We start from the raw sequence: 134,672 nt of genomic DNA on the forward strand, positions 1-134,672 counted from the left end.
CTACCGGACTACCCCTTCTCATTGGGGGAAGGTGATGGTGCTTCCTTCCCCCCACCATTTGCATAACAATTGCCCCATGCCAATGCCTAACCGCCACACGAGCAAAGCTCGCCGCCAATACCTTCAAGCCCGTAACCAACCCCTAATCCCTGCTATGATGTCCCCCAACCAAATGTCATTTCCTGCATCTGACAGATGCACGCCATCCCATCTGTAGAGGGCCTCATTGCTGTACTGGATGCCTGGGTGACCTATGACGCACCCGCCCAGATCCGCCACTCTACGCTCCACAGCCCGCTCCAAGACTTTTCTTGCTTTATTGATTCCCACCGGGCTCACACAATCCCTCCATGTCCTCCTCTCAAGCAGCGAGGACCACAAAATGGTAATGCTTGGATAAACCGCCATCAAATCCGTCAAATCGTCAAAAATGCTCCATCTCAAATCAATAGCTTTGCAGTACGCCAAATCATTTCCCCCTAACTGAATTATTAATGCGTCGGGCGGCCCCTCGGCGGCCGCTCTCGCCATCACGACTGGTTTGAATTTGCTCCAGCGCATCCCTCTACGCGCAATCCAAGCCAGCTCAACGTTCGAAGGCAGGTTCAAATTATGCCCCATTTCGGAACTCATAGCACGGTTCTTGGCCCAATACACTATACTGTGGCCCACCAACCAGATGCACACCTTCTTGGATTCTGAAAGGAAAATAGACGGAAACAAAGGTCAGGATTACCGCTGCGAGTCATAGGTTCTTTCTGACGTAAGCTCTGTACGCATTAGATTTCCACCTCCCAAGATCCTTTATCCTCTCAGTGGAGAGCCCTAAGTGCACTGCGGTAGTAGCGGCCCCGATCCGAAAGGAGTGGGCAGCACATTCCACCATGGGAAATCCGCAAGCTGCTAGTCCAGTGCGCAGCACGCGCGTGAACTGATGTCTGGCCAAGAGTGACCCGTCCGCATGTATGAGAAATGGGCCAGGGCCATTGGGTCTCAAATAGAGGAAACGCCTCGTATCTCTTACGGGACAGGGTCCACTACCCTGTACAGCCGATAACCGTAGGAGAGCCCCCTTACCAAGCTGGTCTGTCTTAGAGCTCCGCACCTGGACAATTAGCTCGGACTCGGACAGGGACAGATCACTTAATAGTATGCCTCTCTGAGAGAGGCGTTCCTACGAAAATTCTCATCATACGTTAAGGCAGCGGTTTTTCCTGCGAGCAAGTACGCCCTTCTCACGTGAGCCAGATAGGCCACTAGATCCATGGATCTCCGGGGATAAGCGGCGCAAACGACTCCCATGAAAACCTGGTACCCGTCTAACCAATTTTCGAAGGTGCGCTCGGCCCTAGGCGTTCTATACCTCCGTTTTCCATAGGAGCGCCTCTTTTCGCCCTTTCCCATAAGTTTGGCTGGGGGGAGAAGGGAAAAGATATCGACATAGTCCCCGTTGAGGATCTTATTCCTCTTCTTTTGGGACAAATGGTTCCCCAATATGAAATCAGTTGCCTGGTTGGTGGATACTTTAACATCCTCGACCAACGCCCCATCCCTCCGTTCCAGCACTCCGTCAAAAGTTTTGCGGTGGGAGTTGGCCCTCCTTTCATGTGCCCAGAGCGGGATCCCATGATTGCTCTCACCTAAACCCCAGTACCCATCCATCAGATCCTCAGAATCTGACTCTAAAGAAGACGTACCTGAGTCATCCTCTGTTTCTGACTGCTTGTTCTGTTTCCTCTTGGCCGACATATGTTTCTTCTTAGCTTTCCTCTTACCCCCTTGTGCCTCACTGATTGGCGTGCTCCCGCTGGCCACCGGCTGAGCACTTGGAGGATTCGGCTGCTCCCCCTCCGAGCCGGAACACGCACTGTCCTCTGTTGAGCTGTGCTGTGGCTGCTGTTCCTGAAAGACACTAGGGATGTCTACAGCCTGTGAGAGGGTGTTGCAGCTGGTTCCTTTGGTAGGTGCCTTCCCCCTACTAGGACCCTTCGCTGGCGCCTTCCCTTTTCCTGCGCTATGGCTTGCCTTCCTAGCAATGGCTGTCTGGGCCCGAGTATTAGGGCGGCTTGCTGCTGAGGGCCCGGGATGTGCGCTGCCCCCAAATTTGCCTCAGCACCCTGCTGCCCCTGGTTATTCGGGGGAGTATCGGGTATCATGTCTTGCGATGGCTCGGGTTCTGGGAGCGCCAGTGCTCCTCTAGGCCTGCATTGTCTGTAAAAGGTTTCGAACGCCATAAAAAATTGGGCAAAAGCCTGAGGGTATACAAATACAAATATCTACAAATATCTACAGAAGCAGTTCATATAATCAGACAGAGTACCTGCAGCTTGAGGCAAAAGAAGACTCCACACTCATATACACCACTCCACCACCACTAATATTGAACAGGCTTTACTTTTAAACCGGTGACAGCCAATCACATTACTGCTGAATCATTCTGACCCAGCACTTCCACAGAGAGTATTGCATCAGCCTGTTGCAAACTGAAGCCTGCAGACTTACTTACACAGCATCCTGTGAATCCCAACAGTTTCTTCCTTGGAAGGGCTGTGTGAGGACATCTGAAGCTACCCCTTTATTTTCATGTTCAAACAGGGAGAAGGGCAGCTGGTAGTCAGGGAGTCCAAGGGCAGGTGAGGATCTTAATTCTCGCTTGATGGATTCAAAAGCTTCAAGTGCCTCTGCAGACCATTCGAGTTGTTCTGGGGCGTTGTCATGGGTCATGGCAGTGAGGGGACGGGTGAATTCTCCATACTGGGGAATCCATGTGCGACAGAACCTGCTCATCCCGATGAAGCCTCTAAGTTGTCTTTTTGTCTTTGGAAGGGGTAGTTTTGTTATAGCTTCTATCCTGTCAGTGGAGAGGGCATGGGTCCCTTCCTCTAAGATATGACCGAGGTATTTTACTTCTTTCTGGCAATATTGTATTTTCTTTGGGGACACCTTATGTCCTTATGTCCTTTGTACGCCAATATTGTGAGGAGAGCTATGGTGTCCGATTTACAAGAGTAAGATATCATCAACGTATAAAAGGAGGGTGGAGCCTCCTGGAAGAGTGACTGTGCTAGTCCCGGGGGGAAGGTTACCGTTGTCGTAGTCAAAGTCCAGTCCTGAGTCACTAGCCTGGAAACAGTTCACAAGGAGCAAGGCGAGGTCCGAAGCAGGAAGCCGGGTGGGGACAGGAACACTGGAAGGTCAGAAGCAGGAAGCTGGGCGGGGACAGGAACACTGGAAGGTCAGGTCTGGGTCCGGGTAGGAGCAGGTACTCAACGACGACGTTGCTTCCACAACCTGGGACCGGGCTGACTGGCCTTTATCTTCTCTGAGGCCAGGGGCGGTCCCGGCCCCCAGGAGACCCGCCTCTCCTGGCCTTAAGGCGAGCACTCCTCCTGGGAGAAACCAGTTCCCTTCGCCTCTCTGCCCTGAGCCTCTGCAGTTCAGGAGAGGCTGAAGGGTTACTGGGCCCAGGGGGAGACTCACCTGTAGGCACTGAGTCCTCAACCACCTCTGGAGCCAGAATGGATTCACCTGGTGCCTGCTCCTGAGGATCCGGCACAGGTGTAGGCGCCTCAGAATCAAGGCCCTGCCCCAGTTCAGCTGGCGCTGGAGGCGGGGACTCCTGTGCAGGCTGGGATTCCTCCGGTTCATCCTCTGAATCGGATTCCCAGGCCATCACAGTGACATCCAATAGGTCCTGGTGCAGTATGGCGGAAAAAATCGCTGGGGATTCTACGTATCCCTGAGGTAGTCGTGTCCATGTTAACTGGCCGGTTTGCCAAGCAAAGGCAAAAAGGAATTGACTTTCTGCATCCACAGGGATACTGAAGAAGACAGAGCACAAGTCAATGACTGAATAAACTACAGTTCCCTCTGGAATTGTGCTCAGGAGGTGGTGAGGGTTAGTCACTATGGCGTGTCGGGGAATAACAAAGGAGTTTACAATCCTTAGGTCCTGAACTAAGCACCATTTTACGGGATTTGTGTGGGTCTTGCGGGCAGGGAGTAGGGGGGTGTTGCACGGAGAGGTGCAAGGAACTAGAAATCCCATTTTTAAGAACTCCTCAATCATTGGGGTGAGTCCCTCTATTGCTTCTTTTGGTAGCGGATACTGTCTGGTGCAGGGAAAAGGCAAATCCTTCCTGTAATTTACATTTACTGGAGTTGCAGACTTCAAAAGTCCAACTGATGTGGATTTGGTTCCCCATAGCCAAGGGAGGACCCCATTCAGGAGTTCAAGGGGGAGGTCGAGGTTCTTGTTATCTTTTTTAAAAAAATCATTTTTATTGTATGATTTTATGTTACAAAAAACAATACAGCCATACTACCACTAAATATAATTAAGAAATAAAAATTACATATATCAATATTTAGTTTATTTGTTATTTACAGTCTTATTTCCTCCCAAACATTGCACACAACACACATATGTGCAGACACCCACACACTCACACCCGCACACAAAGTAAATATTCCCCCCTTTTATCTTCCAAAATCTTTTCTTCAACTTCGACTTCCTGTCAAGTCCCTTTCCATATATTTTATCTTACATTTGAATGTACACAAAATAAACCTTTCTATATAATTTTTCTAATACATTCTGAAAACATAATAAATCCTTAATTGTTGTCCACCTCCTTTTAGTTCCTTTATCACTCAAATGCTAGCACGGACTCAAAACTATTACTGTATTTTTGAATATATCTTCTATAACCATCCCATTTTTCCCGCAAATTTTTGCTGTGAGTTTCCTCTGAGTTTACTAGTCAGTTGAGCCGTCTCCACCAATTCCTGTAATTTGATTTGCCAATCTGTTATTTTTGGAGCCTCGTGATCTTTCCATCCCTTGGCCACAAGTATACGAGCTGCTGCGGTTGCATACAAGAATACCTCTCTTAGATTTTTTGGGATCTCTTTATCTAAAATAATTAATAGAAATGCCTCCGGGTTTTTTTAGTAAAAGTTATCCCCATCATCTTTTTTAATTCTTGTTATCAGCCTCTTGTAAGACCCCTTGAAAGTTGAAAATTGACTCATTGGGCATATGTAGGTAAATTCCCTCCTGGCCACATTGGATGGTGGCATTTAACTTGCAAAGCAGATCCCTTCCTAAGAGATTGACAGGGCTAGACGTCAGCAAGAAAGTGTGTTTAACTGACAAAGGTCCGACTGACACTTTGGCGGGCTTGGAGGGGGGCAAATTCGGGGGATTCCATCTAGTCCCATTACGGTCCTAGTTCCTTCTCCTGGGGCCAAGTGACTATTGGTAAGGGTAGAATATATGGCTCCTGTATTGAGCAGGCAGTCATAGGATTGTCCATCTATCTGCATGGTGCAGATAGGATCAGAGGAAGATAGCTGTAAGATTGGACAGAGAAAAGGAAAAGAGGCGGGATCTGCTTCTGATTGTCAGTAATCACTGTATTCTTCCATCACCATCTCATGGGAAGAGTTTGCAGAGCGATTTGGGTGGTTGAAAGGATCATTACTATTAGGTGGATTCCTGGGTCGCGGTATGGGAGGAGGAGGAGCCATCTGGGTTTGCACTTGAGAGGGTCCATACAGAGGACCCTGAACTTGGGGTTGGTTGACTCTCTGTATTCCGGTCTCAAGGTCTTTGGGTCTCTATAGTCTGCTCTCCTGGTTCCGGACTCCTGGAGGCCGGTCAATAGGGGGCAATATCTTTTTATATGTCCCATCTCATCGCAATGGAAACAGGTGCGCCTATCTGGCTGTTCATACCCCCTTCCTTTTTGCTTTTCCCTGCAAGGGGGAACCCCCGGTGGCCTAGGCTAGCACTCGTGGGAGCTCTGGTTTTCGGTCCTTCATTTTCTGTTCATCCCTTGAATTAAAGACGAATTTCGCAATGGAGAGGATCTCGTTTATTGTTTTTCCATCATAGCCGAGGTGTGCGTTTAATGCCTTTCGTATATCGGCCGTGGCTTGATCCTTAAAAAACCCTTTAACAATAACTTCGTGTTGGGGGCTCTCTGGGTCTATTCCACCCCACGTTTTGATTGCAGAACTATTGCGTGTAATAATCAGAGGGGTGTTCATCGGTTCCTTGTAGGACGGCTTGGACTTTAGTCCAATTTACAGTCTGCTGTCCTGCAGCTTGTAAGCCGTCTAGGATAGCCTTCTTGAATATCTTTAAGCCCCACATGCCATCGGTGGTATTATAGTCCCAGGCAGGGTCGTTGACAAGGGTTTGGGTTGTCAGTGGGGCCATGGAAGCGGGTTGGTCTGCTTGGTAGTCGGGTCTACCCAAAGCCTCCCCCATTTTTACTAATATCTCCCTCTTTTCAGCTTCGTTGAAAAGGGCCCCCAGTAATATGTGTACATCTGCCCATGTCGGGTTGTGGGTGGAGAAAATAGTAGCTACCTGTCGGTGGCATTTATCAGGGTCATCTCGGAGGGAAGGCATTTTATCTGACCAATTCATTAGGTCCGAGGTGATGAAAGGCTGATGGGTGAAAACCATACGCGGTGGGTCTCCTGCTCTGGCTGGGGGTATGGGCAATGCTCTGAGGGGAAACACGTTCTCTACGTCTCCATTAACTAGGTTGTCTCTATTTCGGGTCCGACTAGATACTGGCCCATCCCGTTCCTCATCCAGTGGTCCCTCTTTAGGTAGGCCTTTTGAGTTCGGGTCAGCAATTTGTATTTTATGTGCGGTTTCCTAACTTGCCAGATATACCTTATCAAGTCTTTACTCCATTCCTCAAAGCATTTAACTTTATGATCAGGATCATTTGGAAGAGAAAAAGCATTTTGGGGAGTACACTCATTTTAATTACTGAGATTCTTCCCCAAAATGACAACTTTAACCTGGTCCAAATCTCTAAATGTTTTTAAATTTCTTTCAAAGTTTTTTTAAAAATAATTATCACTAAAAAGATTAATGTTCTTTGTTATTTCAGTTCGCAGATATTTCGCATTTTTCACTATCTGTAAACCCATTTTTTCCTACAATATCTTTTTCTCCTGATCCCGAATATTTTTAACCATGAATTTGGTCTTTGTTCTGTTTAGCTTAAAACCTTGCCAGATTCTGTTACCTTTTCCAATGCTTTAGGGATACTCAACTCCGGATCTTCCACTGTTAAAATTATGTCGCCTGCAAAGGCTTTCAGCTTGAAAACCTCTTTTCCTGTTGTAATCCCTTTAATTTCTTCTTCCTTTCTCAGTTCCGAGTTGAGTATTTCCAAAGTTAATCTGAATATTAGGGTAGAGAGTGGGCATCCTTGTCTTGTGCCTTTTTCTGTGGGAATATATTCTGTTTTCCTGCTATTAATTATCAGACTGGCTTGTTGTTTCTCATAAATAGCCTTTATGCCCTTGGAGAATCGCTCTCCCATTGTTGATAGATCTATTACTTTTCTTAGAAATCCCCAAACTTAGAAAATTCTCGATTATAAATCAAGAAGTAGAATGGAAAATAAAAACTTAAGGCAAAAGAATTTGCTAATAAATCTGGGGAATGATTGGCTAGGCAATTAAGAATGGAACAGAGGCTTCCCTAGCCTCACACTCAGCCATTTCTATCTCCAAGATTGTCTGGTTCTAGCTCCGGACAGTCTCCTGCAGGCACTGCTCCCGCTCCAGGTTCTCCTCCCTCTGGAGGCTCTCTCTGACCTGTGCTTGGCTGTCCTTCAGCTCCGAGTCCAAGGCACTGCAAAGCGAGGACAGATCCTGCAGTAGGAGCAGCAAAATGAGCCCGCCATGCCCTTCTCAGGCTGCTGCTCACTCACCTGGCCTGCCCCTCCAGCTGCTGGTTGAGGGTCTTCAACTGATGAAGCTACCTCTCCAGCTTCTCCTCCCTCTGGACCTACTGGGAAGAGTTGCTGCGATCACTAGGCCTGTGCTGTTTTGGTTTCTTGAATAGAGAGTTAACTTCACTTAGTTTTTCTTTTATTGCTGTCCTATGTTTGACTCCAGCTCCTGACACAAGTTCATGGCCTGGTGTGAGAAGAAGGACATTCTCATGCCTGTCCTGAATTAACCTGCCTGCCCAGGTCTCCCTGGACTTTCCCTGAGTTCTAATATTGTGCGGCAGAGGCAGAGAAACAGCAATCTAGGTCTCATTTCTTCCTCTCCACAACAGCCAGCGGTGACTACATTTTATCCTTTATTAGGCATAGCAAACAACACATTATCAAACAGACACCGTGTACAAATTGTGCAAAATACGAGCTCAACATAACAAGGTTTGTCCCAGTCAGATCTTTAACTCCAGAGAAAATCAATTTACATATATAACACAATACAACACTACCACATCACCGATCAATTAAGAACCACTAAATCTCTTTATAATGGCCAAGTCTTTCTACATGGACAGCACTCAAAAATTCAGCCACTGTTAAAGTAATTTGATCATTCCTGTCCGAGAGCAGGTCCTGAACCGTTGGTAGCATAGAATTGAGCCTGTTGAGTTGTAAGGCCTCTAATAATTATCTTCTGGCATAAATGCCAAAATCACAAGAAAAGAAAATAGTGCTCCAAAGTATCAGGTTCCTGTTTACTACATTTGCAGAGACACTCTGGTTTTGGGAGAGCTACCCTAACCATTCAGGGAGAAGATGGTCTCATGTGGTCTGAAATATAGTCAGCAAAGCAGGCATCATCAGAAAGACCTGAGCCACAGGGTACCGACCACCTCTGGGATGTCCTGTAATTTTGGTTTTGTCATCTCTCCCCCCGCACAGGGTCCCTTCCAGGTGTTCTGGACAGCCACACCTCCTCCTCAGCCCCAGCACCACATGGTCTTGCTTGCTGAGGGGTGCCAGGGGGCTTGACGTAGACCTTGAAACTTCCCTTTCAAAAGTCCAGAAGTCTCATTTGTGTGGCTTCATTCCATGGATTATAGCACACTGGCCACTACCTCCCAGGTATCACCAGCAATGTTTAGTGTGTTGAGTTACTTCACTAACACAGAGTGTGCGCAGTGAATGGGGCGTAGAAATAAGAACGTTGCTCAAGCCTTTGCAGATGACTTGGTACTAACAATAGATGAACCATTATCCAATGCTGAAGTATTAGAAGAAATAGAACAATTCAGACAAGTAGCAGGTTTTAAATTAAATAGAAAGAAAACTAAAATGTTAGTTTAAAATATGAAACAAAATTTGGTGGATACAGCAGATTGGTATAAAGCAGTTAAAAAAGTTAAATATTTAGGAATTTGGTTAACATCAAAGACTATAGATTGATTTCAAAATAATTATACAGTGATGTGGAACGGAACTGAGAGATCTGGAAGTATGGAGAAGTATGAAACTATCTCTGTGGGGAAGGATTTCTGTTATCAAAATGAACGTGCTACCAAAAATGTTATTTTTGTTTCAATCAATTCCAATAATCAAGGGGGCAGTGATATTTAAGGAATGGCAAAAAATAATTTCAAGATATATCTGGCAGGGGAAGAAACCAAGAATCCAATTCAAATTGTTAACAGATGTTAAAGAGGGGGCTTTGCCTTGCCAGACTTGAAATTATATTATGAAGCGTCTTGCCTCTGTTGGTTGAAGGAATGGATGTTGTTAGAAAACAGATTTGTTGGATTTAGAAGGTTGTGATAATAGGTTTGGTTGGCAGGCATATTTATGGTATAATAAATAAATACAGTTTCAATTAACCAATTATTCTATCACATTCCTTCCTGCACCCGGTGCAGAAACTAGCTCCCCTTTTAATTAGGCAAAAAATCAAGAGACCACAGGTGAAACCAACGTGGTTTCTGAGTAGCATTATTGACCACTTTCAGATAAAGAAAAACCAAGCCAGGTTGCTTGACTTAGACCTTGAAACTTCCATTCCAAAAGTCCAGAAGCCTCATTTGTATGGCTTCATTCCATGGATTATAGCACATTGGCCACTACCTCCCAGGCACCACCCGTAATGTTTAGTGTCCCCTTCCCAAAAAACCCCCCACCCAATTAAATTTGTTGCCCCTTTCCCTGCCCCGCTTCTCAACCAATCGTTCCTCAGCGCGGAACAGTGCAGAGCTGGTAGGCGGGTGGGATGTTTGCAAAACCATTTGCTGTGGCTGTGAGGTCGATGTCCTCGGGGTTGCCGGGGGACTTGAGCGTGAAATGTTGCAGGATGGAAGTCAGGAAGACAAAGAGCTCCATGCGCGCTAGGCTTTCCCCGGCACAGATCCGTTTCCCTGTGGAGAGAATCAAGCAGCACTTTATGGCTCTAGTCTGGTGTTTGATGGTACAAATTTATTTATTTATTTATTTTACAAATTGTTATTTGGTTTTGTGGCGATCACACAGGGCCCCCGGACGTTTGACGGTCTGTTGACCCTGTGCCACCACTGTGATTGCTTTCTTCGCTGCCACCAACCCGTTTCCCTTGGGTACTCACAGAGTCCAGACAGTTGTTAACATTAACAAATAATCAAGTTTATTTATAGGCATGGGCAAGCTTATGGTTTCAGTTAATTTTACTTGGCAGTTTCTTAATCTTAGTTCCTTAACTGTCTGTGGTCTGTGTGTGTGGTTTGGGAGCTGCACGGCCAGGGAAAAAACAGTGCTATCCAGGGTTGTAAAGACTGCAGAGAGAATAATTGGGTGCACTCTTCCCACCTTGGATCAAATCTACGCTCCCAGGGGCCATAAGAAAGCTGCAGAGATAGCGCAGGATAGTGCGCACCCCGGAAATGATCTCTTTCAGCGTCTGCCTTCTGGAAGAAGGTATAGGGTTATAACGACCAGGACTAGCCGCCTGAGAAACAGTTTCTACCCAAATGCAATTCTGGTTCTGAACGCAGTAGGAAGGGTCTCTATAGTATAGTGTATTTTAAAATGGGGTTTCAGAGTTTTTAGGGGTTTTTGAATGTTTTATGTAGTTTTTATGTAGTTTTTCAATTTCATTGTTCTGCATGGGACAATGACAATAAAGATATCATATATCGTATATGCGTTCCTAACAACTTCAAACTGCTTATTCCAACTATCTATCTGACTCCACCTAACAACCTCTCACTCACTCACAACACAACTCCACCAACCCACAGACTTAACCTCCCTCTTCCTTCTTCAACTCCCAACCCTCAACTGACTTCCGCACAGCTTCACTCTCACTCTAACTCCTCCTATCAGTTTCTCTCTGGCCAGTCACATCACACTCATTTAACCCTTTCCTTATGACCCACCTAGGAGGCAAACGCCACAGATTTTTCAAATTAAAAATTCACAGAGATGATGATGTTGTGGTGGTTTAGTCAATTCAATTCAATTCAATTCAAAATCCTTTATTAGGCATAACACACCACACATTAACAAACAAACATCATATACAGACTGTATAGAATACGGGCTCAACGAACATAATTTATCCTAGTCCTATTCTTAACTCCAAGAGATGAATTGATGTACAAAGATAATATAATATAATACAACACAGCAACATCACCTACCATTAAAAACCACTAAGTCTCTTTATCATAGCCCATTCTTTCTTCATGGACAGCACTTAAAAATTCAGCCGCTATTAATGTAATTTGATCATCGCTGTCCGCCAGCAGGTCCTGAACAGTTGGTTGTGTAAAAATCTGTCTATTAAATTTTAGGGCCTCAAATAATTGTTTTCTGGCATAACTGCCAAAATCATAGGAAAAGAATATCTCTAGAGTATCGGGTTCCTGTTTTCTGCATTTGCAGAGACGCTGTAACTCTGGGATAGCTAAGTATCTTCCTCTCACTACCATCGAGGGAAACATGTTGAATCTGGCCAACATAAACAGCCTGCACGATTCATGTTTCTTCAGATTTGTCATGTATCCCTTTTGGAAATCTCTACACAAAGGGAGATTTAAGTGGATAGGAGAGCAAGTGCTGTGCTTTGCAACCTCAAGCATGGCGAGAACACTTTTTTCTGTGAGAGTCTTTCTGATAATTTCCCATGTATCTTTGGGATCAGAGATTTCAAAGTCAGTTAGAGTGAGCCCTATCGAATCCAGTTTTTTCTTACAAATCAGTGATAGATTGTAGATTGCACTATCACTCAAAAGATCGTAAAGTAGAGAATTAGGGGATAGGGCTCTATAATGGAGGAAAATCCAATATTTCAAGGTCCTCAACCATGCTCTTGCTGATAAAGGCAATATTCCCAGCTCACAACATATTGTTTCATATTTTACAGAGTTTGCAAGTCCTAGTAATGACCTCAGAAGGGATGCGTGAAATTTATCCAACCGCTTGAGGTCCCCTGAAATCCACACTGGTATGCCGTATAGAAGTTGGGCACAAAGTTTCATGTCAATCACTTGCAATACAGCTGGAATAAATCTGTTTCCCACTGGAGAAAAAAAGTAGGATTTAATATGGTGGGCTGTCACTTTGGCCTTAACTATTGCAGCACATATATGTGTATTCCAATTCATATTGTCTTTAAATGTGATTCCCAGATAATTGAAGTGCTTAACTTCCTGTATTAAATGTCCATTAATTATACAGCCTTTTGGGTTCCCTCTCTTTCTAAATTGCATAATCTTTGTTTTATCATAATTAATTTTGAGATTATTGAGAGAGCAGTAGTTTGAGAAACTCTTAAATAATTTTTTTAAACCCAAAACAGAGAGTGAGATAATTACAGCATCATCTGCGTAAAGTAATAAAAAAAGTGGGCTATTGTTTAAATAAGGAGTATGAGTGGTTGCATTTTGAAGAAATAATGGTAGGTCCGATAAAAATAGATTAAATAGGGTAGGGGCCAGGATACAGCCTTGCCTAACTCCTCGATTATTCAGAATAGGTCCTGCAAGTCTACCATCTTTTGATACTTTAACATATATTTGGTTATTAGAATGTAAACTTTGTATCAGTGTAAGTAGATATGGGTCGATACCAAGGTGTTCTAGTTTAGTCCATAATTTGTTACGGTCGACCGAATCAAAGGCACTTTTTAAATCCACAAATGCCACAAAGAGTTTTCGTTTATTTCTCATGACATATTTATCCACAAGATGACTTAACACTAGACACTGGTCAAGAGTTGACGAGCCTGCCTTAAAACCAGCCTGCTCTTACCAGGTAGACCTTTTGTCAGCACCCATTCTTCCAATTTAATAAGCAGAGATTTGGCGTAGATTTTACTTATGCACGGTAACAAACTTATAGGCCTGTAATTCTCTTGACAATTCCTATCACCTTTTTTAAAGATCGGTACCACTATTGAGTTGTTCCACGATTTAGGTACAAGGACTGAGTGATAGATAGAATTAAAAAGCGGCACAAGTTTAATGGCCCACCATTCTACATCTAATCTCAGCAGGTCTATTGGGATGCCATCCATACCAGGTGATTTCCCTTGCTTAAACGAAAAAATTATCCTTTTCATCTCCTCAACAGTAATTTGAAATTGTGTGGTTTTTACCAGAGGAACATTAAGATTTTCTTTTTTTTTTTAATTTTTTTTATTATGAAAAAATACACAGTTTACATTATGTTACAAATACATACATACAAAAAAAAAGAATTCCATCAAAAAAAAGTGTTCCATCAAAAAGACAAAGAATAAAGAAAGAAAGAGAGAAATAAAAGAAAAAAGAGTGAAAGGGGAAAAAAAGAAAGGAAAAGACAGAAGACGCAAATACAATTAACAGAACTTCCGTCCAACTCGGTCTTGGAGTTACCAATTCTTATATTACTTCTGCAGTTTTAATAAGGCAAATATACATCGATGATTTTAACTATCGTCTACTGATAAATTATTTATTCCCTGGGTATTTTCAAAATAAATTAAAAATTTATTCCATTCGTCTTTAAATTTACTTGTGTTGTTTTGTCTTATTTTTTGTGTTAATCTCGCTAGTTCAATATATTGATATAGCCTCAATTGCCACTCTACCACCGTAGGTAAATCAGAGGTTTTCCATTTTTGTGCTATTTGGATCCTCACCGCAGCCATGGCATATTGGAAAAAAGTTTGGTCTATTTTCTTTATTTCTTTACCAGTCAACCCTAAGAGAAACAGCTCAGGGGTTTTATGGATGTTATACTTCAAAATTTTTTCATTTCGTCATGAATCTGCTTCCAGAATTCTTTTATTACAGCACAGGTCCACCAAATGTGGAAGAAGGTCCCAACCTTGTCTCTACATCTCCAGCAGGTATTGTCAACAGTTTTATACATTTTTCCTAGCTTTGCTGGGGTCAGGTACCAACGGTATACCATTTTCTCTAAATTTTCCCGCAAGGCTACGCAAGCTGTAAATTTTACACCTTTCGTCCAGAGTGTTTGCCATTTGTTATAATCTATATTATGACCAAGGTCTTTCTCCCATTTTACCATAACCCCCTTCACCCGATCTTCCTTGGTGTCCCATTCCAATAATTGTTTATACATTTTTGAAAGGAGTTTATCATTACTTTCCAGAATTTCGACCTGAAACCTCGATTTTTTTTCATTCATGCCCAATCTCTTATGCTCACCCCATAAAGCGTAAATCTGGTGAAAATGGAGCCATTCTTTTATTTTGTCTTTCAGTTCCTCATAAGGCTTCACCCTCCATCCTGTTTCTGTCTTTTCCAAAATATCCTCATACGTACATTTTTCTTCCGCCATATTTATTTTTTTTATTTTAATGATGTTGGTTGGGGAGAGCCACCAGGGGATACCTTTCTCAATCAGTTTTTTATACCTCTTCCACACTTCCAATAATGGGCCTCTAATTATATGATTAGAAAATCCTCTGTGGACCTCCCCTTTCTCTTGCCATAGGTAGGCATGCCACCCGAATCTTATATTGAAACCCTCCAAGTCTAAGAGGTCTGAATTTCTGAGGGTGGCCCACTCCTTTATCCAACAAATACAGGCTGCTTCATAGTATAACCTAATATTTGGGACTGCAAATCCGCACCTTTCTCTCGAGTCTGTTAGATATTTCAGCTTTACTCTGGCCCTCTTCCCCTGCCAAATAAACTTGGTCAGGGTTTTTTGCCAGTTCTTAAGGAGGGAGGTGCCTTTAATTATCGGGATATTTTGAAAGAGGAATAATAATTTCGGGAGGATGCACATCTTGATAGCTGACATCCTCCCTGTCCATGAGAGTTTTAATCTGTGCCAGGTATCTAAGTCCTTTTTAATGTCCTGCCACACCTTACTATAATTGTCCTCGACCAGGTTTATATTTTTGGGTGATAGCCAGATTCCCAGATATTTTACTTTATTCACAGCTTTAATGCCAATCTTTTCTTCCAGTTGAATTTTCTCCTGTTCAGTCATGTTCTTTGTTAGGATTTTTGTTTTCTTCCTGTTTAGTCTGAAACCGGACAGCCTACCAAAATCCTCCAAGAGTTCAACCACTCTGCTTGCACTATCCACTGGGTTCTCCACAGACAGAACCAGATCATCAGCATAGGCTTTAAGCTTAAATTCTTTCTTCCCGATTTTTATCCCCCTCACATTCACTGCCTCCCTTATTCTGTTTGCAATTACTTCTAAAACCATTATAAATAACAGGGGGGGGCAGTGGGCAGCCCTGCCTTGTACCCTTCTTGATCTTGAATGGTTTCGTCAGATTGTCATTTATAATCAGCCTGGCCTGTTGTTCTGAGTATATTGCCCTGATACCTTTCAAGTAAGGACCTTCAATGCCTGCCTTTCCCAAGCATTGTAATAAGAATTCCCATGAGACATTATCGAAGGCCTTTTCGGCATCTATAAAGATTAGTGCTGCAGGGACATCTATTCTCATATCTAGGTATTCGATGATGTTTAATATGTGGCGGACATTTTCTTTCTGGTGTCTGTTTGGGAGAAAGCCCACTTGATCTTTGTGTATATACTTCATTAAGAGCTTCTTAAGTCTGCTAGCCATAATGTCCGCAAAGATCTTATAATCGTTGTTAAGCAAAGAGATTGGCCTGTAGTTTTTTATATCTGTTTTTTCTTTCTCTGTTTTTGGGATCAAAGTTATATAAGCCTCCTTCCACGAGGCCGGGATCTTCCCCCCCTGAAAGATGTTATTAATCACGTCTTTTAAGACCGGGGCTAGATGTTCTTCTAATATTTTATAGTATTTTGCGGACAGACCGTCCGGCCCGGGGGCTTTCCCGGTCTTCATTCTGCTAATGGCCTCCTTGATCTCATTTACTGTGATCTCCTTATTCAGTTGTATTCTATCCTCTTCTAGTATGTATTTCTTTTCATTTTGTTCCAAATAATTCTTAATCTCTGCACTGCTTTCCCCTCCTTTTTCGTATAGCTTTCCAAAAAATTGAGTAAACCTATTTTCTATTTCCTCTGGGTCTTCTATGATATTATCCTCCAGTATTATTTTATTTATCATATTTTGTTTCTTTCTTTTTCTTAACTGCCAGGCAAGTAACTTCCCCATTTTATTTGCCGACTCAAAATACCTTTGCTTTGTAAATTTAATTTTCCACTCTATCTCCTGATTTAATATTGCTGAGTATTGAGATTGTAGCACCTTGGAGGCTCGGTTAGCAGCTTCGTCTGTTGGGTTTTTAGTTAATTTTTTCTCATAATTCCTCAATTGAGAGAGGATCTCCTCTTTCTTACGCTCCCTTACCTTTCTCCTGTAATTATTTTGTTGTATTAAGAGACCCCTCAGAACCGCCTTACTGGCGTCCCAGACTACATCTATAGGGGTTTCTTTGTTCAGGTTTAAGTTTAAATATTCTTTTAGGGTGTCTTTAATTCTTTCCCTCACCTCTTCACTATCAAATAGATTCTCGCACATCCTCCATCTATATTGTCCCTTCACTTCATTTTTTATTTCCATATCTAGAGCGCAATGATCTGATAATGTCCTAGGATGAATCTCACATTTCTTAACTCTGATAGAGAGTGTTCTTGTCATCCAGATCTGATCTATTCTACCCCAGCTCTGATGGGGTTCGGAATAATGAGTAAACTGTTTAGAGGTAGGGTTTTGGTGTCTCCAAATGTCAATTAGGTCTAAATTTTCTTCCATATCACTAAATGATTTCGGCAATTTTCCCCTGTTCCGTTTTCCCTTCTCTGTACTCCTATCCAGGTCCGGCGCTGGGACGCCGTTCATATCCCCAAGCAAAATTAATTTGTGGGTATCCAATTCTAATAACATACTTTCAAGTTTCTCAAAGAACTCCGCTCTGTTTGTATTCGGAGCGTCACAACATTGATTTCCCCCCAAAAAAAATTTAATTGGATCCCTAAAATTCTTCCTTCCTCGTCCTTACAGATCAGAGTCGGTTCCCATTTATCTTTAACATATATTACTACTCCTCTTTTTTTTCTGACGTCAGAATTAATAAAATCTACCCCTAGTTTTTTATTCACCAGGATATGTTTGTGTTTTTTAGCAATATGAGTTTCCTGAAAGCAGATTACGTCATACTTCTTATTTTTCAAAACTTTCTCAATTTTATTCCTTTTCACTTTCTCGTTCAGCCCGTTTACATTCCAGGATAAAAATTTCAGTGAGTGTGTTATGATTTACCTTTTGTCTGCTTCTAAACCTTTAACCGTATTCAGCAACTATAATCTCTCTCCCCTGTTTCCCGAGAGCTCCCCCTCTTCTACCGTCTCCGTTCCCACTGCGGCTTCCTCATCATCTTCATCTGATTCCACCACCTCCCCCTCTGCACCCCTCTCCTCCTCGTATTTATTTCTTATCTCTCCGTCCTCTTTTTCCAACCTGTTCCTTAGTCTATTCTCTATCTTTCCCAAATCTTTTTCATATCTTCTCAGAAACTTATCCGCCTCCTGTGTGTCCAGCAATCTAAATTTTTTCTCTTTATAGAAGAAGCTAATCCCCTCCGGAAATTCCCAGCGAAATGGGATCTCATTTCTCTTCAAAGCTGCTACCACTTGTTTATATCCTTCTCTTTTACGAAGTAACCTGACCGGTATTTCTTTATAAATAATGATAGGCCTTCCATCAATTCTTAGTCTATTATTATAGCTCTTTCTCAAAATTAAATTTTTCATTTCCAAAGAGTTAAAGATCACCAGGCAATCCCCCAAGAATTTACTCGCTTTCAAATGATTAGGCCTAGTCATTCTATATACATTATCTACAGTAGCTGCCACCTCTTCTTCCTTTAAATTTAACCAGTTAGAGAGTTCTTTTATCATTTTCCCTCTAATATCTTCATTTCTTCCCTCTGCTACTCCCCTAAATTTAAGATGGAGCTGTTTTGACCGCATATCAGCCATGGCTAGGTTATCCCAAATCCTCTCTTGAGAGATGCTTAGCTCTCCCAGTTCTTCCTTTACCTTCAATGTCTCCTTTTTTTGTTCCCTCATCTCTTTCTGCAGCTTTTTGTTAGATTCCTCAATCATTTTGGACTTTACTGAGAGATCTTGAATTTTGGCTGAGAGTTCACCCACTGCTCCCTCTATCTTTTTGTCGATCATCTCCTGGACCTCTCCTAACTTGTTTTCCATATATAGTACATTTTGCTTAAACTCCTCCTTTATTTTGGCCCACAGATTATCTAAATCTTTAATTTCCTCCTGCCGCGACATCTTTCTTTCTCCTGGGGTCCCTCCCCCTTTCTTCCACTCTTTTCCATCCCTTCCCGTCATCTCCAAATCTCACGCCCCCTTCACTTCCCCCCTACCCTTACTTCCTTCCCTTTTCAACCCCCCCCCCCCGTTAACCACAGTCGTCAGCAGGAAATGTCAACAGTGACCCCACAAAGTGAACTCAAAAAGTAAAAGTAAATCCAAGTAAAGGTAAACCCGGAAAGAGCCCCGTATCCAGGCAGAGTTGGACACTCCCTGTCCAAGCAGATTTTCCGACGACCTGGGGCAGAAATCCTGTGGTCAATCCAATAAAAGAGGTTGGGAAGGAAACACCCCACACCTCCTAGCGTTCTCGTTCTTCACCCCTGGCCGATCCACCTGGCCCATCCGTGAGCGGGGGGTAAGAGGTCCACAATCCACAGTCCAGTCTTAAAGGTATCTAGTCCGGGTTAGTCCACTCTTGTCTCTTGTAGCCAAATTCCAAATTATAGTCAAAAACCCCCAGTAGAAATCCGGGTCCAATAAAATACACCAACCTCTTTAAGCCGCGAGGAGTTGATTAAATCTTAAAAGTATCTAGTCCAGATTAGTCCACTTTTGTCCCTTGTAGCCAAATTCCGAGTTATAATCGAATTCCAGGTTATAATCGCGGTTCAGATTTCAAAAATCCCCAATAGAAATCCGGGTCAAATAAAATACACCAACCTCTTTAAGCCGCGAGGAGTTGATTAAGTCAACGCACCACCTCTTCTGTATTAAATCTTCCTATTCAGCTCCAACCATCAAAGCATATCCTCCCATCGCGGGGGAGGGGAGGCAAACACAGTGGGGGGAAAGAGGAAACAGAGAAGACAGAGTGTAACCGCTGACACGGAGACTTTAAAGTCCTCTCGTCTTATGCCTTGTGCCTGCTATCTCTCTCAGTATTGCCTTTGACTCCCTTCCAAAGATAACGTATGCACTCCGGGTCCTGATTGTAAAATTGTAGTCTGCAGACGCCAGAGACCATTCGCCCCTGCGCAACAACGTGAGGAAAAAAAAAGAAAACAAGAGAAAACAACCCCACAAAACAAACTGTGACACTCACCAGGGACCAATTAGTCCTAAGTATCCGATTCTAACAGTTCTTAAGTCCTCATAACATATTATTCTCACTCAGACAGACTCTCCAAAACTTCTTCAAATCATCGACTTTCCGTCTGCGCCATCTTATTTCCTCCACCGAGCGAACTCCCAAACACAGTCCAAAGCTCTCCAGGGGCCGCCCAGCTCCATAACTGGCTTTACGCCTTGCTCATTAAAGGGAAAAAGCACGCAAAAAAAAACGTTGGGGGCTCCATTCCTTTCTTGAGGAAGCCCGTCGCCTAAACTCAGCTGAAGCTCGAGGCGTTGCCCTACAGAGTCGTTGCCTCCCCAATTCGCGCTCGCGGTCCTTCGTTTCTCCTCGTACAAACTCAGGAGAACGGTGCGACCGCTACCACGCTGCTGGGTGCCTGTCCCCCAAGGGTGCCCCCCTTGGAGTTTTTGGGGTGCGCTGCGCCCTAGCGTCTCCCCCAAGCCTCTGCAGAGCCCGAAAAACCGAGAGCAGGTTTTCCGCGCTTCCTCGCTGGTTGCGACCGGAACCGGAAGGAACATTAAGATTTTCCTTTTTACAAACTTGGTGATCATAAAAAAACAACAGTAAAATGTGAAATCCAAGCCTCATCACTTATATTAGGGAAATCAGTGATATCTTTTATTGAGAGAAGTGACCAAAAAGTTTTAACTTCTAATGCAGTGACAATATTAGACCATTTGGCTAGTGCAAACTCCGATTTTTTTCCCAGGAGCATGCTCTTAAAAGCATTTTTCATTTCAAAATAAGTCATCCAGAGACCTTGAGAGTTGGTACTGTAGGCTTCTCTTAGACAAGTTCTCAGTTTTTTCTTATAGGTAATACAATCTTTATCAAACCAGTTATACTTATTTGAAGGTTTGTTGCTGAGCTGAGGGTCTAAAAAAGAAGAGGATAATTCCTGGATAGTCTTATAATAACAATCATTGTCCTCCAAGGGTGTCAAATTTTGGTTAGCCACCGGTTCGAGAATAACTGGGTTATTTTCAAATACTGCTAATAGATCCTCCCTATTTCTATCACTTATATAAATTCTTTTGGCATAAATAGTCTTATCAATACTGATAAGAGGACTAATATCATTATTTCTAGGATTCCTGTGCATCTCTAAAACTATTGGGAAATGGTCACTCTGTACAACTTTAAAAGAGGCAACTTCATTTAACATTTCAACGGAAACTAGAGAATAATCGATTACGCTCCTACCCCTTTTGGAGCTGAAGGTAAAATTTCCTGGAATATCCGGCCACATTGAGCCATTCATAAATGAAAGGTTAAATTCTAAAACCAATTGTAAAAGTTTTCCTCCCGCTTTATTAATAATCATGTCCTTTGAATTCCTCCCTATTCTCAATGGAAGTGGGGCATCTTCAGCTAGATTTGAGACAAAGCGTTTGTAGAGAGCTGTATTATCTGATCCAATTCGAGCATTGGTGTCTCCCATTACAATCAGGGGGATATTTGGAGATATACTACGTATTAAATACAGCTCTTCAGAGACTATATTCCAAGTTGTGGTTTAGTCGTTTAGTTGTGTCCGACTCTTATATAATAATTAAAACAAGATTCCAAGGACTCTCCTGGTCTTCCATCCTCCCCTTTGTGGGTCCCATTATTAATCATTTCCCCCCGCATCTTTTATGATACTCCAAATCATTTGCCTGTTCCATTATGCCCAGAATTCAACCTTAAACTACAAGTGATATTCTAATCCTACTAACAATTTTAACTGTTTACAATGGTCTTTTAAGATAAGTTGTAAATTTTCCCCATTCCTTTTTTTAAAAAAATATGATATTTATTGAAGTTTTTGAGATTACAAAGAAAAAAACAAAACAGAAAAAGAAAATAGAAGAAAACAAAGAAAAAAACAAACCACATTCAAAAAAACAAAAATACACCGCAGACAAACAAAAATAAGTCCATCATTCTCAAATCCCCAAGTCTCATCACCTTCTTTCTTAGACCTCCTCCTCCTCCCTTTTTTTGTATCCTGGTTATTAATTATGCAGCAAATCCTTTCCATATTTCATAATATTCTGTCATTACTTTACCTTAATCTATTTTCATCTTATCTTATAAAAAGCCTTAAAAACTTAAAACTTAAATCTTATTTTTACCGACTTCTCACAACCATAATATTCTTGCCTAATTCTTTAAACATTTTTGCTAGAGCCAAGTAATTTCGCTCCAACATTTTTCTAACATTCATCAATTTTATAAAACCATCCTGTTAATAAAAAGAGAAATAAAAACAATCCAATCTTCATCCAGCGTCCCTTCCTCCTGGTCCCGGGTTTTGTCAGTCCTTTTTATCCCATCGATCTAGCGCATTAACCTGGCAACCTTATATCCGAGGCCCTTAAATCTCTTCCAAGTCCCTTCCGCAGCTCCTCTTCATATTCTCCTTTCACTCGTGGAAACTCCAACTTGATGATATTTTTGACCCTTTTCAACAAATCAGCCCCTTTTCCATGGTCCAGACTCAACTCCATGTGGTATTTAGGAAGATGTTTCAGAATCCCTCCAAAATTGAGAGCCCCCACAGCTCCAAACATCTCATGGCCCATTGCCAGACTCGGAAAGTCCAAACATCCCTGCATAGGGAGGGGGGTCTATCCAACCCCCCATTTCCAAACCAATCCAAACTTTATCTTTCCAAATCTGGCTATTTCCAAGTTCATTTGTCAAGTCCAAAAACTCTTGTTCCTGCAAGGCCGCAGCTCCCTCCATCTCTGGCGCCCAAGATTCAGCAGCATCCTCTTCTCTCATCTGCTCTGTCAGGACACACTCCTGATCTAATTTTTGGGTGGGCTCCACATAGTTTCCCACTGTCTGTTCAAAAATTCTGGCCGCATTAGTCATCAAATCCATCTTCTCACTTAACTGTTCCAGTAGGGCACTTGTTTTACAGAGAGCACACAACAGAGCCTCTGGATACATTGTCCCACAAGGTCACAATTCCTTTCCCACGATTGTAATCTGAGACAGCTGCAAGCTCCCTGGAATTAGTTACAGTTTCACAGTCTCCCTCAAGGGGGAGAACTTCTATTTGTTCTTGCAACAAAATATCTTTTTTAAATTTCCCCCATTCCTTATTAAAAATTTGGTCTTCCGATGGTGCAGAAGTTATCCCTCTACAGTGGTACCTCGGGTTAAGTACTTAATTCGTTCCGGAGGTCCGTACTTAACCTGAAACTGTTCTTAACCTGAAGCACCACTTTAGCTAATGGAGCCTCCCGCTGCCGCCGCGCCACCAGAGCACGATTTCTGTTCTCATCCTGAAGCAAAGTTCTTAACCTGAAGCACTATTTCTAGGTTAGCGGAGTCTGTAACCTGAAGCGTATGTAACCTGAAGCGTATGTAACCCGAGTTACCACTGTAGATTATGAGAGGGAGATTTGATTTCAGTCAGGCCAAGTACCCCCACCAATTAACCTATGAATGCCTCCCTCCTGCCACCCTCAACCCAGTACCTGTGGAGAAGGGCATGAAGGCATCATTCTTCTTAAAGCGACCCTCTTCGTCCAAGAAGTGGGCTGGGTTGAAGTTCTCGGGGTCACTGAAGCATTCGGGGTCTTTCAGCACAGAGGTCAGCAAGGGAATGACATCCGTGCCCTAGGGGCAGGTGAGAGAAGGAAGGACAGAGGTGGGTTGGGATCTGCCACAGCCTTAACTCAGAAGGCATCTGGAAGCCTCTTAAAGGTAAAGGTAAAGGGACCCCTGACCATTAGGTCCAGTCGTGTCCGACTCTGGGGTTGCGGCGCTCATCTCACTTTATTGGCCGAGGGAGTCGGCGTACAGCTTCCGGGTCATGTGGCCAGCAGGACTAAGCCACTTCTGGCAAACCAGAGCAGCACACGGAAACGCTGTTTACCTTCCTGCCGGAGCGGTAGCTATTTATCTACTTGCACTTTGATGTGCTTTCGAACTGCTAGGTTGGCAGGAGCTGGGAATGAGCAACAGGAGCTCACCCCGTCACAGGGATTCAAACCGCCGACCTTCTGATTGGCAAGTCCTAGGCTCTCTGGTTTCACCCACAGCGCCACCCATGTCCCATCACTCTTTATACAAAAGCATACAAAAACAGAAAAGAAAAACCTACAGAATCTAGCTGCATGCTTGCAGCTTTCTGTCTCTAACAAAAATGAAACTACCTTGCTCAGACAGACTGCTCTCTGCAGCCCCCAGAGAGCATAGATCAAAGGAAAATGCCTGTGTCATGTGGGCAGTGCACCCAGTTAATAAGAACGCTCCTGGAGTGTTAACTCTTAGAATCATAGAATCATAGAGTTGGAAGAGACCACAAGGGCCATCGAGTCCAACCCCCTGCCAAGCAGGAAACACCATCAGAGCACTCCTGACATATGGTTGTCAAGCCTCTGCTTAAAGACCTCCAAAGTAGGAGACTCCACCACACTCCTTGGCAGCAAATTCCACTGTCAAACAGCTCTTACTGTCAGGAAGTTCTTCCTAATGTTTAGGTGGAATCTTCTTTCTTGTAGTTTGAACTCTTAACAGTCTTAACTGTCCAGAACCATAACAGTCATGAAGAAGAAGAAGAAGAGTTTGGATTTGATATCCCGCTTTATCACTACCCTAAGGAGTCTCAAAGCGGCTAACATTCTCCTTTCCCTTCCTCCCCCACAACAAACACTCTGTGAGGTGAGTGGGGATGAGAGACTTCAGAGAAGTGTGACTGGCCCAAGGTCACCCAGCAGCTGCATGTGGAAGAGCGGGGAATCGAACCCAGTTCACCAGATTACGAGTCCACCGCTCTTAACCACTACACCACACTGGCTCTCTTATGAGTCATCATGCCTATGTGGAGACCTCGACCAATAGCAGAGTTGTATCCAAGGTCCCATATCTCTAGGCAGAATACCTGCCTCTGCTCAGTCTTCTTGGCCTTTGGCCAACTCCTTAATTGCTTCTGTGGGAAGCTATATCAAATAGCACGTAGTCAAAAATCCCAACATGGCTCACCTTAGGCAGCGTGTAGCCCCTAAGCTGCACCGTCCGGGTCAGGGCGTGGGGCAGGTTGGTGGGAATGACGTCACTAAACCTCTGGATCTCGTGGATCACCGCATCCGTGTATGGCATTTGGGCCCGCTTCTCCACCGCCGGCACACGGTCCCTCCCAATCACATCGTCGATCTCTCGGATCACTTTTTCTGCAGCAGAGACAGGCAGAGGGTAGCGTTGGGCTCCCATTTATGCTACACGTGGAAATGCAGTTTGAAACTGGTTTTAACCCCCAGCCCGCCCGCCCCCCGCACTCTGGAATTTTGGGAGGCTGCTCAGAATTAGCCCTATCCACATAGGGAGGGGCGAATCTTTTCAATTTCAGTTTTCCAAATTTCAGTTTTCCACATCAGTTTGCAATAATAAAAAATAAAGTGTCACCAACATTTCCTTGTGAATTTCTCCTAATACCGTATACACATTTGCATGCAGACCTTTTAAAAAAATGCATAAACTGTCCCTAATATAATGCATCTTTTGTTTATTTTCGCTATTTTTTAATTAATATTTCTGCAAAATTACATTGTTGCACATTCTATCGTTCTGTATAGTACATTCCAAATTATATGCCATATATATGTGTCTACCTGTGAACTTATATTTCCCTTGTTTCTACCATTGTGACCTCCCTCCAGCCCAACACGGCTTCTTTTGTTTTTCATTAAGAGAGTTTGGATTTGATATCCCGCTTTATCACTACCCGAAGGAGTCTCAAAGTGGCTAATACTCTCCTTTCCCTTCCCTTTTAAATTGTGTTATACATAGTATTTACTTATTCCCCATAAGTCATCTTTTCTTATTTTTTACTTGACTTTACAAACTTCAGTCAATACATATCAATAGTTGTGTTTTGGAACCACGTTTTGTCATATATTCTTCTACGCATTCTCAGTCTTTTCTCAATTTCTGATTTGATTGGAATCTAATAGCTGCTGTCATTTTAGCCAGTTCCATAAATTCACAGCTTGTTTTGCCAGTCTGCTGTTGGAACAATTTGCCCTTTCCAGCTTCTAGCTATTAGTATTCTGGCAATAGCTGTAGCATATAAAAGCACTTTTTTTCTTATCAGAGAGGATGTCTGGTGTAACTATACCTAATAGAAATGATTCTGTTTTTTTCTCAAAAGATGTTTTAAACATCTTTTAATTCCTCATTTATGCTACTCCAGAATTTTTTTATTTTCCCACATCCCCACCATACATGGTACATCGTTCCTTCTTTTTGCATCTCCAGCACATATTTTAATTTGTATATCTTGGGAGTCATGTACCACCTGTAATAATAATAATAATAATAATAATAATAATAATAATAATAATAATAATTTATTTATTTATACTCCGCCCATCTGGCTGAGTTTCCCCAGCCACTCTGGGCGGCTCCCAATCAAGTGTTAAAAACAGTACAGTGTTACATATTAAAAACTTCCCAGAACAGGTGGGATGTCTTCTGAATGTCAGGTAATTGTTTATCTCTTTGACATCTGATGGGAGGGCGTTCCACAGGGCGGGCGCCACTACCAAGAAGGCCCTCTGTCTGGTTCCCTGTAGCCTCACTTCTCGTAATGAGGGAACTGCCAGAAGGCCCTCGGCTCTGGACCTCAGTGTCCAGGCTGAACAATGGGGGTGGAGAGATCCAAACGCCGCTGAGAGATCCAGCAGAACTAGGAAACAGCTCTCACCTTTGTCCCTAGCCCGCCGGAGATCATCAACCAGTGCGACCAAGGCAGTTTCAGTCCCATGATGAGGCCTGAATCCCGACTGGAAGGGATCCAAATGGTCCGCTTCTTCCAGGCGTGCCTGGAGTTGTTCAGCAACCACTCGCTCAATCACCTTGCCCAAGAATGGAAGATTTGAGACTGGGTGATAGTTGGCCATCGTGGCCGCATCTAAAGATGTTTTTTTAAGAAGCGGTTTAATAACCGCCTCTTTCAGCGGGTCTGGGAAGGCTCCCTCATGGAGGGAAGCATTCACCACCCCACGAAGCCCATCGCCCAGCCCTTCCCGGATAGCTTTTATAAGCCAGGATGGGCAAGGATCAAGGAGACAAGTGGTTGGTTTCACTCGTCCAAGCAGCCTGTCCACATCCTCGGGGGTAACAGATTGGAATTGACCCCACACAACTTGACTAGACAGGACTCTAGCACTCTCCCACCCCGGCCCTGCTCCCACGGTGGAGTCTACCTCTTCTCGAATCTGAGTGACTTTATCTGCAAAAAACTTTGCAAAGTCATTGCAGGAGAACATGTGGCCCCTACTGGGCCCTGATGGAGCAGGTGGTTCCGCTAAACTGCGAACCACCTGAAAGAGTCTCCTGCTGCTGTTTTCCGCAGATGCAATAGAGGCGGTGAAGAAAGTCTTCTTCGCCGTCGCTATCGCCACTTGGTAGGCTCGACATTGAACTCTAACCCGTGTCCGGTCAGATTCAGAATGGGTTATCCGCCACCGGCGCTCTAGCCGTCTCAACGATTGTTTCATTGCCCTCAGATCCGTGGAAAACCACGGGGCTCTCCGGGCTCCATGCAGTCGGAGAGGGCGCTTCAGAGCCAAACAGTCAATAGCCCTGGTTAACTCCACATTCCAGCGGGCCACCAGGGAATCAGCTGAAAGGCCATCAACATGGGATAAAACATCCCCTACCACTCTCTGGAAACCATTTGGATCCATTAAGTGGCGGGGGCGGACCATCTGAATTGGTCCCACCTCCCTGCAGAGGGGATGGGTCGCAGAGAAGTTCAGTTGCACCAGGAAGTGATCTGACCATGTATTTCTTTGGTTTCGCTTTTACTTAGTGTCAGATCACCAACATCCATAGAGGTGAACACCAGGTCTAAGGCATGCCCATGGCTATGAGTTGGGCCAGACTTATTCAGGGACAGCCCCATGGAGGCCATGCTTTCCACGAAGTCCCGAGCGGCCCCTTGTAAGGTCGTGTCGGCATGGATGTTAAAATCCCCTAGGACAACCAAACTAGGTGTCTCCAGGAGGACATCCGCCACGACCTGAAGCAGCTCAGGCAGGGAATCCTTGGTGCAGCGGGGAGGTCGGTACACCAAAAGGAATCCTGTACTGCCCCTATTGCCCAACTTCCATACATGCACTCAGAGAACTGGGTCTTTCCAATAGGACGCCTGGTGCAAACTAATGACTTCCTAAAAATCACTGCAACCCCCCCTCCCCACCCACAAGGCCTGGGTTGCTGTGCGTAAGAGAAACCTGGTGGACAAGCAGTGGCAAGGACAGGCCCATCTGCTTCATCCAACCAAGTCTCTGTCACACATGCCAGGTCAAATCCTCCATCCACAATCAAATCATGGATCACAATGGTTTTATGGATCATTGACCTGGCATTGCACAGTAGCACCTTCAGGTCATGTGGGTATTCCTTGCTGATTCCAGTATCCGTCCGGTCAGGACCAGACCTGGAGGCAGGGATAGTCCTCAGACAACGACTAAGCCTGCTTCCTCGGTAATCACATGGTCTGGTCTTAGCGTAACTCCTCCTCCTGCCCATGATCACTGAGATCGGTTGTCCCAGTGCACCCCCCCCCTGTGGAACCTGCCCCAGCCATTTTGTTTGCTGGGACCCACTCCCAGGCAGCCCTGACCCCTCCCCTTAAAATCAAATTAAAAACCTATACAAAGAACAAACTAACAGAACAATAAAACTATAAAAACAAAGTTACAAACACAACATAATTAAATTAAACAAATTCCCACACGCAACTAAACACCCACCCCACCCCACACACCTGAGGCCTCCCTGGAGCCCCATAGGCTGCGGAGGTGAGTATGGGGCCCGCCCCCAGGCCCAAGGTGGAAAATGGGCTTCAAGGGGGAGTGGTCCTCCCCAAGACTCATGGGCAGAGCGGCAGCAGCAATGTCCCGGGCTTCCTTGGAGCCTTATATGCTGTGGTGGAGTATGGGGCCCGCCCCCAGGCCCAAGGTGGAAAAAGGGCTTCCAGGGGGAGCAGTCCTCCCCACAAACTCACGGCAGAGCGGCAGCAGCTTCCTCTGCGTCGATAATCATTAGTGCCGCTGGTTTGTCATTTCTAACCTCTAAGTATTCTATTACATTTACAATGTGTCTTACATTATCTTTTAGCTGACGTTCGGGTAAGAACCCTGCTTGATCTTTGTGAATTACCTCCTTTAGAATTCGCTTTAATCTATTTGCTAGTATGTCTGAAAATAACTTATAATCATTATTCAGCAGAGATATTGGTCTGTAGTTCTTAACATTTGAAGGGTCAGCCTCCTGTTTTGGGATTAGTGTTATGTACACCTCTTTCCAAGTATTCGGGATATTTCCTCCTTGTAAGATATTGTTCATTACCTCACAGAGAACTGGAGTCAGCTGTCCACACAGGGTTTTATAATATTTAGTAAATGGGGCATTACCTAATTTCATTCTTTTAATTGTGTTTTGAATTTCTTGTATTGTTATTGGGTTATTTAGTTGTTCTCTGTTTTCAGCCGATATTTGCTTTCCTTTATGCTCTTCCAAATATTTTCCCACTTTTCTTATATCATCTTTCTCTTTCCTGTACAATTCTCTGTAAAACCCCTAAAATGCTTTCCTTATCTCTTTGGGGTCTTCCGTTTGATCTTCTCCTATCCTTATTTTATTTATTATATTCTGGTTTTGTCTTTTCCTTAGTTGCCACGCGAATAATTTCCCTGTTTTGTTGGCTGACTCAAAGTAGTTTTGTCTCATAAATTTTATCTCCCATTCAACTTCTTCGTTACCAGTATGGAGAAATGAGTTTGTAACATTTTAATTGTTTTATTTGTTTGTCTTTTGGTTTTAATGTTAATTTTCTCTCGTTTTCTGCAAGATGGGTTAGAATTTCTTCTTTCTTCTTCTCTCTCATCTTTTTCTTATAACTATTTTGCTGTATCAGGAAGCCTCGCATAACTGCTTTACTCGCATCCCATACTATATGTACTGGTCCCGGGGTGTGTGTGTTACCATGCAGGGTGGTCCGTGTCCAGTCCGAGGCTGTAGCTGGGTCCAAGGCAGGGAGTCAGGCATGGTCAGGAACTCTGGCAGAAAGCAGGACAGGGTGCCGGCAGGAACAGGTAACCAGCGATGTTGCTCCCGCAACCTGGGACTGGGTGGGCTGGCCTTTATCTCCTCTGAGGCATAGGGCAGTCCCGATCCACAGGTGACTTGCCTCTCCTGGCCTGGAGGTGAGCACTCCTCCTGAGAGAACTTAGTTCCCTCCGCCTCTCTGCCCTGAGCCTCTGCAGCTCAGAGAGGCTGGAGGGTTACTGGACCCAGAGGCAACCTCACCTTCCCCTGACAGGGCTGGGAGAGGAGCACCTGCAGGCAATGGGTCCTCCATCACCTCTGGAGCCAGAGCAGACTCAGTTGGTGTCTGCACCTGAGGATCCGGCACAGGTGCGGGCCCTTCAGGTTCAAGCCCCTGCCCCGGCTCAGCCGGCCCTGGAGGCGGGGACTCCTGTGCAGGCTGGGATTCCTCCAGTTCAGCCTCTGAATCAGATTCCCAGGCCATCACACTATATCTAATCTTATTTCCTTATGTAGATTCCATTTAAAGTGTTCTTTTAAGACCTCATTTGCTTTTTCCACTACTTCTTGGTTCTCGAACAGATTTTTGTTCATCCTCCACCTAAAAGAGTTTTGTTCTTTACTCCTTAATTCCACCAAGGTACCTTTTCAAAGAACTGGCATGATATTCTCTAGATGCTTCATGCAGCTCCTGGCATTCCACCAGATAGTGCACAGAGCTCAACTTGGCCTTCACTATGCCAGGCCCATGCCATTTGACTGCCAGTTTGTGGGGTCGGGTGGGTTTCAACACTAAAACCCAATCTCTCACTTCAAAACTTTTTGTCACCCCCTTCAAATCATAAAAACATTTCTGTTCCAACTAAGCACCCTCCAAATTCTCATTGGCAAGTTGCCAGATGTCAGACAATGTCTGCCTCAAGTTAGCAAAATACTTAGACACCGAAGGCAACTTAATCTCCTCCTCTGACCCTCCCACTCCCTCTGGAGCATGGACAGAGGGCTATTCAAGAGTCAATCAAAAATCAGCTGGTTGGGCGCAATACTTTGGGCAGAAGTATTGGGCAAGCTGGTAGCCCAAACATATCTAGAAATTGCACAAAACAAATGAAATACCTTGAAAATCCCTGAAACGAGAAGTAATCAACTAGAAATATTATATTGTGGAAATAAACTATGCTTTTTGATTTTTACTATTTAGTTTACTTCCACAAAAAAATCTAGAGGGAAAAGGTGTTATGTGGTCTCAGCAGCTGCTCTCAGTCACCAGTCACCAGCAGCACCTTCAGGTCGTGTGGGTATTCCTTGCTGATTTTAGTATCCGTCTGGTCAGGACCAGACCCGGAGGCAGGGATAGTCCTCAGACAACGACTAAACCTGCCTCCTCTGTAATGACATGGTCTGGTCTTAGCGTAACTCCTCCTCCTACCCGTGATCACTGAGATCGGTTGTCCCAGTGCATCCCCTTCTGTGGAACATGCTCCAGCCATTTTGTTGACTGGGACCCACTCCCCGGCAGCCCTGACCCCTCCCCTTAAGAACAAAATAAAACCTTAAAAAAAACAAAAAAAGAATACAAACAAAAAACTGTAAAAATTACAAATACATTAAAATCAAACAAATTCCCAAGCCCAACCAAACATCCATCCACCCCCACCCCCCCACATACAAAAAATTCAAAAGGAAAAAAGAAAATTTTAAAACATTTTAAAAAGAACTCTGCGCCCCTCCGAGTCCTCCTGGACAACAGCAGCAGCAACCGTCCTTATGAGGCCTGTCAGGCCCCGCCCTGGGTCAGGTGGTGAGTGGCAGGAGCGGGGCCCTCAGTGTGGGCAAGGATCAAGGAGACAGGTGGTGGTTTCACTCGTCCAAGCAGCCTGTCCATATCCTCAGAGGTAACAGATTGGAATTGATCCCACACAACTTGACTAGACAGGACTCTAGCACTTCTCAACTCTAACACGATTGGGTTGTGATCTGATACTGATTTAGGTTGTATTTCTACCTTTCTAATTTTCAAGGTTAAATTGTTTGTAACCCAGATCCCATCAATTCTTCCTGCCGATTGTTGTGCCTCTGAGTGATGCATGAATTGTTTTTCATTTGGGTATTTATGTCTCCATGCGCCTTTTAAATTTAAATCTTCTGCCATTTGGAAGAAGGATTGTGGAAGTCTCCCTTCTTTTGATTTCCCCCCTCTTTCTGTTCTATCTAATTCCAGTGAGATGACCCCATTAAGATAACCCATTAGAATAATCTCTTCATTGATATGTTCTAACAATTTTTCCTCAACTGATTTAAAATACCGTGTTTTATTTCCATTTGGTGCACAAATTCCTACAGCTATTATATTTTCTTTTTTTAAAAAAAATAATATCTTTTTATTGCTTTTTTCCAGATATAAATATAAAGTCAAATAGCAAAAGAAAAAAAGAAGAAAAGAAAAACAAAAGAAATCCAACTTTCCATTACATCTTTCCATAACCGACTGGACTTCCCCACGTCTCCCTCACCCTGCTTTCTTTACAATAAAAATATCAGCAAATTAATAGCTTGTTTCATGTTTTATTAATACTTTCAAATAATTCTCTTTTGGGTTCAAAATACTTATTATCAATTTACTTTTGCCCTAAAATAAACACAATATCATTTTAAACTTTAGTCCTTTCATAGTCATATCTTAATTTCCAATATACAAAATCTTATTGCTGGAGCTTAATTTTTCAATTCATGCAAATTATTGGCATTCATATAACTTATAATATTTTTGTAAATAGTCCTTAAATTTTTTCCAGTCCTCCTCCATTGTCTCTTCTCCCAAATCACGGATTCTGCCAGTCATTTCGGCCAGTTCCATATAGTCCATCAATTGCATATGCCACTCTTCCAGTGTGGGCAAATCTTGTGTCTTCCAATGTTTTGCGATGAGGATTCTTGCTGCTGTTGTTGCATACATAAAAAATGTTCTATCCTTCTTTAACACATTCTGGCCGACAATGCCCAAAAGGAAGGCCTCTGGTTTCTTGGGAAAGGTATACTTAAATACCTTTTTTAACTCATTGTAGATCATTTCCCAGAAGGCCTTCACCCCTGGACATGTCCACCAGAGGTGAAAGAATGTCCCTTCAGCCTCCTTACATTTCCAACATTTATTATCAGACAAATGGTATATTTTAGCAAGCTTGACTGGGGTCATGTACCACCTATATATCATTTTCATAATATTTTCTTTCAAGGCACTACATGCCGTGAATTTCATACCGGTGGTCCATAACCTTTCCCAGTCTTCAAACATGATGTTGTACCCAATGTCTTGAGCCCATTTTATCATGGCTGATTTAACAGTCTCATCCTGAGTGTTCCATTTAAGCAGCAAGTTGTACATTCTCGAAAGTACCTTAGTCTTTGGTTCTAACAGTTCTGTCTCTAATTTCGATTTTTCCACCTGGAATCCTGTTTTTTTGTCCAACTTAAAAACCTCTTGAATTTGAGCATAATGAAACCAGTCTTGCACCTTATGCTTTAATTTTTCATAGCTCTGTAACCTCCAATTGTCGCCTATTTTTTCTATTATTTCCCCATATTTCAGCCAACCGGCCTCCATATTGGGGTTTTTTCGGGCCTTGGCCTCCACTGGTGATAGCCACCTTGGGGTCTTACTTTCTAGTAAGTCTTTGTATTTTATCCAGACCATAAATATTGCTTTTCTGACAATATGGTTTTTGAACATTTTGTGAGTCTTTACCTTGTTGTACCACAGATATGCATGCCATCCTAGAGAGTTATTGAACCCTTCCAGATCTAGGACATCAGTGTTCTCTAAGAGTAAGCAATCTTTCATCCAGCAGAAGGCTGCAGCTTCATAATATAACCTTAAGTCTGGCAGGGCAAACCCCCCCTCTTTCTTTTGCATCAGTTAGTATTTTAAATTTTATTCGGGGCTTTTTGCCCTGCCAAACAAACTTCGAAATATCCTTCTGCCATTTACCAAAACATTCCACTCTGTCCACAATCTGAAGGGTTTGAAACAAGAACAACATTTTTGGCAATACATTCATTTTTACTGCTGCAGTTCTACCCAACAAGGAAAGTTTCAATCTTGACCAAATTTCTAAATCCTTTTTAACTTCTAACCAACATTTTTCATAATTGTCCTTAAATAAATTCAAATTTTTAGAAGACAAATTGACCCCCAGGTATTTCACTTTTTTAACCACAGTTAATTCTGTTTCCTTCTGGAACTCATCTGTTTCTAAAGGTGTCAAGTTTTTACCCAGAACCTTGGTTTTTTGCTTATTCAACTTGAATCCCGCCACCCGACCAAACTCATTAATCAGTTCTAAAACTCTTCTTGTGCTAGATTCTGGCTCCTGTAATGTTAAAACCAAATTATCTGCAAAAGCTTTCAGTTTATATTGTTTCGCTCCGACCTGTATTCCTTGTATCAACCGGTCCTCCCTTATCATGCTCAAAAGCACCTCCAGGACTGAAATAAATAAAAGAGGGGATAAGGGACACCCCTGTTGTGTTCCTTTTTCAATTTTAAACTCATCTGTCACCACATTGTTCACTATCAGTTTAGCTTTTTGTTCTGAATAGATTGCTTCTATACCATTTTCGAACCCCTGTCCCACTCCCATCCCTTCCAAATTTTTCTTCATAAACTTCCAAGAAATGTTGTCAAAGGCCTTCTCTGCGTCAATAAAAATTAAAACTGCTTTTGTATTGATATTTGTTTGCAGAAGTTCCAAAATATCAATAATGTTCCTAGTGTTATCAAACAAATGTCTGCCTGGGAGAAAGCCTGCCTGGTCCTTGTGAATTACTTCATTTAACACTCTTTTAAGCCTGCTTGCCAAAATGTCTGCAAAGATTTTGTAATCCACATTTAGGAGTGAGATGGGACGGTAGTTCTTTAGTTGAGTCTTTTCAGTTTCCAATTTAGGAATCAATGTGATGAAAGCTTCTTGCCACGTTTCCGGTGCCTTCTTCCCCTCCATAATCTGGTTACAAACCTCCATTAGTGGTTGTATCAAGTAATCTTTTAGTACTTGGAGGTAAGTCCATCTGGGCCTGGAGATTTGCCAAGTTGCATATTCTGGATGGCACTCTCGATTTCCTGTTGTGTTATTCGATGATTTAAGATTGTTCTCTTTTCTTGAGATAGTTTTGGTAATCCATTAGCTTTTAAAAATTGGTCTATCTCAGTCACTTCCTGAGGCCCTTGCGTATAAAGTTTTTTGAAATATTTCTGGAAACACTTTCTTATTTCTTCCGGTTTCTGTATATTTCTCCCTTCAACCTCCAGATTGGTAACAAAGTTCAATTTTTGTCTCCTTTTCAACTGCCATGCTAGCAGTTTTCCACATTTATTCGCCGATTCAAAAGATCTTTGTTTCATTTGTTTAATTTTCCATTCCACTTCCTGATTTATTAATTTCGCATATTGTGCTTGATAAAACTTGATTTCTCTCAGAATCTCTTTAGATTTTGGTTTTAGTCTCAATTTTTTCTCTCCATCTCTTATCTTCTCTAGTATCTTATCCTTTTTTCCATTCCAGAGTTTTTTCTTGATCGTGTTCTGTTGTATCAGAAACCCTCTCATTACTGCTTTACTTGCGTCCCAGATTATTCTCTTTTCCACCGAAGTGTTCAAATTTATTTCAAAATAGTCTTTTAAAGTTTTTTGGGCCTTTTTCACAATCTCTTGATCTCTTAGCAGAGTGTCATTCATTCTCCATCTGAAGGAACCAGCTGGAGTAAGTCTCAGTTCCACTTTCAAAGCGTTATGGTCGGAGCAGGTTTTTGGGCAGATTTCCACTTTTATAGTCTTAGGTGCCAGTCCTCTAGATCAGTGTTTCCCAACCGGTGTTCCGCGGCACACTAGTGTGCCGTGAGACATCGGCTGGTGTGCCGTGGGAGGGAGGCGGGCGAGTCGGGCGGTGAGAGGCGGCGGCGGCGAGGATCCGCGTCGAGCCGGGGGCGGCTCCGCGGTGGTGGTGCCGAGCGGCGGGGCAGCGCGTGCAAAAGGGAGGAGCGCGAGACAGCGGAGGAGGAGGAGGCCGGCATGTCCGGGCAGCAGCAGCAACAACAGCAGCAGCAACTCCCGCCGCCGCCCCCTCCTCCGCCCGCTATCGCCGCCACCACCACAACAGCCGCCGCCACCTCAGCTGCCGCCGTCCCTCAGTCCCTCGCTCTGCTGCCTCCTCCCCCCCACCCCCAAAACTTGGAGGTTCCCCGGCAAGGGGGAGGGGAAAAAATTAAAAACTTTCACTTTCGTGCGTCCCTCCCGGCGTGACGCTGCGCGCTGACGTCACGGGGCTGTAATGGTGGTGTGCCGCGAGATTTTTTTCATTAAACAGGTGTGCCGTTGCCCAAAAAAGGTTGGGAAACACTGCTCTAGATGTCCAAATTTGGTCTATTCTTGTCCATGACAAATGAGCCTCAGAAAAGAATGTTCCTTCTTTACCTAGGGGGTTCTTTGTCCTCCAAATGTCAATCAAATCCATACTGTCAGTCAATTCAAAGAAAGTTTTAGGTAGCCTGCCATCTTTGGTTAAATTTTGGTTTTGCGACTTATCCATATACGTAGAGACCACCCCATTCATATCTCCCATCAAAATGATGTTAGAATAGTCCAAATAATCCAGCAATATCTCATGCAGCTTCTTATAAAATTCTGACTTCCCTTCATTTGGTGCATAGATTCCTACTATCAAAAACTTTTCTCCTTGTCTTTGTATCTCAATTGCCAAAATTCTTCCATGCTCATCTTTAAATAGAAATTTCGGTGACAGGTTCTCCTTTGCGTAAATCACAACGCCTCTTTTCTTAACTTTGTCTGATGAAATAAATTCTTGGCCTAGTCTTTTGTTAATTAATACTTTCCTATGGAGCCTAGTCACATGGGTTTCCTGCAAACAAATAATGTCCAATTTTTCTTTTTTCAATATGTGGAAGATCCTCCTTCTTTTTTCCGGGGAGTTCCCGCCATTTATGTTCCAACTAATAAGCTGCAGAGACATCCTGGATCAATCTAAGAATCCTCTTGGGGTAGGTCTTCCTTTTCGTCCAGACCCGGAGGTAGAACAGGTGTTGGTTCAGGCAAAGATACTGGCCCGGCTCCTGCTACTACCTTCCGAAGGTCCTCTCCGTAGTCGTTCAAAAATTTTAGTTGGTCTTCTGCTGTTCTGATTTTAACTTTTTTCCCTTTGATAGTAAAAGATAGTCCTTGAGGGAATTCCCACCTATAAGGAATTGTGTTGTTTCTCAGTAACCCTGCTAGGTCCTTGTATGTAGTTCTTAAATCCAAAAGTTGTTTCGGTATATCTCTGTAGATTTCTGCTTTTTTACCTTGAATCACCAATGCTTTTTTAAAATGTAGGCCTAGTATTTTGTCACTTTCTTGCCTGGATCTCAAAATGATCAGGCAATCTCTAGCTCTGTCCTTCCTCACCACTCTTCCCAGTCTGAAAGCGGTGACAATTTTAAAGTCCTTATCTTCTTCTATGGCCCAGAACTTTGATAATTCTGATGTCAAAAAGCCAATCAAATTGTCTTGTTCAAGTTCTGGTATTGAGCGTAGTCTAAGATTATTTTCCCGATTTTTCAATTCCACCATAGACAGATAGGCCTGCTGTTCACTAATTTGCCTGCAGAGTGGCCTTACTTCCCTTCTTACTTCCTCAGCCTTCTTATTGGCTTCTTCCGCTTTTTGATTTGCTTGTTCAGCCAGTTTCCGATTTTCTAAAGTTGTTGTTTGGAGGTTCCCAATTACTTGTGTATTTTGGGAAACTTGGTCAGTCAGCTTGTTAATAGTAGTTGTAACTTGATCAAACTTTGTATTCAAAGCTGCCAGCTGATCCAAAATTTGTTTAGAAACTGGGTCAATCCCTCCTGAAGCCATATCTTTTAAAACTGGCTCTTGGGCTGGCTGAGCACCTTGTCCTTCTTTCAGTGTTGAAATAGCAGGAACAGATGATCTACGTGACTGTACAGGCTGTACAGGCAATGTTGTTTGTAACAGTAGCTGTTCTGCTTTTGTTTTAGCTGCCCTTTTCCTTGTGCCACTCATTCCACAGCTGTCTATGCGTCAAGGTCAAATTGTAAGTCCCATGGGAAAAATAACCCAGAAAATAAACAACCACCAAGGAGATAGTCCAAATAATAAGCAGTTCCCAGAGATTTGTTAGTCCTGAATCCACTAGAGGGAGCTTCCCTGTAATTCAGTGGAAAAATAAACTTTTTCCACCATTAAACAGCAGCCCAAAGCACAAAAAATTTAAAGAGGTACCTTCAATGTCCCTTTATACTTAAAGAGCTTTCCCAAAGTACAACAAAGTTTCAATAATGATGCAAGTAACAGTTTCTTTCTTATTTGTATCCAATCACGCCCAACAGTAGCACTTCCACTTTTAGTTACAGTTTCTGCAATTTGACAGTTCCTAATGTCCTGGCAGCCCCAGCATTTGGTTAATTTATAATCCACTTAATAAAGGAGAGGGAAGATTTCTGTTCAAATCAAATCACTCACCGACCTCTTGATCCTTTTCCCTTTCAAATAAACAAGTTCCAACTTGCACGATTCTGACAGCTTTCTTTTAAAACCCTTCTCACAGCGCTCACAGCTTGCGAAAGTTTTTTGCTTTGATCTTAGCAAAGTCGGAAGGCGGACTTCCTGTTTTCACCTCCCGTTTTCAGCCGAATTTTAGAAAATTTTGACTCAAATAGGCACTTGTAAATCCTTACTCACGAGTATAAAATTCTGTAGCCAAATGTTCCAGGAAGAAAGGACAGCGCTCATCAGCAGCAGCCGCGCGGCTTCGCTTCCGCAGAAAGAGCGATGAACTCACAGCACCGCTTCCCCTTCCACGTTCCGGAGCCCCTTACGAGGCTCCTTCCCCGCTTCTGGGGTCGCTCCTGGTGCCCGCTGAGTCCCACGGCCACGGGCTCACTCTGTCCATGGTTTTTCTTGATGGGTCGTCGCTGTGCCGCAGCGCACGACCCTTTTCTGCGGAGCCCCTCTTCAGCGATCGAAGAGGACCGCCATTGCTGTTTTGCGCCGCCTCCGGAAGTCCCTACAGCTATTATATTTTCTATCCCTTTTGTTAATTGCACACCCAGTAATCTGCCTTCTTCATCTTTAAAAATGAATTTTGACGCTATTTTTGGGTTTACATATATAACAATTACCCCCTTTTTTGGATACCAGAGGTGATAAATTCAGTTTCTAATTTCTTGTTATTCAATACTCTTCTGTGTCTTCTAGCCACATGTGTTTCCTGCAGGCAAATTATGTCCTATTTTTTCCTTTAAAATGTGTTCTATTTTATTTCTCTTTGTTTTATTTTTAAAGCCATTAACATTCAAAGAAACATGCATTCTTATGCATGTTACTTGACTGGGATGCAGCCTCGCAAAATTCAGATAAGTGTGAATTTTGAAGATTGGCTGTGTTTCAGTTTGCGTACGGTTTCAAAAAGTGTCTTTAAATGTGAACTGAATTGAATCCCCCCCTTCCCTACTGCCAATGGATTATAGCCCCCAAGGTGCTTCCCTTGGAAGTCTTGATTACTACACATATCTGGATCTTGCTTAAATACACAATGTTCAGAAAAAATAGCCAATTTTTCCTAAGGAGATCTTCTTGGTGTCTTGCTTATATGGTGTCTCTGGGAATGTGCCAGAAGGAGGATATTAAAACTGAGTCCCATGGGTAATATTAATTTACAAGACCCTTAAGAAATTTGGGCCCAGGATACCTTAAGGATTGTCTGATTCCCTGCCTGATCACTGAGGGCTTCAGTGGTCCCCTGTGGTTCAGCTGGACAGCATGTACTGAGTCCTGAATATTACACAGTTACGGCTGTGGGCCTGATTCCGTGGGAACTCCTTCCCGGCTGAGATCAAACAGGCAACTCTTGAGGGCTGGCAGACTCACCTCTGTCCAGGTTCTGTGCCCTCCGCCAACTCCCTATTTTCTCTCCCTCTGGATGGAGAAGCCTCAAATTAAGACTGCATCACCCATTGCTGGCCCACAAAAGATGGCCAACCCCACTCCCTAAGATAATGCATCCCTTTTTAAACTTAACCTGTAAATGCCCTCCCTTGGCTCGCATCCGTCCCCTGTTACCTTGCACCTCTGGATATTTCATCAGAATCAGGAATCCAAAACGGAGTGTGGAGCTCACGGTCTCAGTCCCAGCAACGAACAGGTTGAGAACGGTCATGATCATCGTTTTGAGATGAAACTCGCTCAGAGGGTTTTTGCTCTCCTTCAAAAACAAGAACAATAATTTTTATTTATTTGGATTGGATTTGATATCCCGCCTTTCACTCCCTTTAAGGAGTCTCAAAGCGGCTAACAATCTCCTTTCCCTTCCTCCCCCACAACAAACACTCTGTGAGGTGAGTGGGGCTGAGAGACTTCAGAGAAGTGTGACTGGCCCAAGGTCACCCAGCAGCTGCATGTGGAGGAGCGGGGAAGCGAACCCGGTTCCCCAGATTACGAGACTACGGCTCTTAACCACTACACCACACTGGCTCTCTCTGGCTGGGTTTCCCTAGCCACTCTGGGTGGCTCCCAACAGAATGTTGAAAACTTCCCTAAACTTCCCGGAGGCAGGGATAGTTTTCTCCTCCTGCCCGTGATCACTGAGATCGGGTGTCCCAGTGTATCCCCCCCTGTGGAACCTGCCCCAGCCATTCTGTTGCCTGGGGTCCACTCCTTGGCAACCCTGACCATCTCCCCTTAAGAACAGAACAATGTTCAAATATATAAAAGGATGTCACATAGAGGAGGGAGAAAGGTTGTTTTCTGCTGCTCCAGAGAAGCAGACACGGAGCAATGGATCCAAACTACAAGAAAGAAGATTCCACCTAAACATTAGGAAGAACTTCCTGACAGTAAGAGCTGTTCGACAGTGGAATTTGCTGCCAAGGAGTGTGGTGGAGTCTCCTCCTTTGGAGGTCTTTAAGCAGAGGCTTGACAACCATATGTCAGGAGTGCTCTGATGGTGTTTCCTGCTCGGCAGGGGGTTGGACTCGATGGCCCTTGTGGTCTCTTCCAACTCTGGGATTCTATGATTCTAAACTATACAATAAACCAATAAATCAACAAAACAGTAGAAACTAATAATAATTGTAATTATTATTCTTAAACTAATCCCCAGCCCCAACTAAAGGTTTATCCCACCACCAACAGAGCAAAAACAAAACAAAAACCCCCAAATTTAACACATTTAAAAGCATTTTTGACATTTGCCCCAACCCCAAAGTTTGTTCCAGTGAACCCGGGCTCATCAGTCCTCACAGCAGGGCAGTGTCCCTCTGGCCTCCCAGGAATCTGAAGCAGAGATGGGTCAGTCTGGTTCCCGCCTCATAGGTCAGGTGGAAAACTGCCTACCGTGCTCTTCAAATTGGTTATCTCCACAAAATGGCCGATCTCTTACTCCGTCTTTAAATCCTGTCTTAAAAAGGCAACGCCCTTAAGGTGTTCACACCCTTCTCTCAAACACAACAGGCCTTCAAGGTAGGCTGCCGTCATTATTCTATTTATTTAGGGAGCAATCCTATGCTCCCTGGGGATGGTGGCTGAGAGGCCACAGGAGCCTGTGAGATGGATCACCTGGCATCTCCCCCCCCCAACTCATAGAACTAGATCTACACCAGCCATGACTCTTAAGTGTACTAGAGTCTCTTCCACTGAAGCCAAACGGAGGGCAAAGTCAAAGGCGGGGGGGGGGGGGAGAGAAATTAGCTGCCCACATTTCACGCTGGCCACAACGAGCCAGCATGGCAGTTGCTTTGCCACAGATTCTCTTTGCCAGTCTCTCCCCATCCCTCCCCATGTAGGAGCACACTTTTATTTATAAGTTTATATTCCACTCTTCAGTCTATGTGCCCCTAGAGCAGATGACAAGATTTCCATTTAAAACACACACAAGCACAGTCAAAAGAATAACCAACCACTTAATATAATACTTCATAAGAAAGAGTGGAGCAGCCAGAAAGTGCCAGCTTTTAAAACAGAGCTGAAAAGATCTAATAAGGCTGGTCCAATATTTATTATTATTGTTATTATTGTTGTTGTTGTTGTTATTATTATTATTATTATTATTATTATTATTATTATTATTATTTATTAATTTATTGAATTCATATATTGACCTATACCCAGAGGTCTCAGGGCAGTTCACAGAAAAGATCAAAATACATAAAAGCAAAATAAAAGCAATAACCCCGCCCAAAAGAGCCACGTTTTAAAAGGGTATGGGATGCCCATCAGGTCAACCAAAGGTCTGGTTAAAAAGGAACGTTTTTGCCTGGTGCCTAACAGTGTACAGTGAAGGCACCAGGCAAACTTCCCTGGGGAGAGCATTCCACAGACTGGGAGCCACTGCAGAGAAGGTGCCATTCTCTTGCCACCCTCTGGACCTCTCGAGGAGGCGGCACACGAAGAAGGGCCTCAGAAGATGATCTCAGGGTCCGAGTAGACAATAAAGAAGTCTTGCCTGAAGGATATCAGTCCAGCTAACCTGCCTGTAGACCACCCTCCCTCCCCTCCCTCTGTGGTCTCCATTTGCCTCATTTCACCTCTGAAGACCCCCAAGGGAGTCATCTTCATTGGGCTGGTTGAGGATGGAGAAGGTCGTTACTATGGGCAACTAGCCTTTCATAACCCACGGTTATAAAAGGAGGATACCTTTTTCATTTGAATGAGGAAGCAGTCGATAAAATCCCGGGGGTTGTCGGGGTCCAGCGATGATTCGTTCACCTTGACCCTCTCAGCCACAAAGTCATAGATGTCATCCAAGTTCCGGAACATCTTCTTGTGGGGCCCTGGCAGGAACCTCATGATCCATGGAAACATCTCGTACAGCTGCACAAAGAGCAATGATCTGTCACATTTTGAGCATTCGTCCTTCAAGCACCTTGATGTTGCTTCTGACACCCACAGTCTTCCCTCAGTGATGGCTCATTATGAAATAGAGTTAGGGTTATGGCAGCCCTCCCTAACCTGGTGCCCTCCATGATGGTGGAGTCCAGGAGAGATGGCCAAGATGGTGGTGAGGCCTCCACCATTATGTATCTGTACAGCCCACACCTTGCTCCCACCTGGCCCCGACTTGTCCAGGTAAGCAGCAGTTGACTCCACCGTTTGAAGGCTATTGCTGCAGCTCTGCCCCACTGGAATTGGAATTTGAGAGAACCTGGACTCCAAAACATCTGGAAAACACCAGGTTGGGGAAGGCTGGGTGAGTCTCTTGTGTTCTACATCTTCTTGATGCCCCTTCTGATTTTCAAAAACTTCCCCACCAAAGAGATTTCCATCACCTTCGATCACTCACTACCATCTTTGGTGTCACCTAGCAGTTCGATCCTGCCAACCTAGCAGTTCGAAAGCACATCAAAGTGCAAGTAGATAAATAGGTACCGCTCCGGCGGGAAGGTAAACGGTGTTTTTGTGCGCTGCTCTGGTTCGCCAGAAGCGGCTTAGTCCTGCTGGCCACATGACCCGGAAGCTGTACGCCGGCTCCCTCAGCCAATAAAGCGAGATGAGCGCCGCAACCCCAGAGTCTGCCACTACTGGACCTAATGGTCAGGGGTCCCTTTACCTTTGCATTTACATTTTCCCTCCTCCTAAAAATCTTATACTCCCTCCCCCCTAAATAGTCTTATCTGTTTTAGCAAGTCTTCTTCAGTGGGTCTTAAATCTGGGGTCTCCCCTCTGGAAAAAGTGGGATGGTCTCAAGAAGAGCCATCCAGAACTCTCCCAAGGTGTTTCTGGGCTGATTACGAATGAATGAATGAAATCTTTATTGCGAAAAGCTATAAGCCGTCACAATGCGTAGGACACAGATAATTAATTTAAAACTTATCAGCAACAACAGCAAAGCAAACATACAAAAATGCAAAAATCACACCTGCATATGTTAAGTACTCCACTTTTTCCACACTTATGATACTTATATTGGTGCCTAGCTCTCAACTTACTTGCGGCCAGGGCAAATTTTGCAACCTGTGCAGTAATAAATACGCTATTGATAGCTAGCAAAATAGAGATTTGCTCAAGGGGAGTTCGGTTGGAGAGAGAGCAAAGGACATCGTAACAAATATTGTTGAATGTCCTTCACCTCCCCTGACTCGGAGTCTTTGGTACACGGGGGTGTTATTAAATCTTCCTGTTAGATATGCGGAAGGGACACAGGTGGCACTGTGGGTTAAACCACAGAGCCTAGGACTTGCCGATCAGAAGGTCGGCGGTTCAAATCCTTGCGACGGAGTGAGCTCCCGTTGCTCGGTCCCTGCCAACCTAGCAGTTCGAAAGCACGTCAAAGTGCAAGTAGATAAATAGGTACCACTCTGGTGGGAAGGTAAACGGCGTTTCTGTGCACTGCTCTGGTTCACCAGAAGCAGCTTAGTCATGCTGGCCACATGACCCAGAAGCTGTCTGCGGACAAACGCCGGATCCCTCGGCCTATAGAGCGCGCAACTCCAGAGTCGGTCACGACTGGACCTAATGGTCAGCGGTCCCTTTACCTTTACTAGATATGCGGGAGGCATACACTGAAGACACAAAGCTGTGAATGCTTTTCTAAGTGGTGACTGGTTATGGGGCAAGATTTTAGGTGCTCCCACATCATCAGCATCTAAATGCCAGCCTGTATTTCCTCCCATTTCACCTGGATTTGCCCTTTCCCGCAGAAAATATGCTAAATTAAAAGCAGAAATGGTTGTCTATGTCTGAATGACCTGTTTGCTAAGCTAGGCCTCCCACCTGGAAGCACCTTAGACAGGTGGAAACAGAACACTTGTCAAACTGGTGGCAATAACACTCCATGCATTAAAAAAAGCACGTCAGTGAACCTTGCTTTGGTTTGTCCTGCTGCCTCATTAAGGTTCCCGAAGTAGAAAAACAACAACGTCACCTGATCTTGCCTCTCCTCTCAGACCTGGAAGCCTACCAAAGAAAGTGACTCAACAAAATGTTGTGCGGAAGGGCCGAACTCGGTCGACCTGTGTGCTGTTCAAATCACAACTAAGTTAAAGATTCATCAGGCTGGATTTGCTGCCAGCCTCGGCCTTCAGTGACGAGAATGGGGGCGGTTCCTCTGGGATCTTCCTTGCAGGGCAACTTCTCAGCCCACCTTCCTCGCTCCTCAGCTAAAGTTCTCACCTGGCCCCAGGTGTTGCTCATCAGCACAAAATTCTCATTGATCTTGGCCAGCAACGAGAGGAAGTCTTTGTCTTCGTAGTCAAAGCGCCGGCCAAAAACGATGGAGCAGATGACATTGGAAACTGACCGGCTCAGGAAGAACGTGGGGTCAAAAGGGGAACCTGCAGGGAGAATGGGAGCCATGACATGAAAACCAGGATTCAACCAGGAGTCTTTTGCTAGTGATGAACTTTGCAAGTCTGGGCCTTAGTCAGCCTGCATAGTAGGCAAGCCAACAGCCCCTGACCTACCCCCCTTTCGGGAGCTGTTCACCTGTTCTGTGCACCTGGCACGAACCATGTTTGGGGTTGGGAGGTGAGGGAAGAGTGTAAATGAAATGGTAAGCAGTAGGAGGGAATTGAGCAGAGAACAGCAACTGGGAATAAGATGGTTGGAAGGCAGAGAGGTTGGAGGCTGGTTGGGATTCAGTGGGTGGGGTTTAGGGGATCGCTTGTTTTCATTGCATTCATTCCAGACTTCAGTTTGCTGTGAGTGTATTAGCAATGTTCGTCAACAAACCCTCTGGCCATTGAGAACCCTGGTTATTGCCCTTCAGTTCTGCAGATGGAAGTACATTAAATTTAATGCTTTCCTAAAATTTGGAATAGTCAGATTGATCAGATGATCAGCCTGCCTTCTGTTGGTAAAATAGAAGCTGCATTTATATAATTTTGCAACTCGATATCCCAGATGTGTTGGTGTATGTTTTCTTTGGCTTTTACATAACTCATGGCAAGAATGGCATTCGGTGAGAATCCTAGACTGAGTATTTTCTTATTTACTATCTTCTTCCACCTTGACTGAAATGTATCAGTCAGGGTCAAGGGAGCCAGTCCTTTAGGCATGGATAACAATTTTAACCAGATATTTAACTTATATAAGATCTGAGATGCAATAGAAATTTGTCCAGTCTCTAATTGTAAAACTACATTGGGCACACATATTAGAAGGCTGAGAACAGTTCACAGAAATTTTGTTCAGACAGGGTCTAGAGCCTCAAGCAGTTAAATGTACACACTTATGCTCCACATATCATTTGTGGCAATATATTAACATTAAACCTGGATTGCTGAGGGAACATGCTGCCTCCCTTGACTTAAAAAAGAGAAATGAATGAGTTATAACTCAGTTGTGCATTTGCAATCGCATTTGACACTTGAGTTTTCCAGGAACTGATAACTTGTAGAACTGCTCCCAAACACTTAGTATAAAATTTGACCTGTTCAAGTTTATGTCCGTCGATTTCCAAGCAATGTTTACACAGTTTTGGGTAAAGACTAAAACTTGATTTATCATAGCTATTTGCCAGTTGTTCTGTATTACCCTAGTAATCCAAAGCTCTTAACAGCTGTTTCAAACCTACACATGGCAATGGCTGAAGTACTACAGAAGATTAGGAGGGAAGTATCCCAGAAACACATCCAGCTGTTGTAGATCATTTTCCTAATCAAGCCAACACTTAAAAGTTTGTACCCCTCAGTTCAACCTGGGGTACTTTGTGGTCTTCTCCAGACTCCTTCACACTGCAGTTCCCAACCATGCTCTCCCAAAACTTTCCATTATTCTAGCTCTCTTAAAGTGTTTCAGTCACTTAGGTTTCAACTCCTGCTCTTCACATTTCCCACTTCAATTCTTTTCTACTACAGTGGTACCTCTGGTTACGTACTTAATTCGTTCCGGAGGTCCGTTCTTAACCTGAAACTGTTCTTAACCTGAAGCACCACTTCAGCTAATGGGGCCTCTCGCTGCTGCCGCACCGCTACTGCGCGATTTCTGTTGTCATCCTGAAGCAAAGTTCTTAACCTGAGGTACTATTTCTGGGTTAGCGGAGTGTGTAACCTGAAGCATATGTAACCTGAAGCGTATGTAACCTGAAGCATATGTAACCCGAGGTACCACTGTAATTACCTAGGCAACTTATATACAATTTTCATTCCTTCTTCCAACCTTGAAGCCAATCAGGAGCAGAATAATGTTGGCAGCTATGTTTCTATTTCCCCTTAACTGCAAGGTTTCTAAGACGAACTCTTCTGTGCAGTACCTCCTGAACAACTCCCTGCTTGTACTTTTAACTTCCCAGTGACCTTTTGACCCTCCTAGCTACAAGAACCTTTAAAATGAGAAAAAAAAAGCCAGCCATTTTACTGTAGGATGAAAGCAAATACATTTAATAATAAAAATAATAGTTTTGTTATTTATATCCCGATCTGGCTGGGTTTTCCCAGCTACTCTGGGTGGCTTACAACACATAAAAAATTGTAAAACATTAAACATTAAAAATTTCCCGATATAGGGTTGCTTTCAAATGCAACTCTCTCTTGAGTTTGTAGTTGATGCAAATGTTACTTTAAAGCACATGAGGGCACTGTTTGTCTAGTGACCTAGCCACCCTCTGCTTTTACTATATCCAAGCTAACTCCACCCCTAAAACATGAACCATTTTTGTTTGTTGTTCTCACCAGACAAGATGTCTGCTATTTCTCTCCTTCCATCTCCACTCATCCTATAAATAGTTCCTGCATGAATAAAGCCTCTGAACTCAATCCAATTCAAGCTGCTAGGTCTGCTAACATTTACTGGCCCAGTTTTCCAACCAAAAATTCAACACAAAATGGCTTTAAGTCCTATTTATTCTCAATCATGCTTTAAGCATGGACATGTACCTAGCCACTGCTACTTATGATATGCATAAATAATATAGCAGTTATACACTGTTTGATTGTAATAAAACCTCAAAGCAGTTTACTCACTCACACAGTGCTGTTGGCATGGTAAGACTATGATGCATCTCTATAGAACTGGTGGCATCCCAACATCCTACACAAAGTATCTCTCTGTGTAGACAACCCAGCCAGATGGGCAGGGTATAAATATTAAATTATTCTTATCATTACGATACGATAAGATATCTTTATTGTCATTGTCCCATACAGAACAATGAAATTGAAAATCTACATAAGACATTCAAAACCCCCTAAAAACCCTGATACCCCATTTTAAAATACAATATACCATAGAGACGCCTTATACTGTGTTTAGAACCAGAATTGCATTTGGGTAGAAACTGTTTCTCAGGCGGCTAGTCCTGGTCTTTATAACCCTGTACCTTCTTCCAGAAGGCAGAAGCTGAAAGAGATCCTTTCCGGGGTACGCACTATCCTGCGCTATCTCTGCAGCTTTCTTATGGCACCTGACAGCAAATTCAAATATCTTTAATACGGTCAATGACCAACAAGCAATTTATAAAATAAAATAAAATTGGCAATATAAGTACTATTATACTACAGTGGTGCCTCGCAAGATGAAATTAATTCATTCCGCAAGTTTTTTCTTCTTGCGAGTTTTTCGTCTTGCGAAGCACGGTTTCCCATAGGAATGCATTGAAAATCAATTAATGCGTTCCTAGGGAAACCACTTGCCAGGCTGGCGGTGCGGAGAAGGGCTTTTCTCCCCACCGCAAGCCTTCAGGACAGGTACGGGAACAGAGGGGAAGGGGGCGCAGCGCTTCTCCTCTGTTCCCGGGGCTTGCGGTGGGAGGAGGGTTTTTCCTCCCCACCGCCAACATTCAGAACAGCATTCTGAATGTTGGCGGTGGGAAGGAAAACCCTCCTCCCACCGCAAGTCTTCAGGACAGCCATCCGAAGGCTGGCGTGGGGAGAAGGGCTTTCCGCCCCACCGCCAGCCTTCGGAGCCTCCGTTGCTGTCATCATTGCTCGTCTTATTCTTGTTGCAATGTAACAGTACTTCGCCACAGGCCTGTTGATTTCGGGGTCTTTGTCAGCTAAGAGGTGTCTGATATAGGTGTCATCTGTACTACGAGGTATTTTCCTCAGAATCGGCTCGATCAGCTCTTTTCTTGAGTCTCGATATAATGGGAAATATAAGATGACATGCCCGATGGTTTCTATTTCGTTGCTGTTACAGGGACATAATCTTTGTTTGATCGGTATTTTGTTGTATCTTCCCTCTAGAAGAGCTGAAGGGAGAGCGTTAAAGCGGGCCCTGGTAAATGCCCATCGGTGTTTGGCATTATGTAGAACTTTAAGATAGTTTGCTAGATGGGGACTTTGGGAATCGAATAGGAGTTTATGAGTTATCGGAAGTTGACTAAAGTCATTTTGGGCTTCAATGTCCTTGAGTCTTTCTTTGATTATATTCTTGGCCCTTCCCCTTTCTATTTTTTTTTTTAAATGATATTTATTGAGACAAAAGAATTTTTTTAAAAAAAGAATACACAAAAAAGACAAAATTACAAAAATATATATGAAAAAAGCACAAAAATAAAACCATCCTTTTCAAATTCTCCAATTTCCATTACCTTCTTTCCATGACCTCCTCCTCCTCCCATCTCTTGTATCTTGATTAATAATTGTCACAGCAAATCCTTTTCAAAGTTCATAATATTCTGTCATTACTTTACCCTACTCTATTATCATCCTATCTTATAAAAATCCTTAATGCTTAAAACTTAAATCCATGATTCATAATATTTAATCATTACATTACCTTACTCTATTCTCGTTTTATCTTACGAAAATAATCTTAGAGTTTAAAACTTAAATCTTTTTTACCAACTTCTCATAACCATTACCTTTTTACCATATTCTTTAAACATTTTAACAAGAGCCAAGTACTTTCTTTTCAGCATTTTCACAACATTCATCAGACATTTCTAGTAATAGTAATACAAAAAAGGAAATACAATAGAATAAAAGCAATCCAATCTTCTTCCAGCATCCCCTCCCCCGGCCCTTCCCCTTTCTAAACTTAATAAATACTCTGGGGAGAGACCATATGTGGCCAATTTTCTGAGAGTGCCCTTCAACCAACTAGATTGGAATTTGTCAAGAAGCATCAGGGAAAGTAGTCCAACCGGCGAGTTGTTAAGTCTTAGCCAAGTGGATAAGGTTCTTATCCATACTTTGGTTTTAATGCTGTATAAGCCCGCTTCCAGTCGTAGGGCGGCGTTTGGGACGCATTTAGGTATTTGTAGGAGTGATCTAAGGAAACTTGATTGTATCTTTTCGTATGGGTCTAGATTGGAGAGGGAGACGAGTGGTGCGCCGTATAGTATTTGTGCTGTTGGTTTTGTAGCGAATAGTTTAATTGTGGCAGGAATAAAACTTCCTCCCATTGTACGATGGTATCTTAGAATTGCTGTTGTACTTTTTTGTGCTGTAGAGGAACTGTAATTTATGTGGGCAGCCTTCTTCCTTGATGCTTGGAATATAACTCCTAGGTATTTAAAGCATGTCACTTGTTCAATCTCCTGATTGTCTAATTTCCATCTATATATTTTTCTTTTGTTAGAGAAAACCATGATTTTTGTTTTTTGGTAGTTCACTACTAGTTTCTCTTCTCTACAATATTGTGATAAGCTGTTAAGAGCTCTTTTAAGGCCCTTCTGAGTCTGGGACAGTATAACCGCATCGTCTGCATAGAGTAGGATAGGCAGTTTTTTATCTGCTAATTTTGGGGCGTGTGTATCCGCTCCTTGTAGGTGGTCTGTTAGGGAGTTTATATAGATGTTGAACAAAAAGGGGGCCAAGATGCATCCTTGTTTAACTCCCTTTGTTGTTCTAATGGAATAAGAGAGTTGACCTTCTTGGCTACATCTTACACGAAGTCGTGTGTTGTTGTACAGTTTGGATATTAATAGCAGAAGACGTCGGTCTATGGATGATTTGTTGAGTTTGTCCCAAAGTCAGGGTCTTGAGATGGAGTCAAAGGCTGCTTTAAAATCTACAAATGCTGCAAATAGGTGGTGATTATGATGCAGCGTGTATTTCTCAGCTAGGTGCTGTAAGGTCAAGCAGTGATCCATTGTGGATCTCCCCTTTCTAAATCCCGCCTGTGCATCATCAAGGATCTTCGCTCTTTCTATCCATTCGCACAGTTTCTCGCTGAGGTGTTTAGCATATAATTTGCTTATTATATTCAGGAGGCTTATAGGTCTGTAGTTGGAGGGATCATCCCTCAGGCCTTTTTTGTAAATGGGAATAATGATGGAAGTCCCCCAGTCGTATGGAATCTGTGCAGTTCTATCTATATATGTGAACAGGGAGGCTAACAGGGGGGCCCACCAGATCGCGTTGGTTTCAAAAAGTTCCGCTGGTATACAGTCAATTCCGGGGGCTTTCCCGTTCTTTAGTTGGTCAATCAGCAGATGGGTCTCTGTTATTGAAACTGCTGGCCATGGCTGTATCTGGTCTTCCGGTATGTCTAATGCATAGGGCTCATCGCTAGATTCCTCGTAAAGATTATAAAAGTGTGTTTCCCAGGCTTTCATTGATATGCAGCAGGATAGTTGTGATAGACCTCTATCCGGTTGTACAGCAACGATTCTCCAGAATAATGATGGGTTACTGGAATTGGAGGCCTCTATCAGTTGCTGCCATAATAGCTTCATTGCGTACCTTTTCTTTTGTGTCAGGAGTTTTTTGTAACTTCTTTTGACTTCAAGCATCTTTTGTCTGTTATCCTCTGTTGGGTTATCCTTATGACAGATAAAGGAGTGGATCAATGATTTCCTAGAGGCTATGCACTTCTGATCGAACCACTCCCTGGAAGTTTTCCTATGGTAGGGAGACTTGGAATTCGGTTTTACAACAAACTCTTGAATTTTTTGTATAAGCATTTCATATGTTGTCATCATGCTTGGGGCGCTCTCCTCTGTTTCTAAGCACCCTTCCATGATTGCTTTTGAGAGACGGTAGCTCTCCTCAGATTTGTACCAGTTAGATATCCGCTCGCTCACTTGTCCATTCCATCTGATTTTCTTGAGGCCTGTTCCGGGTGTTAACTCTGGTTGATATCTGTGCTGTGGTTTGGGCAGATCAAAGGGTAGATCACACACGAGGGATAAAGGTAGGTGGTCACTTTCAGCTCTTGCTGTGATGGTGAATTTTGATATCCTAGGGATCAAATCCTGGGAAACAATGCAATAGTCTATCACTGACAATTTGTGTCCTGACCAATATGTATATTGACCGGGATAATCTCCTTGTATAGCCCCATTCAATAGGTGTAGGTTCTGTCTGTAGGCCATCTGTGCTAGATGTAGTCCTCCCATGTTGCATGTCTTATCGTAGGATGATCTTGTCATTAGGGGAGGGATAATTTCCGTTTCTGGAGGCCAATGATGAAAATGTGTGTATAAGGCGTTGTCGTTGGGGCCCACTCTTGCGTTTAAGTCACCAGCTAGCAATATCATGGCTGACGGGTGTTGTCTCCTCCATTGCACCACGTAGGCTTCCACTTCTTTCCATAGTTGTTCTACTTGTGTCTGCCGTCGGCATGTGGGTAAGTATAAGTTTATGCATAACAGTTACAGATAGGTAGCCGTGTTGGTCTGCCATAGTCAAAATAAAAAAATTCCTTCCAGTAGCACCTTAAAGACCAACTAAGTTAGTTCTTGGTATGAGCTTTCGTGGTTCTTGGTATGAGCTTTCGTGTGCATGCACACGAAAGCTCATACCAAGAACTAACTTAGTTGGTCTTTAAGGTGCTACTGGAAGGAATTTTTTTATTTATGCATAACAGTTTGACTTGTCCAAAATCTAATACTGCTGCTACAGACCATTCATCATTGGAGGGTAGTTGGGTAATATTAGCTTGTATCTGCGTTGAAAACAGTAAGGCTAAGCCTCCTTTGGATCTGCCCCCTCTTTGGCTAGGTGTTGCTCTTTTTGTACACGAGTGGTAATTATCCAAGTAGAACTCGTCTGTCGATCAGGTTTCCTGGATGAACAGGATGTCAAATTTAGTGAGGAAGTCCATTAGATTGGGGTCTTTACTTTTAGCTCCCCACCCTGCAGTGTTCCACGTACAGATGGCCAACTTATGTTTTTTGATTGGCAGACATCTCAAGGGACAATCTAACCTAGGTTTATGGCCAGTTTGAGATTTATCGTTCATTATGTCCCTTTTGGGGTGTATAATAGGACATTTTGGCACGGTGTGTACTTGGACATATTTTAATGTCCCGGAGGAGCGTCCTTCCCCCGTGTCCTTATTTCAGTCCTCCGTGTGAATGGTATCTAGGGTTCCTAGGTTGTCCACAAAGATTGAACCGTTCTTGCCTAGTGGAACCGCTATTTCTGCTTGATGTGTTATTGTTTTCTTTGTTATGGGTGGTTCCGTAGGTCCCAATTCCTCTGGTGATAGGAATAGCCGTAGTGCCCACTCACTGTTGGATAAAGGTTTTGTGGTATAAGTTGCATAGTTAAATTCCCTGGTGACAGGTGCGGCTAGGAGGGTAATAGATTTCCTTATAGATGCTAATCTTTCAATTAGTGCGTCCTGAGCTTTATGTATTTGTTCAATAGTTGCTATGAAGCGGTTTCCCTTCTCTATACTGGAGTTTTCGTAATTTCCTGATACGTGATTTGGGGATGGTGGTTTTGATCTTTTAGCCAGCTGGTTTGGGGCTTTATCTGCCTCTAGTTGAAGCATCTTACAGTTCTCGTCCATCGTAGACTTTGCCTGCCTTGTTTTTAGCTTATCAGTCTTGATTGTTTCGATGAGAGGAGTGGGAGTTCCGGACTCTTCGAATAGGCGAGTCACCTGCAATCCAACCCTTTGCAGCTTGTCCTTATTGTCTGAAACTAGTTTGGTTGTGTGCCAGTCTCTGAATGTTACCACAACTCTGTTTAGGTCCTTGTCTGATGGCAGAAATTTAACATTGATGATGTTTTCTGCTGGGACTAACCCTCTAACGGCTAATTCAGTTTTCTTGAGAATATAGATTCTCTGTTGTGCTGGGGAAAGGAGATCTTTGTGCATGTATACGGGTAAGATGATAAGTTTTTGTTTGTTTAGAATTAGGTTTCTGCGAGAGTATATTTTTTAGAAGGAGTTTCTTGCTTAGGGATCGAGTTTTCCCTTGGATTTCTCGCGGATCCATTCGGGAGCGCTACTTGTTCTGTTGTATTGTGAAGCCCAGGCTTATGGAGTTCCTCTGTTGAATTGGAGAGTCCAGCCTTATGGGGGTTATTATTTGAGCTTGGGCTTCGGCTTTTATCAAAGGGAGGCAGAACTGGGTTAGCTGGGCTCGTTGAATTTGAGTTCTCTAATAGCTTAAATAGTCTTGTGAGGTTCGTTTCCTTTGTTCGGGATGGGAGCTTTTTCTTCCTTCCCATTTTTACATTCTTGGGCTTCTTCTCTTTATTCCTGGGACACTTCCCCTTTAAGAGGGGTTTCTTAGGGTCGACTGAGTTTCCCTTTTGGTTTAGTTTGACCCTAGATGTTTTCCTTTTTTCCGCATCATGTTGGATTTTATTTTCCTTAATGCTGTTATCGTTTGGTGTACTAGAGAGAACTTTGGGTGTATGCAAGTTGTCTATTCTTCTAGTTATTTCAGTTAGGGCAGTTAGTAGGCCCAAGCATTCTGGGAGGAAGTCTTTGATGTGTCCCAGTTCTCTGCCTGTCTGCAACTTCTGTTCCTTTAACAGATCCTTATATAGCCCTGTTAGTATGTAAGGGAGGCATTCCAAGTCCAGATATTGGGCTCTTGTGTCCTCCAAGTCTTCATTCGTCACAGTGTGTAACCCCATCTTCTCCCCGGGTCTGGAACTTTGGGAGGGCTCGTTTGTCTTAATTACTGAGTTTTCCTCTTGTGGCCCTTGTTCTTGCTCCTGCTCCAGCCCCGACTGATTCACTAAAGTTTCATTTTCTATAGTGACTTGTTTTATTTCCGTTGCCAGATTGACTCCCACCCCTTCCTCATCTGTTTCCATGAGCTCCCCATACCTAGTGCGGTCTATGGACCATTCGTGGGGGTGACGTTTCTCAGCATTGCTTATTTTATCTGTTTTTGGTTTAAAGTAGTGTGAGATTTTCACCTGTCTTCCTCTTGCAGGGGGTTCAGCCGCTTTGGTGAGGGGGATTCCCAGCTCTTTATAGCTCTGTCTGGTGAACACCATTCCCTAAGTTGAAAGCTTCCTTTATTGGGAAGTTTATTGTAGAAATAAGGGTAGAGGTAAGATTGAACCCGCATCCAGGCTGTTGGATCAGGGAGCCTCCCTACCCTTTCCTCCTTAAGCCTTAGCTTGGGGCGGGAGGGTATTCGTGAGGAAATTCATGGAGGAATTCTTGGACTTATCTTATTGAAGTTAGGTTCAAAGGAGTTCAGCGGTTTCCTCAGCTTCTTTGGCTGTATTTCAAGCCGATCTGTCGTCCGGGAGCTCCAAGGTTATGAGTCAGTGTAGCCGTATCAATAAACAGTGCGGCGGTAGAACAATAAAGGTGGAACAATAAAGCAATAAAAGGATAAGCTAGTTAAAACAAGGTGACAAGACAGACCGCCGATAGTCCTTAAGGTCCTTGAGGTGTAGTTTTGAGGTCTTGAAGAGGCTAAAACTGATAAAACTAATAAAAACGCTTAATTGAAGCCGGAGGCTCTAATTAGGCTGCTACCTCCGTCGCCATCTTGACCTGACAGCATAGACTTGATCCAAGGTGGGAAGAGTGCGCCCAGTTATTCTCTCCACAGTCTTTACAACCCTGGGCAGCGTTGTTTTTCCCCTGAACGTGCAGCTCCCAAACCACACACAGAGACCATAAGTTAATACACTCTCCACAGTGCAATGGTAAAATGCCATCAACAGGTCCTTTGAGAGATTGTTTTTCTGGAGGATTCTCAGAAAATATAACCTCTGCTGTGCTCTCTTCATCAGGTCTTTGCTGTTTTCTCCCTAGTTAGGTCATCTCTCAACTCCATTCCCAGAAATCGAAACACCGAGACCTGTTCCACGTACTTCCCCTCAATAATGAGTGGCTGAATATTCAATTTACATTTCCTAAAGTCCACAATAATCTTTTTTGTTTTCTTTAAGTTAAGGAGTAAGTTGCTTTTCCTGCACCACTCCCCCAACTGATCAACTTCCTTCCTATACGCCGTCTCCCCCTCTCCGGCCGTGATTAAACCAACCACTGTTGTATCATCTGCATTATTACCTTGAGATGCCATTGGGAATTGAACCTGCGACCTACATGCCAAGCAGTTGCTCCAGCATGGAGCTGCGGCCTTCCCCCTATTTCACAGTACAAGAAAGGAGGAAAATATCCTGACCGTCAGTTTTTCTGAATTCCTCCAACAGGAACTGGGACTCTTCCTGGATCCGCTCTTCGATGGACCTTTTCCCCATTCCAAAATTCCTCAAGGTGCTGAGGGTGAACCGTCGAAGTTGCTTCCAGCGTTCCCCGTTGGCAAAAGCAATCCCTGAAAATGCAGAAAACAAACAAAGCCCAACCCCTTCAGCAGCCAATGGCAGCTAATGGGGGACTCTGCAGATTCCCATCCTTCCAGATGGGTTTCCCCTGCTGTCATTCTTCTGAATGACCCTGTTTGCACATTAATCCGCTCTCATGTTGGGTGGTTCATAGAGCCCCAGCAGAGATTTAAAATCATAAAACATGCAGCAAAGTAAAGCATGGAAATAAATAATAAATACATTTTTATTTATACCCCGCTGGTTCAAAAACCGGGCTCAGGGCGGCTAACAACAAATTTAAAACAATTGTAAAAGCAGCGTAAAATACAGTATAAAAACATGAATAACAATAAAATTCAAAGTTCAGAGATCAATTTAGGGGAAATCCATCTAATAAGCATTAGATAATCCCCAGGGCTAGCTGGCTGAATTAGTCCTACTTGGGCTAGCGAGGAGGCCAGGGGAGAATTAGCTGTGGGGTCTCAGAGCGGGTGAACTTCATAAAAAGGGGAGGGAAGAGAAGGGAAATAAAAGATCAGGCTGAATTCAAATTAAAGGCCAGGTGGAGTAGCTCTGTCTTACAGGCCTGATGGACGGAGGTTAAATCCTGAAATAAAGGCTGTTAGACCTTTAAAATATCCCCTTCTTCCAAAGCTCCCTGCTTCCTTTAGCTGAGAAGGAGACAACCTGGTTGATAAACTAAAAATGGTTTACTTACAGACTCTTCAAAAGTTGCCTCCAGAAAAGACAGAGGTAGTATCTTGGGTTTGGAAAAGTGGTAAATGTTTCTTAGTTATTTGTGTAGAAATGCAAAGGTGGCTTGTTAAAGCCATGCAGTCTAAGCATCCAGGTTAGACCTCCTTAGTGACAGGGTTCACATGGTGGAACAATAGAGAACAAAGGGTTTGGTAAACCTTCTCCCAAGGGGAGGGTGTGTGGCCTAGCTAAGCCAGGCATGGTAGCTTACTCTGTCGACTTAACCCCTCCATCCATTAATTAGAGTTAAACATGTTGGTTATATGAGGCTGGATATATCCTACAGCTGGGACTGGTGCTCCCAACATCCCCAGCCAGTTCAGCAAGGATGATGGGAATTGTAGTCCACCAATATCAGGGTGCCAAGGTTGAAGAAGACTGCTCTAGGCAACCAGGGTTGTTTGCAAGCGCTGAGATGTTGTCCAACACCAAGAGTTGTTGTGGTCAGAGCTCCATAGAGAGCTACATAAATAAGAAGGACTGCAAAAGCGGGTGAAGACGAAGACACCAGGCCGTTGAGATTCTAGAATAGCAAAACATGCTTCAGATGGGTTGCTTACTGGGAATGGCCCTGCAAATATACTAATATGGAAGACTAGTACAGACTTCTTGGGAGAAAAGCAATGACAAACCTAGACAGCATCTTAAAAAGCAGAGACATCACCTTGCCAACAAAGGTCCGTATAGTAAAAGCTATGGTTTTCCTAGTAGTGATGTATGGAAGTGAGAGCTGGACCATAAAGAAGGCTGATTGCCGAAGAATGGATGCTTTTGAATTCTGGTGCTGGAGGAGACTCTTGAGAGTCCTATGGACTGCAAGAAGATCGATCCATTCCTAAGGAAATCAGCCCTGAGTGCTCACTGGAAGGACAGATCCTGAAGCTGAGGCTCCAAGACTTTGGCCACCTCATGAGAAGAGAAGACTCCCTGGAAAAGACCCTGATGTTGGGAAAGATGGAGGGCACAAGGAGAAGGGGGTGACAGAGGTTGGACAGTGTTCTCGAAGCTACCAGCATGAGTTTGACCAAACTGCGGGAGGCTGTGGAAGACAGGAGTGCCTGGCGTGCTCTGGTCCAGGGGGTCACGAAGAGTCAAACATGACTAAACAACAACAACAAGTACAGACTTATTTCTGCTGTGGCTCCATGTAACTGACTGATCCCTTTGGAACTCACCGAAACCCTGAACGAAGTCGTCCACTGTGGCCAAGTACCCTCTACTACTGAACTCTTCGGCATGGTCAACCAGGGCTTCCTTGATGGCCTTGTATCCATACAAGACGACCACCCGTCTGGGTCCCAAGTGAACTGTGAACACTGGTCCATACTGGTCTCTTAGCTGAAATGGGAACCGGGCAGGGCCATTAGTGATCTTCCCTGAGACATATTGTATTGGCTTTAAGTTATTTTGCATTGTCTTGAGCCAAGATAAAAAGCCTAACAAATTCCATAAGAATATGCAGAAATGGCGAAACTTACCGGAAGAATAAGAAATGAAGATAACACACTGGAAATGGTTTGTTGAATATTTACAGATAAATTGCAAACAGATAAAGACATTGGCAGGATTATTGTAATAACCTGCAGTTTCATAAGAGAGCATATTTAAAGTAGATAATTAAATGAGTAAATTGAATGAATTTGGATACACAGAAGATATTAAAAAAATAATTTAAGAAACCGCAGAAGGGGGGGGGAAGTCAAACTTGGAAATGTTAAATTGATTATAAAATTAATGAAATGTATAAACTTGAAAAGTATAAATAAAAACTAACAAATTTAATAAGTAACAAGTAATATCCCTGCTACTTGTTACTTTAATAAGTAACAAGTAATATCCCTGCTACGGAACATGGGTGGCGCTGTGGGCTAAACCACAAAGTCTATGGCTTGCCGATCAGAAGGTCGGCGGTTCGAATCCCTGCGACGGGGTGAGCTCCTGTTGCTCGGTCCTTGCTCCTGCCAACCTAGCAGTTCGAAAGCATGTCAAAGTGCAAGTAGATAGATAGGTACTGCTCCGGCGGGAAGGTAAACAGCGTTTCCGTGCGCTGCTCTGGTTCGCCAGAAGCGGCTTAGTCATGCTGGTCACATGACCCGGAAGCTGTACACCAGCTCCCTCGGCCAATAAAGCGAGATGGCCTCCCCTTTGCCTCCTGCATGCCCTCCAGCTATGCCCCATCAACCATATGGCTGGCGGGCATGCAGCTTCCTTCCCAATCCTCTGCGGGTGGAGAACGATCCCTGCAGAGGCTTGGGAAAAGGTCAACAACTCTGGGGAACAGTGGGTGGAGGGCCGAAGGGATCTTTGCACCACAGCACCGTACATGCTTAAGACGGCCCTGACTACAACTCCCACCAGCCCCAACTGTCGTGGCTGCATAATGCTAGGGATGATGGGACAACTGCTGTGCTGGCTGAGCTGATGGGAAGTGCCCCACACTGCTACATCTCGGCGCCATCTAGGTTTCCTACTTGACTATCAGTTGCTGCTCTTCGAGGCCTTAAATGGAGGACGGTCCCACTGCTGCTCCCTGTTGGCATGCAAAGCACCCGATCTGCCATGGAGCAAGGCGCCAACCTGGTGCCCAACCCAGACTGGCTGCATTCACGGCGCTGGAACCTGAACCAACCAGGGCGCCTTGGTATCGGTTTTGGTGCTATTGCGTTACCTCCCCAAACGCCGCAGATCATGATGCAAGGGCCCCGGCGCAGCTCCAGCGTTGGAGTCACGGTGGTAAATCCCCCTTTGTGTTTGTTCTCGCCACAAGGCTCCTCTTCTGCCCCCAGAAAGAGCTCCACCCGCCCTGCCACCCTGACAAGCCTTGGCACATTTTCTCCGAGAGGGTAACCCGATACCCTTTCAAAGGGCTGCACCTCTTGGGAACAGGCGGTGGCTGGGAAATTTAATACCCACCACCTCTGCAAACTCCATGGGCACACAGGCTTATCTCGCTGTAGCCAGAGGTGGGTATTAATCCCAGTTTATTAATGCACATCTGTGGCCCACTTTCGGTTAATTAAAAGAGACTGGAATTTGCTGCTGGTTGCATCTGCTCGTTTGCTTTCCTCCTGCAAACGATAAGCCAGACTTGTGCCTGGAAATGGCCTTCAATCTAAAGCAGATACAGTGGTACCTCAGGTTAAGTACTTAATTTGTTCCGGAGGTCCGTTCTTAACCTGAAACTGTTCTTAACCTGAAGCACCACTTTAGCTAATGGGGCCTCCTGCTGCCGCCGCGCCGCTGAAGCACGATTTCTGTTCTCATCCTGAAGCAAAGTTCTTAACCTGAAGCACTATTTCTGGGTTAGCGGAGTCTGTGACCTGAAGCGTATGTAACCTGAAGCATATGTAACCCAAGGTACCACTGTAATTACCTAGGCAACTTATATACAATTTTCATTCCTTCTTCCAACCTTGAAGCCGATCAGGAGCAGAATAATGTTGGAGTCTGTAACCTGAAGCGTTTTTAACCTGAAGCGTATTTAACCTGAAGCGTATGTAACCCGAGGTACCACTGTAGAAAGATATGCAAGAAAGGAAATGAAGCCTGTGAGGGAGAGGTATAGAAATTTAGAGGTGAAAACAAAGCAAAGATGATAGATTGCAAAATATAAAAGTATAAAATGGGATAGGCCTATGAATTTGCTCAGGGTCAGAGATCCAGCAAAGTCAGCAAAAAAGGAGAGAGACCGACAATGGAAAGTGCAGTTTTATATGTTAGGCAGACAAGAACTCAGAGCAGAGCCTAACAAAAGCAGGAAATAAGAGAAGGAGAATTGAATGAGAGTAGGGTTGTTTTTTGGTCACCTTGTCCTCCCGCTTTAATTTTCTTTCTTTTTTAATTACAAGGTTCTAGCCCTCAAGGTTCTCATCTTGGCACTTGTCTTCAGGCAGGAGAGCCTCAACGGAAAGGGGCAATGGTAGATCGCTTGGTCCTCACGCATAGTAATAATTATAATTTTATAATTATAATTATAATTATAAAATTATAATTATAAAATTATAATTATAAAATTATAATTATAATTATAATTATATTTTACCCTCCCCAGCTGAAGCCATTCTCAGAGCGGCTAACAACAATAAAAGTAACAAAGCATTCTAAAATCAATTCAAAATCAAATTCATGGCAACCATTGGGCTAGACTTCTGTGAGGATTACCAAAGGAGGGGGTCAGACTGTGCCTTGGCCAAAGGCCTGGTGGCGCACCTCTGTCTTGCAGGCCCTGCGGAAAGATGTCAAGTCCCGCAGGGCCCTAGTCTCTTGTGACAGAGCGTTCCACCAGATCGGGGCCACGGCTGAAAAAGCCCTGGCTCTGGTCGAGGCCAGCCTAACCTCCCTGTGGCCCGGGACCTCCAAGATGTTTTTGTTTGAAGACCGTAAGGTCCTCCAGGAGAGGCCCTGGGTGCATGGCTACTCAAAGGCTGAAGTCATACAGGTGATGATGACAAAGATATCTCTTCCCCTGAGGCTCTGGAGAGCTGGGGCTGCTAGCCAGAGTGGACAAGACTGGACGAAAAGTCTGACCTCGGCAAAGACGGGTGCCGTCGCCACGGCTTACCTTCTTGAACGACGTGAGCATGTCATGTGTCTTCAGATCCAGCAAGTTGCCCAGGATTGGGAGGGGTGTAGGCCCCGGGGGCAGCTGCCTTCTCTGAGCCATTTGGCTCCATGCTGAGAGGAGGACCAAGACCGAAAGGCAAACTACCAGCAAGGCCAAGAGGCTTTCTGCCAGCTCCAACATGCCTGAAGCAAATGGAGAGGGAGGTTTATCTGGGGACTTAGGGAACTAACAGAGCCACACCTGCCCTCGCACGGTGGGGCTGATGAAAGCAAACAGAAATCGGTGTGACTGGTGCAAATCTTGGAAATCTTCACCTTTATAGCAGAACCTGTAACCTTGGTAAACATAATTTGTACCCAGCCCAGCCCTGAAAATGCTGTCTATGGCTGTATGCCCTTTGCTCCCAACCCCCAGAATGTAAATTGCTTTTGGTGCATGAGATGGCAGTTTCTTCATGGCGAGTTCCTGCACCTATTTTTTTTTTTGGTTCTTTTAAGTATTGCTTAAAAGCAACAGCTGCAAGAGGAGCAGCTGTTGCAGCAGAAACAACCATTTTGTGGAACCTCGGAGACCAAGGCCACCATAGACCGGTTCTGAGAGATCTGCATTGGCTCCCAGTACGTTTCCGAGCACAATTCAAAGCGTTGGTGCTGACCTTTAAAGCCGTAAACGGCCTCAGTCCTGTATACCTGAAGGAGTGTCTCCACCCCCATCGTTCAGCCCGGACACTGAGGTCCAGCGCCGAGGGCCTTCTGGCGGTTCCCTCATTGCGAGAAGTGAGGTTACAGGGAACCAGGCACAGGGTCTTCTCGGTGGTGGCACCTGCCCTGTGGAACACCCTACCTTCAGATGTGAAGGAAATAAGCAGCTATCCTATCTTTAAAAGACATCTGAAGGCAGCCCTGGTCAGGGAAGTTTTTAATATTTAACGCTGTACTGTTTTTAACACTTGATTGGGAGCCGCCCAGAGTGGCTGGGGAAACTCAGCCAGATGGGCGGGGTATAAATAAATTATTATTATTATTATTATTATTATTATTATTATTATTATTATTATTATTATTACATATGAAAGTTTTTAAGCTAAGCATCAAAGCAGCCTCCCCCAAGCTAGTGACCACTGGATGTTTGGGACTGCCACTCCCCTCAGAGTCAGCCAGCGCGGTCATATGCTGCTGGGGCTTATGGGAATTGTAATCCAGGAAGTCAGGGGGCGCTAGGTTGGCCGGGGGAGGGAGGTGCCTTAAAAGTTTAAGGTGCCAAAAGCACATCTCTTCTATCAGTCCTTAAAGTAGGACTTCAAAATGCAGCTTGTGGATGGGAAATGGAAGGAGGGGTTTAGAAGAACCAAAAGTTTCTTTTTCCATCCAGCAACTCTAAGAAGAAGAAGAAGAGTTTGGATTTGATATCCTGCCTTTCACTCCCTTTAAGGAGTCTCAAAGCGGCTAACATTCTCCTTTCCCTTCCTCCCCCACAACAAACACTCTGTGAGGTGAGTGAGGCTGAGAGACTTCAGAGAAGTGTGACTGGCCCAAGGTCACCCAGCAGCTGCAGGTGGAGGAGCGGAGACGCGAACCCGGTTCCCCAGATTACGAGACTACCGCTCTTAACCACTACACCACACTGGCTCTCTATCCAACTCTATTCAACTCTATTCAACTCTATCCAGTCAATTGCCTTTACTTTTTAAATCCAGGTTATGGCAGGTGGGGGGTGGGGGGTGGGGGGTGGGGAGAGCAGCTTGCCTCCTGCTCAGGGCTCTGATACCAGCCTCCAAGCAAATTTTTATGTCCCTCCTCCTAGACATCATTGAATTTGACAGTAGCAGCAGCAAAACAAAACGAACTGGAGGGACAAACCAATAGTTGAACGAGCAAAAGAAACGCTGGTAGAATTCTTTGAAATTAATAAAATACAAGGATATGATATAAATGTAATTTGGGACACAAGCAAGGCCTACATGAGCGGTTTTGGGATATAACAAATGGTTCGGATAAAGAAGAAAAAGGAAAATAACATACAAGAAATAATAAGACAGGTAAGAGTCAATGAAAAAGAACTGATTAAAAATCTGAAAAATGAAAGGATAAATCAAAATATAAAGACCCTACAATCACACATTTCCAATTTATTAAACAAAGAAGTAGAAAACAAAATTAAATGGATGAAACAAAGATATTTTGAATCAGCCAACAAGCCCAGCAGGATGTTAGCTTGGTTTATAAAGAAAAAACAAACAGAGAGAATTATAAATAAAATAATAGATCAAGGGGAAGAAATAGTTGACCCCAGAAAAATCAAAGAAATTTTTATAAATTATTACAAAAAGTTATATAAAAGGAACATAAAGATGAAAATAAAATAAGAGTATTTGCTACAAAATAAATTACTGGCAATTGTAGAAGAAGAATATAGACATCTAAATTCTAACATAGAAACAAGAAATTGTACAAGTTATTTTTGTATGGGTGATGATTTAAATTGTCTTAAGTGTTTCTTATAGTTATTTTTTATTATCTTTATGTTCTTAATTTTTGCTTTTGCTCTGTTTTTGCTTAGTTTTCATCTTTCTTTTTTTTCTTTCCCCCCTTTTCTTTAGTTGATATGTTTGTATGTTTTGCTTTGTTTGTATTTGCATATTAATTCAATTAAAAAATTCACTGAACAAAACAAAACAAAATGAACTTTCAAATCACCAGAGGGATCATTTAGTGAACATGAGGTGGCCACAGCCTCCCTCCTTAGCTGATCCACACATTCGTGTTGTGTGTGTGTTTGTGTGTGTGTGTTTGGTGATGCTGGAGGAGACTCTTGAGAGTCCCATGGACTGCAAGAAGATCAAACCTCTCCATTCTGAAGGAAATCAGCCCTGAGTGCTCACTGGAAGGACAGATCCTGAAGCTGAGGCTCCAAGACTTTGGCCACCTCATAAGAAGAGAAGACTCCCTGGAAAAGACCCTGATGTTGGGAAAGATGGAGGGCACAAGGAGAAGGGGACAACAGAGGACAAGATGGTGGGACAGTGTTCTCGAAGCTACCAGCATGAGTTTGACCGAAGTGCGGGAGGCAGGGGAAGACAGGAGTGCCTGGCGTGCTCTGGTCCAGGGGGTCATGAAGAGGCGGACACCACTAAACGACTAAACAACAACAACATGCTCACAGCTGATGTGCGGCCCCCAGAGGGTGTATGCGGCCCTCTCAGACAAAGAAAAGAGAAAAGAAAAAAGTTGGCTCTGTTCTACAGGCCTGTTGGCTCTTCCTGACCAGACTTGCTGATAAGAAGGATAATCTCAAAAGAGGGAAGTGGACCGGGGAGAGGATAAAAACAAGGCAGGTTTATCCAGCCTTGGGTGGAACTGGAGTAGAGAACTGTACAAACAAACCCTCCCTTTGTGGCATTTGACACGCTAAGGGCACTCCTGGGTTGCCAGGAGGTGTGAGAGACACTGAAACGAGAACTGTGAGAAAAGAGCTGGCAAAAGAGGCTAAAGGCTGCTGATTGACAGACCCAAAGCCCAGGTGGATTTCCCTACCTATTTTGCAAACATTTCCCATTTTACCACGCCAGACTTGGAGTGTGAAATTTCTGCAAGTGAAGCTTTGTGATTCAAAGACCCGCCACCCGCTTGGGGATAAGAAAACACGTGGACACAGTATGTTAGGTTAATGGGCTCAAAAAAGGCCATTGATTACAGCATGTGAGAGGTATTAGCTTAGGCATTGGATACAACAAGAGAGCGTGACTCCACCCCCTTAGGGAGGGGTGAGTCTAACAAGGGTTAACCACCAGTGGGAGGAGCCTGTTGGTGCAAATACAACTGGAAGCTCCCCCTGATGTCACCAGGGTCATGCCATGGCCCTAGCCACCAGCAAGGGCGTTGGACAGGATCCATGACCGCCAGATTCCTTTACCGGAATACCCATTAAGCAGAGGGGTAGGCGATGGCCACACCCTGCCCTCCAATGTTGTTGTTGTTTAGTCATTTAGTTGTGTCCGACTCTTCGTGACCCCATGGACCAGAGCATGCCAAGCACTCCTGTCTTCCACTGCCTCCCGCAGTTTGGTCAAACTCATGCTGGTAGCTTCGAGAACACTGTCCAGCCATCTCGTCCTCCGTCGTCCCCTTCTCCTTGTGCCCTCCATCTTTCCCAACATCAGGGTCTTTTCCAGGGAGTCTTCTCTTCTCATGAGGTGGCCAAAGTCTTGGAGCCTCAGCTTCAGGATCTGTCCTTCTAGTGAGCACTCAGGGCTGATTTCCTTCAGAATGGAGAGGTTTGATCTTCTTGTTGTCCATGGGACTCACAAGAGTCTCCTCCAGCACCACAATTCAAAAGCATCCATTTTTCAGCGATCAGCCTTCTTTATGGTCCAGCTCTCACTTCCATACATCACTACTGGGAAAACCAGAGCTTTAACTGTACGGACCTTTGTTGGCAAGGTGATGTCTCTGCTTTTTAAGATGCTGCCCTCCAATACACAAACATATTCCAATGCCTAACCGCCAATACCTAAAAGTTGAGACGATTTGCTACGAGATAGGCGAAAAACTAAGTGGCCGGTGCCAATTTGCCAGTTGGATAAAAATTCCTACCAGGCCCCTTGGACAACCAAGGCGACCAACACAGGTCCATAGCAATGTCAAGAACCAAGCAATGAACTAAAGGGAGGGTGGGTGATCCAACGAAAACCAGCAGCGGAATGAAAGGGAAGAGCTGCCGCGGCCACATGTGAGAGGCAAAACCCCGCCCCTAAGTCTCCACCTGATTGGTTGGCTACCTGGGGGCGTGGCACACAGCCAGGCCAGCTGGGCAGGGGCTGGAACACCCCCTGCCAATGAGGGAAATGGCTCCTGCTCACAACTCCTCCCAGGCTTTATCTCAAAATTCAAGACTTGGCTGCTCTTGATGTTTGGCGCTTATCGCGATTTTGGCACAAATCAAAGAAGCGTCTTTGGGGCATCACAGGATGTCATTTTTATTGCACACCCATCATGGTTTGTGCTCTTGGTGTTATTAGGGTGGCTAATGAACAGGGCCACTTTCAATCCTGTTTGTGCCTGCAATAATAATAATAATAATTTATTATTTATACCCCGCCCATCTGGCTGAGTTTCCCCAGCCACTCTGGGCGGCTCCCAATGAAGTATTAAAAACATTACAGCGTTAAATGTTAAAAACTTCCCTAAACAGGGCTGCCTTCAGGTGTCTTTTAAAGATAGGATAGCTACTTATTTCCTTCACATCTGATGGGAGGGCGTTCCACAGGGAGGGCGCCACTACTGAGAAGGCCCTCTGCCTGGTTCCCTGTAACCTCACTTCTCGCAATGAGGGAACCGCCAGAAGGCCCTCGGAGCTGGATCTCAGTGTCCGGGCTGAATGATGGGGGTGGAGACGCTCCTTCAGGTATACAGGACCGAGGTTGTATATATGCAAAGGGCTGGCCAGCTGGCAAAGCTCAGCCTTTAGAGCATGAGACTTTCAATGTTTGGGTCAGGGGTTCAAATCCCACGCTGGGCAAAAGATTCCTGCCTTGGAGGAGCTTGGACTTAGATGACCCTCGTGGTCCCTTCCACCTCTACGATTCTACATTTTTGCTTCATTTCCAATCAGTGCAGACCCCAGCTGGAATCCCCCTGCCCCTTTCTAGCCCCACTTTTCAAGTAGGAAATGGAGGCTAAGAGTGAGCTGCTTCAGGTCCCCTCCATTTTGTGCCGGCTGGCCAGATCAGCTCAAATCTGAACTTAATTCACTTATCACAACTGATTAACATTCAGAGGTTTTATGCAATCCATCTGCTTGCTAGAAAGGGCTAAAGGTAAACAGAGTGTGCCATGAAAGGTAAGCAGGGCAAAGGAGAAGAGACTCAGATCACGGCAGCTTGAGAGCAAATAACCAGCTGGAGAACAGCAAGACAAATGGGATCAATTTTACACAGAAAGTCCAGAACTTCTGGGGATTATCAGAAGAGTCTGCATTCCACCACCACCCCAGCCCATTTATATCCCACCCTACACTTGCAAATTTTGGGGTGGTTAACTGTAAAATCCCACAAAACCAAAAAATTGTTGTTGTTGTTTAGTCGTTTAGTCGTGTCCGCCTCTTCGTGATCCTCTGGACCAGAGCACGCCAGGCACTCCTGTCTTCCACTGCCTCCCGCAGTTGGGTCAAACTCATGCTGGTAGCTTTGAGAACACTGTCCCACCATCTCGTCCTCTGTCGCCCCCTTCTCCTTGTGCCCTCCATCTTTCCCAACATCAGGGTCTTTTCCAGGGAGTCTTCTCTTCTCAGGAGGTGGCCAAAGTATTGGAGCCTCAGCTTCAGGATCTGTCCTTCCAGGGAGCACTCAGGGCTGGTTTCCTTAAGAATGGACAGGTTTGATCTTCTTGCAGTCCATGGGACTCTTTAATAATGCATTAAATTTGCAACAGAAAGAACTCCTTGGATAGTATCCAATGACAGTGGCAGGAGCTGCCTAATGGTCAGAATCAACAGCCAGGTTTTAACGCGGCATCTGAAAGCCAGCAGTGTAAGTGCTAACTAGACTTCCAGCGGGAGAGAGACTCAATGTAGTGGGGAGCCATCATGGAAAAGGCCCATCCCAAAGTCCTGGCCAAATGCCCTGTTGCTGGTGGCAGGTGCAAAGGAGCAGGTATTTCCATCCCAAGTCATTCAGACCTTTGTACACCATCTGTGGAACCTTGAATTCACCTCAAAGATGTTAGGGCGGTCTAGAGCAGGCATGGCCAAACTTGGCCTTCCGGCTGTTTTGGGACTCCAGTGACCACTGGGGATGATGGAAGTTGTAGTCCCAAAACAGCTGGCAGGCCAAGTTTGGACATGCCTGGTCTAGAGGAACATACGAACACAGGAAGCAACCTTGCATTGAGTCATAAAATTGAAGAATTGGAAGGGGTCCCGGGGGTCATCTTGTCCAACCCCCAGCAATGTGAGAATCTCAACTAAAGCATCCTGGACAGGTGGACATCCAACCTCCGTTTAGAAGGGAAGCTCTCCAAGCTGTGCTCTCCAAGGAAGGAGAGTCCACAACCTCCCAAGGGAGTCCATTACGCTGTCAAATAGCTCTTACTGTCAGAAAGTTCTTCCTGATATTTAGTCACAATCTCCTTTCTTGTAACCTGAAGCCATTGTTTCGAGTCCTACGCTCCAGAACAGCAGAAACAAGCTTTCGTCACCTTCCATGTGACAGCCTTTGAGAGATTTGAAAGTTGCTATCATATAATAATAACAATAGTGATTTATTATTTGTACCCCACCCATCTTGCTGGGTCTCCCCAGCCACTCTGGGTGGCTTCCAACAAAGATTAAAAATACATTAAAATGTCACACATAAAAAACTTCCCTGAACAGGGCTGCCTTCAGATGTCTTCTGAATGTCAGGTAGTTGTTTATCTCTTTGACATCTGCTGGAAGGGCGTTCCACAGAGCGGGCACCACTACCGAGAAGGCCCTCTGCCTGGTTCCCTGTAGCTTTGCTTCTCGCAGTGAGGGAACCACCAGAAGGCCCTCGGCGCTGGACCTCAGTGTCTGGGCAGAACAATGGGGGTGGAGACGCTCCTTCAGGTATACTGGACTGAGGCCATTTAGGGCTTTAAAGTTCAACACCAACACTTTGAATTGTGCTCGGAAACATACTGGGAGCCAATGTAGGTCTTTCAAGACCGGTGTTATGTGGTCTCAGCTCTGCCTCTTTTCCAGGTGAAACACAGACAGCTTGCGCTGGTCTGAGTCCGGTCCTGGGTCGAGGGTCTGGAGGCTGTCCGTCAAGGGCGAAGTGGGGTCCAAGGCAAGGAGCCAGGCGTGGTCAGGAACTCCGGAAGAGCAGGTCAGGGTGCTGACAGGAACAGGTTACCAGCGATGTTGCTCCTGCAACCTGGGACTGGGCTGACTGGCCTTTATCTCCTCTAAGGCCTAGGGCGGTCCCGGCCCACAGGTGACTCGCCTCTCCTGGCCTTAAGGCAAGCACTCCTCCTGAGAGAACCCAGTTCCCTCCGCCTCTCTGCCCTGAGCCTCTGCAGCTCCGGAGAGGCTGGAGGGTTACTGGACCCAGAGGCAACCTCACCTTCCCCTGACACGGCTGGGAGAGGAGCACCTGCAGGCAATGGGTCCTCAATCACCTCCGAAGCCAGAGTGGATTCATCTGGTGTCTACTCCTGAGGCGCGGGCCCTTCAGAGTCAAGCCCCTGCCCCAGCTCAGCCGGCCCTGGAGGTGGGGACTCCTGTGCAGCCTGGGATTCCTCCAGTTCAGCCTCTGAATCAGATTCCCAGGCCATCCCACAGCTCCTTCAACCGTTCCTCATGAGGCTTGGTTTCTAGACCCTTGATCATCTTGGTTGCCCTCTTCTGCACACCTTCCAGCTTGTTAACATCCTTCCTAAATTGTGGTGCCCAGAATTGTACACAGGGGAAGTTCAGTGGAAAGGTCTTTTGTCCGACCAACCTGTCCTGGATGGAACTGTTCTTCTGTTCTTTCTCTCATCCTCTTCAATATCATTAATCACCTTCTGTCCAACTGTCTCAAGGTGATGGAGAATAAACACTGCATAAAGCGTTTAGAAAAACAAAACAGGAAGGTTTTAAAAACACAGAAAACTGCAGAGCAGTGCTATTTTTCTAGGTAAAGAGGTGCCAGAACTCACCCTGAACGCCTCCCTTGTTCTCTTATAATGGTGCCCACCTGAGGGTACTGGAACTGAATTCTGGCTGAAAAAAATCCCTGTGTTGAAATGAATACACAATAGACACCCTTGGCAAAGGCCCATTTATCCAGCTGGGAAAGTCTGCCAGAATAAAAACAACTTCAGTTTATGAAAGTGCGGATAGTGTACTCCTGTTGTATCCTGAGAGAGATGCTGTTCGACAGAACAGGAGCAGCCACACTAATAACCATGCACGTAAAAGGATCGAGTCCAGAACTGGGGGTACTGCTAGATACCTCCTAGCAGTAGGGTATCTTCTCCTAGGTGATGCTGCCTTCCTTGGACAGAGACAGCCAGGCCACAGCAATTCACACCTCGGTAGCCTTTGAGATGGACTACTGCAATCAGTTGCTGTACACGGGGCTGCCTTTGAAGACTTCTCAAGAATAGTACAGCATGCAGCTGGGACCATCTATAGGGAAATCTGTTCCTCAGAGAGCCACGTGGCCCTCATGCTGCCTTTCCAAAGCCAGTTAAGCAAGGTGCTGGGCTTTGGGAAGCAGGAGCAAGGCTCTGGCAGGGTCCTCCACCAAAGCTAGGCTTTGGGAAGGAGGCACAAAGACTCCAGGATCCTGCCAGTGTTAGAGGCCTTAACTGCTTCCCAAAATGTCTAGCAGAGCTTCCTGGCAGGAGACGACAAGAACTGTAGTCACACTCGTGCACTTTCAAGAACTACTTTATTTGGTTATCCAAGCATTTTGAGTTACTACTATCTACAAGCTATTTACAGTCCTCCTTCCTCTCTTCGGAATGGTATACTTTCAGTCTACTGCTCAGAACCCACTAATGAGATTACTGCTTGATTATCCTCCCATACTTGTACTGGATAATTGCATTTCACACCTAGGTCACGGAGGATCTGTACATAATATTCCATTTTGTTACATGGTTCTGATTGCGTGGTGAGTTCCCGCCTCCCCCCGGTAGAAATAAAGACATGAGACACCATTATTAAGGTTAATGGGCTAAAATTGGCCACAACTTTATTGGTTACATGTGATGAGCGGTATTGGCTTAGGCATTGGTCCTATCGACTAACCGGCTTCAGCCTGCTTGCTTGAAGACCGGAAAGGGTTAACACCAGCAGGGGGAGCCCTGCTGATGCACATCAACTAGGCACTCCCCCAGGGTCACCGCTCGGGGGCGTGCCTTGGGCCCTGGCCTCCATAGGCTTTGGACGGGGCCACACCCCCCGGAGTCCTTTACCGGACTACCCTTCAATAACCGGGGGAGGTGATGGCGCTCCCCCCCCATTCATCTACATAACAGTACACCTGACCAATGCCTAACCGCCACTCGAGCAAAGCTTGCCATCTGTACCCTCAGACCTGTAACCAATCCCTAATCCCTGCAGAAATGTCCACCAGCCAAACATCGTTCCCCTCATTGGAAAGTTGTACGCCATCCCCACGGCAGAGGGCCACCCTGCTGAATAGAATCTTGGGGTGGTCTATGACCCGGCCCCCCAGCGCTGCCACTCTACGAGCCACCGAGCATTCCAGGATCTTTCTGGACTTATTTATAGCAATAGGGCATCTGCAATCCCTGCATGTACGCCTTTCCAACAGTGACGACCAAATTAATACTAGCTTTGGGAAATAATTTGTCAATTTGTCAAAATCGCTGTAAATGTTCCACATTAAGTCCACACCCTTTCTGTAGGCCAAATCCTTTTCACCCAACTGGATGACAAGGGCATCCGGTAGGCCTTCTATGGCGGCTCTAGCTTTCACAGCGGGCAGGAATTCCTCCCAACGCATTCTGCGATGCGTAATCCAGGAAATCTCCACGCATTTTGGTAAATTTAGTACGCACCCCTGCCCACGGCTAACAGCATGATTTGTGGCCCAGTGCATGATACTATGGCCTTGAGAGCCATAGTATACTTGAGAGTCAGTGTGGTGTAGTGGTTAAGAGCGGTAGACTTGTAATCTGGTGAACCGGGTTCGCGTCTCCGCTCCTCCACATGCAGCTGCTGGGTGACCTTGGGCTAGTCACACTTCTCTGAAGTCTCTCAGCCCCACTCACCTCACAGAGTGTTTGTTGTGGGAGAGGAAGCGAAAGGAGAATTTTAGCTGCTTTGAAACTCCTTCGGGTAGTGATCAAGCAGGATATCAAATCCAAACTCTTCTATGATCCAGACGTGCACAGCCACGTCACCTAAAGGGAAAAGAACATAACGAGGAGGGGTCAGGGACAATGCATACTGTCACTGAGGCATCTGATCAAGGTCTGTATTTTAAAATGAGCTTAAAGATATATTTGCAAATGTTTGTATGTTTCATGCCAGGCATAAAGCAGCTGGCTGAGTACTCTGGCAGTTGTTTATCTTCCTGCTCTCCTGGACAAGGGGCCCCCTGATTTATAGCAGTACCAGGAGACAAATTTCTCAAAGTTGTAAAAGGGAATTACAGGCTGGGAGCAAAGGTTACATTGACCCTACAAATTACAGAATACAATCAAGCTGCAAAAACACTAATTAAGAGTTGGTAAATAGTAAGATTTATTGTTTATTAGAAAATAATATCATGTGCCTCCCATTAGACTCGAGTCATATTTTCCTAAGGTTAAAGGGCAAGAGCTAATGGGAACAGCAGCTGGCTGGGGAAAGGGGGGGGGTGTAAACTGAAGAGGTTTTTTTTTAAGCTGTTTTCTACTGAGTTCCTTTTTCTTCTAAAAAGCTATCTATGTTAATGTATGAAATTTATTGGCTAAATGGAATTATGCAAAGGATTTAGAAAGTAAGAAATGTTAGATTCTTATGTTAGATTCTTATTTCATTGATGGTGTGTGAGAAGGTGGACCCAAGATCTCTGTTTAAGATAGAATTTAATACCATGAGCCATCTGTTTTAGCTATTTGTTTTTGGAATGCCAGGGGCAAAAGGGCAAAAGGTGATCTGGTAATTAAGGTGCCTGGTCAAGGCAAATGTAAGATATATGGCTACTTGTCTGCCATTTATGGGTAGAAGGAAATATAGCTCTTTGTCTCCCATAAAAGGTAATAGGAAGTGGGTGTATCTTTTATGATTGGTTCTAGCAAACAGCCAATAGGAATTTCAACCAGGCTGATTGGACAGAGGCAGCCAAAGGAGGAGCAAGGGGGCTGGGCTGAGGGAATATAAGTGCTGGCCATCAGGGCTGGAGGGGGCAGAGCTTTGGTATCCATATACCACTGTGTCTCTCATTTATTTGTCTGACAAATAAATTATTATTTTAATTTCTCTATTGCTGCATTGAATATTTCATTCCAGCTAAGCGTTAACCACAAGCAGGGTGCTACATCACAAAGGGCTCCGAACGTACCCCTTAAAGGCGTCTGACTTCCACCACCCTAGATCCTTTATTCTTTCAGCTGGGAGGCCGAAGTGTACCGCTATAGTGGCTGCCCTGATCCGAAAATAATGAGCCGCAAATTCCGCAGGGGGAAGGCCGCATGCAGCAACTGCCTTACGCATGACTCGTGTAAACTGATGCCTCGTCAGGCGGGAGCCATCCGCATGTATGAAAAAAGGGCCAGGGGTATTTGGTCTCAAATATATGAATCGCCTTGTGTCCTTTACTGGGCATGGCCCCTTTTTTGAGTTGCTATAAGCCGAATCAAGGCCCCTTTTCTTAACTGATCAGTTTTAGAGCTCCGGATATGGAGAATCAGGTCTGAGCGAGATAATGTCAGGTCCTTTAAAAGAATCCCCCGTGCAATATAACCAGGCTGGTCATCACACACCACTTCGCCCATGCGTAAGGTGCCAAAAAAGGCGATGGGGTACGCTGATGAAAATAGGCGTGCTTCGTACTTAGACCAGCAAATGGTCTTTAGTTTTTTTGTGGATTTGACCCAGAATGTCAAATGTTATGGGTCTTCTGCCATCAGAGCTGGGAGGCTGGAGCCTGCGCCAGCCCTCCAGCGCTTTACGTACCAGGAAATCAGCGCAAGGATCTACTGAGTACAGGGCCTTACAAAAGAAGGAGATCGGTGCAGACTGTATGTTCAGGGTTTTAGGTGCGCGACCCAAGCCCCGTAAGTGGACCAAATATTTTAACACCTCGGCCTTTTTAGGGGGGCGTCCTGCATAACATTGGCTAGTTTATTGCGAAATGCCATAAAGTCTGACCAATACTTTTTATATGATCTAAGTGTCGACGGGGCGACCGATGCCAATACTCCCTTCAGTGAAAAGGATATATCAAGAACTCTGGCCAAAAGTTTCAATATAAGGAATAATTCCTACTCAAGAGTTGAAATGAAAAACGTGTATATTCTGCTAAAAATAACAGTTTGAAGCTAGTAGTAAATTTAAACACAACGTGTAAGTACGATAGTTTTAAAGTAATGGTAAGTTTGGATACAACGTTTAAGTACAGAAATAATGTAGTTTCAAATATACAGTGATATAGTACAAAGGTACATGAAATACCAGTGCACAACAATTGTTTTATACAAGTCTCAATAGCAGTCAAAAAGAGTCCACATTATATAAAATCAGAATAAAGAATAAAGGATCAGTTAGGGCCAAAAAGGAGTATCCGGAGTGTGAATCAGATGTACGACTCAGTAGTGGTGACCAGGACAGGGCCCTGTTTCGGAGTACACGCCTTCTTCAGCTGGTAATAGCAAAAAATATGTCAAGATGGATCAAGGTGCTTCAATCCATAGATCAGAAATATAATAAATTATATACATTCTAAAGTATGTTAACACATATCATGATATTTGGTTCCATACCTCGGTTTTTTGACGACTATAAATCTGTTGGAAGTCTGTATCATTTAATTCTTTTATGTTACTCTCTTCAGGACTTCTCGCTCCCAAGGCTCCCAAGGTGCTCCGGAAATGGTTGTGGCAATTGCTGTGCATCTGGCGCCAATGAGCCGAAGCGATCCATCTGGAAACGAGATAGAGCATCCACAATGTCGTTATTGATTCCTGGTACAAACTTAGCCGAGAAATAAATGTTTAATTTAAGGCACAAAAGGACCAAGGATCTCAGTAGGGCAGCCACCCTCAGGGAACGTGGGGATTGCCTCGAGAGAACGGAAACCACCGCCTGGTTGTCCGTCCAGAAGCAAACCCTGTGATCTTTGAACTCTTCTGCCCACAAATGCACTGCCACCACAATTGGAAAGAATCCCAGGAAGGTGAGGTCCCGCGTTATGGGGTTACCTTGCCAGGATAAAGGTCATGGTTGCGCACACCACTGTCCCTTGAAATAAACGCCAAACCCCTGGGAACCTGCTGGGTCGGATTGTACCTGAAAGTCAGCCTGAAGCGACAGGCTGTCCTGCCACAATGAAATGCCGCTGTACATGTCCAGAAACTCTAACCAAATCTCCAAATCCTCCTTAACCGCTTTAGACAGGCGAACCCTGTGATGACGAGCCCGCAGTCATGTTGGCAACCTTGCCAGGCGCCCGCAAAAAGGGCGGCCAGGAGACACTACCCGGCAAGTTAAGATGACCTAGGAGGGACTGAATTTGCCTGAGGGTGATCTTCTTAAAGGATAGCAGCTGCACAATAAATTCTTTAAGGGCAGTTAACTTTTCTTTGGGTAGGCGGGATGCTTGTGCGATTGTCTCAAGCTCTATGCCCAAATAGGTCCTGGTTGTGACTGGAGCCTCAGTTTTATCATTCGCCAAAGGGACACCAAGCTCCCCGGCCAAGGATGTAAATGCTTGTAGCAATGCTATGCAGTCGGGCGGGTTACTTGCCACGAGAATAAAGTCATCCAAATAATGCCCCTCCCCTTTGGCACCTGTTCTAAAGTGAAGGGCCCAATCCAGGAATGTGCTAAAGGTCTCAAAGTTAACTGCAACCCATGGGCATGGCTTTATCTATGAAATAGAATTTAAAACCCAGCCAATGGATGAACTGGGAGGAGATGAAAGGCTGACTCAATGTCACACTTCGCTAGTAGGGCTCCCCTCCCAAATCCCCGAATAAGCTTTACCGCTTGATCGAAGGAGGCACACTTCCCAGACACAGGGATTCTAAAACCGAGGGGAAACCTATCCCACAGATATCTGGTGGCTTTCCTGTTTGGATATAAATCAAGGAGGACTTTCAATGGCTGAAGTTTAATTGGTGAGAAGGCCAGACCGAGGTTAGTATTAATACCGGTTTCTGGCAGCACTCTGGGGGCTGGGGGCACTACGGTTACCCTGGTGGAAGTGCTCCCTGCCGCCCCAGAAGGGCTGCTTACCTTTGAAACAAGTTGTGGCCAGATGGTTGCCCAGGCATTTCCCCCACTCATGCAGGTACTACTTACAGCTCGGTCGCAAACACGTCCCTCTCTTATACTCTCAGCATTGCCGATGCCTTTTTGGCTTGACCTTCCCAGATTTATTGAATGCTTCAATGGTTGGTACGCAGGATTGTATTCCAGACCCTCCACCTAGCATTTTGGAGCAACCGGGTACATCTGAGTCTCCGGTCTGAGTAGTGCGCAGCTGGGCAGCAGTACTGGCAGTCACCCTAACACACGCTCCCAGTCATCATGTAACAAAAAGTCTGTGCCAAGTTCCACAGGTGGTGGGATCTCTTTCACTAGACCTAATCGCTCTGCTCCACAGCGGCAGGTTATAGATGTTCCTAGTATATTCCATGGAGTTTTCTTGGCAGGGATACTGGAGTGCCTTGCCGGTTCCTCCTCCAGGTGGATCACATTTGGTCAAAACTCTCCACTATGACCTGTTCATCTGGGGTGCTCTGCTCGGCATAGTCCATAGCTTCTCTGAATTATTCAAGCCCCTTCGCCACGGCAAGGCAGTGATCCATGAAGGGGTAAAGTAATGTAGAGACATAACCTTGCCAACAAAAGTCCGTATAGTAAAAGCTATGGATTTTCCAGGAGTGATGTATGGAAGTGAGAGCTGGACCATAAAGAAGGCTGATCGCCGAAGAATGAATGCTTTTGAATTCTGGTGCTGGAGGATACTCTTGAGAGTCCCATGGACTGCAAGAAGATCAAACGTCTCCATTCTGAAGGAAATCAGCCCCGAGTGCTCACTGGAAGGACAGATCCTGAAGCTGTGGCTCCAAGACTTTGGCCACCTCATGAGAAGAGAAGACTCCCTGGAAAAGACCCTGATGTTGGGAAAGATGGAGGGCACAAGAAGGGGATGACAGAGGACGAGATGGTTGGGCAGTGTTCTCGAAGCTACCAGCATGAGTTTGACCAAACTGCAGGAGGCAGTGGAAGACAGGAGGGCCTGGTGTGCTCTGGTCCACGGGGTCACGAAGAGTCGGACATGACTACACGACTAAACAACAACAACAAGTATATTTCAGCTGTTATATGCTCTGTTCTAGTTAGCTGGCCACATTTTTGATACCCCTGTGTTGTTCCTTCTATTAGTGAAGAAAGCTGGAAACTGCAAGCTGAAAACAATTTTTTATTTAGCTGTAACACAGAATACGTTAACCATGAGCAACCTTCCTCAGATTCTGGCTGCTTCCCTCTCTACTCCAGCCAGGTCTCTCTCCAATCCTTCTTCCTTCCAGCCCCTCCACTCAAAGGAGGCTTTTAGTCTTGCAATCATCCTCAAAAAATAAAATTTCATAACAACTTTGGAAGCAATAAGCAATTATCAGGAGAGTTCAAAGGCGGACAACATGACCTTTGACTAGAAACCACTAGATTAAAAAGTTTAAAGTCAATTGGCATGGAAATCGTTTACCCACATCACGAAGAATGTGCACACAAACTCTCGTGCTCCTGGAACAAATATTCACAATCCTGATAACCAGGAAATAGATGATTAACTTTTGGCACAGGTTTATTGGGATTAAAGCGCTCAACAGGTTGGCCTTGTGGCGTTACATAACGCAGAAGGTGGGGCCAAATCCAGCCTTGATTCAGTATCTAGAACCCTGTCAAAATGGGACAGTTGTCTGCACTGCGACAGACTGGTAGTGACCTCCATCATGGACCTGGCCAGCATTGTAACTCTCCTTCTTGTCATCTGCCTGACTTGGCTCCTCATTTCGGCAGCAGTGAGGAGCATATCGAGCCATGGGAAGCTGCCCCCCGGACCCATGCCGCTCCCTGTGATTGGAAATTTCCTGCAGATCAAGTCATCAGAAACTTTGAAATCCCTCCTCAGGGTGAGTTGACTGCCTCGGGGAACCAGGGGCAGAAGGTGCAGTCAGTTTTGGTTCTCTGCTTCTCAGTTTTCCAACCTTAAATTCAGTTCTCAATATTTCCAGAGAAATTTGCAAACTATTTTTTTTAAAAAAAGAAATCTTAAAGGAAATTTACCAGCGTTTTAGTGCAAATGTCTCCTTATAAACACATTCCCCCTTGCGTGCCCTTTTGACTAATGTGCACATTCCCCCCCCCCTGAATATTTTCATTTGCATGCACCCTTTCCTGTGGTGTCTTCATTTGACATTGTCTGGCTGGAGATCTGCGTTGCAGAACCTGGATCCATGTGCTTCAGTTTGTGCATGGTTTGGGAAAGTGAAAGGTTGGTAGATTAGCCTTCTAATGAAAGCGGAACCAGATTTCTCCCTTAGCCCTTCTAGGAACAGAGCAGCAAGAGGAGCACCCAGGAGTCAAAGGGAAATTCAAGTAATTGAGATGCACGGAGGCATCAGTTTGCCTCCATCTCTCTCCTCTTCCATCTCCACCCTTTCTCTTGCACAGGAATATGCTCAAAATACAGTGCTTCCCCAACTAAGCGTCTCTGTGTCTTCTTTGTGGCTTACTGGATATTCCTGTCTCTCTGCCTCTCACCAAAACACCTTCCTCCATCTCTCTCCTTGTATCCCTGCCTGCCTGCCTCTAGTTGGGTAGAGTAGATGACGGTTGCCCTGTCTGTTCAAAAGCTTTTATAAAGAGAGACACCTTTGATGAAACCTGCCTCCCCTTCTTTTCATACACAAGGGAGGTAGATAGCAAATTTCTCCCACCCGTCTCCAGACAGGTCTGTAGACAGCCTACAATGACCCATTAATGTTTTAAGATGATGTAAAATGACACTATAACATCAATGCTATGTTTGTTTGTTTTTTGCAGAGACTGCATTAAATTTTATTTTTTTAAAAAAGGAGAGTTGACACACTTGGTAATCTTTTGCTTCTGTTTTCTTTGGATCCATATGTTCACCCATTTGCCTGATGCCAGCTTGGTTAAATAACACAAAAAACTCTGTTAGGACTCACCCATCCTTACCTTTGCGCTGCCCTTTCTTGGCACAGGTCTGTGTTTGAAAGCTCCCTGTTTGAACACTCCCTATTTTGCCCTGGTCCTTTCCCCATGAAAGCCCGCTCTTTACTAAGGAATCGAGCAAACTGTAATCCTCAAAAAACCCAAATTGCTGTTTGTTCTGATTCAGGATTAAAGAGCAGGTTTTCCTGGGGAAAGTGGAGGTGCCAAAAGAGCGTTACTGCGAGTAGAAGTGACACTAGTAAATCCACTTGCCTACCTTTGCAAGGTTGTTGTGAGGACCAAATATTGAGGTGCACTTTCAGCACTCAGCAAGCTAAGCATGATTCTTGCTAACTTCCGAAAGCATTTTTCTTTTTCTTTTTAAACAACTCAACAGCAATCCTACATGTTATCTTTCACAACCCTCCCCTTCTTTTTAAACTTTCCAACCTGTTTTGCATCCTGGTAGGCAGCATTTAACTATACAGCATTTAACTATAAGGTCCGTATAGTTAAAGCTATGGTTTTCCCAGTAGTGATGTATGGAAGTGAGAGCTGGACCATAAAGAAGACTGATCGCCGAAGAATGGATGCTTTTGAATTCTGGTGCTGGAGGAGACTCTTGAGAGTCCCATGGACTGCAAGAAGATCAAGCCTCTCCATTCTGAAGGAAATCAGCCCTGAGTGCTCACTGGAAGGACAGATCCTGAAGCTGAGGCTTTTTGGCCACCTCCTGAGAAGAGAAGACTCCCTGGAAGAGACCCTGATGTTCAGAAAGATGGAGGGCACAAGGAGAAGGGGATGACAGAGGACGAGATGGTGGAACAGTGTTCTCAAAGCTACCAGCATGAGTTTGACCAAACTGCGGGAGGCAGTGGAAGACAGGAGTGCCTGGCGTGCTCTGGTCCAGGGGGTCACGAAGAGTCGGACACGACTAAACGGCTAAAAAACAACAGGCAGCTTTTTGGAGACTCTAATTTTGGATAGAATCCTAGAATTGTAAAGTTGGAAGGGGGACCACCCGGGACATCCAGTCCAACCCCTGGCAATGCAGGGATCTTTTGCCAACACGGGACTCGAAACCACGTGTGACGAAAACGTTGGGTTTTGCTGGACCGGTTGGATCAATAAGCATTTCTTTCTTTCCCGGCCAGCAAATGGTTAATGAACGGCAGCCTCCGACTGGCCGTGGTTCCAGGAGGGAGTGTTTAAAAGGAGAGGATTTGAAGAGAGACAGGAGAGTTGAGAGGGTTGGTTGAGGTGGGTTGGAATTGAGGTTGGGAGATAGAGTAGGAGACGGGTTGCGCTTGGCTTTAACCATTTGCCTTTGAGCAAGAACTGCGCATTACAGTGGAAATTGTTAAGCAACACCCCCCCCTTTGATGCTAAGCTATGGTTCCCTTGGTGATGAAATACTGGTGTGTCAATATAGTGAGGCTTTTTGTTCAGGTGTTGCTGGCATCATATTTCATAAATGTCTCCATTTATTTAAATATTTGTACTCTTACTTTTTTTGTTCAATAGCAGGGTCCTCAGGGCAGCTCGTTGGAGGTCTTGTGGTTTATTTTCCCCTGCAAAGAGAAATGAATCAGGTGGCGGGAGGATTTTGTGTCCCCCCCCCAAGTAATATTTATCGAATTTTCCACTTTTTTCATGTTCACGTTTTGTTACATAATTCTATAGCTTATTACTCGATAAGAGCATCGACCTCCTTCCCTCCCTTTTTCTGACATCCACACATCTTTCTATATTCTTCTCATTTCTATAATCACTTATTTACCTTCGATCTTATTGCAGTATTTCACCTTGTTATTGGTAACTCAGTTCCTTATATTTACATTACAAAACATTTCAATGCAAGCCTGCAAACGTTTTCAAATGTTTACAATTTTCTTTCATGTAAAATATAAATTTGTTCCAGTCCTTTTGAAACAGTTCGTCACGCTGTGAGGAGGATTTTGAGCAGCAAAATGGTCCACAAAAAAAGGATTAAGTGTCTGTAAATGCCAGTCTAACCCTAACCCTAACCCTACCAAACCCCAGTTCAAATAATCCAATCAGTGGCTTGGGTGGTGGAGGTACAGCTGCCTGAGTGGACCGTGAGTGAGCAGGCTTCAGTCCGGTCCGCTTGTGGTGAATATTGTTAGGATTTTTATCCATCTGTGCTGCTCCAGTAGTAGCACTATGTTTTGTATATCACTTCAGTGTCTGAGAGAGCGTGAGACAGGAAGTCTCAGTACTGTTGGAAGTTAGTTTCACTTCTGTTTGTGATGTTGTTTCTGTGTTGTTGTTGTTTAGTTGTTTAGTTGTGTCCGCCTCTCCGTGACCCCCTGGACCAGAGCACGCCAGGCCCTCCTGTCTTCCACTGCCTCCCACAGTTTGGTCAAACTCATGCTGGTAGATTCGAGAACACTGTCCAACCATCTCGTCCTCTGTCGTCCCCTTCTCCTTGTGCCCTCCATCTTTCCCAACATCAGGGTCTTTTCCAGGGAGTCTTCTCTTCTGTTTCTGTACTGGTGCTCAAAGAGCACAGACATGCTGATGGATTCTGTTTATATAGGTAAAGGTAAAGGTACCCCTGCCCGTACAGGCCAGTCGTGTGGGACTCTAGGGCTGTGCGCCCATCTCACTTAAGAGGCCGGGGGCCAGCGCTGTCTGGAGACACTTCCGGGTCACGTGGCCAGCGTGACGAAGCTGCATCTGGCGAGCCAGCAACAGCGCAGCACACGGAAACGCTGTTTACCTTCCCGCTATAAAGCGGTCCATATTTATCTACTTGCACTTGGGGGTGCTTTCGAACTGCTAGGTGGGCAGGAGCTGGGACCGAACGACGGGAGCTCACCCCGCCGCGGGGATTCGAACCGCCGACCATGCGATCGGCAAGTCCTAGGCACTGAGGTCTTACCCACAGCACCACCTGCATCCCCATCGTAGTTTTAGAACAACGATTGACTCTTCTTCTATGACATGCCAGAAGACAAGTGTGCTCCTCTCAGGAGGGAGGGGTCGCTTATCCCCGGTCTCTCTCAACTGAGGGAGATTTACGGCCAGGGAGGACTACCGGAGAGATACTCCTGAGTCTTGGAAAGTTGGTGGCCTTCCCTTCTGGTGGTCTCTTGGGAGTCGGGGGGGGGGTCTCCGCCCGGGAGTTGGAATATCCTTTCTTGCAGTCTGAATCAGTCCAAGCCCTCCAAGAGCAGCAGAAAACAAGCTTGTTGCGTCTTCCATGTGATAGCTGTTTAGTTGTGTCTGAAGAAAGCTATCATATCATCTCCTGGTCCTCTTTTCTCCAGGCTAAACATGCCCCTCAAACATTCCTCATAAATAAGGCTTGTCTTCCAGACTCTTGATCATCTTAGTTGCCCTCCTCTGTCAATATCCTTCTTCAACTGTGGTGCCCCAAAGCTGGACATAGGACTCCAGGTGGGCTCTGAATAAGGTGGAATAAAGCAGTACTATGACTTCCCTTGATCTGGAGACTAAACCTCTGTGGAGGAAGCCTAGAATTGCATTTTCAGCCTAGAGTCACGTTTTAGAGCCTTCTGGGTCAGAGCCATTTCAAAAGACAACATTAAAACCATTTCTGTCCACACACCACAAGAGGGTTTAGTCAGAAATGGCATTTAACCTTGCAGAACTGTCCCACGAGCATCTTGACACTTGCAGAGCCAGTCTGTGTGAGACATACCAATCTCAAAATTTTATCAAAACAGGAATGGAAACTTGCTTTCATGCATTTTGTCCCCTTGCTTGATAAAGTGCATTTTGGTGGCAGGTAGAGGCCCTCTGAGCATGTGCCGAAAGCCTCCTGCCTGGCATATCTCTCCTTCCCACAAAATGAGAGACTGGTGGAGTTCAGTGAACATATTTTAACACAGAGATGAATGTTCCCACTGCCCTGTTGGATCAGACTGATTCCAGCATTTATGCTGTCGGCTTTTGTAAGAGTGCCAATGAATTGTAAGAAAAAGAAGCAGTGGATTAAAGACTGTTCTGTTTTTAAAATTTTAAAAAGTAGCCTTTGGCCTTTCTCCTGTGCAGCTGCGCGACAAATACGGCCCAGTGTTCACCGTCTACTTTGGAAATCGCCCGATTGTGGTCCTCTGTGGACATGAAGCTGTGAAGGAGGCCCTGATAGACAAGGCAGAGGAATTTAGCGGAAGGAAAACCAACCCCACTCTGCAAAGGACCTTTGATGGTTATGGTGAGGAGGAGTAACCCAGGGTGGTCCGACTTGCAACACAGGAGTCTTGTGTCTGCTGTTTCCTGGCTGCTATTCAATCCCTCTCCCCTTTCTCCTCCCCATACCTGCAGGGGTGGTGTTTTCTGAGGGAGAGCGCTGGAAGCAGCTGCGACGCTTCTCCCTCACTGTCTTGAGGAATTTTGGCATGGGGAAAAAAACAATTGAGGATCGGATCCGGGAGGAAGCCCAGTTCCTGCTGGAGGAATTTCATAAGACCAAAGGTGAGTAGGCCAAGTGAAGGGCAGGGAAGAGGAGGTCAGCAGTCCCACCAGGCTGGGCAGAACCACAAGCTCCAAAGCCCAGACAGGCTGGGGAAGGGAAGCCTTTTTGTCCCAAAGGCAGTGACAATTTCTGGGCTCCAGAAGGATAACGGGCAGGGAGGGAAGAGCACATACATTGCCCCCCAAATAACGGATAAGTAGAGATAGGGAGACGCGGGTGGTGCTGTGGGTTAAACTACAGATCCTAGGACTTGCCGATCAGAAGGTCGGCAGTTCAAATCCCCACGACGGGGTGAGCTCCCATTGCTCGGTCCCTGCTCCTGCCAACCTAGCAGTTCGAAAGCACGTCAAAGTGCAAGTAGATAAATAGGTACTGCTCTGGCAGGGAGGTAAACGGCGTTTCCGTGCGCTGCTCTGGTTCGCCAGAAGCGGCTTAGTCATGCTGGCCACATGACCCAGAAGCTGTACGCCGGCTCCCTCGGCCAATAAAGAGAGATGAGCGCCACAACCCCAGAGTTGGCCATGACTGGAGCTAACGGTCTGGAGTTGCGGCGCTCATCTCGCTCTACTGGCCAAGGGAGCCGGCGTACAGCTTGTGGGTCATGTGGCGAACCAGAGCAGCGCACGGAAGCACGAGCTCCAAAGCCCAGACAGGCTGGGGAAAGGAAGCCGTTTTGTCCCAAAGGCAATGACAATTTCTGGGCTCAAGAAGGATAACAGGCAGGGAGGAAAGAGCACATACATTGCCCCCAAAATAACTGGTAAGCAGAGATAAAGCGGGATGCGGGTGGCCCTGTGTGTTAAACCACAGAGTCTAGGACTTGCCGATCAGAAGGTCGGCAGTTCGAATCCCCGCGACAGGGTGAGCTCCCATTGCTCGGTCTCTGCTCCTGCCAACCTAGCAGTTCGAAAGCACGTCAAAGTGCAAGTAGATCAATAGGTACCACTCCGGCGGGAAGGTAAACGGCGTTTCCGTGTGCTGCTCTGTTTCACCAGAAGCGGCTTACTCCTGCTGGCCACATGACCCGGAAACTGTATACCGGCTCCCTCGGCCAGTAGAGCGAGATGAGCGCCGCAACCCCAGAGTCGGCCACGCCGTTTACCTTCCCGCCAGAGCGGTACCTATTTACTTTGACGTGCTTTCAAACTGCTAGGTTGGCAGGAGCAGGGACTGAGCAACGGGAGCTCACCCCGTTGTGGGGATTCGAACTGCCGACCTTCTGATCGGCAAGTCCTAGGCTCTGTGGTTTAACCCACAGCGCCACCCGCATCCCTAACACGCATAATACTATTATCCAATAAAAGTAGAGTTCGGAATAGTCCTCTGTGGCAAATATGCAATGAAACATGGTTGGGAGGCCCAGAGCCACAGCACAAATTGTTTAAAAGGCCTGGGTGAGTAAAAAGACATTCACCAGATGCAACAAGAGAGAGACCCTAATGATAGCGCTGAGAGAGCTCTCTGGGAAGGCTGCTCCATAGCCAGCGAAGGTCTTCATTCTAGTAGCCTGGTCAGCAATAGGTATCTCAAGTTCTGGGTGGGTACTGCAGATGATCTTTTGAGAATAGTTTGGGAGAGGACTTTGCAGGTGTTCCACAGTTCCTCACACTTCCCAAGATATCCTGGCCCCTTCAGCACAATGCCTCTTCCTTCCCTGGCATTGCAGAGAAGCCTTTCGACCCCACCTTCACCCTCAGCCGCGCCGTCTCCAACGTTATCTGCTCCATCGTCTTTGGCGACCGCTTTGACTACGAAGACAAGGATTTCCAGGCCCTGATGAAGATGATGAATGACAGCTTCCGGGAGATTAGCACCGCCTGGTCTCAGGTACCCGGTCTCAAAGCAGACAGACCACGAATCCATTTCCCAATCAGACACCCTCCTGATATGGTTGGAATGGAGCTCCCATCATCTTAATCATCCCTGAGCATTGGCCTTGCAGGCTGTGCTCTGTGCCTGATGGGATTTGGAGTCTAAGCTCATGTGGAGAGCAGAAAGGCACCAGGCTGGGCAAGGGTCTCAAAGCCAGCCGTAGTTTATAACAGCTACTTATCATCTAGTGGGGCCTCCTTGGCTTGCAAGGAAGCTCTCCTGACCCTCAGGAGGCATTCCTGGTCAGCTGCCGGTGCCTTTTTTTTCTTCTTGCAGTTCTATGACATGTATGCCAGCATTCTGAAGTACTTTCCAGGGCCACACACCAAGATCTATGACATTCTGGAAGACATGAGAGCCTACATTGCCAAGAGAGTGGAGAAGAACAAGGAGACCCTTGACCTCAATGCCCCTCGTGACTTCATTGACTGCTTCCTCATCCAGATGGAAAAGGTACCCTTGTTGGCGTATGACATGAGGTGGGATTTCCACAGGGAGCTGTAGGGTTCACACAAGGCTCACTAAGACACACATCACTTACAAAGAGATGCGATCTCTGGACTGCTACAGGGGCTCTGCAGATTCTGCTGCTTGCTAACACACACCTTGCTGCTAATACACTTTGCAACTGCTTCATGATCTTTTTTTAAAATAAAATTTTTATTGGGTTTTCATAGTTTATATAGACATAACACAAACACACAAACACAAAGACAAACATGCATAAATTCAAAACCTTATTTTCTTAACCACTTTCCATGACTTCCCCACACCTCCCCTTCTTGCATCCCAATTCCAATAGTTAACTCAGCAAGTTCTTATCTCCAACTTTTACCTCATTAATATTTTACTTAATTCTTCTTAATTTACCAGATTTTAGTTTTAAACCTCAATTAAACCATGATGCTCATCATTTAAATCCTTTTCTAAGGTCGACCCACATTCCCTTCCACAAATTTCCCAATTTTTAAACTAATTAAAGGAATAAAGACCATAATAACATAAAACAAGATATGATTATACACCCTTTGGATTCCAAGGCTCTCGCCCCCCCCTTTCCCAGTTTTGATCCCCAAAGAATATCCATCAGTCTATCAGTTCTCAGCCTGGATTCCTCACGTCCGAGGCTCTCAAATCTCTCTCAGTCCCTCTCTGCCGGTTTTGTTTGTAATCCTTTATGTTGGACATCGGATCTCGGAGAAGCTCTGTCCCAGTGGGATCTATGTTTCTTCCAACCAGACCTCCATATTCAAAATCGGAGCCCAAATCATATTTCTTGTTCCTTTTAAGTCCAAATGTCCCAAGTGTCCCAAGAGCTCCAATTTTCGTCTTAATCAAATTTGTAATCCGTACGTCTTCCGACCTCCCCATAGGAAGATCTCTCCAATCTCGATTCTCAAATTCAAACCACATTCTCATCATCCACTTCTTGTTTTCTTTATAATCCATTCTTTCAGGCCTCTGGTTGTCCTTTTTCTCCTGCGGCAATTCAGCTCCTCCTTCCCACTCCTCCAATTCAACACGTGTCTCCTCCTGTTTAGCTGCAGAATTTTCTTGAGTCAAGTCCTTGGCACAGTCCACAAATTTATTTACTTTAGAATTCAAGGTCGTTGGGTCTGTAGCCAAAGCTTTACTCTGATCTAGCAACTTTCCCAGGAGAAAGAATGTCCTATCCAATTCAGCCTGTATTTTTCCATCTGCAGCCATTGTAATGTCTCAGAACCCCCTCTAAAGGGATTCTAGTTACTTTGTATTCTTTCTCCAACAGTCAGGTTTTTATTTTGTATCTTCTTTATTTTCAACAACTTAAAGTCAGGTAAATCAAAACTAACCAGCAGAAATAGCAAGAAACAAATTTTCCAAAATTTGACAGCTCGTTTGACAGCTGTCAAACTCTTTGTATCTCCTCAACAGGCTCTCTCGCGGATCGCTCCCGGATCCCGGGGGGTTGCACGTCAACTCCTAAAAATCAATTCTCATCCTCCAGCACAAAACTTGAAATGCCAAATCGTGGAATTAATAACTTTTGTCTCTCACAGAGAGAAGTGGTCTCTCGACCTCAGTTATCCAATTCTTGCTTTAAATTATCTGCAAGACGGGGGTGGGGGGACTTCCTTTTAACGCTTCCCCCGATCGTACCGAATTCCAATGAAATGAGATTTTTAAGTCCAATTTCCGTACTACTCACGGGTTGTTACTTTTTGCAGTCCGAATGTTCAAGGAAAAAAGTCAGCACTCTCCGGCCATGGCTTGCGGCTTCACTCCGTAGAAGAAGTGGTTTACTCACAGCACCGTGCCACTCTCCGTCACCCGCTCCGAAGCCTTCAAAAAGGCTTCTTCGTGGGTCGGGGGGGCGCAAATGGTGCCCGCTGAGTCACCAATAATAATAATAATAATAATTTATTATTTGTACCCCGCCCATCTGGCTGGGTTTCCCCAGCCACTCTGGGCGGCTTCCACAGAAACCAAAAAACACTAAAATATCATACATTAAAAGCTTCCCTGAACAGGGCCGCCTTAAGATGTTTTCTGAATGTCAGGTAGTTGTCCATCACCTTGACATCCGATGGGAGGGCATTCCACAGGGCGGGCGCCACCACCGAAAAGGCCCTCTGCCTGGTTCCCTGTAGCTTCGCTTCTCGCAATGAGGGAACCGCCAGAAGGCCCTCGGCGCTGGACCTCAGTGTCCGGGCAGAACGATGGGGGTGGAGACGCTCCTTCAGGTATACTGGGCTTCCGCGCCTGTGGTTTCTGAGGGTCCCCGCGTCACCGCCGCGGCAGGACCCGTCTTCCACGGAGCAGATTCCCTCCAGAGCTCGGAGGGAATCCACCATTTGCCTTCCGCGCTAACCCGGAAGTCGCAACTGCTTCATGATCAGGTGTGCCACCATTTCAGTCACTGGTGAACCTAGAGTGTGCAGGTGATGGTTACAGGTGATGAGTGGTATTGGCTTAGGCATTGCTCCTAACCGACTATATCCGACTTCAGCCCGTCCGCTAGAAGTCCAGGAAGGGTTAACCACCAGTAGGGGGAGTCCTGCTGATGCACATCAACTGGGAACTCCCCCGGGGTCACCGACTGGGGGTGTGCCTTAGGCCCTCACCTCCTTAGGCTTCGGACAGGGCCACGCTCCCCCAGAATCCTTTATCGGTCTACTCTTTAATATGCGGGGTAGGTGATGGCGCTACCTCCCCTCTTCCATCTACAGAGCAATACCAATACCTTACCACCAATACCAAGAAAGTTGTGACGATTTGCTATGAGGTAGGCGAAAACCAATTGGCTGGTGCCAATTTGCCAGGTGGAAAAATTCCTACCAGGCCGCTCAACGGTGACCAACCAAGGTCCATAGCAAGGTCAAAAAGGGCAGTAGGGTGGGAAAAGCAGGAACAGCTGGCAGGCGGCAAAGAGGGAGATCCCTGGCTGCGCCCTGGTTTAAATAGGGCAGGCCACACCCCTAGAGTCAGCCGATTTGGCTGGCCAGGAGGTGAAGCGGCCTGGAATCCCCCCTAATTGTGCGGGGGCTTGGGCCGGGGCCGTGAAGCCCGCAACTCCAGTTCGCGTGACAGACATCAGCATTTTGGCTAATCTACTTTATTTACATATAAACACACACGGAGCACTGCAACATGGCTCCCTCTCTCTATGGCATCAGACAAGAAAGAGAAAAAGAACAAAGGAGAATAGTCCCACTTCACGGAACACAGGAACACAAACATCCTGTCTCCGTCACTTCCCACTCTGTGGAGTCGAAACATCCACCGTCATGTGATAGACAACAATCCCATGACTGCAATCACGGAGCAGGAATTCTAACATACAGAAGACCTTTTTGATAGTCACACCCACCCCATGGAAAGCCCTCCTGGAAAACGTCAGAGTTCCACAGCTATATAATTTTTCACAGACATCTGGAGGCAGCCCTAGCTTGAGAAGCTTTCACTGGTTGTTGTTAGTTTTCCGTATTTTTGTTGGAAGCCACCCAGAGTGGCCGGGGCAACCCAGTCCAATGGGTGGGGCATAAGAAATTTATCACCATTATCATTAATGATCTGATGGGGTGACATGTGTCCAGCTTGCCTAGTTTCTCTTCACCCCCATCAGACAAGTGACGTCCTTCTTCCATAAAAGGACTTTAACAGAGGCAGCAGCCCTGAAACCAACTCCCCCTACGTCTCACCCCCATGGGGGAATCCTGATGACATTGGCTTCCTGTTTGTCTTCAGGAGAAAGGCAACCCGTCCAGCGAATTCAACACCAAGAACCTAGAACTCACCACACTCAATTTGTTCTTTGCTGGGACGGAGACCGTCAGCTCCACCCTGAGATATGGGTTTCTGTTTCTGATGAAACACCCCGAAGTGCAAGGTAAGGAAGGGAACCAGCACACTGCCGCCAGGCTGATTAAAGCCCAACCTAGCTTGTTAGGGGCTGGGGAGTGAGTAAGTAAGGGGGAGATACGAGAGAGGTGTGTAAAGTTAGGCTTGGTGTGGAGAAAGTGGGCAGGAACAGTTCTAACCCAACAGAGTAATCCAGTGAAGCTAAATGTTGGGGTTACACAGTGATGAACTATGGAACTCACTGACACAAGATGTTGTGATAGCCACTGGGACAGATTTAAAAGAGGACTAGACCAACCCATGGAGAATAAGACAAACCATGGCTCTTAATCACTAGGGCTATGTTGTACTTTCACTGTTGGAGGCAGATATGCTTCTGGGCCCCAGTTGCTGGGAACTGCAAGTCAAGAGAGTGCTGTTACATTCAGGTCATGCTGATGTTTAGTTGGTGACAGGGAGACCAGGTTGCTGGAATGCCTGGGTCCCCCTTTGGCCTGACCCAGCAGAGGTGCCACTGTAAACGGATAGCTCAGGCAGTGGACTACGAGACTCGGGGTCGTGGATTCAAGCCCCATGTTGGGCCAAAGATTCTTGCATTACAGTGGGTTGGGCTAGATGAGCCTCGTGGTCCCTTCCAACTCTGATTCTCTGACCCTTCTCTGATCTAAATGCATTGGACAGCAAAAATGCACCAGGAGATTGACCAAGTGATTGGCCAGAACCGTGCCCCCAACGTTGAAGACCGGAGCCAGATGCCTTATGTGGACGCTGTCATCCACGAAGTGCAGAGGGTCAGTGATCTCATCCCCATGAACGTGGCCCACTCTGTGATGCGCGACACTGAATTCAGAGGCTACATCATCCCTAAGGTATCAGTTGTGGGGCAGAGGGGATAAAAGGTGTGTGGGACACAAGACAATGGGTTGTTGTTGTTGTTGTTGTTTAGAAGAGATTGCGTGGCGAGTTCCCACCTCCCACCAGTGGAAAGAACAACACACGACACCATAATTAAGGTTAATGGGCTAAAAACTGGCCACAACTTTATTGGTTACAGGTAAGAGCGGTATTGGCTTAGGCATTGGTCCTATCAGACTATCCGGCTTCAGTCTGTTTGCTTGAAGACTGGGAAGGGTTAACACCAGCAGGGGGAGCCCTGCTGATGCACATCAACTAGGTAACTCCCCCGGGGTCGGGGGTGTGCTTTAGGCCCTGACCTCCATAGGCTTCAGGACGAGGCAACACCCCCCGGAATCCTTTACCAGACTACCCTTCCATATTTGGGGGAGGTGATGGCGCTCCTCCCCCCAACAGATCTGCATAACAATACCCCTACCAATGCCTAACCGCCAATCCCAGGAAAGTTGTGACGATTTGCTACAAGGTAGGCGAAAAACCAAATGGCCGGTGCCAATTTGCCAAGTGGAAAAAATTCCTACCAGGCCCCTTAACGGTGACCGACCGAGGTCCATAGCAAGGTCAGAAGGAAACCTTGAAGGGTGGGCGGGTGGGAAACCAGGCAGCTGAGCGGTTCAAAGAGGGCGATCTCAGGCCGCTCTTGCCTTAAATGGGGCAAGCCACACACCCAGAGCCAGCTGATTGGATGGCTCAGGGGATGACGCGGCCCGAGGATTCCCCCAGATTGCGCGGGGCCGCAAGCCAGCCTCCCGAGGTCGGAAGTGGCTTTAGCAACATTCACAGATTTGTGCCTTGCCACCAACATCTGCCCCCAACCGCAACAGTTGATTCTTCATCCGGCACAGAATCAACCTGTTGGAGGCAGGATGAGGTGATGTTGGCTCCTGTTATTGGCGGGTATTTGGCAAAGGAAAAGGACTGGACGCCCTCCAGGAGAGTCTAAAAGATTTGCCAATCCGTTAAGCAGCCTGCACCAAGCTAGTGCCCTCGAGGTGTCTCGCATGGCCATGCTGTCTGGGATTGACCAGTGTTGCATTTCAAAACATCTACAGGGCACCAGGTTGGCAAAAGCTGCCAACATAGCACTTAAAAACAACCACAACACAACAGCCAATCCTCAAAGGATGACCAGGACCCAGTTGGTAAAGTCTCACACTGCGGCTAGTTTACAGGGTGCATGGGGAACATAGCTGTCAACTTACAGATTTGAAAATAAGGGACCAGCAGCCTCAAAAATAAGGGATCAGCCGCCAAAATAAGGGATTTTCAGAGCACAGCACACATGTTCAACTTCTGAGCCCAGCCAGCAGCCAAACGAAGCCTCAAGCGGTGGTTCCCACAGCGCAGCAACCCGGCAAAGGGGGATGCAGCAAGGAAAACCACCGCCACCTCTCCGCTGGGAAGCGCTGAGCAAAGGCGAGTCCCCAGGCAACGCGGCTGATTTGATCGGCACAAGGCATGCAAGCTCCACCCCCCAGTCGTTCTTAGACTCCTTATTGGGTGAGCAACACAGCCAAGCAACACAGTTGGAGCCTCCCTCCTCCCTGGCTGGCAGGGAGGGAGGGAGAGGAGCTGCGTCCTTTGAAACCCGGGAAATTTAAGGGACATCATCAATAAGGGACAGCAGCGGGACACAGCTCTGGGATAAGGGACTTTCCCGCCAAATAAGGGACGGTTGACAGCTATGGTGGGGGGGACATCTGTCCTCCAACACCTGGCCTCTAGTCCTCACCCTCCAGACATGAAGCTTGAAGCAGCTGGCTCACTCTGCCTAATGGCAAGGCTGGACCTCCTCTTGGCTTAAGCTGAACTACAGCCAGAGATGGAATGCCTCCCTGACCCCAGACGGATGCCCACAGTGATGCTTCTGTAGAGTCGGGGGACGGGGACCTGTAGATCAACTGACCATTTGACCAGAAAGCATGAGATTTCTGTGGATCAGCTACCCACGTGGTGCCTTCACATTCAGTCAGGGCAGTCTATAGATGTCACAGGGAGGAGTTGGCCGGTGGTCGAATGTGGCTGGCAATCCACCAGTTGAGGGAAGGGGTGGAGAGCTTCTCTCTCAACTTTCCCTGAATCTTAGCAATTCTGACCTCAATATTCTCTCCCTCTTTTTCCTAGGGGACAGAAATCTATCCTATGCTCCACACTGTCCTGTTCGACCCCAAGAAGTTTAAAAGCCCATTTGCTTTCAACCCAGAGAACTTCCTGGATGAAAATGGGCGCTTCAAGAAGAACGATGCTTTCATGCCATTCTCCTCAGGTAGATTAGTAATAACAACAACAACAGCAACAACAACAACAACAACAACAACAAATTTATTATTTATACCCCGCCCATCTGGCTGGGTTTCCCCAGCCACTCTGGCCGGCTTCCAACAGAATATTAAAATATCTATTAAACATTAAAAGCTTCCCTAATAAGGGCTGCCTTCAGATGTCTTCTAAAAGTCTGGTAGTTGTTTTACTCTTTGACATCTGGTGGGAGAGCATTCCACAGGGTGGCTGCCACTACTGAGAAGGCCCTCTGCTTGGTTCCCTGTAACCTCACTTCTTGCAATGAGGGAACCGCCAGAAGGCCCTCGGCGCTGGACCTCAGTGTCTGGGGAGAACAATAGGGGTGGAGACGCTCCTTCAGGTATACTAGACCAAGGCCTCCTCTTAAACCAGGTTTCCTCAACCTCGGCCCTCCAGATGTCTTGAGACTACAGTTCCCATCATTCCTGACCACTGGTTCTGCTAGCTAGGGATCATGGGAGTTGTAGGCCAAAAACATCTGGAGGGCCGAGATTGAGGAAGCCTGTCTTAAACACTTTTAAAATTTTTATTTTGGAAATGAGAACCTCTCCCATCCCCTCCTCCTTCACTTTTTGAAGTTGTGAATGTCGGACGCGTTCAACCTAGCGACTCTTCCGGAATCACCCTTCTCCGATGTAATTAACAACCTGAGCCTCTGATAAGGCTCCAAGCACGTTCCCCGTTCCACAGAGTATTCAACACAGGGAAGGAGCTGAGATAGCATGAGCTACATGCTAAGAGTTTTATTACTAAGCTACGCAGACAGAAAAGAAACATATCCTCTCTCTGTGAGAGCAGAGAGCAACCAAAAAACAAAGGAACAGGAAACCTCTAATGTCACATCCGTCTCCCGTGAGACTTCCAACAGTACGTAATCTCTGGAATGTAAACAGAGTCTTGTGACTCCAAGAACTGCACAGTGGCAACAACAGTGAACCTGTGTCTCCTACAGAAAACAAACCTTCACTGCACTGTGGCTTTTACTTGGTTGTTTGTAGTGTTTACACATACCCTACTCCCTAACACGCACCATAATAAATAAATGTGCAAAGGGGTGGGGGGATGTTAATAACAAATATATGGGCACAATCTGCTGGAAGGAAGTATTGGTTGTTGGTGGGGCGGCCAACTTTGGTTGGTCAAAGTAAGGGACAAGTATGGGGTTGGAGTGGGGGAGACGATTATTTTCCCTTCCAGCTCTATGATTCTATGAATCTATAAGCCAATTTTACATACACAGTCTGAAGAAATACTTCCTTTTGCCATCCTAGATCTCCTGTCCCTAAGTTTCACTAGATGACACACACGCTCACACAGAGAGATCTGTCAAAACAACAACAGGGTTTTAGTCCTATAAGAGAGGAAAACTCCCCTCTCTCCATTCACATGGATTTCAGCTGTTCCATTCACACCCCAAGGACGTTGGACTTGACCTAAACCTGGCCTCTAACCCCAAAGCCCATGTCTTCCCTCCCTGCTGATTCTTCTCCCTTTCGCCTTGCAGGGAAACGGGTGTGTCTGGGTGAAACGCTGGCCCGAATGGAGCTCTTCCTTTTTTTCACCACCACCCTGCAGAGATTCCGGCTGAAGCCCCTTGTGGACCCCAAGGACATTGACACAACCCCCCAGGAGTGCGGCTTTGCCACCATCCCGCCCTTCTACAAGCTCTGCATCGTCCCGCGTTGAGTGGAAACCAAATCTTTCCTCCCCTGCACTGTGCTCTTGCACAAGCTGAGCAGGGAGAGGGGAGCGGTCTTCTTCCCTTTCCTGGCCCTCGCCCAAGGGCTTTTGTAAGGGCCGGCTCAAGATTTTGCTCTCAAATTAGGCCTTGTTCCTACCTGTGGACTGGGCTTCCTTCGGCTGGGTTTATGCTTCTCTGCGTTTGTCATCCTTCTTTCCCCATTGCTGCCCTTCCCATCCTCTCCTCTGCTGAGCCCAAAGAACTTTGGTGCCTCTTGAATTCCCATCTCCTCGCAACGTGTGTTTAAGCTTTGACCTTACGCCTGAAAAGAAAAGAAAAACATGCAGCATTTGCTTCTGGACTTCTTGTTTCTTATACGCTGGCAGGTCCCAAGAATCGACATGGTGGACCCCCAACCATGGCTCCTGCCCTGTGGCTGTGGACTTTCAAATAAAGCATGATGGAATGTGGGCATAAAGCCAGGTGTCCCTGTTATGTGGCCTTCACATGAGAAAAGCAAAGGAAGTACCACATTTTCCGCTCTAATAGACGCACTGGATCATAGGACGCACCTTGTTTTAGAGGGGGAGAACAAGGAAAAAAAATCTCCCCCTATCTGCTCAGCGCCCCTTCAGCGAAACGGCAGGAGAAACGGAGCCCCTTCCATTTCTCCTCCCGCTTGGCTGAAGGGTCGCTGCGCAGCTCTTCCTCTCTGCTGAAGCCGGTAGAGTCTTGCTCTCCTGGCTTCAGGTGGCTATCCCTGAAGCCTGGAGAGCGAGAGGGGTCGGTGCACACTGACCCCTCTGGCTCTCCAGGCTTCAGTGAAAGCAACACGAAGCCAAGGAGCTCGGAGGGAGCACTCCCTCTGTGCTTCGGAGGCTTCACGTTGCTATCGCTGAAGCCAAGGAGCCTGCCTTCGCTCCATAGGACGCACACACATTTCCCCTTAATTTTTGGAGGGGAAAAAGTGCGTCCTATAGAGCGAAAAATACGGTAGTTTTTAGGGGAGGAAAACAAGAAATAAGAAAGCAATGCAAAGCTTCTTGAGCTAAGGGGGAGCGCTCCTCCAGCTTAGAGGGAGCGCTCCTCAGGAGGCTTTGCGGGGCTATCCCTGAAGCAAGGAGAGCAAGCAGGATGGGTGCGCACCGATCCCCCTTGCCCTCCTGGCTTCAGTGAAAGGGGGCTTTCCCCCCACCTCCCGCAAGAGCCACACGCTCTGTCCCTTCCCCCATCTCCCGCAAAAGCCAGGGATAGCTGTGCGAAGCCTCCGCAGGGCAGTGGGATGAAGGCTCCCCACTGCCCTGCGGAGGCTGCGCGCGGATCGCTGTGATCCTGGCTTCTTGCTTGGCCACGCACAGCCTGCCCACGAGAGGCTGTGTTTGGCTAAGGCTCCTCCAAGAGCCGCGCTCCCTTTAAAGAGCGGAGCGTGTGTGCTCTTGGGGCCTTTTCCCCAAGGAGGCAGCCCTTTGCCCTTCTCCCTCCTTGGGGAAATGCCCCCAAGAGCCTCACACACGCTCCACACGGCTCTTTAAAGGGAGCGCTGAGCAGAGCCTCCCGCCTGCATTCGCTCCATAAGACGCACACACATTTCCCCTTACTTTTTAGGAGGGGAAAAGTGTGTCATATAGAGCAAAAAATACGGGAATTCACCTGCAGGCTTCCAGGTGAAAAGGTCTAAGCTCAGCTTTGCTCCTACCTCTTATTCACCCCCTTTCTGTTCTTCAGCACCCAACATGACTCTCATAATATAGTGGCATCATCAACTAGTACGGAAAAGGTTTTTGTTTTTTGTTTGCAATCAAAATATATTTTATTATATACCGTACTGGCCTGAATATAAACCCCACTTTCCTCCCAAATTGCGACTGTGAAAAGTTAAAGTGTGGCTTATATTCGTGACTTTATAATATCACTGCTGAAACAGTTGCCCAAAGGGGGCGTTGGGGGTGCAGGACAACAGCACCTGTCCCAACCGCAGCTCCCAAGCCTCCCCCAAACCGCTGGAAATAATGGGGAAGGGGGGAAGGCCATCAAAGCGACGCGGCTCCCCCCCCCCGAGAGCAACCCGGGAGCGTGGGAGAATGGTACCCTTGGGATTTTCTTCTACATTTGCCATTTATAGGCGTGAGTGCCTGCGGGATTTTAAGGGAGCGGCTTATTTTCAGGTATTGTCTTTTTCCCTACTTCCCCCTCCCTTGAATTTTAAAGGTACGGCTTATTTGCAGGTGTAGTTTATATTCAGGCCAATACAGTAACTGTAATTTTACTGTGTGTGTGTTTTTTTATGAGTTGGTTTTTCTTACCTAATTTAGCCACACGCAGCTGCAAACCTGAAGTGTACTTAACTTTCATGGATCTAGGGGTCGTAGTAGACCACAAGCTGAACAAGAGAACAACAACAACAACTTTATTATTTGTATGCCCAACAACAACAACAACAACTTTATTATTTGTATGCCACCCATGTGCCATCAAACTGGGTTGCCCATGCCACTCTGGGTGGCTCCCAACAGAATACAGTGGTACCTCAGTTTAAGTACTTAATTGGTTCCAGAAGTCTGTTCTTAACCTGAAGCGGACTTTCCCATTGAATGTAATGGAAAGTGGATTGATCCGTTCCAGACGATGAAAAACACCCCCTAAAACAGCCATTTAACACAAATTTTACTGTTTAACGAGACCATTGATCCATAAAATTAAGGCAATAATCAATGTACTGTACTATAAAATAAATAAGACAGTATTTTAGATGAAAAAAATTAACATATTTTTTTTCCTTACGTGCACTGATGATAGTCAGTTTGGATGGGGGGCTTTTATCCATTTCTGAAGTCACACAATCAACCAGTAGCTGAACTGGGTTCTGCACAGTCACAAAAACACGTCACAAAAATGAAGTCACAAGCCACAGTCACAAAAGCAAAGTCACAAGTCAGTCCCATAAAATGAAGAACAAGTCACAGTCAAAAAACCGAAAAAGCCACACAAACTAAAACGCAAAAAGGAACAGGACAATGAAAAGTGACCCCTAAAACAGCAATTTTACATGAATTTTATTATCTAACGAGTTCATTGATCCATAACATGAAATCAATAAAACAGTACAAAATGAAAATGTGATTTTTTCCCCCTTACCTGCGCTGATGATAGTCATTGTTTGGATGGGGGCTCAGGGTCCTCTTCCACAATCACAATCGGCTTGACTCCCGGCATTCGCGGAGGCCTCAGAGAACTTCCGCGGCTGGAGCCCAATCGCGGAGCCTCTGCAGGCCCCGCAGATGTTGGGGCTTGGATCCAGGCAGCGGCGAGGCTTCTGAGAGCTTGGACAACTTAATTCCAGGTTGCAATCGTTCGTAACCCGAAAAAGCCGTTTACCTTCCCGCCGGAGTGGTACCTATTTATCTACTTGCACTTTGATGTGCTTTCAAACCGTTAGGTTGGCAGGAGCAGGGACCGTGCAACAGGAGCTCACCCCGTCACAGGGATTCGAACCACTGACCTTCTGATCGGCAAGTCCTAGGCTCTGTGGTTTAACCCACAGCGCCACCCATGTCCCCAAGGTACCACTGTATTAAAAACATGATAAAACAGCAATTATTAAAAATGTCCCTAAACAGGGCTGTCTTCAGATGTCAGTCAACAGTATGATGCAGCAGCAAAAAAATCTAATGATATTCTAGGTTGCATCAACACAAGTAAGAGCTGTTAGACAGTGAAACAGTCTCCTTCAGGAGGTTGTGGACTCTCCTTTAAAGGTTTGTAAGCAAAGGTTGGCTGGCCATCTGTCATGGATGCTTTAGCTGAGATTCCTGAATTGCAGGGGGTTGGACTGAATGACCCCTGGGGGTCTCTTCCAACTCTACAATTCTATGACTCTTTGATTCTAAGACTAGTATCCAGATCAAGGGAAGATGAGCTAACCTGGGGAGAAAACAGTAAAGACCTGGTGAAGAGAGCACAGAAGAGATTATATTTTCTGAGAATCTTCCAGGAAAATAATCTCTCCAAGGACCTGTTGATGGCATTTTACCATTGTACTGTGGATATTTTATTAAATTATGGTCTCTGTGCGTGGTTTGGGAGCTGCACGGTCAGGGAAAAAACAATGCCGTCCAGGGTTGTAAAGACTGTTGAGAGAATAATTGGGTGCACTCTTCCCACCTCGGATCAAATCTACACTTCCAGGTGTCACAAGAAAGCTGCAGAGATAGTGCAGGATAGTGCTCACTCCAGAAATGATCTCTTTCAGCTTCTGCCTTCTGGAAGAAGGTCCAGGGTTATAAAGACTAGGACTAGCCGCCTGAGAAACAGTTTCTATCCAAATGTGATTTGGGTTTTAAACGAAGTGTAAGGTAGTCTCTATGGAACATGGTGGCACTGTGGGTTAAACCACAGAGCCTAGGACTTGCTGATCAGAAGGTCGGTGGTTCGAATCCCCGTGACGGGGTGAGCTCCCATTGCTTGGTCCCTGCTCCTGCCAACCTAGCAGTTTGAAAGCACGTCCAAGTGCAAGTAGATAAATAGGTACCGCTCCGGCGGGAAGGTAAATGGCATTTCCATGCGCTGCTCTGGTTCGCCAGAAGCAGCTTAGTCATGCTGGCCACATGACCCGGAAGCTGAACGCCGGCTCCCTCGGCCAATAAAGCGAGATGAGCGCCGCAACCCCAGAGTCAGCCACGACTGGGCCTAATGGTCAGGGGTCCCTTTAAGGTAGTCTCTATGGGAGTATATTGTATTTACTTATGGGGTATCAGAGTTTTTAGGGGGCTAACCAGGCTGGGATAGTTGGGATAGCAGGCTTGTTGGTTTTTGAATGTCTGATGTAGATTTTTTCAATTTCGTTGTTCTGTATGGGACAATGACAATAAAGATTATCGTATCGTATAGTCCTACTCTATTCTGCCTTGGTCAGACCACACCTGGAGTCCTGTGTCCAGTTCTGTGTGCTACAATTTAAGATGGATATTGACGTGTGCAGAGAAGGGTAACCAAGGTGATCAAGGGTCTAGAGACCAAGCCTTATGAGGAATGGTTGAGGGAATTATACCCAATTTAGCCTGATAAAGAGGAGACTGAGAGGAGATATGATGATCATCTTCGAATATCTTAAGGGCTGTCGTAGGGAAGAAGGAACAAGCTTGTTTTCTCCTGCTCTGGAGAAATGACCAAAATAATGGATTCATGTTACACACACACACACACACACACACACACACCCAGATTCTGACTAAACATCAGGAAGAACTTTAGGTCTGTAAGAGCTGTTTGACAGTGGAACTGACTGCCACGAGATGTGGAGGACTACCCTTCATTGGGGATTTTAAAGCAGAGGTTGGAATGCAATCTCTCCTGTATGATCCTGTATAGTTGAGTTTCTTGCATTGCAGGGGGTTGGGCTGGAGGTTTCTTCCAACTCTGCAATTATGTGATTCTATAACGAGGCAGAGATCTTCAGCAGTTCATACAGATGGGGAAGGAATATTCCCAGAAATGTTCTGAGAAATGTTGGTTCAGTTAATTCTGAAAGAAACGTACATGTTATGGGTTTCAGAACTCACAGGGTTAAGGAGTTCTGGTGACGTCTCTTTCCTGAGGCGTGGTTAGAAACACTTGGGGAGTGGTTTGACGCTAAGTGTTCAGTCTGGTTTCGCTTTTGCGGAGAGAGGACGCAAGATGTGTGAGTTGTCACCGGGAGAGATTTAAGAGATGTTTTACTTCATGATTAAAGGCTAACAAGATAAGGAACGCCTTTGTGTCTGCTCTGAATTTATTACCCACATGCTGCAATTGCTTCACCGCTGTGTTTATCTCTGCTACCGGCAAGAGAGAGAGGCAGGAAGGATCTTTGGATCAGCACGGACAGACAGCAGAGCTGCGCAAAGGGAAGCGTGCTGGACTCCATGTTTGTTTCTCTTGGCACACATGGCAACTTTGGCCTCTCCGTTGCCATAGTACATTGGTAGCTTATTCCTACTGGTGGATGGGGGAAGAAATGGGATTAGGGAGGGGAGAGTGGAAGGCAGAGCTGTAGCTATGGGGTTGGGGGGTGGGGACTTTGTTGTTTAGTCGTTCAGTCGTGTCCGCCTCTCCGTGACCCCCTGGACCAGAGCACGCCAGGCAATTCTGTTTTCCGCTGCCTCCCGCAGTTTGGCCAAACTCATGCTGGTAGCTTCGAGAACACTGTCCCACCATCTCGTCCTCTGTCATCCCCTTCTCCTTGGGCCCTCCATCTTTCCCAACATCAGGGTCTTTTCCAGGGAGTCTTCTCTTCTCATGAGGTGGCCAAAGTATTGGAGCCTCAGCTTCAGGATCTGTCCTTCCAGTGAGCACTCAGGGCTGATTTTCTTCAGAATGGAGAGGTTTGATCTTCTTGCAGTCCATGGGACTCTCAAGAGTCTCCTCCAGCACCAGAATTCAAAAGCATCAATTGGGGGGTGGGGACTAGCTGCATTTTTTGCCCCAGTTGAAACCTTCAGAGAGGCACCATTGAGGCTCCCAGCCTGTGTGTGTGTACACAAATAGGTGGGGGTGCTGTCAAACGGTGTCTTTGACCCAGGTGAAATAAAGCCTAGTGTCATCCCTGGTGGAAGGGGAGAGCCAGTGTGGTGTGGTGGTTAAGAGCGGTAGACTTGTAATCTGGGGAACCGGGTTCGCATCTCCGCTCCTCCACATGCAGCTGCTGGGTGACCTTGGGCCAGTCACACTTCTCTGAAGTCTCTCAGCCCCACTCACGCCACAGAGTGTTTGTTGTGGGGGAGAAAGGGAAAGGAGATTGTTAGCCACTTTGAGACTCCTTTAGGTAGTGATAAAGCGGGATATCAAATCCAAACTACTACTCCTCCTCCTCCATGTCCCACTTCAACTCTTCTTAAATATTCTGGGCTGGGTCCATGCTTGTGCCTTTATTCCTCCAGCTGCCCTGCAGATGGATATTCCTCAGTGGGGGCTGAAATTCTCCAACAATTTGGGGCAGGATCAAAAAGTGTCAGAGAACATCTCAGGACTGCCAGCCTAGCTCTGCGGGACATGATTTAGTGTGCTTCTCCATTCAAGGCTGATTGGCTGGAAAGGGGGGTGGAGTATCTCGCTGTCTAAACAACGTGCACAGATTACACAAAGCAGATGATTGTTTTGGTGGTTTTCCCTGCTCAGGCTGCCATTTTCCAAGCGGACTAAATTGTGGACCATTTGCTGATTATATAACTTGCATCAAGGGCTGCCAAGTGGCTATGTACCATATTTTTTTGCTCTATAAGACTCACTTTTTCCTTCCTAAAAAGTAAGGGGAAATGTGTGTGCGTCTTATGGAGCGAATGCAGGCTGTGCAGCTATCCCAGAAGCCAGAACAGCAAGAGGGATTGCTGCTTTCACTGTGTAGTGATCCCTCTTGCTGTTCTGGCTTCTGAGATTCAGAATATTTTTTTTCTTGTTTTCCTCCTCCAAAAACTAGGTGCGTCTTGTGGTCTGGTGCGTCTTATAGAGCGAAAAATACGGTAGGTGTTCACTCAAGCCCTGTGCTGCCTTTCCACTTCAAACTGCCTCTTCATAACAAAGGAACAAATTGTTAAGACTATTGGGTTGTTTTGTTTTGTTTTGATTTAAACTCATTGCATGCAAATATTTATTTATCTCTCCAAGGTTAAATTCAAATGACCATCCCATCCTGTAAAAAGTCTAAGGTGCCATCTGTGTCCACCTTCTGAGAAAGAAGCTCCTCTGGTCATAGTGGAACTTATTTTTGAGTAAAAGTACATAGAATCTCACTTTTGCTCTAACAAAGTAACCTCCGACTCATTTGCATAATCGGCCCTTCATTTTAGTATGCGTGGAAATTACTTACTACAGTGGTACCTCAGGTTACATATGCTTCAGGTTACAGACTCCGCTAACCCAGAAATAGTACCTCGGGTTAAGAACTTTGCTTCAGGATGAGAACAGAAATCGTGCTCCGGCAGCACGGTGGCAATGGGAGGCCCCATTAGCTCAAGTGGTGCTTCAGGTTAAGAACAGTTTCAGGTTAAGAACGCACCTCCAGAACGAATTAAGTACTTAACCCGAGGTACCACTTTATATTTTTTAATATATGTATGCTTCTTGTCAATCTTAGCATTTAGATGCCATCTTTAACTCTGACCACGACAGAACTGTGGAAAAAGTATGTGTCACCAAGCTTTATGCAAATATTTCTCTAGCACTGTTAGATCACAAATGATTCTTCTTTCCTTGCATGCTGTGCTTTGCATTCTCTTCTTGGGTGCTGGGGGCTGAGGAGAGGGAGGTGGAAAGTGGAGTTGGCAACCATGGAGCACAGGATTCTGAGAGACTGGTGCGGCTCAGAAACTCACCAGAGGGAATTCTCATATGCCTGGCGTCTTCTAGTCCAGACAGAAAACATCCACAACAAAAACAACAATCTTGGCATGTTGCTCTAGGCTCTGATATTCATTACTTCCTCTGCAGGCTCCAAACTCAAGATAGCACAACAAAATGTCATAAATAATCCATCACACAGCAAAGCAATGCAAGAAAATCACCAGCAAATCCTTTCCCATCTAGATGTTCTAAGCCTTGGGTAGGCAAACTAAGGCCCGGGGGCTGGATGCGGCCCAATCGCCTTCTAAATCCAGCCCGTGGACGGTCCGGGAATCAGCATGTATTTATATGAGTAGAATGTGTGTTTTTATTTAAAATGCATCTCTGGGGTATTTGTGGGGCATAGGAACTCGTTCATATTTCCCCCCAAAATATAGTCTGGCCCCCCACAAGGTCTGAAGCGTATAACAACCAACAAGTCCAGAAGCAAATGCGGCAAGTTTTTCTTTTCTTTTCAGGCGTAAGGTCAAAGCTTAAACACACTTTGTGAGGAGATGGGAATTCAAGAGGCACCAAAGTTCTTTGGGGTCAGCAGAGGAGAGGATGGGAAGGGCAGCAATGGGGAAAGAAGGATGACAAACGCAGAGAAGCATAAACCCAGCCGAAGGAAGCCCAGTCCACAGGTAGGAACAAGGCCAAATTTGAGAGCAAAATCTTGAGCCGGCCCTTACAAAAGCCCTTGGGCGAGGGCCAGGAAAGGGAAGAAGACCGCTCCCCTCTCCCTGAGCAGCCAGAGAGACCAGCTTGTGCAAGAGCACAGTGGCAGGGGAGGAAAGATTTGGTTTACACTCAGCGTGGGACAATGCAGAGCTTGTAGAAGGGTGGGATGGTGGCAAAGCCGCACTCCTGGGGGGTTGTGTCAATGTCCTTGGGATCCACAAGGGGCTTCAGCCGGAATCTCTGCAGGGTGGTGGTGAAAAAAAGGAAGAGCTCCATTCGGGCCAGCGTTTCACCCAGACACACCCGTTTCCCTGCAAGGCGAAAGGGAGAGGAATCAGCAGGGAGGGAAGACATGGGATTTGGGGTTAGAGGCCAGGTTTAGGTCAAGTCCAACGTCCTTGGGGTGTGAATGGAACAGCTGAAATCCATGTGAATGGAGAGGGCCTTCTGGCGGTTCCATCGCTGCGAGAAGCCAAGTTACAGGGAACCAGGCAGAGGGCCTTTTCGGTAGTGGCACCCGCCCAGTGATACCCTCCCACCAGATGTCAAAGAGGAAAACAACTACCAGACTTTTAGAAGACATCTAAAGGCAGCCTTGTTTAGGGAAGATTTTAATGTTTAATAGATATTTTAATATTCTGTTGGAAGCTGCCCAGAGTGGCTGGGGAAACCCAGCCAGATGGGTGGGGTATAAATAATAAATTTATTATTATTATTATTATTATTATTATTATTATTATTATTATTATTATTATTATTATTATTATTATTATCTACCTGAGGAGAATGGCATGAAAGCGTCGTTCTTCTTGAAGCGCCCATTCTCATCCAGGAAGTTCTCTGGGTTGAAAGCAAATGGGTTTTTAAACTTCATGGGGTCGAACAGGACAGTGTGGAGTACAGGGTAGATTTCTGTCCCCTAGGAAAAAGAGGGAGAGAATATTGCGATCAGAATTGCAAAGATTCAGGGAAAGTTGAGAGAGAGAAGCTCTCCACCCCTTCTCTCAACTGATGGATTGCCAGCCACATTCGACCACCGGCCAGCTCCTCCCTGTGACATCTACAGACTGCCCTGCCTGAATGTGAAGGCACCATGTGGGTAGCTGACCCACAGAAATCTCATGCAATCTGGTCAAATGGTCAGTTGATCTATAGGTCCCCGTCCCCCCACTCTACAGAAGCATCACTGTGGGCATCCGTCTGGGGTCAGGGAGGCATTCCACCTCTGGCTGTAGTTCAGCTTAAGCCAAGAGGAGGTCCAGCCTTGCCATTAGGCAGAGTGAGCCAGCTGCATGTCTGGAGGGTGAGGACTAGAGGCCAGGTGTTGGAGGACAGATGTGTCCCCACCATAGCTGTCAACCGTCCCTTATTTGATGGGAAAGTCCCTTATCCCAGCACCATGTCCCGCTGCTGTCCCTTATTGATGATGTCCCTTAAATTCCCCGGGTTTCAAAGGAAGCAGCTCCTCTCCCTCCCTCCCTGCCGGCCAGGGAGGAGGGAGGCTCCAACTGTGTTGCTTGGCTGCGTTGCTCAACCAATAAGGAGTCTAAGAACGACTGGGGGGTGGAGCTTGCATGCCTTGTGCCGATCAAATCGGCCGCATTGCCTGGGGACTCGCCTTTGCTCAGCGCTTCCCAGCGGAGAGGTGACGGTGGTTTTCCTTGCTGCATCCCCTTTGCTGCGCTGTGGGAACCACCGCTTGATGCTTCGTTTGGCTGCTGGGAGTGGCTCAGAAGTTGAACATGTGTGCTGTGCTCTGAAAATCCCTTATTTTGGCTGCTGATCCCTTATTTTTGAGGCTGCTGGTCCCTTATTTTCAAATCTGTAAGTTGACAGCTATGTTCCCCATGCACCCTGTAAACTAGCCGCAGTGTGAGACTTTACCAACTGGGCCCTGGTCATCCTTTGAAGATTGGCTCTTGTGTTGTTGTTGTTTTGCTATGTTGGCAGCTTTTGCCAACCTGGTGCTCTCTAGATGTTTTGAAATGAAACTCTGGTCAATCCCAGCCAGCATGGCCATGTGAGACACCTTGGGGGCACTAGGTTGGTGCAGGCTGCTTAACGGATTGGCAAATCTTTAAGACTCTCCTGGAGGGCGTCCAGTCCTTTTCCTTTGCCAAATACCCGCCAATAACAGGAGCCAACATCACCTCATCCTGCCTCCAACAGGTTGATTCTGTGCCGGATGAAGACTCAACTCTTGCGGTTGGGGGCAGATGTTGGTGGCAAGGCACAAATCTGTGAATGTTGCTAAAGCCACTTCCGACCTCGGGAGGCTGGTTTGCAGCCCCGCGCAATCTGGGGCAATCCTCGGGACGCGTCATCCCCTGAGCCATCCAATCGGCCGGCTCGGGGTGTGTGGCTTGCCCCATTTAAGGCAAGCACGGCCCGGGATCGCCCTCTTTGGACCGCTCAGCTGCCTGGCTTCCCACCCGCCCGCCCTTCAAGGTTTCTCTTTTGACCTTGCTATGGACCTCGGTCGGTCGCCGTTAAGGGGCCTGGTAGGAATTTTTTCCACTTGGCAAATTGGCACCGGCCATTTGGTTTTTTGCCTACCTTGTAGCAAATCGTCACAACTTTCCTGGGATTGGCGGTTAGGCATTGGTAGGGGTATTGTTATGCAGATCTGTCGGGGGGGGGGAGGAGCGCCATCACCTCCCCCAAATATTGAAGGGGAGTCTGGTAAAGGATTCCGGGGGGCGTTGCCTCGTCTGAAGCCTATGGAGGTCTTGGCCCGACCCCGGGGGAGTTACCTAGTTGATGTGCATCAGCAGGGCTCCCCCTGCTGGTGTTAACCCTTCCCAGTCTTCATGCAAACAGACTGAAGCCGGATAGCCAGATAGGACCAATGCCTAAGCCAATACCGCTCTTACCTGTAACCAATAAAGTTGTGGCCAATTTTAGCCCATTAACCTTAATTATGCTGTTGTGTGTCGTTCTTTCCACTGGTGGGAGGTGGGAACTCGCCACGCAATCTCTTTTAAACAACAAGAACAACAACCCATTGTCTTGTGTCCCACACACTTTTTATCCCCTCTGCCCCACAACGGATACCTTAGGGATGATGTAGCCTCTGAATTCAGTGTCGCGCATCACAGAGTGGGCCACGTTCATGGGGATGAGGTCACTGACCCTCTGCACTTCGTGGATGACAGCGTCCACATAGGGCATCTGGCTCCGGTCTTCAACGTTGGGGGCACGGTTCTGGCCAATCACTTGGTCAATCTCCTGGTGCATTTTTGCTGTCCAATGCATTTAGATCAGAGAAGGGTCAGAGAATCAGAGTCGGAAGGGACCACGAGGCTCATCTAGCCCAACCCACTGTAATGCAAGAATCTTTGGCCCAACATGGGGTTTGAATCTATGACCCCGAGTCTCATAGTCCACTGCCTGAGCTATCTGTTTGCAATGGTACCTCTGGATGTGAACGTTCCAGAGCCCCGTTCGCAGAAACAGCGGTGCGTCTGCGCATGCGCAGGTCGCGTTTTGCCGCTTCCGCGCATGCCATGGCGTCATTTGGAACATCTACGCATGCGCAGGTCGTGTTTTGCCGCTTCCGCACATGCGCATGGCGTCATTTGGAGTATCTGCGCATGCTCGTGCGGCGAAACCCAGAGTAACGCGCTCCGTTACTTCCGGGTTACCACGGAGCGTAACTTGAAAACATTCAACCTGAAGCACATCTAACCCAAGGTATCACTGTACTTAAGATTTCTAGCACCAAAACGCAGTTCAGTTTTCAGCTTGAATCTAGCTAAATGTTTCTTTATTTCTCCAGACTCAAGGCAGCTTACGCAAATTAAAACAAGACAGGTGTAAAAAAAATTACAAAACGCTGAAAGCATATGAGAAGGTAACCATTTAATAAATGATTAATTCTGCCACCTGAGCGAGATGAAAAAACACCCAGCGATAAAAGATAATGGGAGAGGATTTACCCCAGCAAATTATTTGTCAAAATTACAAATACCCAAATATAGATGGTCATTTACCCTCGCTAGATTCAACGTGCTGCCATTTGCCTTATTGCAGGGCAGATTCGAGGGCAAACAATACATGGAACGAGTCTGCCCCTGCGGATTGATGGAGGTAGAAACTGTCTCTCATGTCTTGTTATGCTGCCATTTCTACGGGGATATATGCTCGGTATTTATCACTCCTGTTATACAAAAATCTCCAAATGGGTCCGAACTTCAATGTCTAGAACTCCTGGTAGAGGACAAGGATCCAGAAATCGCGCTAAGGTGGCCAAATTCTGTGCGACTGCCATAAAACTCAGGGAACAAGCTGTACTACCAAAATGATTAAGGTTTTAAATGACAATTTTAGGTTATATTTCAGTGATCAAGATTTAATATATATTTTTAACTGCCCCTATATATGAATTGTCTCTGTTATACCCAACTGCAATTCAATGTATTCCTGCTGCGTTTTATAATTTTCCTGATATTGTAAGTGAGCCAGAACTGGTCTGTGACCGTAATAATAAAATTCAGTTCAATTCAATAATTAATTCAACTCAGATGGAACTAAACAATCCTTAAAAAACCCGCAAGTTTATTAAAATACAGGGAATAAAAACAGCATGTATAAAAAGCCCTGCTGGGTCAGGCCAAAGGGGGACCCAGGCATTCCAGCAACCTGGTCTCCCTGTCACCAACTAAACATCAGCATGACCTGAATGTAACAGCACTCTCTTGACTTGCAGTTCCCAGCAACTGGGGCCCAGAAGCATATCTGCCTCCAACAGTGAAAGTACAACATAGCCCTAGTGATTAAGAGCCATGGTTTGTCTTATTCTCCATGGGTTGGTCCAGTCCTCTTTTAAATCTGTCCCAGTGGCCATCACAACATCTTGTGTCAGTGAGTTCCATAGTTCATCACTGTGTATCCCCAACATTCAGCTTCACTGGATGGTTCTGTTGGGTTAGAACTGTTCCTGCCCACTTTCTCCACACCAAGCCTAACTTTACACACCTCTCTCGTATCTCCCCTTACTTACTCACTCACTCACTCCCCCCCCCCAACAGGCTAGGTTGGGCTTTAATCAGCCTGGCGGCAGTGTGCTGGTTCCCTTCCTTACCTTGCACTTCGGGGTGTTTCATCAGAAACAGAAGCCCATATCTCAGGGTGGAGCTGACGGTCTCCGTCCCAGCAAAGAACAAATTGAGTGTGGTGAGTTCTAGGTTCTTGGTGTTGAATTCGCTGGACGGGTTGCCTTTCTCCTGAAGACAAACAGGAAGCCAATGTCAATAGGGATTCCCCCATGGGGGTGAGACGTAGGGGGAGTTGGTTTCAGGGCTGCTGCCTCTGTAATAGTCCTTTTATGGAAGAAGGACGTCACTTGTCTGTTGGGGATGAAGAGAAACTAGGCAAGTTGGACACATGTCACCCCATCAGATCATTAATGATAATGGTGATAAATTTCTTATGCCCCGCCCATCGGACTGGGTTGCCCCGGCCGCTCTGGGTGGCTTCCAACAAAAATGCGGAAAACCAACAACAACCAGTGAAAGCTTCTCAAACTGGGGCTGCCTCCAGATGTCTGTGAAAAATTATATAGCTGTGGAACTCTTTGACGTTTTCCAGGAGGGCTTTCCATGGGGTGGGTGTGACTATCAAAAAGGTCTTCTGTATGTTAGAATTCCTGCTCCGTGATTGCAGTCATGGAATTGTTGTCTATCACATGACGGTGGGTGTTTTGACTCCACAGAGTGGGAAGTGACGGAGACAGGATGTTTGTGTTCCTGTGTTCCGTGAAGTGGGACTATTGTCCTTTGTTCTTTTTCTCTTTCTTGTCTGATGCTAGAGAGAGAGGGAGCCGTGTTGCAGTGCTCCGTGTGTGTTTATATGTAAATAAAGTAGATTAGCCAAAATGCTGAGTTGCTGAGGTCTGTCACGTGAACTGTGAAGACTCTGCGGATCCCTAAGTGTACCGGTGTCTGTTGGCATCAGTCGCTGTGATGTTCAGGCTGAAGAAAGCTTATGAAGCTCCCGAATGAACAACCAGGAGGGAGAGAACATGCCAGTCGGGCATGTGTCTCTGCCTGGGTCCTACTCTAGGTTCAGTTGAACCAACTTATGGTCCCTCTAGAGATCCGTTTTACTGTGCATTCACAATGTACACAATTCAGCTTTCAATACTCTTTGCACCTGCAAAAGTTTTGGGGTGGTCACACTGCTTCATTTCAAAGGAGTGCGTACCCTGTAACTTCTTACCGAAATCAGTCCTTAACTTTTCATACAACAAACATTCTGGTTTATTTTTGTGTACTGCTTTTGTAGCACTCCAGCCCCTCCGGACAGCAATAGCATGGTAGCATTGGGGAAGCATTACAGAACAATTAGGAAAGCAAAAGAGACTCACAATTAATGCACTATTACTGTGGCAAGAACACATTGCAGAAAGCCACTTCCGCCCTTTGGAGGAGGTGGAGTTGCGGGCTTCATGGCCCCGGCCCTCACGCAATTAGGGGGATTCCTGGCCGCTTCACCTCCTGGCCAGCCAAATCAGCTGACTCTGGGGGTGTGGCCTGCCCTATTTAAACCAGGGCGCAGCCAGGGATCTCCCTCTTTGCTGCCTGCCAGCTGTTCCTGCTTTCCCCACCCTACCACCCTATGAGGTTTTTGACCTTGCTATGGACCTTGGTTGGTCGCCATTAAGGGGCCTGGTAGGAATTTTTCCACCTGGCAAATTGGCACCAGCCACTTGGTTTTCGCCTATCTCGTAGCAAATCATCACAACTTTCTTGGTATTGGCGGTTAAGCATTGGTATTGCTCTGTAGATGGAAGAGGGGAGGTAGCGCCATCACCTGCCCCGCATATTGAAGGGCAATTCGATAAAGGATTCCGGGGTGTGTGTCCCTGTCCTAAGCCTGAGGAGGTGAGGGCCTAAGGCACACCCCCAGTCGGTGACCCCGGGGGAGTTCCCAGTTGATGTGCATCAGCAGGACTCCCCCTACTGGTGGTTAACCCTTTCTGGACTTCTAGCGGACGGGCTGAAGTCGGATATAGTCAGTTAGGAGCAATGCCTAAGCCAATACCACTCATCGCCTGTAACCATCACCTGCACACTCTAGGTTCACCAGTGACTGAAATGGTGGCACACCTGATCATGAAGCAGTTGCAAAGTGTATTAGCAGCAAGGTGTGTGTTAGCAAGCAGCAGAATCTGCAGAGCCCCTGTAGCAGTCCAGAGATTGCATCACTTTGTAAGTGATGTGCGACTTAGTGAGCCTTGTGTGAACCCTATAGCTTCCTGTGGAAATCCCACCTCATGTCATACGCCAACAGGTTACCTTTTCCATCTGGATGAGGAAGCAGTCAATGAAGTCACGAGGGGCATTGAGGTCAAGGGTCTCCTTGTTCTTCTTCACTCTCTTGGCAATGTAGGCTCTCATGTCTTCCAGAATGTCATAGATCTTGGTGTGTGGCCCTGGAAAGTACTTCAGAATGCTGGCATACATGTCATAGAACTGCAAGAAGAAAAAAAGGCACCAGCAGCTGACCAGGAATGCCTCCTGAGGGTCAGGAGAGCTTCCTTGCAAGCCAAGGAGGCCCCACTAGATGATAAGTAGCTGTTATAAACTACGGCTGGCTTTCAGACCCTTGCCCAGCCTGCTGCCCTTCTGCTCTCCACATGAGCTTAGACTCCAAATCCCATCAGGCACAGAGCACAGCCTGCAAGGCCAATGCTCAGGGATGATTAAGATGATGGGAGCTCCATTCCAACCATATCAGGAGGGTGTCTGATTGGGAAATGGATTCGTGCTCTGTCTGCTTTGAGACCAGGTACCTGAGACCAGGCGGTGCTCATCTCCCGGAAGCTGTCATTCATCATCTTCATCAGGGCCTGGAAATCCTTGTCTTCGTAGTCAAAGCGGTCGCCAAAGACGATGGAGCAGATAACGTTGGAGACAGCGCGGCTGAGGGTGAAGGTGGGGTCGAAAGGCTTCTCTGCAATGCCAGGGAAGGAAGAGGCATTGTGCTGAAGGGGCCAAGATATCTTGGGAAGTGTGAGGAACTGTGGAACACCTGCAAAGTCCTCTCCCAAACTATTCTCAAAAGATCATCTGCAGTACCCACCCAGAACTTAAGATACCTATTGCTGACCAGGCTACTAGAATGAAGACCTTCTCTGGCTATGGAGCAGCCTTCCCAGAGAGCTCTCTCAGTGCTATCATTAGGGTCTCTCTTTTGTTGCATCTGGTGAACGCCTTTTTACTCACCCAGGCCTTTTAAACAATTTGTGCTTTGGCTCTGGGCCTCCCAACCATGTTTCATTGCATATTTGCCACAGAGAACTATTCCAAACACTACTTTTACTGGATAATAGTATTATGCATGTTAGGGATGCGGGTGGCGCTGTGGGTTAAACCACAGAGCCTAGGACTTGCTGATCAGAAGGTCGGCGGTTCGAATCCCCGCGACGGGGTGAGCTCCCGTTGCTTGGTCCCTGCTCCTGCCAACCTAGCAGTTTGGAAGCACGTCAAAGTGCAAGTAGATAAATAGGTGCCGCTTTGGCGGCAAGGTAAATGTGGTGGCCAACTCTGGGGTTGCGGCGCTCATCTTGCTTTACTGGCTGAGGGAGCCGGTGTACAGCTTCCGGGTCATGTGGCCACCAGGAGTAAGCCGCTTCTGGTGAACCAGAGCAGCGCACGGAAACACTGTTTACCTCCCTGCCAGAGCGGTACCTATTTATCTACTTGCACTTTGACGTTCTTTTGAACTGCTGGGTTGGCAGGAGCAGGGGCCGAGCAACGGGAGCTCATCCTGTCGGGGGGATTCGAACTGCCAACCTTCTGATCAGCAAGTCCTAGGCTCTGTGGTTTAACCCACTGCGCCACCCGCGTCTCCCTTTATCTCTACTTATCCGTTATTTTGGGGGCAATGTAAGTGCTCTTCCCTCCCTGCCCGTTATCCTTCTTGAGCCCAGAAATTGTCATTGCCTTTGGGACAAAAAAGCTTCCCTTCCCCAGCCTGTCTGGGCTTTGGAGCTCGTGGTTCTGTCCAGCCTGGTGGGGCTGCTGACCTCTTCCCTGCCCTTCACTTGGCCTACTCACCTTTGGTCTTATGAAATTCCTCCAGCAGGAACTGGGCTTCCTCTTGGATCCGATCCTCAATTGTTTTTTTCCCCATGCCAAAATTCCTCAAGACGGTGAGGGAGAAGCGTCGCAGCTGCTTCCAGCGCTCTCCTTCAGAAAACGCCACCCCTGCAGGTATGGGGAGGAGAAAGGGGAGAGGGATTGAATAGCAGCCAGGAAACAGCAGACACAAGACTCGGACTACCCTGGCTTCCTTCTCCTCACCATAACCATCAAAGGTCCTTTGCAGCGTTGGGTTGGTTTTCCTTCCGCTAAATTCCTCTGCCTTGTCTATCAGGGCCTCCTTCACAGCTTCATGTCCACAGAGGACCACAATCGGGCGATTTCCAAAGTAGACGGTGAACACTGGGCCGTATTTGTCGCGCAGCTGCACAGGAGAAAGGCCAAAGGCTACTTTTTAAAATTTAAAAAACAGAACAGTCTTTAATCCACTGCTTCTTTTTCTTACAATTCATTGGCACTCTTACAAAAGCCGACAGCATAAATGCTGGAATCAGTCTGATCCAACAGGGCGGTGTGAACAGTCATCTCTGTGTTAAAATATGTTCACTGAACTCCCTCAGACTCTTATTTTGTGGGAAGGAGAGATATGCCAGGCAGGAGGCTTTCGGCACGTGCTCAGAGGGCCTCTACCTGCCACCAAAATGCACTTTATCAAGCAAGGGGACAAAATGCATGAAAGCAAGCTTCCATTCCTGTTTTGATAAAATTTTGAGATTGGTATGTCCCACACAGACTGGCTCTGCAAGTGTCAAGATGCTCGTGGGACAGTTCTGCAAGGTTAAATGCCATTTCTGACCAAACCCTCTTGTGGTGTGTGGACAGAAATGGTTTTAATGTTGTCTTTTGAAACGGCTCTGACCCAGAAGGCTCTAAAATGTGACTCTAGGCTGAAAATGCAATTCTAGGCTTCCTCCACAGAGGTTTAGTCTCCAGATCAAGGGAAGTCATAGTACTGCTTTATTCCACCTTGTTCAGAGCCCACCTGGAGTCCTATGTCCAGTTTGAGGCACCACAGTTGAAGAAGGGTATTGACAAGCCGGAAGGCGTGCAGAGGAGGGCACCCCCTTTCTCCGCCACCAACCACCAAAACACAAACAGTGAACCCCCCCCCCCCTCAGGCGGCTGGGTTAAAAGTTAATTTTAATAAATCGTCAATGATGTGTTTAAATGTGAAACCTAAAATTCAACTAGAAGCCTCTAAATTATTGGGTATTCCTATAGCAAATCAGATGGTGAAATGTTTAGGGGTAAGGATAACTAAAAATGTGAAGAAAATATTTGAATATAATTATAAAAAAACAAACTTGGAGCAGTATTCAGTCAAAGTTGAAAATCTGGGAGAAAAGGAAGGAATCGATTAGTACAAGATTTGCATTAGTTAAAATGTTTTTCTTAATTAGGAAGAACTTTCTGAGGGTCAGAGCTGTTTGACAGTGGAATGTGAGGAGATTTCACCCCTCCCATATCCAAGAATCTGCTGATGTTCTCTGCTGGTTCTCCAGAGAGGAGGGGCGGTTTCTGCTCTCTACTTATTCCGCTCCAGCCTCACATCAAAGAGAGAGAGAGACTGAGTGTTAGAGAGAGATCGTGTGTATAGGTAAGATTGCTGCTAAGAGCAGCTGCAGACACTCAGTGCAGTTCAGCATTTTCGTTTAGACCTCATTTAGCTCTGTATATAGTTGTGTCTAGTTGTAGATAGAATAAAGAAGATATTCTACAGAGCTGCTCTCCGAGTCGTTTATGCTCTGCTATACTCTGCTGTGCGGCGACTGTCTTCTTGTTGGAGTGAATCCGGTGCTCACAACTCTAAGCTGTGAGTCCACAGCACTTCGACCTGTTCCTGTGCAGAAGGTGGTCTCTGGAAGTGCTACCCAGCTCGCCTAGCCCAGTCGGGGCTGAAGTGGATGAGTCCAGTGGCACTGGCTCAAGGGCGATGCTGACATAATGGACTCCCTTGGAAGGTGGTGATCTCTCCTTCACTGGAGGTTTTGAGCCAAGCGTTTGATGGCCATCTGCCAGGGGTTCTCTAGCTGCGATTTCTGCACTGCAGGAGGTTGGACTAGATGACCCCTGGGGGTTCCTCCCAACTCCCTTTCTATAATTCTATGAGACCTGGCTCAGAGTCCCACTTCAGGGTTTCATTAGCCAGATGAGCATTCTCTCTCTTATAGAGCCAAACTCCGTATTAGGTGGGAGAATGAATCATCCAACACTTTTATTTTTCTTTAAAGAAGGTGCTGGCAGGGAGGGTAAATTTGGTTAAAGCAGTGGCTGGCATTCCCAGACCCTTAATCCTTTTTTCGTGGACCATTTTGCTGCTCAAAATCCTCCCCACAGCGTGACGAACTGTTTCAAAAGGACTGGAACAAATTTATATTTTACATGAAAGAAAATTGTAAACATTTGAAAACGTTTGCAGGCTTGAATTGAAATGTTTTGTAATGTAAATATAAGGAACTGAGTTACCGATAACAAGGTGAACTACTGCAATAAGATCGAAGGTAAATAAGTGATTATAGAAATGCGAAGAATATAGAAAGATGTGTGGATCTCAGAAAAAGGGAGGGAAGGAGGTCGATGCTCTTATCAAGTAATAAGCTATAGAATTATGTAACAAAATGTGAATATGAAAAAAGTGGAAAATTCGAGAAATATTACTTGAGGGGAGGAAACAAAATCCTCCCGCCACCTGATTCATTTCTCTTTGCAGGGGAAAATAAACCACAAGACCTCCAACGAGCTGCCGTGAGGATCCTGCTATTGAACAAAAAAAGTAAGAGTACAAATATTTAAATAAATGGAGACATTTATGAAATATGATGCCAGCAACACCTGAACAAAAAGCCTCACATTTATGAAATATGATGCCAGCAACACCTGAACAAAAAGCCTGACACACCAGTATTTCATCACCAAGGGAACCATAGCTTAGCATCAAAGGGGGGGGGGTTGCTGAACAATTTCCACTGTAATGCGCAGTTCTTTCTCAAAGGCAAATGGTTAAAGCCAAGCTCAACCCGTCTCCTACTCTATCTCCCAACCTCAATTCCAACCCACCTCAACCAACCCTCTCAACTCTCCTGTCTCTCTTCAAATCCTCTCCTTTTAATCGCTCCCTCCTGGAACCACGGCCAGTCGGAGGCTGCCGTTCATTAACCATTTGCTGGCAGGGAAAGAAAGAAACACTTGTTGATCCAACCGGTCCAGCAAAACCCAACGTTTTCGTCACACGTGGTTTCGAGTCCCGTGTTGGCAAAAGATCCCTGCATAGCCAGGGGTTGGACTGGATGTCCCGGGTGGTCCCACTTCCAACTTTGCAATTCTAGGATTCTATCCAAAATTAGAGTCTCCAAAAAGCTGCCTGTTGTTTTTTAGTCATTTAGTCGTGTCCGCCTCTTCGTGACCCCCTGGACCAGAGCACGCCAGGCACTCCTGTCTTCCACTGCCTCCCGCAGTTTGGTCAAACTCATGCTGGTCGCTTCAAGAACACTGTCCATCCATCTCGTCCTCTGTCATCCCCTTCTCCTTGTGCCCTCCATCTTTCCCAACATCAGGGTCTTTCCCAGGGAGTCTTCTCTTCTCATGAGGTGGCCAAGTATTGGAGCCTCAGCTTCAGGATCTGTCCTTCCAGGGAGCACTCAGGGCTGATTTCCTTCAGAATGGATGCGTCTGATCTTCTTGCAGTCCATGGGACTCTCAAGAGTCTCCTCCAGCACCAGAATTCAAAAGCATCCATTCTTTGGCAGTCAGCCTTCTTTATGGTCCAACTCTCACTTCCATACATCATGACTGGGAAAACCAGAGCTTTAACTATACGGACCTTATAGTTAAATGCTGTTTAGTTAAATGCTGCCTACCAGGATGCAAAACAGGTTGGAAGGTTTAAAAAGAAGGGGAGGGTTGTGAAAGATAACATGTAGGATTGCTGTTGAGTTGTTTAAAAAGAAAAGGAAAAAACGCTTTCGGAAGTTAGCAAGAATCATGCTTAGGTTGCTGAGTGCTGAAAGTGCACCTCAACATTTGGTCCTCGCAACAACCTTGCAAAGGCAGGCAAGTGGATTTACTAGTGTTACTTCTACTCACAGTAACGCTCTTTTGGCACCTCCACTTTCCCCAGGAAAACCTGCTCTTTAATGCTGAATCGGAAGAAACAGCAATTTGGGTTTTTTGAGGATTGCAGTTTGCTCGATTCCGTAGTAAAGAGTGGGCTTTCATGGGGAAAGCACCAGGGCAAAATAGGGAAAGTGTTCAAACAGGGAGCTTTCAAACACAGACCTGTGCCAAGAAAAGGCAGCACAAAGGTAAGAGTGGATGAACCCTAACAGAGTTTCTTTGTGTTATTTAACCAAGCTGGCATCAGGCAAATGGGTGAACATATGGATCCAAAGAAAACAGAAGCAAAAGATTACCAAGTGTGTCAACTCTCCTTTTTTAAAAAAATAAAATTTAATGCAGTCTCTGCAAAAAACAAACAAACATAGCATTGAGTTTATAGTGTCATTTACATCACCTTAGAACATTAATGGGTCATTGTAGGCTGTCTACAGACCTCTTTGGAAACGGGTGGGAGAAATTTGCTATCTACTTCCCTTGTGTATGAAAAGAAGGGGAGGCAGGTTTCATCAAAGGTGTCTCTCTTTATAAAAGCTTTTGGACAGACAGGGCAACCGTCATCTAATCTACCCAACTAGAGGCAGGCAGGCAGGGATACAAGGAGAGGGATGGAGGAAGGTGTTTTGGTGAGAGGCAGAGAGACAGGAATATCCAGTAAGCCACAAAGAAGACACAGAGATGCTTAGTGGGGGAAGCACTGTATTTTGAGCATATTCCTGTGCAAGAGAAAGGGTGGAGATAGAAGAGGAGAGAGATGGAGGCAAACTGATGCCTCCGTGCATCTCAATTATTTGAATTTCCCTTTGACTCCTGGGTGCTGCTCTTGCTGCTCTGTTCCTAGAAGGGCTAAGGGAGAAATCTGGTTCCGCTTTCATTAGAAGGCTAATCTACCAACCTTTCACTTTCCAAAACCAGGCACAAACTGAAGCGCACGGATCCAGGTTCTGCAACGCAGATCTCCAGCCAGACAATGACAAATGAAGACACCACAGGAAAGGGTGCATGCAAATGAAACTATTCAGGGAAATCACTTGAAAAAATGTGCACATTAGTCAAAAGGGCATGCAAGGGGGAATGTGTTTATAAGGAGACATTTGCACTAAAACGCTGGTAAATTTCCATGAAGATTTCTTTTTTAAAAAAAAAAATAGTTTGCAAATTTCTCTGGAAATATTGAGAACTGAATTTAAGGTTGGAAAACTGAGAAGCAGAGAGCCAAAATTGACTGCACCTTCTGCCCCTGGTTCCCAGAGGCAGTCAACTCACCCTGAGGAGGGATTTCAAAGTTTCTGATGACTTGATCTGCAGGAAATTTCCAATCACAGGGAGCGGCATGGGTCCAGGGGGCAGCTTCCCATGGCTCGATATGCTCCTCACTGCTGCCAAAATGAGGAGCCAAGTCAGGCAGATGACAAGAAGGAGGGTTACAATGCTGGCCAGGTCCATGATGGAGGTCACTACCAGTCTGTCGCAGTGCAGACAACTGTCCCATTTTGACAGGGTTCTAGATACTGAATCAAGGCTGGATTTGGCCCCACCTTCTGCGTTATGTAACGCCACAAGGCCAACCTGTTGAGCGCTTTAATCCCAATAAACCTGTGCCAAAAGTTAATCATCTATTTCCTGGTTATCAGGATTGTGAATATTTGTTCCAGGAGCACGAGAGTTTGTGTGCACATTCTTCGTGATGTGGGTAAACGATTTCCATGCCATTGACTTTAAACTTTTTAATCTAGTGGTTTCTAGTCAATAGTCACGTTGTCCGCATTTGGACTCTCCTGATAATTGCGTATAGATTCCAAAGTTGTTATGAAATTTTTTTTTTTTTGAGGATGATTGCAAGACTAAAAGCCTCCTTTGAGTGGAGGGGCTGGAAGGAAGAAGGATTGGAGAGAGGCCTGGCTGGAGTAGAGAGGGAAGCAGCCAGAAGCTGAAGAAGGTTGCTCATGGTTAACGTATTCTGTGTTACAGCTAAATAAACATTTGTTTTCAGCTTGCAGTTTCCAGCTTTCTTCATTAATACAAGGAACAGCACAGGGGTATAAAAAATGTGGCCAGCTAACTAAAGCGCAGCCTACATCAGCTGGACTATACTAGGAACATCTATAACCTGCCGCTGTGGAGCAGAGCGATTAGGTCTAGTGAAAGAGATCCCACCACCTGCGGAACTTGGCATAGACTTTTTGTTACATGATGACTGGGAGCGTGTGTTAGGGCGACTGCCAGTACTGCTGCCCAGCTGCGCACTACTCAGACCGGAGGCAGATGTACCCGGTTGCTCCAAAATGCTAGGTGGAGGGTCTGGAATACAATCCTGCGTACCAACCATTGAAGCATTCAATAAATCTGGGAAGGTCAAGCCAAAAAGGCGTCGGCAATGCTGGGAGTATAACAGAGGGACTTGTTTCTGACCGAGCTGTAAGTACCTGCACGAGTGGGGGAAATGCCTGGGCAACCATCCGGCCACGACTTGTTTCAACGGTAAACAGCCCTTTCGGGGCGGAAGGGGGCACTTCCACCAGGGTAACCATAGTGCCCCCAGTCCCTCCCAGAGTGCGGCCAGAAACCGGTATTAATACTAACCTCGGTCTGGCCTTCTCACCAATTAAACTTCAGCCATTGAAAGTCCTTGTTGATTTATATCCAAACAGGAAAGCCACCAGATATCTGTGGGATAGGTTTCCCCTCGGTTTTAGAATCCCTGTGTCATTCACACCCAGCTCCGGTAACTCCCCTAATCAGAAGTCAGTAAAGGACATGCCAGAAATTGCAAAAAAGAAAATATTTAAGGAAATTGCCGCTGAGAGGGTAGCTGGCCCCTTCATGGAGCCTCCTTTTGAGGGTTTACACATTTCACCATTAGGTATTGTCCCCAAGAAGGCCCCGGGCAAATTCCGCATGATTCACAACATGTCCTACCCTAGGGGGACGTCAGTTAACGATGCAACACCTCAGGAACTCTGTTCTGTGAAGTATGTCTCCTTTGATCAAGCAGTAAAGCTCATTCGGGGATCTGGGAGGGGAGCCCTACTAGCAAAGTGTGACATTGAGTCAGCCTTTCGTTTCCTCCCAGTTCATCCGGAAGACTTCCATTGGCTGGGTTTTAAATTCTAGGGGGCGTATTTCATAGATAAAGTCATGCCCATGGGTTGCTCAGTAGCCTGCGCAGCCTTTGAGACCTTTAGCACATTCCTGGATAGGGCCCTTCGCTTTAGAACAGGTGCCAAAGGGGAGGGGCATTATTTGGATGACTTTATTCTCATGGCAAGTAACCAGCCCGACCGCATAGCGTTGCTACAAGCATTTACATCCTTGGCCGGGGAGCTTAGTGTCCCTTTGGCGAATAATAAAACTGAGGCTCCAGTCACAACCAGGACCTATTTGGGCATAGAGCTTGATGTAATCGCACAAACATCCCGCCTACCCAAAGAAAAGTAGTTGTTGTTTAGTCGTTTAGTCGTGTCCGCCTCTTCGTGACCCCCTGGACCAGAGCACGCCAGGCACTCCTGTCTTCCACAGCCTCCCACAGTTTGGTCAAACTCATGCTGGTAGCTTCGAGAACACTGTCCCACCATATCGTCCTCTGTCGTCCCCTTCTCCTTGTGCCCTCCATCTTTCCCAACATCAGGGTCTTTTCCAGGGAGTCTTCTCTTCTCATGAGGTGACCAAAGTCTTGGAGCCTCAGCTTCAGGATCTGTCCTTCCAGTGAGCACTCAGGGCTGATTTCCTTCAGAATGGATCGGTTTGATCTTCTTGCAGTCCATGGGACTCTCAGGGGTCTCCTCCAGCACCATAATTCAAAAGCATCCATTCTTTGGCGATCAGCCTTCTTTATGGTCCAGCTCTCACTTCCATACATCACTACTGGGAAAACCATAGCTTTAACTATACGGACCTTTGTTGGCAAGGTGATGTCTCTGCTTTTTAAGATGCTGTCTAGGTTTGCCATCGCCTTTCTCCCAAGGAGCAGGCGTCTTTTAATTTCGTGACTGCTGTCACCATCTGCAGTGATCATGGAGCCCAAAAAAGTAAAATCTCTTACTGCCTCCATTTCCTCCCCTTCTATTTGCCAGGAGGTGATATGGACCAGTGGCCATGATCTTCGTTTTTTTGATGTTGAGCTTCAGACCATATTTTGCACTCTCCTTTCTCACCCTCATTAAAAGGTTCTTTAATTCCTTCTCACTTTCTGCCATCAAGGTTGTGTCATCTGCATATCTGAGGTTGTTGATATTTCTTCCGGCAATCTTAATTCCGGCTTGGGATTCATCCAGCCCAGCCTTTCGCATGATGAATTCTGCATATAAGTTAAATAAGTAGGGAGACAATATACAGCCTTGCCGTACTCCTTTCCCAATTTTGAACCAATCTGTTGTTCCATATCCAGTTCTAACTGTAGCTTCTTGTCCCACATAGAGATTTCTCAGGAGACAGATAAGGTGATCAGGCACTCCCATTTCTTTAAGAACTTGCCATAGTTTGCTGTGGTCGACACAGTCAAAGGCTTTTGCATAGTCAATGAAGAAAAAGTAGATGTCTTTCTGGAACTCTCTAGCTTTCTCCATAATCCAGCGCATGTTTGCAATTTGGTCTCTGGTTCCTCTGCCTCTTCAAAATCCAGCTTGCACTTCTGGGAGTTCTCGGTCCACATACTGCTTGAGCCTTCCTTGTAGAATTTTAAGCATAACTTTGCTAGCATGTGAAATGAGTGCAATTGTGCGGTAGTTGGAGCATTCTTTGGCACTGCCCTTCTTTGGGATTGGGATGTAGACTGATCTTCTCCAATCCTCTGGCCACTGCTGAGTTTTCCAAATTTGCTGGCATATTGAGTGTAGCACCTTAACAGCATCATCTTTTAAAATTTTAAGTAGTTCGGGACTTCCGGAGGCAGCGCCAACGGTAATGGCGGTCTCCTTCTAGATTGGAGGGAGAAGCTCCTCGGAGGCTGGGTCTTGCCGCTACGGCGAAGCGGGGACCCTGTCAGAAACCGCAGGCGGAGGAAGCCTGCGGCCGTGGGACTCGGCGGGCACCAAAAGTGCCCCCCCAATTTGCAAAAGGACCTCGTAAGGGGCCCCGGAGCGGAACGGGGTGGCGTGGTGCTGTGAGTCGATCGCTACTTCCAAGGAGTGAAGCCGCGCAGCTGTTGCCGGAGAGCGCTGACCTTTTTTCTTCTGACAATACGGCTGATAAACAACAACCCGTGAGTAGGTCAAACTTAAAGACTGAAAACTAAAAGGAAATAAGGCTTAATTCGGCACTGAAGCGGGAAGGTGTAAAGAGGAAGTCCACCTTCCGGTTTGTATAAAGATCAAAGCAAAAACTGTCTAAGCTAAAGACTGAGAACGGAGCGTTAAAAAGCTATAAAATCCAAACGTCAAACCACAGGAATTCCCTCTCTGAGTCTAAGGAGAGGGACGGAAGAAGAGAACGTATTTCCTATTTGTACCAAACTTGAAAGAAAAAAGAAAAAAGAAAGACTTAAGACCACCACTTAATTCCTGGGAACGGACTGTCAAGATTGAATTAAACTTTGACATTGAGAAAGTGCACTTGCTAAGACTGTATAATTTGTTGCTAGATAACTCTGCAAGAGAGATACTCTGAAACAGTTGAAACTGTTACTTTTTTTTCTGAAGGAGGGCTTTTGGAAGATCGACAAGACATTGTGTTGCATTACCATTGACTGTTACTGTGTCCCCCTAGAGGCCTACTGAAATTGTTACAATTAGCTGGGGAATTTTCCATTTACAACTAGCCTGGGAAAGTTCTACAGAAAAACAAGTCTGACTGGGAGTGACCTTGACTTAGAGATAAAGTGCCATGGATGAGAAAGTAACAAAAGTGGATGAAAAGACAACAAGACCAGGCAAGGTTAGACTCCAACAGACTAGTGCAATACTGCAGCAGCGTAGACCATCTGCATCCGGCCCTCCTGTATCACAGGGGGAAGACTCATTGCAAGCTGGGCCAAAGGGGATGACATCAGAAGAAGGATTCACTTCAGTTCTGTCAGGGAACTGCCATCAGAGGCACGGGAGAAGGAGAGGGTCTCTGATTCTGCAGGGGAAGGTCCCAGCGCTAGGGGGAGACTCAGCCGGGAAGGAGGGGAAGAGAATGAGTGTAACACCAGGGATCCAGGAGAGCAACGGGACAGGGAGGTGCAGGGGCTCCAGGACTCTTCGTTGGAAGTTAGCAAGGAGAGCCCAAGCACCCCGCTGCCCACGCCCACCCTGCGCAGGAGACTCCCACGCAGTGAGAGGCGGAGACGATTGGGCGTCAAACAGCTCTTATGTTGGTAGCGCTTTAAGAAACGCCCACAGACAGATTCTACGAGTGACTAAGAGCAGCCACGCTAATATGGGCTGTGCAGTCCAGAGGGTTTAACCAGGCAATCCGATGCTCAAACGGAGCAGGATTACGCACGAGTAACTCCCAACCATTATAAGTTCTTAATAAGATTTATGAAACTCTGGACAAAGTGAGTAAACAGGTTACTGAAGCAACAAATAAAATTGACCAGAACAGTACAAGTATCAACAACTTGACCCAGCAGGTGAACTCGAATACAACATCAATTGAAAAATTACTGCAAGAATCAGCGTCAAGTCAAAAGATAGCTCAAGAAGCAAAAGAAAAAAAGGGGGCAGTAGAAGATAAGATAATCCCGATAAGTAAACGGCTTGGGGACCATCAGTTGCAGCTTGGGGCCCACCAGTCACTTTTGTCTATGATTGAATTGAAGGAGAAGCAGACCAGCCTAAGGGTCAGGGCTTGAGAAAGAGAATCTAAGTCATTTTTTGACACAGGAATTTGCAGGATTCTGGAAATTGGATGAGAAGCAAGATTTTAAGATACTAAAGGCTTTCAGACTTGGAAGAGAAGGGAGAAAGAACAGGGTGAGAGACTGTTTGATCACCCTTCGATCAAAAGAAGAAAGAGACAAGATACTGAACCTGCACTATCAGAATACTTTGACAATTCAGGACTCAAGAGTAGAGATATTTAAGGATATTCCGAAACAACTTCTGGACCTCAGGTCCAACTATACCAGGGGTCTGCAACCCGTGGCTCCGGAGCCGCATGTGGCTCTTTTACACCTTTCGCGGCTCCTGGGCGGATACTAGCGAGGGGAGGAGGCGCATTGTGCGCCCCGAGACTCCCCACTGTGGCAGGCGCTGTACTGGCTGTGACGTCACATGGGGGCGGTGCATGCGTTAGTCACGCACCGTCCCGACGTCACCTTCCCGCCTGCTGTCAGATCGCGGCTCCGGAGATATATTTGTTTTAAATGTCGCAGTGGTTTTGCAGCTCCCAGTTTTTTCCCCCTTCGGAAACGGGTCCAAGTGGCTCTTTTTGTCTTAAAGGTTGCAGACCCCTGAACTATACAGATCTGGTGTCACTGCTGAAAGGAAACAGAATCATATTTAGGTGGGAATTCCCTGAAGGCCTATCCTTTACCTTTAAAGGTAAAAAAATTAAAATAAGATCAGTGGAGGAGAAAGAAAATTTTTTGAGAGACCACGAAGAAGACCTGCAAAAAGGAGTGGAAGGAGAACCAGGAGCCTTGCGACAAGCAGCAGTAGACAAGGCACTATCACGCTTGGGACTGGACATACCACAGAAAGTGATACCACCGTCAGAACAAGAGCAGTTATTGGGAGCAGTTGGAGGAAAATAATTTAAATACAACATGTCTCTGCAACTATTAAGTTGGAACATTCATGGACTGAATTCCCTGGAGAAAAGGAAAAAAAGTCTTTCATTTGTTGAAAAAGGAGAATTTGGACCTAATTTGTTTACAGGAAACACATGTGATAAGGCTACACAGGAAAATATTGATCAACAAGAGATTGGGCCAAGAATTTATTTCATCAGACTGCACCTTCTGCCCCTGGTTCCCCAAGGCAGTCAACTCACCCTGAGGAGGGATTTCAAAGTTTCTGATGACTTGATCTGCAGGAAATTTCCAATCACAGGGAGCGGCATGGGTCCAGGGGGCAGCTTCCCATGGCTCGATATGCTCCTCACTGCTGCCGAAATGAGGAGCCAAGTCAGGCAGATGACAAGAAGGAGAGTTACAATGCTGGCCAGGTCCATGATGGAGGTCACTACCAGTCTGTCGCAGTGCAGACAACTGTCCCATTTTGACAGGGTTCTAGATACTGAATCAAGGCTGGATTTGGCCCCACCTTCTGCGTTATGTAACGCCACAAGGCCAACCTGTTGAGCGCTTTAATCCCAATAAACCTGTGCCAAAAGTTAATCATCTATTTCCTGGTTATCAGGATTGTGAATATTTGTTCCAGGAGCACGAGAGTTTGTGTGCACATTCTTCGTGATGTGGGTAAACGATTTCCATGCCATTGACTTTAAACTTTTTAATCTAGTGGTTTCTAGTCAATAGTCACGTTGTCCGCATTTGGACTCTCCTGATAATTGCGTATAGATTCCAAAGTTGTTATGAAATTTTTTTTTTTTTGAGGATGATTGCAAGACTAAAAGCCTCCTTTGAGTGGAGGGGCTGGAAGGAAGAAGGATTGGAGAGAGGCCTGGCTGGAGTAGAGAGGGAAGCAGCCAGAATCTGAAGAAGGTTGCTCATGGTTAACATATTCTGTGTTACAGCTAAATAAAAAATTGTTTTCAGCTTGCAGTTTCCAGCTTTCTTCATTAATACAAGGAACAGCACAGGGGTATCAAAAATGTGGCCAGCTAACTAAAGCGCAGCATACAACAGCTGGACTATACTAGGAACATCTATAACCTGCCGCTGTGGAGCAGAGCGATTAGGTCTAGTGAAAGAGATCCCACCACCTGCGGAACTTGGCATAGACTTTTTGTTACGTGATGACTGGGAGCGTGTGTTAGGGCGACTGCCAGTACTGCTGCCCAGCTGCGCACTACTCAGACCGGAGACTCAGATGTACCCGGTTGCTCCAAAATGCTAGGTGGAGGGTCTGGAATACAATCCTGCGTACCAACCATTGAAGCATTCAATAAATCTGGGAAGGTCAAGCCAAAAAGGCATCGGCAATGCTGGGAGTACAACAGAGGGACGTGTTTGCGGCCGAGCTGTAAGTACCTGCCTGAGTGGGGGAAATGCCTGGGCAACCATCCGGCCACGACTTGTTTCAACGGTAAACAGCCCTTTCGGGGCGGAAGGGGGCACTTCCACCAGGGTAACCATAGTGCCCCCAGTCCCTCCCAGAGTGCGGCCAGAAACCGGTATTAATACTAACCTCGGTCTGGCCTTCTCACCAATTAAACTTCAGCCATTGAAAGTCCTCGTTGATTTATATCCAAACAGGAAAGCCACCAGATATCTGTGGGATGGGTTTCCCCTCGGCTTTAGAATCCCTGTGTCATTCACACCCAGCTCCGGTAACTCCCCTAATCAGAAGTCAGTAAAGGACATGCCAGAAATTGCAAAAAAGAAAATATTTAAGGAAATTGTCGCTGGGAGGGTAGCTGGCCCCTTCATGGAGCCTCCTTTTGAGGGTTTACACATTTCACCATTAGGTATTGTCCCCAAGAAGGCCCCGGGAGAATTCCGCATGATTCACAACCTGTCCTACCCTAGGGGGACGTCAGTTAACGATGCCACACCTCAGGAACTCTGTTCTGTGAAGTATGTCTCCTTCGATCAAGCAGTAAAGCTTATTCGGGGATTTGGGAGGGGAGCCCTACTAGCGAAGTGTGACATTGAGTCAGCCTTTCGTCTCCTCCCAGTTCATCCGGAAGACTTCCACTGGCTGGGTTTTAAATTCTAGGGGGCGTATTTCATAGATAAAGTCATGCCCATGGGTTGCTCAGTAGCCGGTGCAGCCTTTGAGACCTTTAGCACATTCCTGGATTTGGCCCTTCGCTTTAGAACAGGTGCCAAAGGGGAGGGGCATTATTTGGATGACTTTAGTCTCGTGGCAAGTAACCCGCCCGACTGCATAGCGTTGCTACAAGCATTTACATCCTTGGCCGGGGAGCTTGGTGTCCCTTTGGTGAATGATAAAACTGAGGCTCCAGTCACAACCAGGACCTATTTGGGCATAGAGCTTGATACAATCGCACAAGCATCCCGCCTAACCAAAGAAAAGTTGTTGTTGTTGTTGTTGTTGTTGTTGTTGTTGTTGTTGCTTAGTCGTTTAGTCGCATCCGACTCTTCGTGACCCCCTGGACCAGAGCACGCCAGGCACTCCTTTCTTCCACTGCCTCCCACAACTTGGTCAAACTCATGCTGGTAGCTTCGAGAACACTGTCCCACCATCTCGTCCTCTGTCGTCCCCTTCTCCTTGTGCCCTCCATCTTTCCCAGCATCAGGGTCTTTTCCAGGGAGTCTTCTCTTCTCTTCTGAGGTGGCCAAAGTCTTGGAGCCTCAGCTTCAGGATCTGTCCTTCCAGTGAGCACTCAGAGCTGATTTCCTTCAGAATGGAGAGGTTTGATCTTCTTGCAGTCCATGGGACTCTCAAGAGTCTCCTCCTAGCACCATAATTCAAAAGCATCCATTCTTTGGCGATCAGCCTTCTTTATGGTCCAGCTCTCACTTCCATACATCACTACTGGGAAAACCAGAGCTTGAACTATACGGACCTTTGTTGGCAAGGTGATGTCTCTGCTTTTTAAGATGCTGTATTACGTGCACCAAGGGTGAGTGGGCTTACCTGGCCTCAAGCTGAGGATGGGGCAAGGGTCAGTAAAGAGCTGATTCACTTCGGCCAGGGTTACTTTTTTTTCTTGCCAGGCCAGGTTCTTCTCTGGACTTCTTCAGGTTAGTTCCTCATGTCGGGAATCAAGCCTTTATCAGGAGAAACTGGCAACTCTCCAGGCACCCGCCTTGATCTCCTGTTGACCTCCCTGTCTGCATTCCCCAGCAGGATACAGGCTAGGTCGCGATAGGCGATTCTTCTCGGCGTGAGAAGAACACCCCCCCTCTTTCCTGCCCCCCCAGCAGGGGAAAGAGATAGACAGAAACGTATTTACATTCCTTTATTTCTGTCCTTGCAGCATTACAAAAGCATGACTGCTCTCTTCAAGCTCCAGCAGTCGAGAGACACAAACACTTCCTGTACTTCCTGTACAAGAGCAAAAGGAAGAGCTCATATTACACTCTGAGCTAATTCCGGTGCATTGCCCTGTGAATTGACTCTCCCTCTGTTTCCCACAGAACAGTCCTAACATTCCATCATGTGCTGTTTTCAAGCTAGCAGCTCGCAGCTGCATTGCTTTTATATCGTAACACCTCAGTGGGGTTTGGGCCTGCAATGCGCCCTGCTGTGCCCCTTGCAGGTGGCACCTCTCCCACAGCTTTGGGGGTGGGGGGGCCGTCTCCCTTGCAGCAGAGGCCTCAGAGCTGCTCTGCAGCTGGCCAGGTGAGCTCTGGGCTGCTGGCAAGGCCTCTGTTTGTATCTAGAAGAAAGTCCATTAAGTCGAAGCACCTACTGAAGGTCATAACTCGAATCGTACGTGAGTGGAGCCGTACGTAAGCAGAGGTTCTACTGTAGTTAGAATGGGGGACTGGTGAGAGAAAGCTTAGACAGGGGTCAGCAAACCTTTTCAGCAGGGAGTTCTTCAGACCTTGTGGGGGGGCAGACTATATTTTGGGGGAAAATATGAATGAGTTCCTATGCCCCACAAATAACCCAGAGATGCATTTTAAATAAAAACACACATTCTACTCATATAAATACATGCTGATTCCTGGACCGTCCACGGGCTGGATTTAGAAGGCGATTGGGCCGCATCCAGCCCCCGGGCCTTAGTTTGCCTACCCAAGGCTTAGAACATCTAGATGGGAAATGGTTTGCTGGTAATTTTCTTGCATTGCTTTGCTGTGTGATGGATTTATTATGACACTTTGTTGTGCTATCTTGAATTTGGAGCTTCCAGGGGAAGTAATGAATCACTGGGGAACAATTTTTTTACTTTTGGAATGTTGTCTAGATTTCTACAACTGATTTAAGGTATTTTTGCACTGCTGAATCAGGAAATGGCATCCGTTTCTCTCCATCAGGTCAGGTTTACTGTAAACTGAATGGTGGGCATTGATAAAGGTAAGTACGCGTAAATTGCATGTTGCTTCACCATTTTTCAAACTTCAGGACTTGAACTTCCGTTTCTTGGAACTCCAGGAATGCTCAGCAGCAGGGAGGTCTCTCTTCAGAGTCCAAAAGTAGTCAGCCATCATGACTGTGTCCCAGCGACCCTGATACCTGGTCCCCATCTCTTTCATGTCCTGATGGAATCTCTCCCCCTGCTCATCACTCATTGAACCCAGGTTCTCAGGAAACCGGTCCATATGTGAAAATAGGTAGTGCATCTTGATGCTCATGTTGCAGCCCAGGTTTCTGAAAGCAGTCAGCATGTTGTTGACAAGTTCTGCGTAGTTTCTGGCCTTATTGTTGCCAAGAAAGTTCTTCACTACCAGAACAAATGCCTTCCACGCTTCCAGTTCCACTTCGTTCATTGAGTTTCCAAACTCTGGATCTCTGATGAGCTGACGGATCTGAGGACCGTCAAAGATGCCAGCTTTCAATTTCTCCATGGTCAATCCTGGAAAAGCCTGGCACAAGTAAGTGAAGCAGTCACCATCCTTGTCCAGAGCCTTGGTGAACTGCTTGATTAAGCCGAGCTTGATCTGTAGCGGTGGGAAGAGTATTCTGTCTCTGTCCACCAGAGGGTCGTTGATGATGTTCCTTTCTTTGCAAGGCACCAATTCCTCCTGCACAGGCCAGTCCTTCTTCGTGTAATGCTGAGCACGGTCCCTACTATCCCACATGCACAGAAAACATGGGTACTTGCTGAAGCCAGACTATTGTCCCAACAAAAAGTTCACCATCTTCAGGTCAACACAAATACTTTTTTTTTTATAAATATTTTATTCAGTTTTCAGATACAAAGATTATAAACATAGACTGAAACAAGGAATAAAGAAACAAGAAAAAGAAGAAAGAAATAAAAAAGAAAAACCAACCGTTCAACACATTTTTGAATAACTAACTGGACTTCCTCGCATCTCCCTTACCCTGCATTCTTTATAATAAAATTATCAGCAAATTATTACCTTGTTTCGTACCTTATTTTGTACTTTTCAAATACTATACATCAAATTTTTCATACTTTTCATCAATAACTCGTATCCTAAATTAAACATAGTATTACCTTAAAATTTAACCTTTTCTTACTTAAAATATAATTTCCTAGTTCCCAACTTTAATTGCTGAAGCTATAGTTTCCAAATCGTGAAAATTTTTAACATTCATATAACTTATATTGTTTTTGTAGATAGTCCTTAAATTTTTTCCAGTCCTCCTCCATTGCCTCTTCTCCCAGGTCTCGGATTCTGCCAGTCATCTCAGCCAGTTCCATGTAGTCCATCAATTGCGTCTGCCATTCTTCCAGTGTGGGCAGATCTTGTGTCTTCCAATATTTTGCAATGAGTATTCTTGCTGCTGTAGTCGCATACATAAAGAAGGTTCTGTCCTTCTTTAACACTTTCTGGCCAACAATGCCCAAGAGGAAGGCCTCTGGTTTCTTGGGGAAGGTATACTTAAATACCTTTTTTAACTCATTGTAGATCGTTTCCCAGAAGGCCTTCACTCTTGGACAGGTCCACCAGAGGTGAAAGAATGTCCCTTCAGCCTCCTTAGATTTCCAACATTTATTATCAGACAGGTGATATATCTTTGCGAGCTTGACTGGGGTCATGTACCACCTATATATCATTTTCATAATATTTTCCTTCAGGGCATTACATGCCGTGAATTTCATTCTGGTGGTCCATAACCTTTCCCAGTCCTCAAACATGATGTTATACCCAATATCCCGAGCCCATTTTATCATGGCTGATTTGACTGTCTCATCCTGAGTGTTCCATTTGAGCAACAAGTTGTACATTCTTGCAGGTCAACACAAATAAACCACTTATGCTGATCATATCCAATTTTCTCCAGCACATACTTCACCGCTTCATAGTTCTCCTTCAGTGTACTGGAGTGAGCCTGGGGTATAGAGGTAAACTGGTTGCCGTTGTGTAGCAGAACACATTTCAGTGATCGCTTGCTGCTGTCAATGAACAGTCACCAATCTTTGGGTTCGTACTGTGGCACTCCAAGCTTGAGCAGAAGCTGTGCAATATCTGCGCAGTACACCAAGTTCTTCTCTTCCAAGAAAAAACGGAGGTACTCTTGATGCCTGTTGCGGAAGAAGCTGATGCGAGCACTGTCAGAGATGAGGTTTTTTTCCTTCAGTCTGGATGCCAACAGTTCGGCAGAGTCCTTTGACAAGCTGAGGTCGCGAACTAGATCATTCAACTCCTTTTGGGAAAATGGATGTGGAGCATCATCTTCAAGAACCACTTCTTCTTCTTCATGTCCTTCAACACTGGAGGCATCTTCGTCACTAATGTCAGAAAGTTCTCCGAAGATAGGCACTGGAATTTCATCACAATGAGCTACAGGACGACATGCTGATTGAAGATCAGGATACTTGAGGCTGCTCCGGTATTTTCTGTTGATCCCAGTTGCACCAATTTATGGAAGATTTCGAGGTTTTATGACTTCAAACTGATCCCTTTTCGACATAATCACCCAGAACTATCGGACCTGAATACTTCTTGTCATTAAAATAATCATTTCCAATCAAAACAATTATTCGACATGGCATTTTACCCCCACCAACTTCTTCTAAAATGCTCCACACAAGCGTACATGTGAACAAAAATGTAAAAAAAAATGACATGTGGCCATAGCTCAAAAACTTGACCTGATTGAGCAAAACCAATGTGATTTTTGGATTCAGCACATCCGATTCGTCCTAAATCAACTGAAAAAATGCAGACAACAAATTTGTTGTTGACCAGTGTTATGGTTGGAAGTAGAGGTGTTCCACTGTATTCAGGTGTGGGAGGCGGCGGGAATAAGAAATACCATATTTTTCGCTCTATTGGACGCAGTTTTTCCTCTCCAAAAATTGAGGGGAAATGTGTGTGCATCCTATAGAGCGAATGCGGGCTTGTGCCATAGCCGCGCGCAACCCCTCCGGCAAGGAGAGGCTGCACGGGGCTAAAGGGGAAGCCAAAACAGCGAGCGGGATCCATCCTGCTCGCTGCCTTGGCTTGTGCCATAGCCGCACGCAACCCCTCCAGCAGGGAGAGGTTGTGTGCAGCCTGTACGCTGCTCTTTGGGGCTGGGGGGAAAAAATATTTTTTCCCTTGGTTTCCCCCCCTAAAAACTGGGTGCGCCCTATGGTCCGGTGCGCCCTATGTTGCGAAAAATACGGTAGTAAAGGAGCTTCTCCCAGCTTCAAGGGTGTCTTCTCCACCCTGCCACCCATTCTAACAATTCAGGGGTTTGGGGAGAACAAGGAGTCTATGGAAATAACTTCCCCTTCCCCAAATAATATATGCGTTGTTTGCTCCCTCCAAGAAAGCAGGTTGGAGATCTGCGTGAAACTGGTCCAAATTTACGGATAATGGGCAATTTCTCCCATCCAACCCGCTGAATTCCTGACCCTCCAGGACACAAATAGCCCTTCTGCTGGGACAGGGGATGCATAAACTGATGGGCATTGCCCAGCTGAAGGCTCTACAGTGGTACCTTGGGTTACAGACGCTTCAGGTTACATACGCTTCAGGTCACAGACTCCGCTCACCCAGAAATTGTACCTCGGGTTAAGAACTTTGCTTCAGGATGAGAATAGAAATCGTGCTCCGGCGGCGTGGCAGCAGCGGGAGGCCGCATTAGCTAAAGTGGTGCTTCAGGTTAAGAACAGTTTCAGGTTAAGAACGGACCTCCAGAACGAATTAAGTACTTAACCCGAGGTACCACTGTTTTTGGTTTGAGGCAAAAACTCATGTGTCTGTGTTTGTGACATGTTAGGCTCCTTTGTGCAATGGAGAGCTGGATTTGGGCTGAGAGGGGCCAATCGAGCAAAACTGACCTTTGCTGTCACCTGAAGTTTGTTCGTGCTTGTGTGGTGGGGTCAGTAGAGAGAGTACATTTGTCTGGAAAACCAAACCAGTCCTCGAAATAAATTCACCAGCTGAGTGGGGAAGAGGGGGAAGACGGTGAGAATTGTTTCTACAGCAGCCAGTCTGGTGAGGAGCACCTGGGAGCATAGCTGTCAACTTTTCTTGCGAGGAATCCTATTTGGAATAAAGGAATTTCCCTTTAAAAAGGGGAAACATTGACAGCTATGCCTGGGAGGCGGGGGAACTACCACAGGACTGGTCTCCTGGCAGTGGGGTCGCTGTTGTGAGGCAGGGCAAGACATCAGAGAAGGCCGGGGGCGTTACTGGAGTGCGTAAGTCCTCCTGGTGCACCAAAACTGCGTCCAGCACAGCTCTTGCAGTATCCCAGTGGATGAGAGCCAGGCTCTGCAGTGAGCGAGCAGCTGGGGGGCATAGCCTGGAGGGGCCTTCTGAGTCCAGGGTCCTTGGATGACCAGTGGCAGAGCATATGAGGGGGGTGTGGCGTGCAGGGCCTTGCAGAGCCAAGCAGAGGCCCGGGCCAGGTAGACAATGTGCCCCCCCTTTTCCCCCTGGGGATAACTGAAGTCTTATAAATAAGTAAGTATATAAACAATTTTCACAAAAGATATGCTGACAAATAATTTTATTTCAAGACTTGAACCATATCTGCATATAAAGGACAAAATGGAAAATATAGATATACAATTGTTGTTGTTGTTGTTTAGTCGTTTAGTCGTGTCTGACTCTTCGTGACCCCCTGGACCAGAGAAGAAGAAGAAGAAGAAGAGGAGTTTGGATATCCTGCTTTATCACTACCCGAAGGAGTCTCAAAGCGGCTAACATTCTCCTTTCCCTTCCTCCCCCACAACAAACACTCTGTGAGGTGAGTGGGGCTGAGAGACTTCAGAGAAGTGTGACTGGCCCAAGGTCACCCAGCAGCTGCAGGTGGAGGAGTGGAGATGCGAACCCGGTTCCCCAGATTACAAGACTACCGCTCTTAACCACTACACCACACTGGCTCTCATGCCAGGCACTCCTGTCTTCCACTGCCTCCCGCAATTTGGTCAAACTCATGCTGGTAGCTTCGAGAACACTGTCCCACCATCTTGTCCTCTCTCGTCCCCTTCTCCTTGTGCCCTCCATCTTTCCGAACATCATGGTCTTTTCCAGGGAGTCTTCTCTTCTCATGAGGTGGCCAAAGTATTGGAGCCTCAGCTTCAGGATCCGTCCTTCCAGTGAGCGCTCACGGCTGATTTCCTTAAGAAAGGAGAGGTTTGATTCTTCATGCAGTCCATGGGACTCCCAGGGGTCTTCTCCAGCACCATAATTCAAAAGCATCCATTCTTTGACGATCAGCCTTCTTTATGGTCCAGCTCTCACTTCCATACATCACTACTGGGAAAAGATATACAATAGTGCTTTTTAAAAATACATAGGGAAAAGTATTATTTTAAGTATTTACATTTATAAACGCTTTCCTAGCATTGTGAATATGCTGACCGAAGCCCCCTTTGGAATCAGAGGCCCGGACCATGTGGCCCATATGGTCCCCCTCCCCTGTCTGGGCCTGGTGGCGTGTGCCCTTATAGGCACGAGATAGCCGCTCGGGCGCACGG

At 45.9% G+C, this 134,672-nt stretch overlaps 3 protein-coding genes across 3 annotated transcripts; 1 reads left to right on the plus strand and 2 right to left on the minus strand.

Annotated features, from left to right (window-relative positions):
• Positions 1 to 7,934: 7,934 nt before the first annotated feature.
• On the minus strand, positions 7,935 to 76,355 carry LOC308590421 (cytochrome P450 2G1-like). The gene is made up of 10 exons (XM_081200462.1): positions 76,322 to 76,355; positions 61,403 to 61,587; positions 58,017 to 58,179; positions 55,944 to 56,093; positions 44,834 to 44,994; positions 42,359 to 42,535; positions 39,788 to 39,929; positions 24,583 to 24,770; positions 23,073 to 23,214; positions 7,935 to 10,165 (listed from the first exon to the last, which is right to left on the minus strand). Exons 2-10 carry the CDS (start codon positions 61,583 to 61,585, stop codon positions 9,984 to 9,986), a joined length of 1,488 nt encoding a protein of 495 aa, XP_081056588.1. The 5' UTR covers positions 61,586 to 61,587; positions 76,322 to 76,355; the 3' UTR covers positions 7,935 to 9,983.
• Positions 76,356 to 77,987: 1,632 nt separating this feature from the next.
• Positions 77,988 to 94,892, plus strand: LOC308590483 (cytochrome P450 2G1-like). Its single transcript, XM_081200574.1, has 9 exons — positions 77,988 to 78,225; positions 83,312 to 83,474; positions 83,585 to 83,734; positions 85,402 to 85,562; positions 85,884 to 86,060; positions 89,835 to 89,976; positions 90,630 to 90,817; positions 92,988 to 93,129; positions 94,669 to 94,892. Exons 1-9 carry the CDS (start codon positions 78,046 to 78,048, stop codon positions 94,848 to 94,850), a joined length of 1,485 nt encoding a protein of 494 aa, XP_081056700.1. The 5' UTR covers positions 77,988 to 78,045; the 3' UTR covers positions 94,851 to 94,892.
• Positions 94,893 to 102,639: 7,747 nt separating this feature from the next.
• LOC308590422 (cytochrome P450 2G1-like) lies at positions 102,640 to 118,586 on the minus strand. The gene is made up of 9 exons (XM_081200463.1): positions 118,365 to 118,586; positions 113,187 to 113,349; positions 112,941 to 113,090; positions 111,674 to 111,834; positions 111,177 to 111,353; positions 108,962 to 109,103; positions 106,933 to 107,120; positions 104,656 to 104,797; positions 102,640 to 104,189 (listed from the first exon to the last, which is right to left on the minus strand). The coding sequence occupies exons 1-9, from the start codon at positions 118,542 to 118,544 to the stop codon at positions 104,008 to 104,010; spliced, it is 1,485 nt and encodes a 494-aa protein (XP_081056589.1). The 5' UTR covers positions 118,545 to 118,586; the 3' UTR covers positions 102,640 to 104,007.
• Between the last annotated feature and the right edge of the window lie 16,086 nt (positions 118,587 to 134,672).

Source organism: Podarcis bocagei (genome assembly GCF_964188305.1).
Source record: "Podarcis bocagei genome assembly, chromosome: 7".
Classification (NCBI taxonomy): Eukaryota; Metazoa; Chordata; class Lepidosauria; order Squamata; family Lacertidae; genus Podarcis; species Podarcis bocagei.

What these genes read in the sequence shown, in the direction of transcription:
- LOC308590483 (XM_081200574.1), top strand. Translation starts at nt 78,046, where the DNA reads ATGGACCTGGCCAGCATTGTAACTCTCCTTCTTGTCATCTGCCTGACT. An exon ending in TTAGCACCGCCTGGTCTCAG is followed by an intron (nt 85,563 to 85,883) that starts GTACCCGGTCTC and finishes TTCTTCTTGCAG; the next exon opens with TTCTATGACATGTATGCCAG. An exon ending in TCCTCATCCAGATGGAAAAG is followed by an intron (nt 86,061 to 89,834) that starts GTACCCTTGTTG and finishes GTTTGTCTTCAG; the next exon opens with GAGAAAGGCAACCCGTCCAG.
- LOC308590422 (XM_081200463.1), bottom strand. Translation starts at nt 118,544, where the DNA reads ATGGACCTGGCCAGCATTGTAACCCTCCTTCTTGTCATCTGCCTGACT. An exon ending in TCCTCATCCAGATGGAAAAG is followed by an intron (nt 109,104 to 111,176) that starts GTAACCTGTTGG and finishes GTTTGTCTTCAG; the next exon opens with GAGAAAGGCAACCCGTCCAG. An exon ending in TTTCATGCCATTCTCCTCAG is followed by an intron (nt 104,190 to 104,655) that starts GTAGATAATAAT and finishes TTCGCCTTGCAG; the next exon opens with GGAAACGGGTGTGTCTGGGT.
- LOC308590421 (XM_081200462.1), bottom strand. Translation starts at nt 61,585, where the DNA reads ATGTTGGAGCTGGCAGAAAGCCTCTTGGCCTTGCTGGTAGTTTGCCTT. An exon ending in CGACTTCGTTCAGGGTTTCG is followed by an intron (nt 56,094 to 58,016) that starts GTGAGTTCCAAA and finishes CTGCATTTTCAG; the next exon opens with GGATTGCTTTTGCCAACGGG. An exon ending in GAAATATCCAGAGGTGCAAG is followed by an intron (nt 24,771 to 39,787) that starts GTAACAGGGGAC and finishes TCTCTGCTGCAG; the next exon opens with AAAAAGTGATCCGAGAGATC.